General features: G+C 38.1%; 23 protein-coding genes, 1 long non-coding RNA gene and 2 pseudogenes across 42 annotated transcripts in view; 12 read left to right on the top strand and 14 right to left on the bottom strand.

The window, feature by feature from the left end:
- The window catches only part of LOC148295308 (uncharacterized), a 13,800-nt gene extending 12,070 nt beyond the window's left edge, over positions 1-1,730 (bottom strand). The window contains exon 1 of the mRNA XM_088252460.1: positions 1,612-1,730. Within this exon, the coding sequence (XP_088108586.1) occupies positions 1,612-1,730 (119 nt within the window). The remainder of the gene's footprint in view (positions 1-1,611) is intronic.
- Positions 1,731-2,735: 1,005 nt separating this feature from the next.
- LOC110766726 (uncharacterized) lies at positions 2,736-5,406 on the top strand. The gene is made up of 3 exons (XM_021970092.2): positions 2,736-2,999; positions 3,108-3,265; positions 4,879-5,406. Exons 1-3 carry the CDS (start codon positions 2,919-2,921, stop codon positions 4,997-4,999), a joined length of 360 nt encoding a protein of 119 aa, XP_021825784.1. The 5' UTR covers positions 2,736-2,918; the 3' UTR covers positions 5,000-5,406.
- Positions 5,407-6,284: 878 nt separating this feature from the next.
- On the top strand, positions 6,285-13,287 carry LOC110766794 (transcriptional corepressor LEUNIG_HOMOLOG-like). 2 transcript variants are annotated; one of them, XM_021970174.2, is made up of 18 exons: positions 6,285-6,474; positions 6,660-6,743; positions 6,874-6,971; positions 7,419-7,531; positions 7,622-7,818; positions 8,232-8,271; positions 8,359-8,467; positions 8,831-8,877; positions 9,044-9,130; positions 9,511-9,585; positions 9,725-9,778; positions 9,975-10,122; positions 10,698-10,807; positions 10,908-11,057; positions 11,692-11,847; positions 12,023-12,139; positions 12,250-12,456; positions 12,799-13,287. In XM_021970174.2, the coding sequence occupies exons 2-18, from the start codon at positions 6,709-6,711 to the stop codon at positions 12,943-12,945; spliced, it is 1,890 nt and encodes a 629-aa protein (XP_021825866.2). In that variant the 5' UTR covers positions 6,285-6,474; positions 6,660-6,708; the 3' UTR covers positions 12,946-13,287. The 2 variants fall into 2 exon arrangements, with proteins under 2 accessions (XP_021825866.2, XP_088107672.1); XM_088251546.1 differs by having other exon boundaries at positions 6,285-6,552.
- A 267-nt stretch (positions 13,288-13,554) lies between these two features.
- Positions 13,555-15,919, bottom strand: EMB3113 (Ribosomal protein S5 family protein). The gene is made up of 2 exons (XM_021970178.2): positions 15,126-15,919; positions 13,555-14,018 (listed from the first exon to the last, which is right to left on the bottom strand). The coding sequence occupies exons 1-2, from the start codon at positions 15,812-15,814 to the stop codon at positions 13,769-13,771; spliced, it is 939 nt and encodes a 312-aa protein (XP_021825870.1). The 5' UTR covers positions 15,815-15,919; the 3' UTR covers positions 13,555-13,768.
- Positions 15,920-16,361: 442 nt separating this feature from the next.
- On the bottom strand, positions 16,362-24,375 carry LEC2 (AP2/B3-like transcriptional factor family protein). 4 transcript variants are annotated; one of them, XM_088251896.1, is made up of 8 exons: positions 24,241-24,375; positions 20,998-24,133; positions 18,678-20,391; positions 18,518-18,592; positions 18,155-18,255; positions 17,992-18,038; positions 17,800-17,873; positions 16,362-17,198 (listed from the first exon to the last, which is right to left on the bottom strand). In XM_088251896.1, exons 3-8 carry the CDS (start codon positions 19,236-19,238, stop codon positions 16,551-16,553), a joined length of 1,506 nt encoding a protein of 501 aa, XP_088108022.1. In that variant the 5' UTR covers positions 19,239-20,391; positions 20,998-24,133; positions 24,241-24,375; the 3' UTR covers positions 16,362-16,550. The 4 variants fall into 4 exon arrangements, with proteins under 4 accessions (XP_088108022.1, XP_021825826.2, XP_021825827.2 ...); XM_021970134.2 differs by having other exon boundaries at positions 24,225-24,373; XM_021970135.2 differs by lacking the exon at positions 24,241-24,375 and having other exon boundaries at positions 20,998-21,099; positions 24,004-24,212.
- Positions 24,376-24,738: 363 nt separating this feature from the next.
- Positions 24,739-25,730, top strand: LOC110766730 (uncharacterized). Its single transcript, XM_021970094.2, has 2 exons — positions 24,739-24,926; positions 25,010-25,730. Exons 1-2 carry the CDS (start codon positions 24,798-24,800, stop codon positions 25,589-25,591), a joined length of 711 nt encoding a protein of 236 aa, XP_021825786.1. The 5' UTR covers positions 24,739-24,797; the 3' UTR covers positions 25,592-25,730.
- Positions 25,731-28,305: 2,575 nt separating this feature from the next.
- LOC110766750 (uncharacterized) lies at positions 28,306-29,452 on the top strand. Its single transcript, XM_088252017.1, has 2 exons — positions 28,306-28,493; positions 28,589-29,452. The coding sequence occupies exons 1-2, from the start codon at positions 28,353-28,355 to the stop codon at positions 29,357-29,359; spliced, it is 912 nt and encodes a 303-aa protein (XP_088108143.1). The 5' UTR covers positions 28,306-28,352; the 3' UTR covers positions 29,360-29,452.
- Positions 29,453-29,971: 519 nt separating this feature from the next.
- Positions 29,972-31,847, top strand: LOC110766751 (uncharacterized). The gene is made up of 2 exons (XM_021970116.2): positions 29,972-30,666; positions 30,876-31,847. Exons 1-2 carry the CDS (start codon positions 30,098-30,100, stop codon positions 31,675-31,677), a joined length of 1,371 nt encoding a protein of 456 aa, XP_021825808.2. The 5' UTR covers positions 29,972-30,097; the 3' UTR covers positions 31,678-31,847.
- Positions 31,848-31,944: 97 nt separating this feature from the next.
- Positions 31,945-35,035, bottom strand: LOC110766815 (uncharacterized). Its single transcript, XR_002528211.2, has 3 exons — positions 34,662-35,035; positions 34,277-34,364; positions 31,945-33,495 (listed from the first exon to the last, which is right to left on the bottom strand). It is a non-coding gene; the product is annotated as an uncharacterized LOC110766815 (long non-coding RNA).
- Positions 35,036-37,765: 2,730 nt separating this feature from the next.
- Positions 37,766-39,469, bottom strand: LOC110766725 (autophagy-related protein 8C-like). Its single transcript, XM_021970091.2, has 7 exons — positions 39,314-39,469; positions 39,047-39,075; positions 38,907-38,965; positions 38,662-38,818; positions 38,519-38,571; positions 38,175-38,284; positions 37,766-38,078 (listed from the first exon to the last, which is right to left on the bottom strand). Exons 1-7 carry the CDS (start codon positions 39,351-39,353, stop codon positions 37,960-37,962), a joined length of 567 nt encoding a protein of 188 aa, XP_021825783.1. The 5' UTR covers positions 39,354-39,469; the 3' UTR covers positions 37,766-37,959.
- Positions 39,470-40,622: 1,153 nt separating this feature from the next.
- On the top strand, positions 40,623-42,005 carry LOC110766752 (uncharacterized; annotated as a pseudogene). The gene is made up of 2 exons (XR_015835216.1): positions 40,623-41,045; positions 41,147-42,005. The product of XR_015835216.1 is annotated as an uncharacterized LOC110766752 (transcript).
- Positions 42,006-43,790: 1,785 nt separating this feature from the next.
- Positions 43,791-46,204, top strand: LOC110766724 (dof zinc finger protein DOF3.6-like). Its single transcript, XM_021970090.2, has one exon. The coding sequence runs from the start codon at positions 44,954-44,956 to the stop codon at positions 45,830-45,832; it is 879 nt and encodes a 292-aa protein (XP_021825782.1). The 5' UTR covers positions 43,791-44,953; the 3' UTR covers positions 45,833-46,204.
- Positions 46,205-53,758: 7,554 nt separating this feature from the next.
- Positions 53,759-55,709, bottom strand: LOC110766722 (dof zinc finger protein DOF1.4-like). The gene is made up of 2 exons (XM_021970088.2): positions 55,553-55,709; positions 53,759-55,381 (listed from the first exon to the last, which is right to left on the bottom strand). Exons 1-2 carry the CDS (start codon positions 55,616-55,618, stop codon positions 54,314-54,316), a joined length of 1,134 nt encoding a protein of 377 aa, XP_021825780.1. The 5' UTR covers positions 55,619-55,709; the 3' UTR covers positions 53,759-54,313.
- A 7,725-nt stretch (positions 55,710-63,434) lies between these two features.
- SPL3 (squamosa promoter binding protein-like 3) lies at positions 63,435-65,141 on the top strand. 2 transcript variants are annotated; one of them, XM_088251471.1, is made up of 2 exons: positions 63,435-63,916; positions 64,614-64,776. In XM_088251471.1, exons 1-2 carry the CDS (start codon positions 63,537-63,539, stop codon positions 64,729-64,731), a joined length of 498 nt encoding a protein of 165 aa, XP_088107597.1. In that variant the 5' UTR covers positions 63,435-63,536; the 3' UTR covers positions 64,732-64,776. The 2 variants fall into 2 exon arrangements, with proteins under 2 accessions (XP_088107597.1, XP_021825845.1); XM_021970153.2 differs by lacking the exon at positions 64,614-64,776 and adding an exon at positions 64,783-65,141 and having other exon boundaries at positions 63,451-63,916.
- A 622-nt stretch (positions 65,142-65,763) lies between these two features.
- Positions 65,764-68,324, bottom strand: MBAC1 (Mitochondrial substrate carrier family protein). Its single transcript, XM_021970151.2, has 8 exons — positions 67,999-68,324; positions 67,432-67,521; positions 67,186-67,287; positions 66,928-67,032; positions 66,755-66,853; positions 66,458-66,646; positions 66,254-66,352; positions 65,764-66,135 (listed from the first exon to the last, which is right to left on the bottom strand). The coding sequence occupies exons 1-8, from the start codon at positions 68,089-68,091 to the stop codon at positions 66,001-66,003; spliced, it is 912 nt and encodes a 303-aa protein (XP_021825843.1). The 5' UTR covers positions 68,092-68,324; the 3' UTR covers positions 65,764-66,000.
- Positions 68,325-68,511: 187 nt separating this feature from the next.
- DEG15 (protease-like protein) lies at positions 68,512-74,169 on the bottom strand. 5 transcript variants are annotated; one of them, XM_021970140.2, is made up of 14 exons: positions 74,013-74,169; positions 73,882-73,928; positions 73,588-73,765; positions 73,428-73,475; positions 73,201-73,281; positions 72,551-72,673; positions 72,177-72,269; positions 71,959-72,062; positions 71,720-71,805; positions 71,543-71,637; positions 70,720-71,458; positions 69,751-69,949; positions 69,255-69,346; positions 68,512-69,131 (listed from the first exon to the last, which is right to left on the bottom strand). In XM_021970140.2, exons 1-14 carry the CDS (start codon positions 74,076-74,078, stop codon positions 68,869-68,871), a joined length of 2,214 nt encoding a protein of 737 aa, XP_021825832.1. In that variant the 5' UTR covers positions 74,079-74,169; the 3' UTR covers positions 68,512-68,868. The 5 variants fall into 5 exon arrangements, with proteins under 5 accessions (XP_021825832.1, XP_021825833.1, XP_088107596.1 ...); XM_021970141.2 differs by lacking the exons at positions 73,882-73,928; positions 74,013-74,169 and having other exon boundaries at positions 73,428-73,470; positions 73,588-73,683; XM_088251470.1 differs by lacking the exons at positions 73,882-73,928; positions 74,013-74,169 and having other exon boundaries at positions 72,551-72,636; positions 73,588-73,633.
- A 3,680-nt stretch (positions 74,170-77,849) lies between these two features.
- On the top strand, positions 77,850-83,686 carry LOC110766796 (putative E3 ubiquitin-protein ligase RING1a). The gene is made up of 10 exons (XM_021970176.2): positions 77,850-78,153; positions 78,331-78,373; positions 79,748-79,806; positions 81,076-81,157; positions 81,358-81,478; positions 81,573-81,614; positions 82,032-82,550; positions 82,822-82,929; positions 83,028-83,237; positions 83,382-83,686. Exons 1-10 carry the CDS (start codon positions 78,060-78,062, stop codon positions 83,415-83,417), a joined length of 1,314 nt encoding a protein of 437 aa, XP_021825868.1. The 5' UTR covers positions 77,850-78,059; the 3' UTR covers positions 83,418-83,686.
- Positions 83,687-84,625: 939 nt separating this feature from the next.
- On the bottom strand, positions 84,626-85,723 carry LOC148295307 (auxin-repressed 12.5 kDa protein-like). 2 transcript variants are annotated; one of them, XM_088252182.1, is made up of 3 exons: positions 85,477-85,723; positions 85,164-85,374; positions 84,626-85,033 (listed from the first exon to the last, which is right to left on the bottom strand). In XM_088252182.1, exons 1-3 carry the CDS (start codon positions 85,580-85,582, stop codon positions 84,997-84,999), a joined length of 354 nt encoding a protein of 117 aa, XP_088108308.1. In that variant the 5' UTR covers positions 85,583-85,723; the 3' UTR covers positions 84,626-84,996. The 2 variants fall into 2 exon arrangements, with proteins under 2 accessions (XP_088108308.1, XP_088108307.1); XM_088252181.1 differs by having other exon boundaries at positions 85,164-85,380; positions 85,477-85,642.
- A 1,808-nt stretch (positions 85,724-87,531) lies between these two features.
- On the bottom strand, positions 87,532-93,875 carry FES1 (Zinc finger C-x8-C-x5-C-x3-H type family protein). 6 transcript variants are annotated; one of them, XR_015835282.1, is made up of 6 exons: positions 93,371-93,871; positions 92,305-92,569; positions 91,899-92,119; positions 90,256-91,817; positions 87,749-90,149; positions 87,532-87,676 (listed from the first exon to the last, which is right to left on the bottom strand). XR_015835282.1 is itself a non-coding variant. In XM_088252178.1 (6 exons), the coding sequence occupies exons 1-6, from the start codon at positions 93,705-93,707 to the stop codon at positions 90,120-90,122; spliced, it is 2,283 nt and encodes a 760-aa protein (XP_088108304.1). In that variant the 5' UTR covers positions 93,708-93,871; the 3' UTR covers positions 87,532-90,119. The 6 variants fall into 6 exon arrangements, 4 of the variants coding, with proteins under 4 accessions (XP_088108304.1, XP_088108305.1, XP_021825905.1 ...); XR_015835283.1 differs by having other exon boundaries at positions 87,787-90,149; XM_088252178.1 differs by having other exon boundaries at positions 87,532-90,149; positions 90,256-90,503; positions 90,636-91,817.
- Positions 93,876-96,089: 2,214 nt separating this feature from the next.
- Positions 96,090-101,435, top strand: RLP4 (receptor like protein 4). Its single transcript, XM_021970199.2, has 9 exons — positions 96,090-96,192; positions 97,151-98,206; positions 98,570-98,717; positions 99,831-99,902; positions 100,044-100,115; positions 100,318-100,389; positions 100,476-100,553; positions 100,664-100,845; positions 100,974-101,435. The coding sequence occupies exons 1-9, from the start codon at positions 96,105-96,107 to the stop codon at positions 101,096-101,098; spliced, it is 1,893 nt and encodes a 630-aa protein (XP_021825891.2). The 5' UTR covers positions 96,090-96,104; the 3' UTR covers positions 101,099-101,435.
- A 1,124-nt stretch (positions 101,436-102,559) lies between these two features.
- On the top strand, positions 102,560-103,502 carry ERF12 (ERF domain protein 12). Its single transcript, XM_021970089.2, has one exon. The coding sequence runs from the start codon at positions 102,710-102,712 to the stop codon at positions 103,226-103,228; it is 519 nt and encodes a 172-aa protein (XP_021825781.1). The 5' UTR covers positions 102,560-102,709; the 3' UTR covers positions 103,229-103,502.
- A 3,734-nt stretch (positions 103,503-107,236) lies between these two features.
- LOC110766721 (protein yippee-like At5g53940) lies at positions 107,237-110,076 on the bottom strand. The gene is made up of 5 exons (XM_021970087.2): positions 109,820-110,076; positions 108,836-108,879; positions 108,220-108,328; positions 107,596-107,651; positions 107,237-107,517 (listed from the first exon to the last, which is right to left on the bottom strand). The coding sequence occupies exons 1-5, from the start codon at positions 109,913-109,915 to the stop codon at positions 107,439-107,441; spliced, it is 384 nt and encodes a 127-aa protein (XP_021825779.1). The 5' UTR covers positions 109,916-110,076; the 3' UTR covers positions 107,237-107,438.
- A 3,072-nt stretch (positions 110,077-113,148) lies between these two features.
- Positions 113,149-114,459, bottom strand: LOC110766795 (ethylene-responsive transcription factor 11). Its single transcript, XM_021970175.2, has one exon. It carries the CDS (start codon positions 114,266-114,268, stop codon positions 113,474-113,476), a length of 795 nt encoding a protein of 264 aa, XP_021825867.1. The 5' UTR covers positions 114,269-114,459; the 3' UTR covers positions 113,149-113,473.
- A 4,198-nt stretch (positions 114,460-118,657) lies between these two features.
- On the top strand, positions 118,658-122,678 carry NSL1 (MAC/Perforin domain-containing protein). The gene is made up of 7 exons (XM_088252592.1): positions 118,658-119,115; positions 119,675-119,913; positions 120,352-120,547; positions 120,892-120,972; positions 121,053-121,236; positions 121,327-121,493; positions 121,820-122,678. Exons 1-7 carry the CDS (start codon positions 118,861-118,863, stop codon positions 122,510-122,512), a joined length of 1,815 nt encoding a protein of 604 aa, XP_088108718.1. The 5' UTR covers positions 118,658-118,860; the 3' UTR covers positions 122,513-122,678.
- A 1,776-nt stretch (positions 122,679-124,454) lies between these two features.
- On the bottom strand, positions 124,455-127,586 carry LOC110748708 (pentatricopeptide repeat-containing protein At5g04780, mitochondrial pseudogene; annotated as a pseudogene).
- Positions 127,587-129,796: 2,210 nt separating this feature from the next.
- On the bottom strand, positions 129,797-133,013 carry LOC110770385 (protein DEHYDRATION-INDUCED 19). Of its 3 annotated transcripts, XM_021974515.2 has the most exons (6): positions 132,507-133,013; positions 132,246-132,385; positions 131,172-131,249; positions 130,787-131,070; positions 130,469-130,560; positions 129,797-130,182 (listed from the first exon to the last, which is right to left on the bottom strand). In XM_021974515.2, the coding sequence occupies exons 1-6, from the start codon at positions 132,589-132,591 to the stop codon at positions 130,166-130,168; spliced, it is 696 nt and encodes a 231-aa protein (XP_021830207.2). In that variant the 5' UTR covers positions 132,592-133,013; the 3' UTR covers positions 129,797-130,165. The 3 variants fall into 3 exon arrangements, with proteins under 3 accessions (XP_021830207.2, XP_021830206.2, XP_088108172.1); XM_021974514.2 differs by lacking the exon at positions 130,469-130,560 and having other exon boundaries at positions 132,507-133,003; XM_088252046.1 differs by lacking the exons at positions 130,469-130,560; positions 131,172-131,249 and having other exon boundaries at positions 130,787-131,064; positions 132,507-133,007.
- Positions 133,014-135,815: the final 2,802 nt, after the last annotated feature.

The following is a 135,815-nucleotide window of genomic DNA, read 5'->3' as shown; positions in this document are numbered from 1 at the left end:
ATCCATGGGAATACGAAAACACGGCAACATACCTTGTTTGCACGGTGGCTCAAGTTCGTCGGAAATCGCCTCCGCCTTGTTCAAACTTGCCGGAAATCGCCTGCTCAGCCTCAGCACGGTTGCCGGAAATCGCCTCTCACAAGCTCTCTTTGCTCTCAAAATTTCCAAGTATTTGTACTCTCGTCTTCTCCTCACATTTATAAGGCCGATTTAGCATCGGGAAGCGAAGCGACGCATCGGGATACGAAACGACGCGGCTCTTCACAGCCATGCCGACACGTGTCACGCATGCATGGGAGAGACCAAACGTCAGTTGCAACGCTTCCAATCCTCGGAGACGCTTCAACTTCCCGAACGTGGCAGATCTAGCCACCTTCGAGCACAACTCCACTAACTAACGGCAGGCGCACATTGATGAGTTCTCACTCACCTCTCGTGCCGAACGGCAGGCGCACATTGATGAGTTCTCACTCACCTCTCGTGCCGAACGGCAGGCGCACATTGATGAGTTCTCACTCACCTCTCGTGCCGAACGGCAGGCGCACATTGATGAGTTCTCACTCACCTCTCGTGCCGAACGGCAGGCGCACATTGATGAGTTCTCACTCACCTCTCGTGCCGAACGGCAGACGCACATTGATGAGTTCTCACTCACCTCTCGTGCCGAACGGCAGCCGCATATTCATGAGTTTTCACTCGCCCCTTTGCAACAACCGGCACATCATGCCGTCTCCTATCCAAGCTCACTCCATTGGGCACTTGGGGGACTACATACCACCATCGGCAATTATGGGACCATTGTGTCCGGGTCAGAATGCCGAATACACATTCAAGTCCCCAACCGAGAAGCTTCTCAATCGGCAACTTGGGGGACTACTGTTTGTACCATATCTGACCCTCCACTCGTACAACGACACGTGGATCTCATAAACTCGCCCAAGCACCCAAGGCCTCGGACAATCGGCATAGGCTACTGATGATATTGTCTCAAAGCAGCAAAAGATCATTACAGGGCCCAACACAGCCTACAATCGGTATCCCCTACCGATTCTGCAGAATCAACCTCGAAGCACCCGCCTGAAATATCTAAGGACTCGTGTCAACCTCATAGGGCCCTCCCACGAGTCCCACATCGAAAATGAGCGCTAAGAGCATACTAAATGCCCTCTATAAGTATGCCCCTCCCACTACAATACAGGGGTAAGACTTTTCAGCTTGACTTTTATACTTCTATATGGTCAACAGCAAGAGCTCTTAAAAACAATCTTACTTGAGCATCGGAGGGTCTTAGGCTGGTTCCACACCGGTTCCATAGACCTCACGAGCTTCGCTTATCTTCTATTCAGGATCAGCATCCAAGGACAGGAAGAATCGGCATCCAACACCCAATCGATCTCTTGATCGTCCATCCCACTTGTAAGTTGCACTCATCTCTATCTATTCAAGATTTAGCGCCAACAACTTCATTGTCTATAAGAACATCAAAATTTCCAAATTCAACCTCCTCTTCCTTCAAAATGTTAACAGCCATTCTGCTAAATTTACATTTGGGCTCCTCAGGGGTTCCTTTCATGAAAAGCATGCTTATTGAAAACCAGTCAGCATCAAAACCCAGTTATAGATGAAAAGTGGCCAAAGACCTTGTCAATGTGCTTCGAGGCCTTACACCTCGAGGGCTGGACCACGCTATCAAGCTCTTTGAATTGTATATCCTTCACTGATTCACCCATCGTTGACGGAGTCTTCCAAATTTGAAACCCTAAACGCACAAAAACAAGGAGAAAAATGAAGACAAAGAATAAAAAGACATACTATTATATATATAATTAAAGACAAAGGCATAATTTAGGGAAACTTTTTTTTTTCCCCAAAGAATTTAGGGTAATTTTCAAAATACTAAGAAATATCCTTTATTAATTAGACATCTAAAAAAAGATAACTTGATTAATATAGATAAAATAATAAAAGTAAAATTTTACTATAAAAAACTTAGAGAAATGCTAGCAACCTTCTCTCTAACCTCCTTTGGACCTTCTCCCTTTTTTGCTTGACATTTGTCATTCTCCTTACACTTAAAACAATGTCATTAATATATTATACAAGCTAACTTTTGCTTTACAAGTTTACCCTTATTAAATGTATTCAATTTATCTACAAAAATTTCACAACTTTCTTACCATCCTATTAATTTTTTTTTTTATGTCAATTATTTTTTTATAAAGAAAATGTCTGTTTTTAAAAAAAAAGAGCAAATGTCCATTTTTTTAATGTCAAGTTTAGACCTTTTTTTTCTATCTAAACCCTTTGTGTTTACAAAAAAAAAAAGGGGGACATTTCCTCTTTTTAAGAAAAGCAGACATTTATAATAAAAAAAATTGATGTTAAAAAAAATTAATGAGATGGTAAGAAAGTTGTGAAATTTTTTTGGATAAATTGAATAGATTTAATAAGGGTAAACTTGGAAAGCAAAAGTTAGCATGTATAATATATTAATGACATTGTTTTAAATGTAAGGAGAATGACACATGTCAAGCAAAAAAAAGAGAATGTCAAAAAGAGAAGGTTAGAGAGAAGGTTGATAGCATTCCCCAAAAAGTTAACATAACATTTTATATAATTTTTTAATTTTTTATATTTGTATTAATAATACGGTGAAAAAAGTTCTGAAATTGTATATCTCTTAAAAATTTAGGAGAAATAAATATTTAAAATTAAAAAATACGTCTCTTAAAAATTTTCAGGGAAATAAACCGTTCCATTCCATCCAAGCAGACAAAATCCGGACCAAGAGAAAACCTTTCCTTCTTTTCCCGCCGGATTGGAATTGACTTCCAACTTTTCCAACTTCTCACACAACTCCCCTGGACTCAGATCCTCTTAGGCTTCGCTCGCTAGTTTCAGATCCAAAGCGAGATACGATGGCAAAAAAACAATCGGAAGGAGAGCAAATATCATCGGCAAATGCAGTCTTTCTCGGAGCTTTAGCTCCCGGTGTTAACGTACGCCTAATTTCCGATTCTTTATGTATGTTTCTGTATTTATATGATTCTGAGCAAAATCTTATGAAAAAGGGTAAATTTTGCTTTTGCTGATTGAATTTGGTTCAGGCTCCCACATGGACAACGCTAAGATTTGCGTTTGTGATGTTGGGTCTGTGCCTTGCTGTGATGCTGGGCTTGGCATTCTCTTCCAGTGACTCTTGGTTGGTACTTCATGTTGCGTTCCTAGTTCTTATCACTATGACCCTCTTCTTGCTTCTTAGCTGGTACGCTTATTCTTCTCTCTGATACCCACAATTCCTTTTCCTTTTAAGGTTTTCAGTTTGGTCAATCTGGATATGGGTTATTGTGGTTGCTCTGAAAATTGAAACTTCTTTTCTTTTCTGGATCAAAGTCTCTTTTTTAGTGTTAATTTCTTCCCTCTGCTGTTATTGGGTGTGTAATGGCATGAGTATGTGTTGATAATTTTTTGTAAAGAAGAAAGCTACGTATGCAAATGGCTCATTTTGCAACTTAATCTTTGTGTTTAATGACTTGTGCTGCTATGCTCATGTTTGAAAAAATCAAGTTACTTAGTGAGTACTCCAAAAAATGAATGTGCATTTTTAATTCTTCAGCCGTGAATAATAGTGGTACCTTGTTGTGTTATTACTAGATTGCCTTCCTTGGTCTGATGCATAAGTTAGTATTGCCTTTGAGTTATTTGGTTATAAATTCTAGTACACTAAAGGGGATAACTTGTTTGATACATGTAGACACTCTCTCATCTCTGTAGGCATTACACATGTAACATCAGTTAACTAAATCTCACCTCTATTTTATAGGGCTGAATACCCCTACGTATTGTCTGTCCATGATTATGTGTTTTGTAAAATATAATGAAGACAGATATGTTGTATCGTTGTTGTTAGATCAGCAAGACTTTGCATTGTGTAAAACTGTGGATGAAATATTGTCTATGGAGTAGGTTTTATCTTGTCCAACCATTTGTATACTTGAGCCAGGCCCTTAATTTCCAATGATTCTAATAGAATTGACTGTAAGATTGTCATGAGGGTGGTTTGGGATGACTAGATTAAATTTTAGGAGCATGTGCTGATGTGGATGTGAACTATGGATGGTTGTTACGCATGTATCCAAATGGAGTCAGGGGAAAAGGTAAGGGTATTAGAACATTGTTATTTGTTGTTACAATAATGGAACCCCATTCAAGCCAGCACACTGATATATCTTGCAGACATTATTCTATTTTTTGGTTTGACTATAGTTTGAAAGATGGAGATATATTGAGCTTTGAAAGTTTACCATCTTATGTTGGCCATTGTTCACATAAGGGATGAGGAGCATGCACTGTATGTGTTGAAATCTTTAAACTCTTTGCAGAAAAAGACCTTTTTAAGTGCTAGAGGTTCATATGGCAATATTGGGTGGTCCACTCTATTTATGAGTCAACCTAAATCATTTAAGCAATTTAGATGATGATGGCAAGCTCTAATTACGCAATTTTAGACAGCTGATGAGTCTTGAGTTTTATCAAGTTGTGTTTCTGAGGTGCTAATATATGGTAGACACTGGCATGCCTTCTTTCATCTTGACTAGTTTGAGCTAAGTTGTTCGAGGGATGCTTGATTTTTTTTCATTTTATTTGAAAAATCATGAGTATGGAAGATAAAACTTTCACGACTATCTGGAATTCGTTATTTCTCATTTGTGGGTTTTGAAGAAGAAAGAGATGGAAAATAAACCCAAGTAGTTCAAGCTAAGTTGTTTGAGGCATGTTTGATTTTGTCATTTTATTTCAAATTCATTTCATCGTGACTATATGGAATTGATTATTTCAAGGCTCATTGATGACTTATGGATTGATTTTACGCTGCAGGTTTCTTGCACAGACTGGTTTGGTTTCTGTTGAACATCAAATTCGGGAGATGGGCTTAGCGCCAGATGGTCAAGAGGTGAGTAAAGAAGGCGTGAAGAAAACTGAGGAGAAATCCCTTTAAAAGGGCAACTTATAGTTCATGTAAAGACAATTACATTTGTGATACAATCCTTCCAAGAGGAATGAGAAGACAAAGGTTGTCAAAACGGCAAGCAGATTGCAGTAGTTCTGCGCTGTTTGATGAGAATATTGCCCAGAGGAATTCCATCTTTCAGTTACTCTTGACCTCTTTCTGCTTGTGTTTGTTCTTTTTGGGCTTGATGAAGCAGAAGCACGAGCAACACGGGAACTGAAGCAAGAACTTCATCTCTTTGATTTGATGTTGTGGGAATCATATTGTTTGGAGATCTTTATATACATGGAGCCTTTGCTTTTTCCTTTGTTCCTCTCTTAGGATGCTTCTCCTTTTCCTTATTGTTTTTTTTTTCTTCCCTTTTTTAAAGATAAAAAGATGCCTAGCGTAGCTTCTCCATTTGTGTCATCATTGCCATTGGGTGTATTATGCTCCTTGCAATTTCTTCCTTCTGTAAGATGAAAACGTGACTACATTTGTATTCCTTTCATGGAGGGAAGGAAAAGACTTCGCGTAATCGGACCTTGCCTTCTTTCCTCTTCGGTGTACACCAACTTCGGAGTTGCTTGAGAGTGCAGAGTAGAATTAGAGGGTTTATTCTCGATTTAAAAATAAAAGACACCATATGCAGTGCTCTCGATTGAACGTGAGTGTGCGATAGATACCAAAAATGACCTTAAAACATTTTCCATGTTAATATAAAAAGAGGGAGACCTAACCTAACTACCATCGAATTAACTACTGGTAGGCAAACATGAACTGCCATTAATGTCTGATAGAGGCAAAGTTAAATGTTGGACTTTCATCTATTTCTCGCCCCTGTCGGCAATTAATTATGGTAACCATGTTTAATTATGATTCATTTAGGTTGGTCAAATTTGATCCTGAATGGGATCCAACTTACAATTCAACTGTCATCTGTGGCCTACAATTCAATTTTCAAATTAGGCAAAACGTTGCATATACCACTAAAGGACATACATACCTCAAACGACTATGGAGCTTTTTAAAAATATTTATTTATTTAATAATTATCGTTCTCGAGATTCGAACTTAAAATTTCTAAAATGCAACACTTGATCATCATGAACATGTCATCAACAAGTTTCGTCATTGCATCACTACGGAGAGAAATTTTAAGATGTGACCGTCACACCGTGGTATCGAGTAGAAATTATAACTTGTTTCAACGGTGTAGATTTGGTGGCAAAATTAGTGAGTTGGGGAGAAGCGCGGTGGGTTGAGACTATTGGGGGCAGGGCAGGACAGGTGACAACTCAGAGTGTAAAACGGGAGCGAAGGTCCATTGCATTGTGTACATAAAACCTCGCGAGTCAGAGAGTCACCAAAAGCTCTCGTTTTTTCTCTCTCTCTCTCTAGAAAAAACCAAATTTGTTGTTTGTCCCTTTTCTTTGGGTACCCTTTTTGCATGGCGCTGTTACACCTTTCTTAGCTCACTCAAGGTGCTCTCTTTCTCTCTCTATCTGTCCGTTTCCTCTTCTTCTTCTTCCTCCTTTAAACCCAACTGGCTTTATTTTACTGTAATTGCTCATACTCATTGATTTCCACCTTGGAATTCCTCTTTGATTGTTTTCTATCTCTGTGTTATGTGTTTTGCGGTAACTTAAAGTTTTTCGTGTTTGTGCAGTTCCTTTTTGGAGGGTGGTAAGAAGTGAAGGTCGTTTTGGGAGGTGATCATGGGTTCAGGTCAGCACTGGGATGCTGAAAAGATGTGAGTATATTTTCTCTCAGTGCTTACTTGTCTTCACTTTGAAATAATATTATATATATGGGTTTCGTTTCGTTTCCTTTCTTTTGGTTTTTAATTCGTAATCTGTGTGTATTTGATTTGAGGGTTATAGGCTTGATCTATATTTGCATGATTATATGGTGAAAAAGAATATGCACAAGACTGCTGCAGCTTTCAGGAAGGAGGCTAATGTCTGCGGCACCCCTGTTGGTAGTACTTTCGCTGATCAAATGCCTCTGCTTTACGCTTATTAGTTTCCATTGAATGAATGTACTGTTGGAATTGAAAATGAAATCTTGATGTGTGTAGCTAGAGAGTTGCTATCTCAATTTGGTTGGTTATATTGGTGAGCCTACATTCTTTTAAGAAAGAGAAAATCGAGGAAAATTGTTGCATATATCTAGTCTCACAATTGTTTGGTTTTTGCATAGAATGAAACCTCAGAATTTTGTTATTAAATTATGCTCTTCCACTATGTTGAATGGTCTTGACTTCTAAACTTTATGATACTTATTGATCTTTTGGATTATGGGTAGATGTTTATAGTTCTGGGAGGCTCCATTATGGTCTTGACTTCTTTTATGTTTATAGATGTTTATTGTTTGGTTTATGATTACTGTTAAAAATTATAACTGGGAGGCTCCTTTATGTTTTCAGTCATTAATACTCCCGACGGATTCTTACATGAATGGTGGTCTTTATTTCACGATGTATATGCCGCCGGGGAATTGAAGCATCAAGAGGCGAAGGCAGAAGCATCTCTAGTTAAGGTGGTTATTTGCTGAACTGCTTTGCCAGGTTTTTGTTTTTCAGATGGTGCGTCCTTTTATTTATAGACCTATTTTTAATTTTATTTTCAGGCTATGCAAACGAGAGAGAATGAAGGACAAAATAAACGTCCAAGAGTGACACACATAGCAACAAACAAACAGAGGCCTCCACAATTTGATAAGGGTACTAGTTCAAGAAGGCAGTCTACTGGAGATTTTTACCCCAGTTTACATCCAGTTGATGTCAATAAATTGAATGTCTCAAAGCCAGTTACAATCAATTCAAGGTATTCATTAATATGTTTTCAACTCTGCATTACTTTATAACAGAGGCATATCTGATTTTGAACTCATTTGTACAGTTCATTTGAACATTTGGGTCCTCCTCCATACCAATGTCCTGTTTGACAACGTTTCGATTTCTAATTTTCTGTCTTTTAAGTCAAGAGATAAAAGGGAAACAGATAAAAGAAAAGAGAGAAATGAAAGAAGAGAAGAAAAATGAGAGAGCTAAGGAAGAGAGCAGAAAGTATAGATAAATTAAAATGATAAACTTTTCTTTAGTTTTTTATTTTTAAATTAAGAAGTGTGGGAAGAGGAAGGAAAAGATTGAGGACATGGATGATTACTGTTGATTGGCTTTGTCTAAATCCAGAGCTTTTTTTTCTTCTTTTACTGACATTCTCCATTCCTGTGTCAGTCATGTGCTGCAACAATTTCCCAATCACCCTCAACAGCAGGTACTGAGAATTTTGTCTACTCTACCAATCCACTCTAATAAGAACCCCAAATTGATTGAGTTTGCATTGAAATTTTTAAATACTCAGGCGGAGGACAACAGAAATGTCATTAGCTTGGGCAGGACCATCAGCATGGACCGTACGCTTTATGGATTGAGTAGTGCCACACTCCCAGTAACTGGAACTCAGGATGCAGGTTTGTTAATGTTATTGGGGTTCAGCACTGTGAAATAGATATCAATCCACTCTATCGTATATGCTGTTATTACACTGACAAGAAGATAAACACTTTTAGGATTTCATTGTTCTCTTGATCACCATGATTCCCTTCTACATGTATCTACTACCTCCTGCTATGATTTGATCTGCCACCAATGATACTCTTTTTTTCTTTTTTTTTAAATTTTTTTAAAAGTCATCAAATCTGGCACTTTTGCTCTGTTTAACTGGGCATGAAGATTGAAAACGTTTTAAAGTGGAAACGTAATCATAGAAAAATAAATTCGTTATTTGATTTATATCATGTAGGTGCCTGATTTCATTCTGTTTACGTTTTCAGGCATGGTTGTAGTCAATCCTGGAACAAGGCATGTAAGGCCCTTAACAGTAAGTGGTCTATAAGTTCTTGTCCATTGGAACTATTTTAGCTTCATTTTTAGGTTATATGCCATTGCAGTTTTTAATTTCTGTCTTCCCTAATTCAATCTTTTGATTCAATATTCTTAATACTTCATCTGAAGCTGATCATATCTCCCCTGGTCTGTTTCACCAGGTATTAAACTCAGCTTTGCAGGCCCCAAACCATCAGCAGCAGATTCAGACATTGACAGCAGAACATCAGCATCCGGTTTTGGGTCAGGTATGATGTCACATGGAAAACTGACGTTTGATCCTGGAAGTTATGCCAAAAGAGCATTAATGGGGAAGGATGGAAAGGTTACTGGAAACAGTGGCTAATAAATTCCAGTTTGAATGGCAATGTGAAACTGTATGGAATAATTATGTTGTACCATCACATGCAAAAAAATCCTTCAAATACAATAAGTATATGCTTTTGGCATGTTGTCTTTGTACTTCTCAACCTATCTGATGCTATTAACTAAAAGCTATGAAAAGGAACATTTTGTTAACTAATGTGCAAGCTAATTTTCAAATATACAGTTAGTAGTTTTCAGTAGATGTTTTACTTGAAATGTTTACAATCCTTTTCCTGTTGAAAACGGATTGTTGATGACTCAGATGATTGGCCAATGGAGACCAACTGCTGCGTACCAACACCAACATGATTGGCCTCAGCAGCAGCAGTTACTAGAGGTTGGGCAGTAACGCTGATTGTGTCCCTTGCTTTGTAGGAAAATTCTTTGTTAGTACTTTTTCTTGACTTGGTTGAAGGTGTTCACATGCATTTTTTACTCTGAATTATCTCTCTCTATTGTTATCGTTTCAAAATCAGAATGACAGAAAGAGGAAGACGGCACCATTTTTGAGAGCTGGAGGCATCCCTTTGGTAGGTCACACGCCTTACAATACATGAATATGTTCCCTTTATCACACGACATCAATATTTGTGAAAATTTAATGAATACTTTGATTTTGGGGACTCTTCATCACTTTTTATGGATGCTTCTTTGAAACGTAATATTTCTTTGGGCTTTTGTTAGCCAGCATTTTCCTTAATATCTTAATGGAATCCTAAACCACAGGGTGATATGAGTGCTAAAGAAGAAATACCTGTGGAAGCAAATGCTGAATCTTTCTTGTCCTATGGTGATGACAACGCTGATGGTACAAACACTACTTTCAGATTTATAAAACGTAGAGCTACAGCTTGCAACAAAAATGAACAAAAAGGTACTTCATTTGGATTAGAAAAATAAAAACACTTTGTACTTAGTATTATCCAATGCTATTCATGTTATGAAAATATTTTTGAGGTGAGATTTACAACATCTATATTTGTTATACCAAGTCTCAAACCAAAAATTCGTTTTTCTTTTATTGTTGCATAATACCATAGGGTTTGAATTAGAAATCCTCAGCTGCCAGTTCCAGTCCATGTATCTGCTCCCTCAATTTTCTTTTAGCTTCACACACTATTGCATTTTCATGAGGTTTTAGTACTCTTGTTCACACTTCATTAGATTACTGAATTGGCACTCTATTTAGTTGTCATCTGTTTATATGACTGTTTGCTTCTGCTTCTATTAATATTAATAAGATCGTCTTTACTTAGAATAAAATAGTTAGGCGAATTTAAAGAAAAGGAGACACAAACATTGATTATGACCTTTATATATGTAAAACAATTAGTAAATATACAACTTAGTGGAAGGTGATACCAAAAAGCACAAATAGTTCTGCCTGTTAACTGACAAGAAATAGGTTGAGAATTTTTCATGAACATTACTTTTGTTACCAACTGCTAGGCTTCACATTTGAAGAAGTTGGTTCTCTCCACTCAAGCAAATCCAAGGTTCTATGCTGCCATTTTTCATCGGAAGGCAACTTGTTAGCTAGTGCTGGGCATGAAAAAAAGGTCACTTGATAAATCTATAATGTTCAGTTGATCATCTTCTTAGTGAGTATTTTAGTAGTCTTTTTATGAGTTTGTTGCTGATTTCATCATCTGCTGGCAGGTTCTGATTTGGAACATGGAAACCTTTGATTTTGATAAAACTTCAGAAGGGCATTCTCTTCTCATTACAGATATACGGTTTCAACCAAATTCAACAATTTTTGCAACATCTTCATTTGATAAAACTGTGAAGATATGGGATGCAGCAAGAGTAAGTTTTTCATTATCATTATTATCTGAATCTTCTTTTACCACTAATTTCTGTCTTATAGTGCAAAATTTCTTTGGCGGTTTTACCAAATTTTTTGTTTCATTCCCTTTTAGTTCTCCTCTTTTCTCATATATTTTTCCTGTACAAGGAAACAGTCAAGACCCTACCTGAATATGGGTATTTGTGTAGTTATTCTACATTATCATCTTGCAACTGGATGAAAATTCTATATGAAACACCTACAGACTGTTTCTAGCTGGTCATATTCTCATGTTTAGTATGTGTCTTATAGTATTTGAGATATTTGCCCTTCATATTGTAATTCATTGTTGCAGATTACATGCTTGATTTCATATGCATGATTGCTACTTGGTTTAAAAAGATATTTCGTTATGGCAACACTCTGACTGTACAGCTCAACTTGTCTCGGTTTGATTGGGGATCCTTGCCTAGCTTATGAGTTGAACATATGAGTGCCCCAAGCCTGTTAGGCCTGGCTAGTCTTTGTTCTCTCCCTACCTATGTCTTCTAGACTCACATGTCTTCATAATCCACCTTTCTTTTGAAGTAATGATTAACAAAATATCATTTGACATAGATCAATGATATTTGGTACATCATTGTGTTATTGTAGTCGAGCAAATCGTTATCCAAGCTTTTAGGGCACACTGGACAAGTAATGTCATTGGATTTCCACCCACGGAAGGTCAATCTCCTTTGTTCATGTGATAATAATGATGAAGTCCGACTGTGGGATATCAACCAATGTACTTGCACAAGCATCTTTAAGGTAATAATATCTTGATCATTGCATTTGTTATAGTATAATTGTTGCATCTGAGTCATTTCCATGTTATGATCCACTATATTCTAATTCTTAATTTGAAGATGATGGGGTAGACAAGTTTCTCTTGGACTTTCATCCATCAAGGCCTTACCTGAATCTCCTCGTGGACTAACTGCAGGGAGCAACTAAACAAGTCAGATTCCAGCCTCAATTTGGAAAAAATTTGGCCACTTCGTCAGGAAATGGTATCAATGTATTTGATGTTGAGACTGGGAGTCTCAAGTTTTCCTCGAAGGTAAGCCTTAAGATCATTCATGCGTTTTAAATGCTCCTATAGCTATTGTCAATGCATCTAGATGCCAAGTTCTTGCACAGTTTACTTGATAGAAAGAAAACTTATTTCAGGGATCCGGACATGTCAAAGATGTTGTTTCACTTTGCTGGGATACCAGTGGGAAGTATCTTGCCTCTGTTAGTGAAGACAGTGCAAGAGTTTGGTCTACTGCGTCAAACGGAAAATGGATACATGAACTGAAATCAAATGGCAATAAATTCCAATCATGTACATTTCATCCTGGATATCCACTACTCTTGATCATTGGTGGTTACCAGGTAACTATTAATACTTGATTTAAATTGCTGCTGGGGATTTGGTGAGGCTGTTTGTGCCTTGTGTCTGTACATGAAAACGGGGTTCTGCACTTTCATCGTTTAGTGGGTTCCTTTACAGTAGATGCAAGCTTTTCATATTAGCATTGGATACGTTCAAGGAAAGTGAAAACAAGGTTTTTATTTTGCTAGAATATGAAAGTATTAGGATGAAAATGTTTTTAAGAACATAACAGGTAGTGTTTATTAAGCTGCATTATGACAAGTATTTGAGCCTTCGGTTTTTATAAGGATGTTAGGATAATGAAGTTTGGAAATGTTAAATTATCGGTTTGTTCTTGGCAGTCCCTGGAGTTGTGGAATCCAAGTGAGAGCAGCAAAACATTGACAGTTCCAGCGCACAAGGGGCTAGTTGTTGCACTGGCAGAATCCCCAAAGACTGAAATGGTTGCCTCAGTGAGCCATGATCAGTGTGTCAAGCTATGGAAATGAGAGACCTACCTGTCAACGCCACAGCGCCTGCATGAGGAAAATATGGAGAATATGTAAATTGGGAATGGAAAACAAGCGAAAGATACAACTTTTGTTAATGACCTGCCTTATTATAGGAGAGAACAGGTCAAGTCAATTATACCTTAATCTTTGATATAGGCACAGTTGCATTCTTGAATTTACAGAATTCAAACATGGCCAGCATTAAAAAAAGAAACGCATGCCGCCATGGTTGTTTTCTGAAACCCAAAAATATATATATATATATATATATATATATATTATGTAGTTGAAGTTAAACAAGTATATTTCCAAGAGTACTTTGATGTCCTTTTTTCTTCTATTTTTTGAGAGTTTGTTGTCAATTTTTTGGAAGCTTAATGGATATTTTCTAACAAAGGATCACTGTAATTTCTGATCAACCATATAATCAACTTAAAAGGTTCATTTCGTGAAAACAGTTTGCTAAGCTTCAGAGTAACATTTTCTTTATCCTCCTCACCCACAGTTAATTTCTCATCTCTTGGTGAGATTAGGATTTTACCATGAAGCAGTAGAGTATTTTGTGCACGCATTTTCAGGGCATGTTTCCACAAAAGACATCAAGCATTAGAAATTATGCCTCGGAATTCATATCAAGCTGAATGGGATTTTGTTAATCAAACCCAGGAAACATGTTACGGCTATGCCTGGTTTTAGATAAATCAAAAGCTTGTGATGGAAAACAAATCGAAAAAGAGAAGCCTGCACTACAAAAATTTTGATGTATTAAATCAATCTACAATGCAGAACTGCTTTTGCTAGTTCTATTCTATCATTTGATTCACTTCCATAGCTCTTCCATGGGGATACCACGTTCCCGAGCCACATCACTAAACTGCCGCATTTTCTGGATACCAACTACAGTCGCTCTGGCATTGTTCAGAGCATTCTTGCTTCCCAGTTGCTTTCCTAGAGCATTTTCTACCCCTGCCATTTCGAGCACGATTCTGACAGAACCTCCAGCAATAACTCCAGTACCGGGAGACGCAGGTCTAAGCATTACCTTGGCTGCTCCGTAATCTCCCTCAGATCTGCGATTCATCAGGTCAACAAAATAGTGAATGCAAAAATTGACATGAGATGATGAGATGCTGCATTAAAAGGTATTTGGCATTATAAATTACAAGTGCTATGATGCCTATATAATAGATTTAATAGCTCAAGTTTAAGACCATCTCATGCCATGGCTCTATTTCAAAAAGAAATTGGGAGCACAGGAGAGCACTCCCATTGACAATTATTACCTGTCAACTTTTAGGAGCAGAATATAATAAAAACAGTTCCTCCCAAAGAGGAGAATGAAGATAGCTTTCTCTACATAATGTTTTTCCATCTATGATCACATAAGGTATTGGCATTGTAAATACAAGTGCTATGACTGTTGCAGGCAGCACAGCGCCCACACACAGCACGCCAGCATTTCATCAAACACTGGAGGGCAATTCCCAGAGAGCATCCACACCTTCAAGGAGTCACTGCAGTTGATTCAATGATAAATTTTCGACCTTCAGGGTCAACTGACCCCCTTTGCCCCTTAACGCATCCACCAGTGCCTAAATCCTTTGAAATCTTGTACTTAAGTGATTCACCAAAATATCAACCATAAGACTACTCCAGAGAATACATACTACTTCAAGTATAGTTAGCATGCAATGTGAGCAAACTACAAATACCAACCAAATTCAGCTCTTCATATTGTCTCAGAACTCAGACACCAAAATTTAACCAATTCTCATCCTGTCTAACATATTTCAAATTCTGATAGGCAGTCTCATACTAACAAGCAGGGCTCACCCACAAAAAATGCAATTACATTCAATTCCAAGTTCTACAAAATCCAAATGCAGAAGCGTCCAAACCACCAAATGACCAAGAGGATCAGTTTCACACAGTTCAAACACAAGGTCGTCAAAATAAATCCAACTCAGATGTAGTAATGACCATAAGTAGGCTGAAAGCCAAGTATTCGGTCATTGACACAGTGAATACTAGCAAGTTAGGCATTCATCAATAATGAAATAACATTCAATTCCACACTCTTACAAACCCTGAAGTGCAGTATTTTCAACACCACCAAAGATCAAACACACAATTCAAACAAAATGTCAACCAAAACCCAGAAGTAGAAATGGCAATACCTATGAGGAAAAGTGAGGTACTTGGTCATGGGCACACTGATAATGTTCCTTCTAGCATTCACAGCAGACTTTTGAACCGCACCAATAACCTCCTTGGCTTTGCCAACACCAACACCCACTTGGCCCTGCTTGTCACCGACCACCACAATAGCTCTGAAATGCAACTGCTTGCCTCCTTTAACCACCTTGGTGACCCTCCTCACTTGAACCACCCTCTCCTCAAACCCATCTCTGATCTTCTCCTTCTTCAATTTCCCAAAAGCGCCCGTCTTTTTTACGTTAGAGTCCATTACGTAGATGTCATTGCCCAGAACGCTCACGCCACTGTAGGCTGGACCGTACAGCTCCTCGTAAGCTGCGGCGATCTCGTCCTCGGTCTCAGACGACTCGTCATCGAAGGAAGGTGGGGGGACGAAGCCTTCTGGGACCTCAGGGGGCTCGAAGACTCCGTCGAATTCGGGGTCTTCGTTGTCGAAGAAGGAGGTCTCGACGTCAGCTGCTGCGGCATTGAAGATAACAGTGGTGGGTCGTGACGAGGAGGTGGACGAGAGGAAAAGAGAAATGGGTCTTTTGGGTTTGGTTATGGAGGTGGTGGTAGCTGTGAAAGGGGAGAGAGAGAGGCGTGGAGAGGTGTGGAGAGAGAGAGAGGAGAGAGAAGAGAGAGATGAAGAGCTGGTGGACATTGCCATGGTGGAACTGTGAGAGTATGATTGGGTTTCAGAGAAGGCTTATCTCTAAAGGCCACAGCTTGGAGATGCAGGATGAGTCATCACCTCATCGCCAAGACGACGGTGAGATGTACATGATGTTGCAAATTGTCAGTGGCACGTTATACGGCTAGTCGTTTTTCCTCCATACGACTTGTCTTTTCACAGCGAAAACTGTGATTGCAATTTTTCTTGTTATTATTTCTTTTCTGCAAGTGAGATGGAGTACTTTCATAGTGGGCTGGATAGACAATATGCCAGCGCAATCTCAGCTCAGCCCAACTCTACAGCCTAACTCTCCAGATCAGCCCATTTCACAATCCTAAGCTTATATAAAAACAATTTCTTATGTGAAGTGAGAGTGGGTGTAGAACATGTCTTATTTTTAGTTTTCTTTTTCTTTTTTAAAGTCAATTTTTGAATTTTGAAACTTGGGTGTTTCACATGATTGTTGATTATTATACATATGCAATTACCTTGAACTTGTGGAATTTAGCCCAAAAAAATATTAATACGTAAAATAGACTAATTTAAGAAAAAATTTAATTTTATTCCACTGAGGATATAATTGACATCACATAAATAATTTGATTTTCCTGTATCTTCTCCAACACATGAATCACTTGGTAAAATCATGTGCCAGTGAAAGGAAAGTCAAAAAGTAACAAATTACTCAACCATGCAATGTAATGCAATCAAATGTTGTTCAGCTCCTCCACTACGACTTGTCGTCGTCAGTCGTTATGCTGCTGTTATAATCAAAAAGACAAAAGTCATCACAATACTTGTAGTGATCAACTTCCGGGAGTGTCCCAAGGCCTTTGTAGCAGTCATCGATCTCAAACTGATCATCGTTTGCCATCCTCGTCATTGCTCTACTCTGTGACGGTGATGGTGATGGGGCAGGCTCGACCCCCGCCAATGTAGATGGTTGCGTAGAGGTTTCGATATGTCCAGTGGAGTCGTTAGCTTCCTCACATTGTATGTGTGGCGAAGAAGCACCCGTCATGGACAATGCAATTATGGTGTTAGCTTCTTTCTCTTTCTGAAGTTGGTGTACAAGTAGTGCTAGAGATGATGATGATGCATCTTCTTCATCCCTAGCTACATAGATATACGCCGAAGGTGCAGGTATGTCAGCGGTAGTGTTGTGGTTGTTGCTATAGCTTTTGGCATTGGTGTTGGTGTTGGCGTCGGCGTAGTTCGGGTTGGAGACCGGAGTGTTGCCTTCGGCGGTGGTGTTGCGGTTTGAGTTGTTGGCTTTATGGTTGGTTGTGTTGCTGTTGTTGTTGTTGTTGTTGTTGATGTTGATGTGTGCGGGGGGCTTGGCATGTATTGATCCTGCTCTCGTTTCTGTGGAGATGTACTGTTTCCTCAGCATGGAAGTAAAAGAAGCTTAGTTAAGACAACATTAATTGAGATAAGCAACATGAATGATATCTATATGCAACATGCAGAATTAAAAATACAGCAAACATTGACAGTTCAGATCTGTGTAAGATATGACCAGTTCATATTAATGGTCTTGCCATAAACTCTAGAGATTTTCTCCTTTTGGGAATATCATTATTATTATTCTTTTTTGTAAAAGGTTACATGAAGACGAGCCAAAACGCCAGTTTTAGTCTTCTATTCTGTGGTATTAAAGATGCTCTTAGGCTGTCTTTTGTATAAGGCAGGTCCTGCCAACTAATTGGAAGCGTTTCTAAACTCTCAGGCCAGTCAGGTGCAAAATACTCGTGTTATTGCCAACACATCTCCATCAATAGCCTTCCTATTTTTTTTTCATACATGAACCTTTCCATTTGGTCTTATAACATGTACCTTCACAAACTATCCTCCTCAAGATATAGTCTTCGTAATGGAAAAAGATAAGCTCAAACAAGCTCTTCAAATTGTATTCAATTTTCAAAATCCCATTTTAAAATGCAACAGGTTTTGTTTTAAGGAAGAAAAGAAGAACTCACAAGGTTCTTGTCTTCATCCTCCAAAAGACAAATGCAATCTCCCACCTCCAACTTGTTTTGCTTAACAAAGTCGCCTGTTGCATTAAAAAAATGGAAACTCTGGTTAGTAAAGTTAACATATTTGCATGATTGTCAAAGAGAGTGACCCAAAAGCAATGAAATTTATTAGCAAGTGTGTCAGTTTTTTTTTACCTGTGTTCTCTAAGAGGTACATTCGACTTTTGTTATTTGACCAATACCTGTGTGTGTTCAACAGACAGAAAAAATGGCTTCAATTAAGTGGCAAAAAACTCTTGCTATAGATGGGCTTGCTTACCATTAAAATATTAACTTATAGTATTGTCCATACACTTACTTATACTTCAAGCCCCACTCCTGGTCAGAATATACATCTCTGATCATCAGCTGGATGCCTTCTTTGTCAGAGAGCATTGGAAGGTTTTCCTCTGCTTCTTTCTGTGAATGAGATGGTAGAACACGGTATTAGGTCAGCTTGGACGATATCAGAGAGTTTCATTTCTTTTAATATAATGTTCATAAAAAGATGAGGAGAATCATTTTGCAGTAGTCAATAAGAGTAAATCAAATCAGAGTAAAGAAGTTGGTTGGTTGGCCCTTTTACTTCTTTCTCTTTCCCTTAGAAAAACAAAAAACAAAAAAAAGAGTAAAAGGAGTTAAAGCCAAACAAGTGGAGATTTTACAGGCAAACAAACATCACCTTTGGAAGGACAATCCTGCCCAAAGATCCAACATCACTGTTCTTCAACTCCTTCTTAAACATCACTCTCAGTTTCTGTAAAAGAAAAAACAAAAGACACAGAATTAATAATGTAAAGAAACACATGCAAAATTCAGATTTGAGATCACAAAATCTACACCTTGTTATCCGGCGTGCAGAACGTGTAGAGGTGTTTGTTGATGTTCTGCATATCAGTACCAGCACCAGACGATGACGTGGACATACTTCCTCGATCATCATCCTCATTCCACAGAAATGGAGCATGCCTCCTTGAAGATGGAGAAGAAGACTCAGAAGAAGCAGCAGCATTGGCATTGTTTCTGCTCAAACTGAGACTCCTCTGTCTGGCCATCCTTCTCTCCTTTCTCGCCGCCTTGGAGACTAATGCATCCAGAGTCCATCCTGATCTGGCCAGGCTGTCCTGCTCTGTGGACACTACCACATTTGGCTGGCCACTGACCAGGAACGGATACATGGGCTGACCGGCCTGCTGATAAGGATATGAGTATTGGAATTGCAGGCCCGGATTTGGTGCTAGATACTGTGCCGGATAACAATAGTACTGAGTGGTTGAAGGACTACAAGTTGTTGAAGGGGAACAGCTCATTGGTTCGCAAATGGACAACTGTGAATGATGCTCTTGGGGAGCGGAGGTTATGGTTGATGTGGAGGGGATGGAAGGTGGGTGGAAGTTGTCCATTTCCAGATTTGTGAACACAAAGAGTGTTTGTTGACAGTGAGGGTTGGTCTTTGGGTTGGTGTTGGTGATCAGAGAAGGTGGTGGTGGTATCCTGGTTTTATGTTAGTGTGTTAGTGTGTGTGTGTGTGTGTGTGTGTATAAGCTGCAGGCTATGGGGAAGCTGGGAAGCTTGGGATGCTTGGGATGCTGCCAATGGAGAGAAGCCAGGTGTGGCAAGAGAGAGAGAAACACATAAGGGGGTGCGGGGGAGTGGACAAGGAAAGAGAGAGATAAGAAAAAATAAAGATAAACATAAAGAAAAGGCCGAGGAGGAAGGCCAGCGAGTGAGAAAATTGGGGTGAAAGAAAGAGAGAGTATGGGATGGAAGAGTAGGAGCTGTCAGATGGGGTGGAGTGAGTGACAAGTGGCCGGAGGCTGGTGGTTTTGGAAAACCCATCTGACCAGTCTGTGAAAAGAGAACAGAATCAGAGAAATGGTAGACAGCAGAGAGGAGAGGCTTCAAACTTGGCGCCTCTTATGGTTCAAATTTGGCAGACTTTCCTTCTGTCATACCACATTTCTTCCTTCCTCTGCTTCTCTGCCTCTCTGAAGACTCACTCTCACTCACACTCACACTCTTTCTCTCTCTAAAGCCAGCATCCCAGGCGCCTACCAGCCTTAACCTGCAACAAATAATAAGATGGAAAAGTTATTGGAGTGCTATTTTCAGGGATGATTTCCTCTCTTTGCAACCAGGCTTCACGGTGTCTCATATGACAAGTGCCATAAATGTCACATAAGACAAAATGAAGCCCAACATTGCAAATTAAGACCTTCCCCAGAAATACCACACCAAGAACTCAACCTCTTAGGTTGTTATATTTTATTTTTATTTTTTATATAATAAGATTTTTTTGTTAGAGGGTTAGGTGTCGTTTTAATTTATTATATATGTTTTTATTTTATGTAATGTTAGGAATGTGAGTAAAAGATTGTTATAATGTTGGGAATGTGAGTAAAAAGGAGCAGCACAACCTGGTGAACTCGAGGGATTTTGAGTTTTCATTTTCATCTTAACTTGAACCACTTCAAGTTCATGATCTGATACCATGTCTTGCTCGCTTGTCATTATATCACCCACAATGTGAGAAATGAAACCGCCTACGAGTCCATCCTGCATAAAAAACATTTCTTCTTTACAATCTTATGGTCACAGAAGCATGATTCGTTCTATGCAGAAAATGCATACATATAGTGCCTTCCGCTATTCTCTTAAACTGAAAATGGTGTCAAGCATTTATAAAATGTAATGAATTGTAACTGATAATAATAATAATAATAATGGAAGTTCATATTTATCCCCACAAGTTTGTCATATCTGTATACGCTAAAGAGGAAACCATATATCCCTTTGGTTAAAAATGGAAGCAAATTAAACTTAAAATTTTGCTACTTCATGATCTTTCTTTCTTGGGTATGATTTTGATATCTTACCAACTCCAATCCATAAGGTGATGTGAGGTAATAGAAAAACAATTTGAAACAAGACCACAGGCAGAACCTATAGATAATAATCTAAGCATAGAAGGTAATCCAAACAACACATAAACAAACTGGGGATCCTAATAGAGGCCTCATAACTGTCATACAAAATTCACACACAGGTACCTGCTGAAGAAAAAAAATTCATTTATAAAATCATAGCAGCAATGCTGAAAGAAAATTAACAACCATGCCAGAAAAAAAGCCATATGATGCAGTATTGCTGCCTAGTACTTACAGGGTTAGCCACAGAATCACTGTGGTATTCACTTTGACTAGGAAGCTCCATGACAATGAATTGCTCCTATACTCGTCACCAGAGTGAAAATTTCAACTGCTTCTGTTATAAATGAAGACAAGGTTTGATAGCAATAACAGCGAAGAAAAACTTGAATACTGAATTGTGAAGAGACCCTAGGACAACTAGGATTTATATAGAGGTGATAAAGAGATTCGACAAAGCTTCATGCAAACCAAACATGCCTAGGTGATTACATCTGCCCCAGACGGTTATATAGATGTCGATCATGGAGAAAAATCGTCAACCTGCAGAACGTGGAATCATATGGAGGTGACAGAGGTTCGACAATACGCATGCAAACCAACACCTGCCCCAGACGGTTATATAGATGGCAATCATGCATAAAAGCAAAACGCTCAACCTTTGAACATGGATTCATATAGAAGTGATAAAGAGATTCGACAAAGCTACATGCAAATCAAAATGCCTAGGTGATTACACCTGCCCCAGGCGGTTATATAGATGTCGGTCATGGAGAAAACGCTCAACCTGTTCAACGTGGAAAGAACTTATGGTCGAAAAAGACAAATTGGGTAAGTAGATCAATTTATCATTTATGTTCCGTCCTCTTTTAATTTTTTTCATAATAAAATTACGAAAGCATCGCATAAGAAAATGTACATGTACAAAGCTTACATTAAAAGCAAGCAACTGAATGTAGTTTGGCCACCCAATTGGCCTTCATTGGCTTAAAATACATAAACTTATCTGAAGTCTTAACCTGATATAACAATAGAGAATGAATACCAATATGGTTTAAGCGCATTAGTCAACAAAAGTTTCCAAAACTTAAGAGAAGGTAGGCTAAATATGCCATGGACAATTTAAAGCATGATTGGAGACATGTACAATCAATAATGGTGCTATATGGATTAGCATCTCATCAATCTCCTGAAAATCAGAGTTCAGACATGGAAAACATCCAAAAGCTACAAGAAGCCTAATATCACAACACTACATAATGGTTTGAGAAAGTTATCAAATTAAATGAGGGTTGCTATCCAAACAAAAGAATAAGATTTCTAACTTGGTTCAACTCTAATATTTGAACTTCTAGTTATTCTTCATTTCTTTGAGAAAATGAATTTGAGTTTAATTTCTTTCATAGTGGAAAAGATCTGAATATAATGTTACTTATGCTAGATACTCAACAGAGCTAACAATATGAGTAAGACATTTATGATAAATGGCAGCACAGAAATTAGCATTTCGTGATCTCCTGTAAATCAGATATTCATGACAGACAGAAGTGCAATATGAAGTGAGGCTTAATTCCTTTCAGAGGACAATGAAGAAGGAAAATGCAACATCATCCTTTATGTTATAAGGATATCTCCAAATGGTTTTTACTCAAAAGTGCTATTGTTAAGACTTCTTTTATTTCATAAGGATATCTTTATTTCAATATTTTTTTTAATCATGCTGTAAGTTTCAGGCAAAATGCTAATCTTGGCAAGTGATGCTGATTGGTGCAATGCACATTTTGTTGGCTCTAGATTTTGAATTTCAAGTGCTACTCATTGTTCAACAATAACTACATCAAATCTTCAAAAGACAGAGATCTAGACCAACACGGCTACTTATTCAAATCTGCAGGGACAACAGAATCTGAAATCCCATAAAGGAAAAGGTGAGGATATTTTGATATTATTAAAGTTCATTGCAAACTACCTACAAATCATCCTCCTGCAGTTAGATACTATACAGTTCTACCACATTCAGTGAACAAATAATGATAACACAACCAGGACAAGGCATTAACTATCATGAATGGTAAAATGCTATAAATTTTAATCACTCAACTATATGGAAACCTACATATATCGTTAGAAGTCAATCCAGTTCAAATTAAGCAACTGATAACTGAAAACAGAAACAACATTGGTCAGAGTCTTGTTGGCACTTCCAATATAAAAACACAAAGGGCAAGGGATGCTTCACAGATGTGTAAGTTTCCTTTACTGAACTAAGGTAGTCATGCCTCATACTGATACATGTAAATATGATACTTGCAGGAGATGACATGAATGCTATGCAAAACTAATGTGGAACTAATGAATACATAAATGAGTCAGGGAGGGGTAAGCAACAACTTTATCGTGAACAAACAATATGAACAATTTGAATGGCTGAAGATGGCTTCTCCTCTCTTAGATGCATTGCTTGTATCTGCAGCACATGCATGAATTCCAGCCACAAGCACTATTGTTTTTACAGATTTTCAAATTTTCTTTCAAAGACAGTACAATTGGAAATAAGCACTATAGCTCATCAAATGTCTTAACAAAGACTAGATTTGTCATTGCTGACATGAGCAGCCTGTGTTCATACACTTATTTCAGTAATGCAACATTAACAAAGATGAGGTAAACTTAGAAAGCCAATGCTCTAGTTAACTGAATGTCACTATAGTTTTCCAAGCAGTGAAATTTTTTGGCATGCAGGCAGGATCAATAGAGGGTTATAGTCAAAGATTTGTCTAGAAAACTAATACAGATGATGGAATCTATAAGAATAAGCCTGCAATTACTATGTTCATGCCAAGGTGCAATATTTGCTTTCAGATTCTTCCAATCCAGGTAAACAATACAAGTTCAGAATTCCATTAAGCTTCACACAGAGGCTAGTAGGTTAGCACATAAAAGGCTAAACACGTCTCATAAATCAAGCTAACAAATCAATTTGAGCATGAGGCATAGGATGTAGAGAAGTGAGAGTGTTAGCCCAAAGGGGTGATACTAATGAGTTAGGATGTACAGAGTTCGATTCCTGCCAATGTGAAAAACTAAATAAAATAAATAAGAGAAACAACAATTTATATGATAGAGGAGTCTCTTTTTCCCAATTCAACCATCTAGGGATTAGAATATGATGAAATCGTAAATTGACATATTTGCACATATGTGATATTTGAGTAAAAGCAAGAGATAATTTTGTCAGCACCTGAAGATTGCAATTCCCAAATTAACCTCGGTGGTGGCAGTCGTAACGGAAAGCGGGAAGAACATGCCCCTATCCCGATTGGCATTTTGCCTGACTGACTGACTGAAACCGTCGTCCCCAGTAAATACAACTGCGCAACAACCACAACACACACACCCTCTTCAAAACGTGACATCATTTTGACCCTTCACTGAATTAATCGGTTCTAATTAATTTCCAACCTGTTCTCTTCTGTACCTTCCAAAGCAATCTCAATTGGCTCCATGTCACTTTTGTCCCCTAATATTGAATCGGATTGGATGACTCAACCCAATCTGATCATAGTGCCTTCATTTGCTGACTAAAGGTGCCAGGTTCGAACCCCCCGTAATATCTGTGTATGAAAAACCTCCAACCCTCTAATGACTAGTTATTGTACTCCAAAAAAAAAGGCCTAAAAGAATTTTCCAAAGCAAATCTTTTATTTTTGATAGCTTTCTACATGGATTGGATTGAAATGAATGCCCAAAAAGTTTGAAGAAACAAATAAATGGGCTTCAAAACTATAGCCCAAGCACAAACGGGGCCTGGAAGCACCACTGGCATCAGCAGCCACAGAAATTATGTCGACAGGGAGGCTGAAGAAGATGTAACTATCTCAGCTCCCCACCAACTGACTACTACACGTGTCGAACAACACGGCTGCCACCTTACCCTGCCCAAACTCGTTATAACATGCAACCCCAGAAAGCGGTGAGACATTATCATAAACCAACGTTGACACAGAGGAAAAAGAGAAAACAGAGCAACCAAACATGGCAGTGATTTCCCTAGCCAATAATGTCTCAAGGCCTTTTCCTCAAGCCTCTTCCACAATATCTCACGGATATTCCTCTCGCAAAGTCGCCCGGGTCTGCTTCACCTCTGCCTTCAAATTCTCCGGGGTAATTAATTTACACTAACATTCTGTTTCTTCATCTCATGTAGGCATGTTTAATTTCAATGGAACTTATATTTTGAATTTCAGGGTCAAAGTGCGTCGGAAGAGAACAGGGGATATTATTCAAGGGTTGACAGCAGGGGATATGCCGACAAGAACTGGAGGAAAAAGGAACGAGACGTGAGTAGGAAGGCAAAAGAAACCGTGGAAGATGCCCTGGACAAAAGCAAGCAACAAGCAGAGGAAATCACAGACACAACCAAGGAGTATGCACAGGGCGTAGCGGAGACGGTGGCAGAGAATACAAAACAGGGAACAAACACAGCAGCCGAGACAGCAGAGAGCGCAAAGGAGAAAGCCAAAGAGTACGCGAACGAGACAAACCAGAAGACCAAAGATGTGGCGGGGACTGTAGGGGATAGGGTCAAAGAGGGGACTAACAAGGCCGCAGAGGCGACGGAGAGTGCGAAGAAGAATGTGAAAGAGGGCGCGTTGGGGGTGAAGGAGAGAACAGAGGATGCGGGGCAAACGGTGGTGGACAAGGTGAAGGAGGGGACTAGCAAGGCGGCGGAGACGGTGGAAACGGTGGTGGAGAATGTGAAGGAGGGGACAAGCAAGGCGGCGGAGGCGGTGAATGATACGATCAATCCTGATGGGAAGAAATATTGACGTTCTGCTCTGTGAATCGGGTTATTGATGGATTTATTATATAAAAACTGCAAATTGGGTCTTTTCCTTCAACCTCTGTAATGGCATACACTTATTTCAGTAATGCAACATTAACAAAGATCTCTTACTTATTTGTCAACTTAGATGGCCAACAATGCTCTAGTTAACTGAATATCACCATAGTTTTCCAAGAAGTGAAAGTTAATGGCATGCAGGACCAGTGAGGATTATTGTCAAAGATTTGTGTAGAAAACTAATACAGATGATGGAGTCGATAAGATTAAGCCTGCAATTTCTCTGTTCATGACAAGGTGCAATATTTGCATTCAGATTCTTCCAATCCGAGTAAACAATACAAGTTCAGAATTCCATTAAGCTTCACAGGCTTGTTGGTTTGCACATATAAGGCTAAACAGGTCTCCTAAATCAAACTGACAGATCAATTAGAGCATGAGGTATAGGATGTAAAGAAGTGAGAGTGTTAGCCCAAACGAGTGATAGAGGCCGGGTAATGAGTTAGATTACGATAGGATAACGATGGGATAGGGGGGTAATGAATTAGGATTACGATAATGTTTTAGATTACAATAAGAGATTACGATAGGCTGGATAATGAGTTAGGATTATGATTACAATAAGAGATTACGATAGGCTGGATAATGAGTTAGGATTACGATAGGTTGGATAATTAGTTAGGATTACGATAGGTACATTGTTATGGTTTCAATTCCTACCTATGCAAGAAACTAAATAAAATCAAGGGCTTGTCCAATATAGATCTCTACAATTTCTATTTCCTAGACATATACCCATCATTCTATAAATCCATGTGTAAAACCTAATTTCAAACTTAAATGACTAGTAGGATATAAGAGGTCATAATATTCCTATGTTTTTATATTGTTGCCATCAGACTTCATATTTTATTTATAATTTATTCCAAATGTTTCATTCACTGCCATAATTGTAATTAAAACTCCCTATTAATAGCATATCAATCACCCCATTTCTTTTGGTTGTCATTCCCTCTAACATATCGCCTCCTAAAATTGCAAACCAAAAAAAATGTAAATTATATATCCAATAATGTACATATGAAAAATATAAATATAAATATGTACGTATAAAAATATAGGTATATTATTTACCAACATTTTAAAAAAAAACTAGGTCAATTACTTTGTAATTGAAATTCCGTACATTTTTCATAAATTAAAAATAGGTACACAATAATTTATAATAAAAAATAGGTACATTGTATAATTGAAATTTATGCACATTTTTTCAATTGAAAACAGGTTCATTATACTAGGTAAATTATAGAAAATAGGTACATTGTATAATTGAAAATAGGTTCATTATACTAGGTAAATTGTTTTACTAGGTACATTATTAGAGAGAAAAAAAAAAGGTACATTATTTGGAGAGAAAAAATAGGTTCATTTTAAAAAAATTGTTTTCATAAAACAAACAATAAAAATATGATCAAATTATTTTTCATAAAACAAGTAATAGGTGCTTTATTTAGAGAAAAAAATAGGTTCATTTTATTAAAAAAAATGTTTTTCAAAAAACAAACAAAAAATAGATTATCAAATTCTTTTTCAACATAATTAGAATGTACACTATTATTCATAAAACTATAATAAAAAGATTACTAGTCGTATAATTCATAAAAGAAAAACAACATAATTTTTTTATTCAATAAACCGAAACGTTAATCACCTATAGATTACTAATACATTAATGTTGAATTTAATAAATAAGTTTTTGAATTAATTCCTACATCCATTACAACCGTTTGGAGATCTTTCCAAATTCAACGTGTGTCATTAGTTACAACCTCCCCCCCTCCCCCCTTATAACACATTAACTTATAAATAGGGGTAGTTTTGGAATCCAAAAAATACAATAAATCAGATTTTAAGTTATATCAGGTAACTTGCTTAGTTGGATCCTAGTCATTAGGTATTATTTGAAAAAATTAGATATTTTAAATAGAAAAATAAAGGGAAGGGTTGTAGGTGATTTAAAATGAATTTTATGGGTCTAAGCTAAGTTTACTATAAAATGAAATTAGAGAAATAACCATTTATAAAGAATGATTTATCTTATATAAAAACCCCATGAAGAGTAAAGTGGAAAACACAAATCTTTAGTAGGGGTCTATTTTTCCCAATTCAATCATCTAGGGATTAGAATATGATGAAATTGTAAATTGACATATATTTGACGCAACCCAATATAATCATATCGTTAATCTACGAAGTTATCCAATTTAATCCAACACTAGATACTAAAAATGACCTAAAAGAATTTTTCAAAGCATATCTTTTATTTTTGATGGCTTTTTACATACTGTTCTCAATTTTTCATTGTTAGTCTGTCTTTATTTCATCAGTGGTGGTGTTGTCTATTAATTTTTTTTGAAGAAACAAATAAATGGGCTTCAAAAATAACTTGAGCTAGCGTTACAAATATAGCCCATAACACAAATGACCTTACCATTTCGGGCTGTCCAAGATTTGATGTGGCCCATATTAAGATTCTATCATCGGACTATTTAAGAAAGAGGATGTTACATGTGTAACTACCTCAGCTCCCCACTAATTGACTATCACACGTGTCGAACAGCACAGCTGCCACCTTTGTCTGGCCAAACTCGTTATAACATGCAACTCCGGAGAGCGGTGAGATATGATTAGCAACCAACGTTGACACAGAAGAAGAGAAAAGAGAAAGTAAAACAGAGCAACCAAACATGGCAGTGATTTCCCTAGCAAGAAATGTCGTCTTCAACCTCTCGAGGTCTTTTCCTCAAGCCTCTTCCTCAATCTCTCTCAGATATTCCTCTCGGAAAGTCTCCCGGGTCTGCTTCACCTCTGCCTCCAAATTCTCCGAGGTTATTAATTAATTAATTAACGCTAACACTCTGTTCCTTCATCTCATGTGTATAGGCATGTTTAATTTCAATGGAACTTATATTTTGAATTTCAGTGTCGAAATGCGGCGGAAGAGAACAGGGGAGATTCAAGGGTTGACAGCAGCGGCTTTGCCGACAAGAACTGGAAGAACAAGGAACGAGAGTACGGGTCTGTTGACGTGAGTAGGAAGGCAAAAGAACCCATGGAAGAAGGTCTGGAAAAAAGCAAACAAAAAGCAGAGGAAGTGAAAGACACAACCAAGGAGTATGCACAGGAAGCGAAAGAGAAGACAAAGGGCGCAGCGGAGATGGTGGCAGAGAAGGCAAAACAGGGAACAAACAGAGCAGCCGAGACAGCAGAGAGCGCCAAGGAGAAAGCCAAAGACTACTCGTACGAGACAAAAAAGAAGACCAAAGATATGGCGGAGACTGTAGCGGATAAGGCAAAAGAGGGGACTTACAAGGCCGCAGAGACGGCGGAGACGGCAAAGAAGAAGGCGAAAGAGGGCGCATGGGGGGTGAAGGAGAAAACAGAGGATGTAGCCGAAACGGGGGCGGAGAAGGTGAAGGAGGGGACGAGCAAGGCGGCAGAGACGGCGAAGGATACAGTGAAGGGGGCGTGGGGTGCGGTGAGGGAGACAGGGCAGAAGATTAAGGAGACGGTGGTTGGGGAGCCTGATGAGGAGGTGGGGGTTGGGGTTTTGGATGAGGACACTAGAGACAGTGAAGATGAAATTCATGTTGATGTTGATGGTGATGGTGTGGCGGAAGGGAAGGTGGTGGGTGCGGATGTTGTGGAACGCAGGCGGCGTGCTGCCAATCCTGATGGGAAGAAGAAATATTGATGTTCTGATCTGTGAATCTGGTTATTAATGGTGGATTTAGGTTCTCTGCTTTTGCAGAATGTGCATTCTAATAAATCTAAACCGTTCAAATAATCCAGTTTTGACTTCTCCATATCATCAGCATAGTTCATCTTTTTGTAAAATCAGCAAGAACTGATAATAACCCATTGAATCAGTTTCTTGTTCACAGTGAGATGTGTTAGCCTTTACATTTACCATCATCCTAAATAGAAAGACTTATCTGTTGAATTGAAAGCAAACTCATCATAAACTCATTTGCTTAGTGTCCACTAAACATAATTAGTCACTAGAATATTTTAATTAGTCTCTAATCAGCTAGTTAGGTGAATTAAATGACTTCCAGCAGCAACGAACCATAATAAGCCCATGTGCCATTATAAAAACCTGTCGTTTTGTTCTGTACATTAATCCAGACGACATGTTAAAATGGGCCAAATAGTGTCGCTGGATTTCTGTAACTAAGTGATGTGTTTTAATCTTCACCGTTGGTTGGAACTTGAAACCAACGGTCAAGATGCGCAACAGAACCCCACCTGTTTATAAACCCCCTCTGGCTCTGACTTCAGGCGCCAAACCAGAACCATTTAACGAACTAAACAGTCGATTTTTCCCATTACACCGTAGAGTTGTAAGTTCTTTCTCCACCGCCTTCAGAGAATCCAAAATCAAGTATCGATTTCTTTTCGAGGGTTGATAGTTTTCTTGGTAAGAATTATCATGGAAAACGACAACAATTCTGATATGACAGAAGGAAGTGGAGTCACGAATCAAGATTCTCTCAGTCTTTCGCTTGAAGCTCTTCAAGCGACATCAGACTTGAACAAATCAACCATGGAAGATGAGGGAAGCACATCGGTTTTGAGTGTTCTGAAATTGGTAAATTCAATGTCCTTCAATCCTCATCTTGATTCTGATATTTCTGATTATGAAGGAGTTAAAAAAGATTTGGATTTTGAGTTTATAATCAGAAAAGATGAAAAGCAGATGGTGGGTTTGGATCATCATAATGTGAAATCAGTGTTATTTAATGACAAAATGGTGGGTTCGGATGAGATTTTGGGTTCATTGTCAGTGTGTGGAAAAGAAAAGAACCTCAAGAATCTTGTTCTTGAATTTGCTGAGAAAGAAAACAATGGTTTTGGTTCAGGGTCGAGATCATGTTGTAGTAAAGGGGTTGAAGCTTTTGAGTTTATAATCAAAAGAAAAGATGTCATGAGAGCACATCATCTTGAACTGGAGGCTATTGGCCTGAAGAAAGAGGTTGCAACCCGTGGCATTCCATTCTGGTATGTTATACTTAAAGAGCATTTGTAAATTGTAACATATGTAGCTTGCTAATGGCTCTTTTACAGTCATTATACGTACATTGTAATGATGGATGAGTTAATTTGTTTGCAGTCATTATTATTTTCCATTGGTTTCGTGGATAACCTGCTACTTATAGTTAATTATTAATTTAATTTTTGGTAATAGTTATTAATTTAATTTAATGTAGGCATGTGAATCATTTAATTAAGAGGAGTTGGAGCATGAAGATATGGAGGGCATCATTGAATGGCATGATTGAAGAAGATGAAGATATGGATGTAGACCCTGAGGCTACTGCCAGTGAGAGTGACGATGACATGGATTTTACTGACAGTGGAAATGAAGGAGAAGGTGATCCTGGGGATGAAGGAGGAGTTGACGGTCAGAGCAAAAAGGTAGCAGTTATTAGGCTATATCAGGAAGAAGAATACATCTGTGGGGAACTAAAGATCAATGACTACCATAACGCACATCAGTTGGAAGAGTCAGTTTACAATCTTGTTCTGGAAACAAGGGCAATATTTCGCGAGCGATACCACACGCCATTGACCACTGAGTATATCCTGAGGTATCGAAGAGAGAATAGTCCACAAAATTGGACAGACCTTGCTATATTCGAAATGGATTGGGAGGAAGTTGCTGCGTGCCTATTTGTTGTTAATGCCATAGATAACACTGAAGATCATTTAGACCATTACTATGTACCAGTGTTTAGGAGGTCAGTTGACGGAGCATCCCAAAAAATTGGGCATTTGTACCCTTGCGACTATAGGGATGCAGAGGAGTTGGAGCGTGCCAGTAAACATGTCCTCATCAAACATGGTGTTTTAGACATAATGGAGTACAGTTTCCAGTATTATGGAGAAGGGAATGAAGAACTCCACATGTTTGAATTGGATTGGCAGCAGGTTCTTGAACTTGACCTCCTATTACGTGTGTACGCCATACATAACGTTCCAAAGGAAGGAGATGGAGATGATGGTGTGTAGTGCTTATGGTAAGCTAGTGCCATCTCTAATCATCCTGTGGTGTGAAGGACTTTTGTTTCATTGAAATGCCTCATGTGGAGGAATTAAAATACATGTAAAGTGATGTACTGGTGCTTAATGTGCTCACTATTGGTGCAAAGATGATGTGTTTTTCCAATATGCAGTTCATTCCACATTATCTCTAAACGAGTCAAACTTACTTAACGAGCTTCTTGTTAGTGTTTAATCTTTGAACATCATACTTTACTATAATTTCATAATCTTCCATTACAAGCATCGACATCGGGATGCACACAATGTGTAATTAACAAGTAATCCCAAAGTTCATTTTAGACACATTTTCTTTATATATATAGATAATAATGAAAGCCTTTTGTACAATTTCCATACACGTTTTGCAAAGAAAATAATGTGATCTCCATTTAACCATGGGGCAGAACGGGTACATAATCTGATTTCGTGTTTGGGTCAGGGTCAGTGTAATATTCAACCCTCAATTCAAGGAGAGATCATTCAAAGTTGCCATTCTATTAGAGAATGAGTCGTTGTCCTTCATGGCTTATTTGCAACATAAGCAAAAGCTTTGTGGTTCATTATATGATATAACCCCTGCTTTCTGCTTTGAGGCTTTGAGGCTTTGAGGCTTTGAGGCTTTGAGCTGACGCATTCACATGCACATTGCAATGCAAGTGTGGTCTGCAACACCAACAACAGGGTAAGCAATTTACAGCTTAAATTTGCATGTCAATTCATACTTGCTTACCAAAAAAATAATAAACCAGGACTTATTATATCTACTATTATGTAACTAGAAGTAACTTGGAGGGAGCACAATTTATCTGAGTCCAATCGAAAGATTTCTGTTGCTTCACTTAGCTTTTGGTAATGCTACATATATTGCTTGTAAGTTTAGGAAAATTCCCCTGCAAAGGCCAGCCAGTTTGTTAATGAATTGGGATAAGATATCAGGAACCAAAAAACATGTATATTATAGACGAAAAAGGGGAGTAAGCTTATAGCTTGTACCATCCAAAAGCAACCAAGCTGTGGAAGACGACACAGAGATGGAGTGGCACATACTAGTGATTTATCCAACCCAGAACAGGCCAGAACATCATTTTCATTCATCAAGGTTTAAAATGTGTTATGTTTCCTGATAATGTGATAATGTCTTAGTACAAAAAAATCACAACGGAGACAGAATTATACCGTCCACGATGTGTATTTCACTGACGGGTAGTCCTTAATTTTATTCTTCACATGCAACCAGGGTCTTCCTGCGTTTCACACAATAAGCAGCAAAGTCCACATGCTAACATGCCTCTTTCAGGCTGACTTTGAAACTTTCAGAGTTGTTTGACTAATAATATTATAATCTGATATACAAATCATGCAACGCTTAGATCTTAATCAAATTTAAGGGCTGATAGGAACTGCTGTATTTCTCGCATGCCAACATGTCAAACATAAACAATTGATGATCACAAGTTTTGACATATTATATACTTACCTTCCACAACCAAGACATAGTAATTTGATTAGGAATTTTAGAACGACCAATGAATTCTTCTTTATGAGCACAACCTTTTTGGTTTAAGAAGAGGAAGAGATCAGAAGTTATGGCACTTAAATAACGATGGCTATAATTAATATGAAGTGTATAGGATGGATTTCTCAACAAAAACCAGAGCGTGAAGGCAAGTAGAGTAGCCTTACCTTCCTGGCTACTGTTTTTGAATCCTTCTTCCCTTTGAAAATCTTATCAAGTAGTAAATGCAGGAAATGCCCAAATGGTCCAAGATAAACAGCTCCAAAAAGCTGCACGCAGAAATGCAAGGTTATAATGGAAAACACATGTAATATTACTTATACACATCAAAATTGACATATTAGCAATAGACAATTGTGTTTATAGCAAAAATTATAAAGTCTTCTTTCTTTCAGCACATTAATACTTTTAGGGCCAAGCTAATAGAGTCCTGAAGATCCACCCAAACTTCTTACAGAATCTTCTCACAAAAACAAAACCGTACAAATCACCCAATAATGATTGTAATTATGATGCATAATGAGTTTTAGTCATCATCCCTGACAACAATGCTGTTTATTTTGCATTTTATCATGTTACTGGAATATTTTATGTTTGCTACACTAGTTTGTAAAAGGGGTTCGTGATATTATCTTCTTTAAGTGCATGCCTTAATACAAAAACCTAGGTCAGGGGTGTGATATGCAGGGTGAGGTTATAGGCATCCACCTAATTGAAATGCACTGCAGTGTAATCATGTGCATATGTGTTATGTTGGTCTTTCAGACCAAATCTAGCTGATAACGTATTCTAATTAAGGTCGAACAATGGTTATGAGTTTAGGCAAATGAAATGTGTGAGTGTGTGACAAGATCTAACAGAAAGAGCATCAGTAAGCTACAGTTGGGAATTGGGATTTTTCCATTCATTTAGCTTAACTGCTTAGTACCCAATTATACAGAATAGAAGAAAGGAAAACACAGTTGCGAGCGCACACATACACAAATCAAATATACAAAATCTTCTGTGTAATTGGAAAACCAAGAAACCAAAATAAAATGGGGACCTTACCACTTTGAGAAGCAGACGTCTTAACTGACGTTTCTGAATCCCGGTGAGCTTCCGAGACACTATGTCACTGATCGCTGACAAAACCCCACTGTAATTGCCAGTTGGAAAAAGAAAAGAAGGTATCACCAAAAATTCCCAATTAACAACATTTGATGGCTAGGACCTCAGAGTAACTAAATTATCACAAGCACATGTCATAATTGAGTTTAAAAGATAATATCTTTGAAAACCCAGATGAGAAACAACCTAAACTTTCAGAAATTCTATTCTTTTTTAGCTTCCTCTTTCTGGAACTAAGCAGGGGTTTAAACGGAAAACAGAGAAAATCAAGGTAAACCCTTTACAAAACAACCCAAGTGAGATTAACAGAGACATGGGATTTGACCTTAGTTCTGAGACGATGATGCTGATGCTGAAGCAAGTACTGCTGCAACCCCCTCTTTGCAATCGAACCCATGCTTTCCTTGTTACAACAAAGTCTTCCAATGGCAATTCTTGAGAGGAACTTAACTGTTTGCGCTTTTCAGTTTATAGTTTGGAGTGAAATATCTGAGGCATTTAACTGTTAAACTTAAGACTGCGAGTCAGAGACGTTTGTATTGTAATTTCTAATTTGAATGGTCTTGCATTGAAACCTTCCCCAAGCTTAATGTGGACTGATGTTTTATTTTGAATTTCATATGCAAAGTAGAGAGACTGGTCGTGTCATGTGAGTATCATATGGTATATGGTTTAGGGTTTACATGTCAAGAATGCTCAAATTACCTCATTGAAGTGGGATTTTCTGAGTCAAAGGGAGCCTTGGAATGTATTTAAAAACAAAACCACATCATGGCAAGAAGACAAGGAGGAGACAAATGCTAAAGGCTTTCGCAAAAGGTGGAGTTTAACATTGAAGTGTGAGTTGGAAAGGAGGAGAGAAGGATGGGCAAAAGGAAATGAATGTGCATCAGACATTCACTGAAGATTAGATTCTTTTAGGCATTCACTGAAGATTAGATTCTTTTTACAGAGAATAGAGCAAAGAATTGGAGATTGGAGCTAGAGAGGGAAGACAATGTGCAGCCAACCAAGAAGTGGAAGAAGATTTCCACCATTGAAGACCTTGAGCTTCCATCACTTTCACAAAATATGTAAACTCTTTCTAGTTATATTTTGAATTTGTGTTTGAAATAAGTATGATGAACTAATCTTCATAGCTAGGGCTTAGGTTGAAGCCCTAAACATGAAGACTCTATTGTTTTGATGCTTGAGTGTATGAAGTTCTAGATATTGTTGATGAATTCCCATTCATTAAAATAATCTATCCTTGATGTATGTTTTCTCTTTGATTGATCACCTTCGAAAGCATGCTTCTTGAGGTTGTTGGGATTATATGTACCCTCAGGTCTTCCTAAGTAACAAATTGATGAAGTAAGGATCATCCATATGAATTGGTTTCTTGAATGCCTAATGTAAACATCATACTATTAGGGTTCTTGTGATGTTCATATTCTCTTTGAACTTAATGGGTTTTTCTTGTAATTAAATCAAAGTACTAAGCACACCTAGATTGATTATAGGGAAGGCACGAGTATTGTAGCACTAGCCCCGCACTCTACTTATATTAGAAAGAATCAATGCGACTTGAGCCACTAGACCCGGTCTTGATTGCGAACATCTTCATCAACACATTTAGAGTTCATTACTTGAGTGTCCATGAACATGGGTAAGATTGTTTAGGGTGGATTCTAAAAATTAATTTGGATTCTGAAAACCCTAGTGTTTGTTACATATTAATTTCACACTTTGATTTTCATCCCTGTCAATCTTGTTAAAATGAGAGTTCAATTACATTCAAGCATTAGAATTAGGTCACGCAAACAACCCCCCCAACTCGTGTGTGTGTGTGTGTGTTTGAAACATTGTGTGTTTTCTTCATTGAATTATGTTCACTTTCGTATTTGTTTTTGACATTTGATCCGAGTTCTTCATTTTTCTGTGCTGAATTCAACCATATAAAAAACGTGAAATTTGGACAAACGATTGGAAAGTTATAGGTAAACCTGGCAATATTGTACACAACCTGTTAATACAACACGAATTCGCACGAAAAATTCAGTATTCGGGTCTGAGTTATCGTGTCATGTTGATATCGTGTTGACCCGTTAGCCACCCATAAAGCTATTGTGTCGTGTCGTGTCAATTCGCGAATACCCGTTAACCCGTTAAGCTCAGGGACATTTTTGTAAATTTATCTCTTTCTTTTTTTTTCTTCTTCTCTTTTGTCTCTTCCTCCCCTATTTCCCCGATTCTCTCAGTACTCCATCTCTCTCTCTCTCTCTCTCTCTCTCTCTCTCTCCAAAACGCAGCAACCTTTGAGCTTTCTTCTTCTCTCAACTTGAGAGTCTTAGCAGCCACTACACCACCCAACCACCATGAGCCATCCCAGCCACCTCCCCCTTGTCTCCCTCCCTCACCGATCAATCCCACCTATTCCCTCACTTTCTCCGATGACTCTTCATCCTCCACTCCCACCATCTTCGTTGCCCAAACCTTTGAGGGCCACTCACAGGGCATCTCCAATCTCACATTCGAGCTCGTCTATGGACTGTGTTGATTTTTATTTTTTGTGCACTAGTTGATTTTTTAATTATTTAAAATTTCTGTTTTTGTTATTATTATTATTATTATTATTATTATTTTAATTGTTAACGGATTATCGTGTCGTGTGATTCGCGAATTGTAACGGGTCGTGTTCGTGTTCAACCCGTTTTCTAATCGTGTCATGTCGTGTCAACCCGTTAATAAAAGCGGGTTGACACGAAAACAACACGAATGCCAGGTTTAGTTATAGGTCAAAACTAGACAGAGGTCAAAGCTGAAAAAACAGAGAAACCGACTCTGCCCAAAAGCGACTGGTCGCCTCTGTTCATGCAACCGGTCGCTTTTCATTTTTAGTTCAAATTACAATCTGTCCAAAGACGACCGGTCGCGCACTGTACACGGTATTGTTCACACGTGATAAACAGGTGATATAGTGGTGATAAAAGGGCGATAGAACATGCTGTTTGTGTTTATCTTTGGTTTCTTGTTTTGTTTCATTTCATTTACCTTTCTTTACTCATTTTTAGCTTCCAATTTGTATCTTGCATTTGTGTTGTGTTAAATAAGTGTTCTTTACGTACTCAAATTAGAACTTTTAATAAGCCGACAGTTCCTCGTGGGATCAACCACGTACTTGCAAATCTATACCCCAATAGATTCGTGCACTTGCGAGTATTTTTAATTGGATGATTAGCACATTAATTTGTGTCAATTATTAATACAACAGGAACCTGATAGATGAACAAATGAGAAAAGAGGGGGGAGAGGAGGTCAAGGGAAAGGAAGGGGGGAATAGAGGAGAAGACTCATCCTCTTAGATGGCCAGCAGTGCTGATAACCCTAGAGAGAAAAGAGAGAGGCGCATGGAGAGAAAAGGGTATCGTACGCGTGAGTCGTGACCATGTAAAACTCAATATTCAATTATCATATACCATCCTTAAGGACGGTATGTAGGAAGCAAACATACCCTCATTTACTAATTAGTGTCCATTAAACATAAAAGATAACTAGAAAGTCACTAAAATATTTCAACTCCATGCATTTCTTTCAATAGTCCCATGATCCATCCAGCAGATTACCATGCATTATGAGGTCACCTATGAAGATAACTTGAGCTCTCCAAACAATCTACTCAAATGATCATTCCCACTGTAGATCACGTGAAGATATCCATCGTTATCCTTATTTTCCTCATCGATTGCAGACATCAAGACACCTGTAAGTGAACATTGGAAGAATTATGGGAGTACACACGCACATGTATATATGTATGTATACTATGCGGAAACAAAAAAATTGATTTGCAGCTCACCAGTGGGAGGTTGAGTAGTGTTCTTGAAAAAGACAAACATAGGCTTTTTGATATTACCCCGTAAAAACTGAACAAATTTTCTAAGAGGCATATCAGAAGGGACAAGGCATCTGCATCCAGAAAAAAAGGGCAATCACTATAGTAGTTTTTGGTACAACTGCTAACTCCAAATGAACAATACATATGACACTTAAAAATACAAAACTTAAATAATAAAAACATCATAACTATTTGGATTTTCCCTGACAGATTTTGAACATATATATCGAAAAGCATAAAAGAAAAGGGAACAATCACAGCAATACAAATAAAGATAATAAAAAACGAGGGAGTCGGCAACTGACTTCTTCATGTTAATGTCCGGAATGTCACTCCCTGCATCCTTCTCTACACTCACCTGCATTGCATGCATGGAGGCTCAAATTAGAATTTAGAACAAAGCATATGAACGCAAAGGAGGAAGTAAACATATTGGTGAAATTCGTACAGGTATACAAAGTGGATACTTCTCCCTCAAATCGGCACCTTCTAAACTTCTTTTTTCTCTCCTCCTCCAGCTTCTCTTATTCCCATTGTCTAAGTAAGCAATGGGCCATTTGCATTCATACTTTCGTTTTCTGCTTTTTTTTGCTAACGGAATATTTCTGAACATATATCAAACGCATAAATTAAAATGAACAATTAATTGTACAAAGCAAGATAATCAAAGCACAAAGGGAACTAGCAACAAACTTCTTCTCGTCACTGACAGTGCCATCAAACTCACTCCCTGCAGCATTCTCCACTTTGACCTGCTTAAAGCTCCACTGATCAATGCCTGCCTAGGAAGGAAGTAATAAACATATATATATATGATTCAGAGAAATTCTTACCGGCTTCTTCTCTTCAGCTTGCCTACTTTCTAAAGTATTATAGTCCATAACCATCAGTCACAAGAAAGAAAACATAAAAGTTAGACAAAAACTAATCATCCATTTAAAAGATAAACCGTATTCAGTATCAACCCTGCATCCATGATTCCATGAAAATTTTAAATTACCCTAAACTACAGAGACCATCTTATCACAAAGAAGAAGAAAAACTACACACACTGTAAAATAAAAATAAATAAATAAATATATAAAAAAAGAGAAACAAACCCTGAGAACAATCATTCCTGGAAGAGCATTCTTCTGCCATGGCGAAATTACAACTGACTGTTCTCTGTGATAGGATAGGACCCAGCTCTATCTCAACCTTAACTCTATCCTTGAACAGAAAACCAATCTTGATATTATTCTAACAAATCCAAAATACAAGCCGTCTTGCTTTGCACAACTAATTAATCAGTATTTATACTGACTTGCAAATTAGACTTAGTTAAGGACTTTAAACCAACTCACCTAATAATTCTCCACTAATATCTGCCAACGGAGCCCATTGAAAAGGGCCTTGAAAAAAACCAATACGTCTGGCGCAATGAAAACACAACATCTAATAGTACTAAAGGGACTCTATCACTCTGGAAGTTGTGATATTTTTTTTAATTGGGCTAATAATGTTGAAAAATTACAAAAAGGAAAGAGAATTGGAAATAGGCCCAAACCAGCCAAATCAAATCGTCTTAAATTGATTTTATTTGGTTCGATTTCTTCAGTGATTTTTGTCAAAACCAAACCTATCCAAACTGTTATAAAGCAATGCACCATCAACTCACTCTATAACTATAGCATGCATGCCTGCCTGTAAGCAGCAAGCAATTTACCTCTTACTTCAGTCTCACTCTCTCTGACCTCGATCGTACGAGAAAGAATGAAGATTCAATCTTGACCATTACATTACATTACATGGTCATCTTCAAAATCTTCTTTCGTAGTTTATCTAAACCGTTCAAATAATCCAGTTTTGACTTCTCCATATCATCAGCATAGTTTATCTTTTTGTAAATCATAAAGAACTGATAATACGCCATTGAATCAGTTTCTTGTTCACAGTGACATGTGTTAGCCTTTATATGCATTTACAATATAAAAACAGCAAATTGGGTCTTTTCCTTCAACCTCTGCTACCACCTTTGAAGCACTCAAGAGATATTCTTAGACCAGCTGGCTGGTAAAGAGACATTGTAATTGATTAAAGATGGGATTTGAAGTGCCAATGGTGTTTCTCCATAGACATGGAATTTGTTTGTGTTTCTTTTAAATTTAAAGGTTGCAACTCTGGTGAATATAATTGAGGTTAGAAGGATTCCTTGTCCCATAAGTGGGTGCTTGCTTTTTAAGCCTTGTCCAATCAGGTATCGTTGAGTTTTGGATATATCCCATGCACGTTCACCACTGGCTTCAAGAAAAATTACTGGGTTTTAGAAGTGCAGAGTATTTCTTCAACTGTAGAGTATATGTATGTATGTACTTCTGAATTCTGATGTTATAAAAGAAAAGAAGAAGAAAAAAATGGATGAGTGTGAGAGGGTCGATGGATCTGTTGAGAAATAAATATTGAAAGAAAAGGGCTTTATCAATGGGATGAAAAATAATCTGCAGACTTGAGAAAAAATTTCCAGCTTCGTCCGGGAGGGCAACTAAGAAAGAACACGTGTAACTATGGAAACACCCACCAATTGACTAGTACGCGTGTCGAGCAACAAGGCTGCCACCTTGCTCTCCCCACCTACAACAGACAACCCAAGAAAGCGGTGATATGATCAGAAACCAAAGTAGCAGAGCAAACAGAGCAATCAACAACAACATGGCAGTCGACTTCATGGCTAAGAATCTCATCTTCAACCTTTCAAAATCTTTTCCACAAAGCCCTTCAGCACTGTCTCTCAGATATTCCTCTCGCAAAGTCTCAAGGGTCTGCTTCAATACCTCTGCCTCCAAATACTCCGAGGTAATAAATAAACTACGCCATTAACACTAGGTTTCTTCTTGCATAATTTGATCCCTTCAGGGTTTAGTGGGCTTTGTGTTGACTACGTTGTTGAATTTCAGGGTCGAAATGCGCCGGAAGATCATAGGGATTCAAGGGCAGACTGGGCCTACGATGACAAGAAGTGGAGAAACGAGGTGTCCGTCGACGCAAATAACAGAGGAAAAGATCCAGCAGAGGAAATGATAGACAGGGCCAAGGACTATACCCATGAAACGAAGGAGAAGACAAAGAGCGCAGCGGAGAAGGCGTAAGAGGGAGCAAACAGAGCAGCCGAGACAGCAGAGAGCGCCAAGGAGAAAGCAAAACAGTACACCTACGAGACAAAGGAGAAGACGAAAGATGTGGCGGGGTCTGTAGCTGAGAAGGCCAAAGAGGGGGCGTATAAGGTGGCGGAAACGGTGGCGAGCGCAAAGGAGAAGGCAAAAGAGAAGGCGAAGGGGATGAAGGAGAAAACAGAGGATGTGGCCGAAACGGTGGCGGATAAGGTGAAGGAGGGGACAAGCAAGGTGGTGGAGACGGCGAAGGACACGGTGAAGGGGGCGTGGGGAGCGGCGAAGGAGACGGGGAAGAAGATTAAGGAGACTGCGGTGGGGACTTCATCTGATTCTGATGATGAGGTGGAGGTGGTGCATGAGAAGGTTGTGGATGATGATGTGGAGGTTGTGGAAGTTTTGGATGAGAAGAGGAATGTTGTGGATGTTAGGAGGCGGATTCACAAGCCTGAAGATGATGATGTGAAATATTGATGTGTGTTGTGAGTCTGCTCAAACATGATAGAAGAAGTTCATGTGTTTGATAGGTTCATTTTGATGTGGTAATGGGGATGTTTAGGCAGCTTGCTGCTTTCTGTTTGTAGTCTTTATTGGGGTCTCCCCGCCATATCAATGAAGGCAACCTTTTGATCCAAAAAAAAAAGTGGGGATGTTTTCTTTTTTGGAATGTTGCAACTCTCCTTGAGTTGATATAATCATTTTTTCCATTATAGTCATGTAGTATAACTTGTAATACGCATATGAATAATATGGATATTGTCATGATTGTAATACGCATATGAATAATATGGATATTGTCATGATTGTAACATGAATGTTTATAATAAACGATATGAATATAATTATAATATGAATGATTGTAATATGAATATAGTTATAATATGAATGATTGTAATATGGTTATAATATGAATGAACGATATAGATGGCGTCTGATTTTTAAGGTACAATATCGAAGACAAGGATCTTATCACAGGTTAAGAATTCGATTTGGATTATGTTGTAGGATTGCCGAATAAACGACATGATAGAGATATTCGATTTGAACTAGGACTGCCGAATAAACGACATGGTTGATATCTCGGAGTTTGAAAGGAAATGAGACTAGGATCCTACTACATAGTTAAAAATGGATCCGAACCTTGCCCTACCCAAGAACTGACCCGAACCATGGTGTAGGATCGCTCACCGAAATGCTATAGTTATGAGGGATTGTGAGACAGAGGGTTTCAATCTCACTATTCAACAAGAGAGAGAATATTGAACTTCAACTTTAATGATGGAAACTCAAATCAATGAACTTGGGCCAAATTGATTCAATATCAATATTGTTGTGCATAATTGAGGGCCAAGGAGGGACCTGGTAGAATTTAGATTTAGCCAGGCAGGCCCAAAAGAAGATTATATATTTATATATATATATATAAAACCCCCAAACCTTAAAAGAGTGGGCCCACTTTGACACCCATAAAGTGGAAGTGCAAGTGCAAGTGCAAGTGCAGGGAGCAGTTGTAACCCCCAACGGACGCCACGCCAGCATCATCACCATCTGCAACTGGTCCATCTCTGTTTCTGCTAACTCCGCTACTTCGGTTAAGTTGGTTTGGGGCACGTGCCACTCGTCTCCTTCACTCACTCTCATCCTAATCCAATTTACACTCTCACACTTCAATCTTTAATCTCAGCAAATGGGAATCTCAGCAGTCAGCATCCACTTTCATATATAGCTTCATTTGAATTGCCGGAATTGCCCCTCCTTAAACACGAACAAATACTCCAATTGATAGATAATCTCTCACACATTAATAGGTAATTCATTTCCAAATAATATACCTATTTTACAACTCAACTCATGTCTCATTACTAAACTTTAACACGCACATTGCTTATACACGCATTCTTTAGTCAATGGCAAAACACATTATTTGATTACCAACAAAAATGCTTATTGATAAAAGAGAAATTTAAATATCACTGAGCATTTTTTTAGCAACGACAAAAGAGAAATTCAAATGTTAACGAGCACACATTATTTGATAAACGACAAAAAAAGAGATTTAAATGTTAATGTATAAAGGGATATTCGAATTTCAAATTCTCAAATATAAATTATCAAACAAGTTATAATTAGACATATTATGATTGCCTGTGGTTTTTTCTTTAGTTGTTACTTGTACATGGGTTATTTTACTGTCATCGTAGTCACCTTCTTCAAATATTGTATGGGGAGTCCTTTTATAATTTATTCCCCGGATCGAATGTCAACATAAGTTTGACACTCGCTGGACAAAATTGGTTTGCCGAAGAATGATAAGGAACTTTGACTAATCCAATCCAACATGTGAGTAAGTAGACAGAAAACACGAGTTATAGATAAGTCGCATGGAAATGCTTGGAAGAACGGGGACACAATTGTCTTTCTGAGTAAATGATGTCACAGAGAAGAGAACGAAACCCACCAAACAGAAAATCAAAAAAGGAAAAAAAAAAATTGTGAATAGAAGACTCAAGAGCGAGTTATGAGTATGATTGTAGTAGGCAGACAGAGATGAAAGTGGAATGAAAGAGAGAAAAAAATAAAGAGTAGTTGCTGCTGCCGAGGCCTGACAGGCACACACACAGCCAAAAAAAAAACACAGGGACGACCGCCAAGCCACCCTCCTGAGCCTGCTCTGACCCGCCGCCTCTGCTCTCTCTTATTCACCTGTCCAGTTTTGAGTGTGGTCCATCCCCTACCCTCCCCTCCCAATATATCTAAATTCAATAGCTAAAGGTCTCATCTTTCTTCAGTTCTCAGAGGCTCTTCTCTATTTAATTTTGCTGGGTTTAGTTTTGCTTCTTGGGGGGCTCTGAATTGCAGCATATCTGAATGAAAAGGTAAAGGTTGAAGCTTGGTGTTCTGGGTTGTTGATATTATGATCAACCAAAAGCAATGGATTGGGAGGTTTTTTATATGTAGGTTTTTTGAGCTGGGTTTTTGAGTTAATGAATTAACACCAAGTCTGGTGGTATCTCTCTAGCTCCCACAGATTATTAAGACCTCTCCTATCTGGGTTTTGTGCTCATCCGACACCCCGTTTTCGGTCCTTTGTTCAAATTACAGTAAAACAAAGAACAAACAAGAAAGCAGGTCAACAATCTAATCTCTTCACACCTTCTGACACCTTGTGTATAGAAGGAGCAAAAAAATCTTGTCGACTATCGTTCAATTCTGGGAGATATTGGGCCATCGGATTTTCATAATTTCTTTCCCATTTGGTTTCATGCTTATTACATTCATTGTGATTGATGAAATGAGTGAATGGCCTCTGGTTTTTTGTGGTGGGTAGGTAGGTTAGTGGGAACGAGAAAGAGGCATGCCTATGCACAAGGATAACGATCGCCCTTTGTTTTGCAGTGAGAGTCTTTAGATTCTCAAGGCTCAGCGAGACACGTTGAGCCTCTTATCTCACAACAACGCTCTAATTTAGCCTTCCCCTTATAACCTGCGTGTTCCATAAAGCCACACATCTCATCAAGCAAGAGCACAGCAGCAAAAGAAAGAAAAGTTTATAGGGAGATCATCATCAAACACCAGCTGGGGCTTGTTCAGAAGATGGATCAGCAAAATCCAGATCAGAGATTGAAGCCAGCTTTACAGACTGAGAACCAGCAGCAGCAGCAGCAAAACCAGCAGCCTCAGAAGTGTCCTCGCTGTGAATCTCTGAACACCAAGTTTTGCTATTACAACAATTACAGCCTCTCTCAGCCGCGCTACTTCTGCAAGACTTGTAGAAGGTATTGGACCCAAGGCGGGACCCTCAGGAACGTGCCTGTCGGCGGAGGCTGCCGGAAGGGGAAGCGTCCCAAGACTAATTCATCATCATCATCATCTCCCTCTCTGCAGCCACAAGCGCAGGCACAGGCACCACAACAAGACCAGCAAACAGTGAAAAACTTGTCCACGACAAGCCCAAGTTCTAATCTTGGGGCTATAGAGAGCACTGGTAATTTGGCTTCTCACCATCAGTACTATCCTGGTGGTACTGGTTATTTGTCATCTTATGCAGCAATTCAATCTCTGAATCAGTCACAGCCCTTCAACGTTGGGGGCCATGATCAACTGGGAGGAGGTGCATCCTCAAATATGAGCCTGCTGCAGGGGTTCAATGTTTCAGCTCCTTTTGGCCAATTTTATCAAGCTGGCAACACTAAGAGCATCATGGTGGATCAAACGGCTCTGTATCCATCTAATCAAGAGGGCCTATTGATTCAACCAACCAGGCCTTCTGCTGCTAGTGACCATGACTGGCCCCATCAGAGCTTCAACATCAACAGATCATCTGCTAATGCTTCTTCTGCAGCTTCTGAAAGCGCTTTGTGGGCCACCACCACCTCTGGTAACATGAACACCACCACCACCACCAGCGCTGGGCCTTCTCTGAACCCAAACCAGTGGCCTGATCTACCTGGATCATATGGCCCTCCTAATTGAGACTTTTCAAGCATGCATTTCTTGCAGCAGCTCCCTCAACCTCCAGAGACCGTACAGCATGGCAATTAATTATCTATCTGCATATGGATGGATCTCATCTCAGCCCATGTTCAGTTCTCATTTCCTATACTGGGCTAAATTGTTTCATTTACTCGGTGGTTTAAGTAGGTTATGTATAATCTTTGTTTTTCATGGAGCATAGATATATATATATATATTATTTAGAGAGAATTTGGTGATGTGAGTTTTCATTGTAAATGAAAGGAGGAGCGTATAGCGGTCGTAATCATATATAGCCTTTTGTTTCCATGGGTTGGGTTGATCTATGATTAGGTTGTTTGTTTTGAACTTAAAATTTCATCAAAAGTTAATGAGTTAAATATGCTTTAATTGTAACTTTAATTGTTTGCTTATTCATCTATACTATTTAGATATTTCAAAGTGATGGCTTTCTGAGCAATCTCAAAGTATGATGCAAGGATAAGGGAAGCTTAGTTGAAATGTGTAGAAAAGTTGATGAACCAAGATATATGGTTAGGTTTGTTGCATGTGGTGGGTGACTGCACTGACTGTGCTACAAATGCTTTTAAATGAATCACTACTTGAGACTCGGAGTTCCAAATTGCTTTATGATTTATTGTCATCAGGGCGCTTTTGTTGGCGAGTTCTTGCTTAATTAAGATTTTAATTTCATATTTAGTTAGAATTTGGGCTTTTGTTTGACAGCTTTGGCAGGCTTTAGCCTGCCTGCCTACCACAGGCTCTTTTTCTTGCTAGTGTGGAATGGAGATAGCAAAAGAGGATTATTTCTGGCCTGCCAATCACTGTACGTAAAGTGAAAAAGTTTCACACAGTGTTTCTTTATATAATATTTAATCATTCTTATCAATAAATATATAATCCAAAAAAGTGTTGGCTGCGAATGCAGGCATAGCTTGTTGTAGATGTACAACAATTTCGAATGGATGGTGGAAATAGAAGAGGAAAATAAAAAGCCTGCATGGCTGATCCCATTTGAAACAACACTTACACGTTCTATAGGCAGAGTCCAGCACTGGCTCTGGGTGGCACAGTTAATTAGCACTACGTTTAATTATTTAAAGATTAATTAATGAATAGATTGCAATGGGATTCTTCTACAATACATACAGAGAATGGTGGGAGGGCGTGAAGGTAGGTATATTGTGGTTTCCCAGTAAAGCAAATCTTTGGTCTGCCATAGAGAGATCTCTGTCGCACTACAAAAAGCAGTGTGAGACCTCTTGGGATGCAATACAAGCCGTACATATTTTTACATTTGGATTTTCAGTTTTCACATGGTTAGCAGGCGATGATTTTCAATTTCTTGCTTTAATGTTGATGCATCTTATATGAAAACTAATATCTGCAATGATTATTTTAGTTAATTGAAGAATTAATTGGTCTTAATTAACCGATAGAACCATCCATAGGTGCATATATGCATGCATTATTAAGCTCGTAATTGCTACCTTTTTATATAGTGTTAGAGTGGTACCAGCAGCTAATCATGAATAATGGTGTAGTACCACTTAGTAACGAATGAATTATGTCAAAACAAAGCAGCACCTACAAATAAAATAAGTGGATGTAATAATATGCTCTTGAAATTGATCAATGGAATATAAATAAAAAGATAAACAAATTGGATAAATGTTCCATTGAAATCTATCAATATCATCCTACTAAAACTTGTTTCTAACGAGAATAACACTGTTTTGCTATCATCGGCCAATAACATAATAACACGTGAAAAAGTTATCCAACGTGTCATTGCATTCTTAATTAAGAATAACAAAAAGTGTTATCCCATTTGCATGATAGTTTCTCTCCAGCTGCACATATCGGGGAAGGAAACAAAGTTGGAGAATCCAATCCCCATCTTTGGTTGCTTGTTCCCCAAGAGAGGTCTATAAATAATGGGAAATATTGGAGTGAAATTTCAACTCAAAATGTTTCACTTCAAACTTGAAAGGGGGTTGTTGGAGGTAAATACTGGAGCTTTGAGGACAAAAGTATAATGAGTCTCTACATTAGTGGGGAACCTTCCCCATCTCTTTACATGCCTTTCTCTTGTTGAAGTCCTTTCAAAGCTTGAAAGCTCCCTTGGTTGGTGGTGACAAATGCATGGAGGAACAATCCAGTGTCTGGCTTTAGCACCACGTCTACATTTTCATGATTTTGATGTGTGGGGGGCTTTCTCGTATTTCTTATATCTCTATAATATTGAAGCAAAATGCAGAAGTGGTGGGCCCACTTGGCCGAAGAGACAAAGACTCCTATATGGAAGAAGTGGACTTTCCATCAAATTCACATCCCATCGATGTGGGACTCAAGCCTTCTCAATGCACCATCATTTGGTCAGCTTGCAGGTCTTTCGGTTCCTTGGACAGTTTTGTGGACTTGGCCACTTGACCATATGATGTGTTTGAGACATTAAAGTGTGTGAATATACCCCAAATAGTATGTGAAACTAAATCATAAAAAGTTCATTTGTAATTAGATTCTCAATCAAAACGGTTAGAGCAGTGATTTTGTAGCTTAAGTAATTAAAAATGGTTAAGCATTTAAGATTATGCGCTCAAATCAATGTCGTATCCTTATTTTAAAAGATAAGAGGAATAATAATTCTGGTTATTTATTTTTTGTCTTAGAGCGTTTTCACCCGTCGACTGTAGCCTGGGCAGGACAGGGCCCAAACCCAGGGAAGCGCTTCCAGGGGGCCACGCTTGCCAAGGCAAGCTATGGGACCCACGAAATCGGGCCAGCCCGCATGCCAAACCAGCTTGACCTCTAGCCTGGGTTTGCTCACGTAAGCGATGATGTCAGCAACAACAAAAAAATTATAAAAAATCTAAAAAAATATTTGAAATTTCAGAATTTTTTTATATAATAAATACTTAGTCATATTCTTTACTTACCACACCAAAACTCTATACAAATTCATCTCTTCATATCTCATGTGAATAGTGGTTGCCATGACAATGGGTGGAAACACGACAATCTTTTGCAATAGCTGCCACTATTCACATGAATAGTAACAGCCCTTGTCTTGCCCTTGCCCTTTGCCCTTTGCCATGCTAAATGGGTGAAAGTGCTCTTAGTGGGAGTGAAAGATCAAAAGAGATCCAGGATCATGTATAAGATGGGGTTGACTAGCAAGAAAGGAAGTCGCAAAATTCTTTTGTCTTGGCAACAATGGCACTAAAGGGGTTGCTTTTGAGCAAAGGCTTGACCACACCACACATGCTTCTTTTCTTGTTGTTTTGGATTGAAGATAGCGTGGAGAAGGGGTACTTGAATCACTACTCTACTGTGCTATATATATATTCTCTATATTTGGACGTTATTATTGAGCGAACGTCATGTATTTTGTACTACATCTCTTTTCACAGGATAATAACGTATGAATATCCGAATAAGAGAATATATAGGTTGTGCTTGCGAAGGAATTTGCCAAAATCAGCCATCACCAATCTAATTATTAATCTCTCCACATGCAACTGCTCATGTCTGCACCTATGTTTCCTCGCATTGGTCGACTTGTCGTCTTCTTGTTGGCTCTTTCAGTTGGCTGTCGTAAGAGGCTTGTGACAGAATGTTTAAAGAAAACATAATGTATTTGGTAGGGGAATTAGGAATGTAGTTAAATTAGATTTATAAGATTACTTCAACTTTGTGTGTGTGTGACTCTCTCTCTATATATATGTGTGTGTGATAATATTATTTAAAAACAAATGTCTATATGATCTCCTACTCGATCATTAACAAATGCTGGCCTTGTTAATGTTAATAAAGTGGGAAGAGTACTTGTTTCAATCTTGTATGATTATGATGTTTGAAAAACAATGATGTTGAAGCTGAACTATTCAAAGGTCAACACACACAGAGACACGAGATATATATATATATATATATATATATATATATATATATATATATATATAAATGAAAACAATTAAGCCAGAATGAGGCAGCAGCGGGAGACGGCACCTGCATTCCAAAACAATGGATTTGTTAGGCATAGGCACCACCACTGGACATCTGGACATGAACACTCACCCACTGGGCTAGTTGGTCATTGGGGGCCCTTACCTAAGTGAACACAAGAAAACACAAGATATACATACAAGTCTGTCTGGCACTGTATCACTAATATCCGAATATATTTCTGTTTGGACCAGAAATGAAAATAGGCCCATTAAGGACTGTTGAAGTCTTTAATAAAGCGTTGGGTCAAATGCGATTTCAGCTTTGGAAACCTACTGAACTAAGTTATCGGAAAAGGACCATGCTGAAACATATTCTCAATGTCAGCGCAAGGATTAAAGCACTCAAGTTTACCAGGTCACCCACAAAAGAAACAACAGACTCATCTTCATCAAGCGAGTTGGAAAAACACATGACACAACTTTTCTTTCAGAAAAAGGCTTCAAACTCGACCAACAATTGATCTCATTGAACTCAAATGCATTTCTCTTGTATAAAGATTCCAGTTGACAATTCCTGAGATATCTTTTATGGTGTGTTTACTAATCAGGAATTGAATTCTACATATGGAGGATTCCTACATTTACTTCACATCACAGAATTAAAAAGTAAGTGGGGCCCACATAATTTCTTATTTTGGAGGAATTCATTTCTTGAGTGGGATGTGGTATTCTAATTCCTAGAGAACTAACCCATTAGGAATTCATCTTTTTTACTCATTATATCCTCACACAATTTTTAAAATTCCAAATTGTCATCTACTTTAACCTAACAACGAGGATATTTTAGTAATTAGTACCACTCCTACCCCAATTCCTTATGATTTAGTAAACAACTTCAATAGGAATCCGGAATTTAACTCCCCTCAATCCATATGGTTAAGTAAACAACTTCAATAGGAATCCGGAATCTAATTCTCCTCAATCGAACTCCTCCTCAATTCAATTCCTCCTAATCTAATTATGGATTAGTAAACATGCCATTAATTTATTTGCTCTGCCAACGCTTGGTTAAGTATCTTTAAGTTCATTAGTTTATATTTAAATCTTTATGTACTGGGCTAAATAGAGAAATCTTTAGTTCCAAAATTGCATTTTCACTTATTTTAAGTTTATAAATCATTTGTTTATCATCACATATTTTACAAAACCCAAAACGGGCAGAATAACAGTATTTTTCTTATTAGAAAAGCTTGCTTGATTTGGGGTAAGCTTGCTCGATTTGGGATTTATTGCCTGATTTACACCTTATTGTAATCAATCTTTCTATATCAGCGCACAAAATAGAATATTGAAATCCTTAAGTATACAAGGCATTAAAAAGAACCAATTTGAGCCAACTTGGAGCACAATGTGGCTTTGATTAGCAGTTAAAAGATTGAGCTTGAATCCTAAGCATTTCAAACTGCAAAACAGTAAAACATCTTTCTATTGGGCTTAACTGAGCTACAATAGTGGCACGCCTATTCATCAAGTTACTAAAAGATCACTCTAAGATCCTTTGCCTGGGCCTAAGAGCAGTTCCACCGCGGCCCCCCAATCTGGACAAAGGGGGGCCTAGGCCCAAGAAACAGTTTCCAATAGTACGGAACAACCCAGCCAAGGCATGGGCTCCACAAGCCTTGGCATGCCTGAAGGCAAGAACAACCTGAGCTGTTGCCTTAGGGCTGTTGATGACATCAACAACGAAAAAATTTATTTAAAAAAATCAAATTTTTTTTTGAAAATATACCAAAAATTTCAAAAAAAATTTATATATAAATAGCTTGCCATATTATTCACTTCCCACACCAAAACTCTAACAAATTCCTCTCCTCATATCTCATGTGAATAGTAGTTGGCAATGGATGGAAAACCAACAAAAAAATTGCTAGGTCAAGCACTATTCATCTAAATAGTACCAACCCTTGTCTTCTCTTGCCTTTTGCCATGGTAAATGGGTGAAAATGTTCTAAGTAAGTTCTTACTTCAGCTTGATCCAACACACAAGGGCTACACTGCAAAGATACAATGCACCTGCCCATTCTAGGGTCCACAATTTCAATCAAAACTATTGATGGGATGAAGTCATATATATCTGAATATGTATGGCTTTTGTGTGGACACACACATATATGATTTGATTAGCAATATATAATATGGTCGTCTTTGATTTTGATTCTTGATATATTGGTTACATCATCAATATCAATGCATGCCCTCATCACGGAATTTCAATCCAGAAAACATATCGCCACGCTATGTTGCCATCAGTTGGCTGCTTTTTTCAAATACATGGAGGCTTCTTCATAATACCATTCTTGGAGCCAAGCCTTGATCGGGACCAGTAAAGTACTTACTTGCCTCAGCCAATATTGGGACCAGGACCAGAAGCACTTCCCACCACAGAAACCCATACTTTTTACCTCTTCCATACAATCCTATCTTATACAAGTTCAAAATCACAACTACATCATGCCTCATTTTAACTACTTCTATCAACTTGCCTAGACTAAACCCACGTACAAAGCTTGCAATAAGGACCCAAAAACACGCGTATAATTCAGGCAGAAATTTCATCCTAATTATAAGCACATTATTTATCTATCTACTCAACTGTCTAATATATATTTCTTTAGGGTTTTTGTGTAACGAGAAAGAACAATTGACAACATAAAGTTCAGAGTTCTTTGCCTACAGAAAATCTAATTAATAAGGCCCTCCTCCCTCTTTTTCCATGATTTTGGTCTCATAAGACATTTGAAGTTTAAAGGACCAAAAAAACTTACATGAAACGGGTATGGCACTGTTTTGCCATTTCTAGTCCATTACGCTATACTAAGTAGAAAAGTTATAACTTGTGCTGATTGACCAATACTATCCCCAAAAAGGGGGAAAGAGAGCAATTAATGCCGAGAGAGGAGATCATGAATTGGCAGCTTTTTGAAGGAGTGCACTACCAGTTGTCTACCACTCACGAAGGGTGCGTAATATATCATATCATAGTGAATAACCATAATACCGTGATAGACATAAAACTGCACCTAATTATTAGCTTATCAAAATTTTCAACCTAAGTTTTTTCGTACCAATATTCAACCTCAGCCAATCCTTTTAAATCGGCATACACGAATTCAAGAACTCTCTCTCTCTCTCTCTCTCTCTCTCTTTCTCTCTCATAAAAAGATGAGTACACTGTCATGTCTTAACCGACTGCTCTAACCCATATAAGATAATCTCATAGACATACTAGTTAGCTAAATATAGAATGAGGCAGCAGCATATATATATATACCCCTGTGTCGAATTCGATATACATTTATTCAGCTTATCTTAGTTATTGCCATGTGAAATGTTCATCATGAACGTGCATAAAGAATCTCCACCACTCCATGATCCATATGTGTCTACTAGCTATAGTACTATATATACGGGGAGAATAAATAGTTCCACTACAGCCAGCATACTATAGTCCAAGGAACGTACCTTCAAAATCCATATATATATATATATATATATATATATTTGTCTCCATAGAATAATTCCGATAAATGAAATCCAATATACTTTTCTTGAGGTTCACATGAATCTCATGCTAATCTATAAACTGTCAGCTACAATTTATATATATCATGCAATAGTAGAGTAGTACTATTGACAGATCTATTATTGTTTTGGTTTGAAAATATCAGCATTTATTCTTTCTCATAATCCAAAATTCAAAACCAGTAACATCAACTACAATGAAAATGGCAGAAACTAATCAAGTCGAAGAAAAGACATATATTTTAAACAAAACCAACATATATATATAAATTAATTACGTACCCACATTGCAATAACAATTGTCTCCCATCTCTTCTCTTGTATACCATTATACCCAATTAACCCCATTTCCCCCCTCCCTCTAAACACACCCATCCCATCCCCAAGAACGAAGTAAGAAATTAAAAATAAATTATTAGTTCATTCCTCTCCTTCCTGATAACACAAGTAAAACCACCACCCCCAACCTAGCTAATAACAAATACATACGAGAATTAGGAAACAGTGTCATGCATATTATATATACATATACAAAACAAACACACCAACTTACTGCACTAGAAGAAGCTCTCTAGTCATGATCTTGATGATATATAGTTGATATTCGAGGCAGTGAGACGAAGAAGATCCGAGGTTCCTCTCAGCGCAATTTTGGTGGGGGGCTCTCAACCTTGATTAATAAAACTGATCAAGAGGCTGATTAATTCTCTAATTGCTGCTGACATGAACACTCCGATCCCAGCTCCTGCCGTCCTCGCTTCAATAATATTATGAAACTATACCCTAGACTTCTTCTTTTTTTCTTTTTCTTCAACTTTTTTGAAACCCACACCCAGTAATAAAAACCAATTACCAACCAACTAAGAAAACCTAAAGCTAAGAAAGAACCAAAATCACTTGAGATAATGATGAAATTGAAAAATGATGATGTTGATGAATTTGGCTTTTGCTAGATCAGAGAAGAGACTGAGGACCCAAGATTTGAGGGATCATGCCAATTAGCACCAAGAGTCGTTGAGCTCCAGTAGAGACTGGGATCCGAGAGCCCCATTTGCTCTGTCATCTGATTCTGGCAATTCATATTAGCATTCACATTATTGTTGTTGCTATTATTATTCCACTCCAACCTGTTCTGGCCAGCCTGATCTTCAACTTTCACATCTTTCGCGGCACCACCAGCCTCACCGGTATTGCCGGCTGCTATATGAAGGTCTTCAAAGGGTAGCAAGGACTGGAAATACTGGTGATGATTAGGCCCTCTAGCTTGAATATCTTTAAAACTACCCCCATTGAGGAACTTAGAAGCAAGCACAGAAGCCATAGTTGGAGTGGTGGTGGTAGTAGATGCAGAAGTACTAAAAATGGAGCTATAATTGGAAGAAGGAAGTGATGAATTCGATGTGGGATTAAACCTGTTTCGATAATTATCACCAGACATGAAAGTACCTGCTGATGAAAACCCTAATCCCAGCTGAGCATGATGATGATTCAACTGATGAAGATCAAACCCAGAAGCGGAACTTGGACTGTCCATAAAAGGGTTACTAGGCAACCCATAAAACAGTGGGTTTATCTGATCTATCTGGGATGGTTGTGAAGGAGGGTTTGAATTACTATTATTATTGTTAGCAGTGTTGCTAGGAACTGAAGAAGAAGAAGAAGAAGCTCCATCCATGGTTGATGACGATGATGAGCCAGGCCTCTTCACACGCTTGTTCTTTCTACACCCACCGCCGACCGGAACGTTCCTGAGAGTCCCCCCTCTGGTCCAGTAGCGCTTGCAGGCCTTGCAGAAGTGCCTTGGCTGAGACAAGCTGTAGTTGTTATAGTAGCAAAACTTGGTGTTTGATGAATCGCAGCGTGGACACTTGAGGGCTTGTTGCTGTAGTTGGAGCTGCTCTTGGCCTGGTTTCTCCATTATCCGAGTAGCTGGTGATGATGTTGATGAGGGCATGTTATTGTTCAAGCCCTTTTGATGGTGATCATCGATTTGAATATTATCTTGCTGCTGCTGCATCTACAGAATTTTTTTGTGAAAGGAAAAAGGAAAGAAAGAGGGTTTAGGCAGTGGTGTTAGGGTAAAAAGAACAACACAGGATAAATATTCTCTTCCAAGAGCTAAGCAACAAAAGTTGTCATGTTTTGTCTAATAATTGAAATTGAGAGAGAGAGAGAGAGAGAGGTGAACCTGTGGCCATTCGTTAGTAGTTGAAGAGATGAGTACCATCTTCTCATGATCACAGTTGCTCAACATGTTTCTGTTTGAGAAGGAATCGTTGAAACAAAGAGTAAGCAGACAAAGAGCAGGTGGCGACGTGAGTCTTTCTTGATGGGGTTGAAATATTATGACTATGAGAGAGAGAGAGAGAGAGAGAGAGAGAGAGAGAGAGAGAGAGAGAATGACCAAGTCGTGTGATTACATGAGAGAAGAAATTAATTAACTAGTTGTAATTAGTTAATTAAGGGTTAATTACTTTGAATCTAATTTTCACGTGATGGGGTTGTAGAGGTCTAAAATCGATTTTGAGAAGGCCGATTATTTTAATGGGGAAGAATATTGAGGGCATTCGAAATCCGAGAAGCGGACAGGGAGATAATGTAGCATTAGAAATGAATCTTTGGGAGGTTCAAGAAAGAGAGAGAGAGAGAGAGAGAGAATTAATAACATGAGTGAGAGACTAGCTACGACTACACATTCCTATATGATTAACAACATAACATACATTCCTTAATTTTGCATAGAGATAGTAGCAGCAAGTAAATTAGATAAGTATAGAGGGAATCCCTAGAGCCCAATATTCGATGCAGTCTTCACAGCAAATCCCACTTCCTCTTTTTTGTTTTCTTTTACTTTACTTATTTAATTATGGGGTCACCACCACGTTGATTGTTGTGTGGCTGTGGCACCTAATTAATAAATTATTATATATTATATATACACTATATATATATATATAGTACATATGGCTGGCCCTCAGCTCCCATGTATCAACATGTTACATATCCCCATTTCCACAACAATATCTAATCATCCAAATTGAATCATGTAATTATTAATTTGACGGGACACCATATTGTGGAAAATGATTTCTCAACAACATGAAAACGAGCTTGTAAATATGTTATTGATTTTGTAATAGAAAAGTACTCGTAGACGCATGTTTTTGCAATTAGGTATTTGCATGTATAATCAATGTTAACATCTTTCTCCACATTAGGCTTAAGCATGACTTTGCTAATAGTACAGAAGTAATAAAATAACAACGGATTTTAAATTAATCTAATTTATAAGAAGAGAAATTCGCATTTGAGTGCAAGAAGCGGATTCACTGCTCGGACCAACCTAACCGACCAACATGTAAACAAAGAAGAAGGGTGTATATAATAAGTACAAGATATATGTATGCATGAAGGAGGGAAATATTCATTTGAAATAGGGAAGGGTGAAAATTCCAAAGAGAAAGAGACAAGAGAGGGCACCATGTGGCTGTCTACATCCCAGACTACTCAAAGCACACAACAAAGAAAGACCACCACGCTTTATTCTCGAGGGCTCTTGCTGTACCTTGCACTTCTTGTTCCTCTCTCTACCACCCCCCCTCCCAGTTTGGCAATATATTACAGAGACCAAAAAAAAGGAAAAAAAAAACCGTTAATGGTGTCACAAAGAGAGAGAGAGAGAGAGAGAGAGAGGGTGGAAAACCAAAGCATAGTGCAGGCGGAAGCAGAAGCAGAAGCATGTGGTGGGCAGCTCATGAGCTGGTAAAGAGAAAAAGAGAGAAATGGAAAATAAAAAAAGTAACACACAAAAGCATAGACGTTTGGGGAACAAACGGATTTTGTAGTGTCCCAAGGGATCTTCTCCTCCTTCCCTACAACCCATCATTATTCTTCCCTCTCTCTCTCTCTCTCTCTCTCTCTCTCTCTCTCTGCCCGTTACACTGTTACTTAAACCTTTAATTTGGTCATTAAAAAAATATTACTATCTATCATGCATGTTGGTCTTTACTAGATTGAGATCAGATATTATTAATTCTATCAGCAGCAGGTGTAAGACTATTGACTACTGAGCAGCAGAATTAAAGTAATCTGGGAAACCAATATATATATATAGGTATAGCATGTTCGGGTGATTTAGATAGATCCTACAACTTGAGTTTAATTTATTTATTAACACCCTATATTATGTAGGTTTTCTAAAGGGAATGTGCAACTTAAACTAATTAGCCAAATTTGAACCCACCCAGCCCACCCAATGGTTATCCAAAACTGAACATTATCTTAATTAATTTGGTAGTGTTTGTGAATAGTTTGAATTATGATGATGATGATGGTGGTGGTAGCTGGACCTCATGGACAATTAGAGGGCCACTCATATAGGTCAATTGTATAGATATATAAATATATATATATATATATATATATATATATATATATGTATATATAGGACTGGAAGGAAAGAGGAGAGTGGGTTTGATTTGAGTAGTCAAAGTAGGGGGAGAGACGTGGAGGGTGAGGGTGGGGCCTACGCAGGCATTGTCACTGAGCAGTGATGAGGCAGTGACCACCACCACCACCACCATCGGACAACACAAGAGATTCCAATTTGGAAAAACATGAAAGAAACCCAACGCGCACGTTAAAAAGTCAAGAAAAGGAAAGCCTCCCTCCCTCCCTCCCTCCTCTAATTTCAATTTTCATGAATTTCTAATAATGTGGGGAGGAGAGAAAGCAATAGAAGAGAAAGAGATTGGGGATTACGGGGACCATCTCTGATCCAAGCCAACCCAACTGTACCCATCACCATTGCCAATTTGCCATGCACCATGACCATGTCCAGACAAACATCTCACTCCCCATCCATTTTCTTTTCTTTCTGGTCAAGCCATTTATATACATATGAGCACTTAGTGTATCCAGAACATATAACAAAATTTCCCTATTTGAACTTCAATTTTGTGGAATTTAACTGTTCATCTAGAGATATACCATACATGGAATCTTATGATGTGTGGCACAGTGGCACAGTGGCACTGGCAGGAGGAAGAATGCGAATGGTAGCTTTCTAGAACGACGTATTCCATTTGGTGACTTATCCATCATGCATGCATGTACCTGCTGTGTGCTAATTTACCATAATTGATGTGTCATGCATGTAATGAAAATGTGAGGAAATGAGGAGGCAGGCAAAGTTATAATAAAGTCGGCATACTCTTTGGCTCACCCAATCACAATCGCAATTCCATTAGTGATAATAAAAGGATATATAGGTGTGTCTCGTGATATTTACCCCCAAAAAAAAAAAAAAATCTGTGCAGAAATTAAATAAATAATGCTCATGCAACAGCATGTGGTTCTATATTTATACTCATAAAGTTGGTGATTATGGGATATAATTATTCCCATTAAGACGTTAAGCATCTCACTCATTCATTCATTCAGCTTGATTTTACCCATCCTGTTGATTTGGAATTTTGGTATGTCAATAATGTTCTGCGGTTCTAAATGGGCCATAACCCCACCAGCATGCGGCTGCCGTAGCATAAATTTCTGGTTAATTGAACCATATCATTAGAGAATCTAATACCAAGCTTATGTTATAATTTAATTCAGCTGAGGAAGGACTTAATTGAGTATGGAAGTTTCATGCCGCCCGTCCCGTGGGGCCTTGAGAATGTTGGGGATTAATAAGGACAATTGTCTAATTGGGTGTGCCCTTAAAACATTTTTTTTAATTTTTTTATTTTTTAGTACAAGCGATAGTCTAAATTAAAGGAGAGAGAGAATTTCACACAAATACACACAACTATGATACCGTCGAGATTCAAACATGAAATCTCTAGTCTGCAAATCAAATCCTTTTTTCACTAGGCTAAATCCCGTTGACACTGATTTATTTTATAAAGAGAGATACTAAAATTCCACATGTTGCACGTTGGTAGCCTCAAATCCATGTAAATGGACATGGGATTAGGGGGAGAGAGCGATGTTGATGGAGGTTGCTTCCACTTTCTGAAAATATAAATTAGTTGTGATGATGATAATTTATAGTATAATTGTCGGAATGAAAAAAATACTAATTAAGAGCTAGCATATATAATGGTAGTGAGAAGGGTGAATCACTCATTGTATAACAAGCTGTCAACAGGTCATGTTTCTCATCCTATATATTTTTATTCGAGCATGCACATAAATTATCATTCCTTCATAATTAATTATAATGTGGTTTGGTAATCTTACACTGATTTGATTACGTTGTTGCTTAAACTCTTATGTCCATTATCAATAGTGCTTGTTAAGGAACTTGAACGACAAAACATTTATTTTTAGCGCCTATGAATTTTTTATTTTATTTTAATACAAGCGATTAGGAGAGGGGATTTACATAAATATATATATATATTTTTTATAAAAGTAGAGCGATAGTATTTTATTAATAAGATAAACAAAAACAAGTACAGAGCAACTAAGGTGCTGAATATGATACAACTTCTCTAGTGATCAAATGCAACAACGAGTTGAATTGATCTGAATTCATTGGGTGCTTGGGGTTTCAAACCTTTGACTAAATGAGTGGAGGTGGAATATCTCAATCAACTAAACTATACCCCACTGATTTTTAGTGACTACAATTCAACCTACTTTTAGTGCTGGTTTTGGAAATTAATAAACCCATATTGGGTTTGGCCCAATATATGATTACGCATGTGTTTGTTCGGCTATTTAGCCTATACTTCAATTTCATTATTATTGTGGCTTGACTTTGTTCTAAAATGGGGAAATAATTAGTGACATATGATTTTGATAAGTACTTCAAAGGTGTTTCACCCCACCCATCCCTCAAATTTTTTTCCTCAATTCATGGGCATTGGTGATATTTAATTAATATGTGGTGAAATGTAATTAGTGGATATGTGCTGTGCTGCATGGCTTTGAAAGTAATTATGATTAGAGAGAGGTGCCAAACCTAGACCTAGGTTTAGTCGATCTACTGATTAACCCTCTCTTCAATCTTCAATCTTCATGATATGCAAAGTTGTGGACCTTAATTTAGTCGTATATGGTGAGGTGTCAAATAATATTTTGTTTGCTTAAAACTCCAATCACTCTAAGAAAAGCCAAAAATCAAGCCAATTACTCTACCATTGTAGTCCATATTGGTGGTCCCCTCCACCCCAATCCCTAAGTAGAAGCAATCAATTCGTGTGTCTTTACAAGCAGAAAAACTTCTTTATAAGGGAATAACATTGTTTTGCTATTTTCGGTCAATAATGTAATAATACATAAAAAAGTTATCTCGTGTTTTATTATGCTATTGGCTGAGGATACCAAAAAGTGTTATCCTCGTTACATGAAAGTCTCTCTCACTTATAAGACCCTTAGGCTCCGTTTGATTCATGGGAAAAGAGACTTGGGAATGGGAAGTCAATTACTTTCCCATCTTTGGTAAGTCCAGTCTTGGGAAATCGTTGCCTGGCCCATGGGAAAGTAGGGGGGAAAATGAAGTCATTCTCCCAACTTGGGTTTTGTTTCCCTTATCATTAGAAAGTTTGAGAAAATGAGCCAATATTAAATAAACATTTTTCATGACCACCTTGTCCCCATTAACAATTTAGAATTACAATATATCATTAAATGCATTCTTTTTTTTTATTTGATTTAATGTGGGTATAATTGAAAATTTATACAAACTTTGTTTTCCATTCATACTCAAAACAAACATGGGAAAGGAAATAAAGTGATATTTCCTGATTATTTTCCCAGCATTACCAAACATGGGAAATGAAACTTCCATTTCCTATCCTTTAGGAAATGACATGAGAAATGATTTCTCCTCAAATTCGTTCTATAAACCAAACGAGGCCCTAATGATAAGGGTCCAGTTCTCGTTTATTGCTTCATTTTTTTTCCTTAAATAACGACCAAAAAACTTATTTTTGGTAGGAAGAGTGAGGCCCAATGCATAAAACAAAACAATTAGCCCATCGGGCCATTAAAAATTACGATGGGCCTGAAAAAAGTGAAGGCAGAGGGTCTCCAAAGAACGCGGCAGCCACGGTCCAACTTATATAAAACCCAGCCTAGCTAAAAGCTAGATGCACAGACCCAAAACTTGGTTCAATGCTTAAAAACCTCTCGCATGTTATTTGGATTGAGGGAAGTCGTGAATCGGTAGAGTGAGAGGGAATGAATGGATATTGAAATCAACTGGTGATGATGATCAATCTCTTATATTCTTTTGTTCCGTTTATGTTAGGAAAGGCATAAGTAGTCCGGAATTGGAAAAATTCAAGACATATAAATGATCATGGAGATTTCATTTCATAGCCGCGCACACAAATACATGCAAACTAATATATACGTGAAAATGATTTTCGCTAGTACTGTTGCAAGGCTTTGGTCATGTATCTAGTGGATTAGCTGGCCAATATTAGGGCTTCAAGTTTCTTCTAGTGCATGAGTGCTAATATATACATGAATGAGACCAAAACCAAAATCAAATTCTGGGATGAGCCGAGCCAGATCGAATGCCAAAGTTCTTAAGTTTGGCTCAAATGATTTTTTCAAGCTCGAACTCAGCTCGGCTTATTTGTAGACAAAACGAGCCAAATGCGAGTCGAACTCGAACTCCAACTATTGTTTAGAACTAATTTACCGTCTTAAATACGAGTAATTTTTGTATAGAATATTTCCACATGTCCCATCTTGGAACATATAAATTTTTTTCCCTAGATAGAAAGTTGTGGCCTCCTGATAAGATGCGTGAAACCATGATGCATGCTGTCCTTTCTTCAAAAGGCTCCTCCACTAGATTCTACTCAATTATTTACGTCTACCTTATGGCAACAACTTTTTCCCAACTCGATAACTTCACTGACTTTTATTTCACATCCCACTTTCAGAGTTTTCAAATTCCAAACTCTGTTTATATATACATTGAACTTTCATACTAATTAGTAATTAAAACTTGGGATAATAGTTCATTAATTGGTAATTTAAACCATGCATGCTTTCTATGTTGCAGAAAAAAACATGCTAGAGGTAGCTCTTGTATTGGGTCGTACAAATGGGGACCAATATTTATAAATGGCAACGTGTGGTCCAAGCTGCTTGCTAGCAACAATTGACATAAATTGGTAACAGAAATTGGCCACTTTGTTTGCTACAAACCAGTTGGCTAACACCATAATGTTAGTGTAAAAACAAAGGAAAGGAAAGAAGGGCCAACAAATATGAGATTCAAGGACATGAAATAATAGATAATAGTACCATATGTGTCGTAGCATGATAGGGCTCTCTCGTTCCATCATTGGACCATATAGGTAGGGTTTTCTTTTCACCTTTCACTTTCCAATAATACATTGTGGATGAAGGAATAGTCGCGCTCTCAAGAAAAGGACTGCAACTATTATAAGGACAAAGCCTCAACTGCATTTCTTTCTTGCCTTGGAAATATATATATATATACACACACCTAGACCTAACCCTATATATTTATATGCTTGACTAACTGACTGGCTTATCCGGTTTCAGGTTTCTAGTAAAATGACAGATATGTAAATCAAGCAAAATTCTCCAATAAGTATTTTAGATTAAGGATATTGATTATATATTTCTAATCTCGATTGTTGGATTGCATGTATGTATGTTGCATATTAAATCTATCAACACATCTAATGAATGTATTTCAACAATCGAGATTAGAAATATGTAAAAAATTATTAACTTAAATACTTGTTGGAGAATCTCCCTATAAATCAAATTAATTCCCTTTGCTCCATGATTGGATTAGACAGAAAACCTATCCTCAAAACGAATTAGATAGTGCAATAGCCACCATGTGAATATGTCTATGTGAATTAAAGTTATAGTAAAAGAGTTGGTGCCTGTTGTTGGGTTGTTGTAGCTGTACACATCATGTACACGATGATGTGGTTTTGTTGGAGGAAATGAGCTTAGCTTTGGCTTTTCTAGGCTTCTAGCTACCATTCACTGTTATCCTTGTGGTGACAAGAGAACATTTGGAACTTGTGGTCCTCACACATAAATCTCTTTCTTTTCCCAAACCCTTTCCTATATGAATGTTTTAGTCTTAGTCTTCTTCTTCTTTGACTCTTCCATCTCTTTTTCTCTCTCATTATTTCTTGCCTTCTCTCCTAATTTTCTCCAAAATGGAATCAAACAGAGCTCATGGGAAGAGGAGCTTGAACTACAAGATGGAGGAAGAGGAGGAGGAGGAGGAGGATGAAGAAGAAGAGCAGGAGGAGGAGGATGATGATGCAGATACTAACAAATCATCACTAGTGTACGGTGAGGATGAGAGGAGGAAAAGAGTGTTGATGGTGAACAGTGCAACTACTACTCCTAGCAAGAGAGGATCTGGTGCAGGAGGGTCTATGCCAAGGCCATCTTGTCAAGCAGATGATTGCAATGCTGACTTGAGTGATGCAAAGCAATACTATCGCCGCCATAAGGTCTGCGGTGTTCATGCCAAGGCTCCGGCAGTGCGTGTAGGTGGAGTTCAACAGCGCTTCTGCCAGCAATGTAGCAGGTTAGCCAATTAACAAACCCTAAACTTAACACTGCTCAATTTCTTACCACATGTCTTTTCTTGTGGAGCTAACTTCTTGCTTCATGCTCATAGAACAAAAGATATCTAGTGCTTAAGTGAAATTGCATTTTAATTGAACATTTAGAAAACCCATCAAACCATTTTCGCAAGTTTCATCTTATTTTTGTTATTGCATTAATTGGTGCATGACTCATCAAGCAAAATACATTAATCTCTTTTTTGATGGGTAAAATGTTTGGTAATTTTTTCCCTCATCTTGATAATTCATTTTTCGTACGTCCTTCTATATCTTACCCTAAAGTCTTTTCAAAACAAAGGGTGTGATATAGTTGGGTTTTTCCAAAAGGATATATAGTTGATGTGAGCTATAATAAATCACGCAATTAGTATGAAAACTTGTTGAATGGCGTTGAGAAGGGGGCACACCATGAACCCCATACTTACAATTTCATGTCATGTCTCACTAGCTCTAAGCCTTTTTCTTTTCTCTCTCCCTTTCTGCCTTACTTTCTTTTGTTTTTTCTGTTTTGATTTCTTGCCTTAGTTTCTATCAATGTAGCTCATCTTTTTTGTACCATTCTTATACTTCATCAGTATATAGATCATATCATATAAAGGGCCCATCTAACTGCATAATTACTTATATACAGAATCATGTAGTTAAGTATATATGCAGTGCAGAGAAAATAGCTAAAGAAAAAGAGAAAAACAAGATGAAGGAGAGAAAACCTTTTACCCCAAAAAAGAAAAAGAGAGAAGAAGAAGAAGAAGAAGAAGAAAAAGAAGTGGTTTAATTACCATATATTGTGACTCATAAATCCACTGAATTAATGGTGCGTTTACAGGTTCCATAGCCTATCAGAGTTTGATGATAATAAAAGGAGTTGTCGGAGGCGTTTAGCTGGACACAATGAGCGGCGTCGGAAAACCTCCTCTGATTATCATGGAGAATGAACAAAACCCCAGAGCAAATAAGATTATTAAACTGCAGGCAAGGTTATTATAAAGCGAGGATTGCTTTATATCTTTCTCATATAAAATGCCTCTTTTCTACCTCTAGCCTAGCATGCTCTCTCTCTTCTGTCAATCCTCAACCTTGATTATCCACCATTGAATTCTCTTTCTTAATTTTATGTACTTGAAAATTTGCATCTGAAATCCAACAATTATGCATATATAGCTAAGCTAGCTAGTACAATTTCCATCCTTGTGTGTTTCATATGTGTGGCTGTGATTGATCAGGACAGTTGCTGATCATTCTTGTTCTTGCATTAGTTTACTTTTCATGAAATGCTCTCTCTCTCTCTCTCTCTCCCTCACTACGTACTCTAATATGTTTATCATGAATCAATGCATCACTCCAACAACAACAAAAAGGTGTGGATTGCGCTGGGTTTGGATATAAGTTCGTAAAGTGAAATGACTTTAACTGATAAACCACCGCTCATGTTCATCCATCCATTTTATAACATGTGAATTTAGTAACACCACCTGTTTTCCTGAATGTTAAGAGTGAAATAGAATGTTCTTGTCATTTTAGTGGTTCCTTACCCTTAATACAATGTTTGGTCGGAGCCTAAGTAGATATGGACTTGGAACAAACATTTTACTTCACTGTATGGAGAAATTTTTTAAAGCTGATCAAATTTACCATATCGAGTGAGCCAAGTTCAGACCCTTGTCTTTCTTCTTTCATTTAAATGAAAAATTAATACAAAAAACAGAAAACAAAACAGAGAAGCATACCTAGCGAGCCAAGTTCAGACCCTCTTCTATTTCATTTATTGTTAGTTGAAAGAAATTACAAATAATTTGAAATCCGGCAGTAATTTTCCACCATCAGTAAAATTGGGCACTCTTCATATGGTGCTTATGTTATGACCAAGCGCAACTAAACTGAACATAAGAGCAATACAAAAAAAGGCTCTAACAAAACACTCTCCAATCTCTAATATTTTCTTGTGGAAAAATATAGTAACATCCCTAGAGTTCGTCCAAGTGAACAATTTTATTTGGCTGGATTTAAGAGGAGTTGACAAATAGGTTAGAAGCATTTGGTATCCTTAGTCACGTTTGATGCCTAATAGCTTTACAGCTACCTCCCAGGCGACGATTGCCGTTGCATTAGCAGGAAAAGCCCGAACGATAGTAGGACCCAAGCCAACATAGCATCCTTTCAATCCAGCCCTTCTGTAAATCTACAGAGAGAGAGAGAGAGAGAGAGAGAGAGAGAGATTGAATAAAAAGGGCCCATTCAGTCTCTTTTAAATGCTGCATTTGGGGAGGGCGGAAGACAGAGAGGAAAGGTGTTCTTACCGAGCTCAAGACTTGAAATGGGTTTCTTGAAGAACTATTATCTGGAGCAGTCTGAATTATGGTTTTTGCCACATCCAAGGGTAGAACAGCAGACCAAAACTGGAAGAACGTTATGAAGAAACTCACAATTTAGAAGTCTAGTGTCTAGTGTAATAGTAATGTGAACATGCATATTAGAGAAGGCCAAATAGTGGAGATGCATACCGCTATACCACCAAGGCCACCACTAGCAATCCCAACTCCCACGTCAATCAAGTTTCTGTGGTCAGGTGAAGCAGATTTCAGATGTAAATGCATGTGATAGCGGACATGCTCATAAATGCTAAAGAAGACTGCATTTCCAATAGATTCTCTTAACAATGTTGTAAAACCTCCTCGAAAAATTCCTCTAACCTGAAAATCTTTCCATCAGCTAAAAAGATCATCACAAAATTATATGTTTGCCAGAAGGCACGGTATTTTCTTCCTTTTTTCAGTCATGAAAAAACAGTATTTTCTCACCCCATCATGTTTTACAGTTTTAAGGGCACAATCAAGAGAACTGTCATATCTTCTGGACATTGGGACCAAAGAGTCTGTGCCTTGAACTTGCATCCTACACTGGAAAAGCTCAGTGTAATAAGCATACCATGAGAGAAAACTGCACAATCTAAAACCCATTGAGCTCCTCTTACCTTCACCAGCTCCGACGGGCATAATATAAAACTGATGATTGCTCCACTATAAGCTGCAGATGGAATTATGACTTGGAGCTGTGGCCCTGCACCTTGTGCGCTTCCCTAGAAGTGTCATTATGGTTAAGAAGAATGTTACATTACAACCATATAACAGATACACAATTTCTCTACAGAAATCATGCATCTACCAGAAGCGATTATATAGATTATTGCCAAATAAAAGCAGCAAAGTTTACATTTCATTTTCATTCAAACCTGCAGTGACTGTTTCATTTGCGAATACATGCCAAAAAGAAGTGAACTCTCGAAAGCCATCCCCACAAAAGATGATGTTGCACCTCTGTAAAGTCCTTTAATCTGTCAAGGACCCAATATCAGTCAGCTTTCCTGGAAAAGATGATGAGAAAATTCAATTTCTATAACATCGTTCCTTTTTCAAAAGAAAAAGGTGCTAGATTGTAATGCAAGAGATATCTAGAAAGAGAAAGTGCAGGATCATACCCCTTCAGTCTTTAGTATCCTCGCAGTACAATGAAAACTATTCCTGTACGTAATCCCATGTGCTACAGTGTTGTGTTTTTGCATCTTCACCTAATTAAACAAGTATTACATACATAAGAAATTCACATTTGGAGAAAAGCAAAATTTTCCACACAAGAAAAATGGTCCACCCATTCTCAGTTCATAGAAATATCTCAAAGGCAAACAGCATCCTGAAATCATCAACTATAATGTGACAACGACACAGAAGTGATTGAAAGATTACAGCCTGGTAGTGGGACAAGTTACAAAACGTTAAGCTAATGCATATCTAACTAAGGAAAATTAAGCTTGCTTTCTGTCACATATTACGAACTTTGTAAAATCAAACTGATCCAATGTTGTTCAGCCAAAATTTAAACCACCCAGATGCCAAAAACCAAACTTTGGCGTGAGTTCATACATTCTACTTCCAAGTCCTATCAATTACACTTAAAAAAAGAGGTTTTTAAAACATACCCATGAAAATACACTTCACAATCTTTAAACCATTGAAAGTTCAACAAATTGAAATTAATATGAATTTACCTTGACGGTGTCAAAGGGATGGCCAATGGCAACAGTGGCAACGCCGGCGAGCAAGCCTGCCACGTAATCCTTGTAACCGGAACTCTCCGCCATCTGCCTCTCCCTCTCTCTCTTTTCCCTCTCTCGTTTTGTTATTTCTGGGCTTTTATCATGGTGTCCTTATACGTACTTCGTCTCCCTCACTCTCTCTGAGATTTTAGTGAAACAGCTAAGACTGTTCCAGAGCAGAGAGGAGGCGAAAAGTGAGTCTTCAGGTCAGGACCGCCCCATACAAATTCTTATTGGGTTCTTGCGGCCTGCATTTGTATTTAGGAAGGGTCTCAAATCTTATTTACCATCCTCCTTATGTCTTTTAGCTTGGTAAGTGCGATGTGAGTCACTGAGGCCCACTCTCTAAATATTGCCTTGTACAGTCCAGGAATTGCTCTGGGTTTTTAAAAAAAAATTATTTTTTATAACGAACAAAATAAGAAAACTTTAAGCTGCACTCCCGCACATGCGGATAGACTAGTATATATCAATGTTATATTCAGATTGTATGAGTAACTGGCAAAAAGTAAAAACAATCAGGTCTTTTTCGTTTTTTGTTCTAAAAATCGAAAGGTTTTCATTTCTTTGGAAACCTGCAACAAATTAATGTCACATATGCAATATACAACAGTAGAAGACAATGTTGTCCGGAACGAAGGAACATTATTGGGCATTGCACACGGCTTTCCTATGAAGTTGCAAACGTCTTATGCCCATGGAATTTTGGCCCAGTCTGTGAAGTCAGTGAAGCAGCAGAGTAACACTATGAAACCCGATCCCGGTTTTTCTTTAGCTGATGCCTTTCAGTTTGGTACAAGTAAATTGCTGGATGCTCATAAGTCACAACTTGCTAGGAACAGCATCGTTAGAAAGTCTTCCTGCCTTGCCAAGTTGAGTTGGCTTTGTAAACGCATCTTGTCTTTCAGCTATAAATTTTGCAAAACGGGAACCTTTCCCTTCTTTGTTGTTCTCTTGTCGTAGTGGCTGTGGCATATGAGGCAAAGGAGGGGGCTTGGGAGACAGAGGTGGCATCAATGCCCATACGGAAGAAATATATTTGTTTGGTTGGTCAAGAACTTGGAGAAGTGAAATATCCTGCATGTCTGTCGGAAGAAAAACCAGTCAGATCTCACCACCAAAAACAAAAAAAGTTCAAGCACCTACAATGACGTTGACCCATCAAAACATGTGAAATAAAAAGTTAACAGAATGTATGAATAAATAACCTTTTGCGAACTTGAAGATGGGGAGGAGGGCCGCACATGGAATGCTGAAGTTCAGATGTGGTATAACGGTTCCTCCACCATGCCTTGCATTGCTGTTTCAAAAATATATCTCATTAAACATGGAAGTTCTATCAGCAAAGAGTGAGGGACATATAAATAAAATGAACACATCTAAGATTTGAAGTGATGATGCTGATGACACAGAAAGCAGCCTTAACAACAATGTAACAGAGAATGACATGATTTCCACCAAATTATCCTTATTTTAGTGCTTTATTTGATTTCAATAGAACCACAGCCAACATCATGGTAGAAATCACAAAATTTAGATTCTTCATATCAAGGCAACATGAGATTTTATACCAGTGCTAGTGCAAAATCTGTAATGTCGATTTAGTTTGCCAATTTGGCAGCTTCTTGGATATGATTCTTATAGAACATGGCCATATGTAATGCAAGAATACAATCAACCCACAACAATTTAGTTTCTTCATACCTTGTAACAAGTCCAATCATATGACCATCTGAATTAATGACAGCGCCACCACTACCACCAGGATGGACAGCAGCTGTTGTTTCAAGCATCACAGGAAAATGTCCTTGAGTATTTCCTGGTTGGTTGGGTTGATATGAGAGTGGAAACTTTGCTTTCACAACTTTTGCGACCACACCAGAACAAATTGATGGGGAGAAGCCTAATGGAATTAATCTCAATCAGGGCATGAAACATAAGTGGACTTTCTAATCAAGCAAACAAACAAGAAGCCAATTATTGGAAACGCATTCCATAACAAAGATAAGCGCATGTGTACAATTAGTCCTTCTTAGTCATGTCGTGGCACTAAGATTCAACATCCATTCTTTAGAACTATTGCATCAGTACTAGTGCCAAGTAATGCAGCACAGGCGAAGAAGAAAAGTTCAAGGATCTGCATAACTGGGCAGATATCTAATCAAATTGCAATGCACATAGATGCTAAGAATAGTAAAGTGTAAAAAAAAAAAATTACATCCAATAAATCGGACCACGTATCTGTCACTTACTTCTGTACAGTACATCTTTATTAAGATTGTACAAAATCCAAGGAAAGATTTCTAACAGTACCATATTAGAACTCTTTAACACTTGATAATGGCAAAATTCAAGTCTGAAACAGAAACTTGCACTGGGCAGAAACTCCTAATAATTGTCCGCCAAAAGAGTTTAAAACTATAGTAAGAGACAAGTACTAATCAATCCATCCCTTATGGATATGTTAAATGACTTGGTAAATTATTTGATTAAATAACTACACCAACTGGACTAACAATGACAAGCACCATCAACAAGAAATATAGGTGTGACTTGTGAGATCTTCTATCAAGGTGGCAAGTAGACAAAAGCAAATGATACATTTCCAGGGGGAATCCAAATTCAAACAATCAAAAACAAGAGGATGAAAAGAAGCTATAAGCAAGGCTATACCGCATCTTGGTCCAAATAGTCCATGTCCAACAACATATGCCTTTGATCCTACAGATGGCGATGAAAAATCCTTGGCAATGGGGGAAAGATGATCTGCAAAGTGCTTGAGCTGCAACAGGGAAACATCCAAAGGTCCTTTACAAATATACACTACTTTAGCATCACACCAAGTCCAAGGGTCTGTATGATCCAGGCGGACACGTATGTTTCTATGACCTCGGTAAGATGAACTCAATTTATGTCCTCCATATTCATCACCCACAAAGAGATCTGCATTATTGCGAATCCTTGGCAGAAAACCTTCACTCTTTTGTTTGCCATATAGTTCACTATGCCCTGGAGATACAGGTCCATCAGACAGTGCCTCAGAATTGGATCCATGCTTTCCATCACTTGCAGTTCTTTTACCAAATCTCCATGGTTCCAACAAGTGAGCATTTGTGAGTATGAGACCTTGCTTGTTAAGAAAGACACCAGATGCCCATACTCCATCATCCATGGTTATAAGACAAACAGAACCAATTGCCTTCTCAATGTGTGATGGGGATGAGCGATTAGAATAAAGATGCTCCTGAATATGCGTTATGGGTCCATTTGAGTTGTGGTTGTCGGCTAAAAATGTCTTCCCTACAGCATTTAAGTTTCTCTTGTCATAATAAATCCCTTTTTCTGCATAACGGGGCTCCTTCTGCAGCAAGTCACTGCAAGCAGTTGCAATGGCTTCCCATGAAATCACCAGCTGTTACCCAAGACTAGAATTTTGGATGACATGTTAACAAAAAGAAATTTCAGACTGTCACACAAGCAAATGCTCTCAAGTTACCTGAATCTCAGCCCCACTAGTCTTCTGCCTCAATGGTCTAATCAAAATACCAATAAGTTGTGCATGCTCATTCAAAACCGGACCACCTTCCCCTCCTGGTAGATTTAGAATTAATACGGACTCAGAGACCAATGGCATGAAAAGAACAATAGATGCTATTGCAGGTTATGCTCGTACCGGGAAGACACCGTATGTCTGCCATCAGCAATGAACTATAAGATGAATTAGGAGGATAGCAGTTGGCAATGGATCCCAATGATATACTGAGGTAGGAAGCCAAAGAATTAAATCAGGCATCAATAGGATGAAACAATTAGACTTTAGATAAAACCAGAGCGAGAGTGAGAGATAGAGCATAGATAATATCAAACAGGACCAGAGACATAACATATTTTTATACAGAGAAGATAAACTACCTGTTAAAGAAGTGCACAGGTGAGAGGACACCAAAAGGAGAACCCACAGCCACAAGAAAGTCCCCCTTTTTAGTGGAGGATGATATGGTTATGTTTGGCACGTCCTGAACAGAAACAATTAATTATCACTCTCACAAATGGGCTCATATTCAGTATCTTTGAGTTATGAATCTTAGCCAAAACTGTATGCTAAACTGAATTTAAGAGCATAAATTCACCTTGGAAATTAAGGATACTCCAAGAATGGCAATTCTTGTAGTTGACTTGCCTGTAAGACTTGAATTCCCCAATTGTCCGACTGCCGAGTCCACCTGGTTATCCATGACAGACATTGTACTGTCACAGTCCAGATTAACAAAAAATCTCTTTCACATTACATGAAAAACATTAAAACGGATCTCTTTATCATGTTAGCTTCTGCAGCATTCTCCCAACCAACCAGATAAGGAAGAACTGCTCAATTCATCAGTGAGGGTTGTTATGGATTTCTCAATTAGTTGCTTTCCACGTCACATGACACAATTATCTCTACAAGAGATCTGCACAGGATGATAACTTTTGCATTAATTCCCAAAACAGAAACACCTCATACCTGGGTCTGAGGAGCATTACCATGTGAGGCTAAAGACCAACCGACCTCCCATCCGTGATCTGGGGAGCTTAAAGAAGCTTCAATAACTGATTGGAGAGCAACAGCAGAAGCAGGAACGTCAATCTAAAAGGTACATTAGTTTGATCAATATCAGAAGCCATGTATGGTTTAGAATGTGTATCAAGCATACAGTAAATGCAAACAAATATGAGAAATGAAAGATATATCATTCACTTTATTTATTAAATCAGTGACCAGCCATTAAAATTGACTTTGAGATTGCAGTCTCGTCTTATTTCATATAATAAACAAGCTATTGACACATTTTAAAGAACATAATTCAGGTCAATTTTATTTTTCCACTGCCAGTTAATACTTCATTTCCCTTTGATAGGTGACTGCATGACGGTCATGAATATGCTTACAAAATTAGATAAAATAAAATACTTTCATTTTTTTTCACACAAATCAACCAAAAGTGTTAATGATCACATGAACGGTTGTCAACTAGGCGCAAAGGAAATAAATGGTTGAAATCCTCCGACAGAGAGCTGCTCTTGTTGCAAGCTCCTTCTACATCAATTCTACACTCAAATGGTTTATAATGTATAGTGTTAGTCAATTAAACAACTGGATACGCAAAATCCTACTAGCGTTAAAAGCTGTGCTGCAAACCAGCATGGAGGCCCTTTATCCAAATCTTCAGAATCTTTGTGGAACCTCATTTCATCCTGTCAAAGAAAACACCTCAAATAGTCAGAAGCTTATATCTAACCCAATAAACTAACCTATACAAAAATCTTCAGTTAAAATTTGTCAACATGTATGAAATAATTAAAAAACATAAAAAATTTGGGTTTGTGCTATATTGCTATACCTCTACCATTATATCGATCTGAACCCCAGGAATCAACTGAGGCCTGCCCTGCAAGGTACCAAAATAATAAATAAATAAAAAAAGCAAATCAAATGCATTACATATCAACCCCAGTACAAAATTTAGCAAAAAAGGTAAATCATCGCATACTAATTTCAACCTGGATAAGGCCCTCTCTGTGTTGCAAAGAGAGAAAAGGCTCAACAATGGAAGCAACAGTCACAACCAGAGCAGGAGACCGTTCACTGTCGCCGCCAAAGAGTTGCTGAGCAACATCAGAGTCGTAAAGGGTGTTCGGCAATAGCATTCCAGACGCTGATATAGTCGTCGTCCCAGAGCTACACATACCCAAATAAATACAAATCAATACAAACAATTCAGAAAAGAAAACAAAATGAAATTGGGAAATTATATAAATATATATAGGTTAATTATGAATAGAAACTTGGCTTACTGGTAGTGATGGAAAGCGTGGTTTCGCATTTTGAGGCCCTTTGGGTCCTATGTGGAGAAGGTTTGCATAATCAGATAGCAGAAGCTAAGAGAAAAATTAGAAGAGGGATAAAGACTAAAAGAGAAACTTACAGGGCCTTTGACTCGGACCATGACGGCTAAATTACGAGCGAAATCGACGATTTCTGGTAAACCCATAATAAGGAAGAGAAGATGGTGTTCTTGTTCCGAGTGCCCGATTCTGATTACAGAGTGGGGTTCATATACATATATATACACCTTTTATGAAAACCAACAACAACAAAATAGAGAAAAACGAAAACGAAAAAGTGACTCTCCCCTATTTCACCGCTCGAATAATTTTTTACCCGCCCTATCAATAATATTATATTTCAGTTTCGTAACTTATTAAGTGCCCGTTTGGTATTGCTTATTTGGGGTGATAAGTAATTTTTTTAAAAATTTGGAAAGCCCAACCCGTTTGGTAAACTATGAGAAAATCACTTATTGTTAAAAATTGCTATGAGAGAAAGCTATTTGGGAAAGCAGCTAATAATGTGCTTTCATTTTCTGATTATACAGGAATCAGTTTCAAAGAGGCGCTGGGTTTAATGATTATGCAGCAATCATTTTTTGATTATACGGGAATCCGTACCAACAACACTTTTAACAAAAAATTTACCAAACGCCAAACTGCGTTCTCTCACAGAAAATGTAACAGTGATTATTTTCACAACACAGCAATGCCAAACTGGCCCTAAGTTATTTAGTTTGTGGAGACTCTATTTTATTTTTTATTTTTTGGGGGTTATTTTGCTTTACACGAAAAAGGTCCTTATTATTAGTTATAAGAAAGCCTAGTGTGGCTAATGAATTGTATTATTGATGACCTTATTATAACCAATGCTTCCGATTAATGAAATTTACTTCTTTTCGATAGGGTTATGTCGTGCACTCATGTTATTATTATTTTAATTTGGCTTTTTAGTTGCTATAGTCCCTAAAATTAGACCCGATTTACATTTTGTTCCTCGAATTCGCAAAATGGTTGTTTTAATCCCTCAACTCCACTTTCGTTAGCAGTGTTTGTCCTTTTGTCATATTTGTTAAATTTTCTCTTAAAATTAAGGGATTTTTAGCCATTTTACCCCCTGAACTATGACCATTGTAAAATTTAACCCCATGAACTAAAAAATTAGTCAATTTACCCCCTCAAATAATTTTTATCGCCAATTTCACACATGCCATTAGATGTTATGGGATTTCATCCAATATTCCGTCAAACCCAACCACATGAGACGCATGTGTGGCCTATTTGGAGGGTATTTTTGTCCTAATATTCATCATTCCTCCTTCCTCTTCCTCATCTCCACCTCAACATAATTCTCTTGCTCTTCTCCTCAATTTCCTTCACTTCCAAAACCCCAATCTTCCTCTCCAATTCCCTAACCCACTTCTCACTCTCATCTTTGGCCTTCTTCAAGCTCTTAAGGTCTTTCTCCAACTATCAATTTTCGCTCATTTCCCAAAACACACTTCAGCTTTGCAACATCATTATTCACCTCCTCCCTTTCGACCATCCGCGAAATCAAGTCTTGTTGGAGCCTCATTCTGTTCGATCTCCAACTCCATCTCCCGAAGCTTTTTCTTCATCTCCTTATTGCCACTCTTCAACTAAGGAGATGACCTTCTTCTTCTTCTTGGGTTCTCTGAAAGTGTGAAATAGGGTGGATGAGTTTTGGGAGGGAAATGGCTTAAAAGGATTAAATAACCCTCAAAATATCTCACACGTGGTCGGGTTTAACAAGAGATTGGATGAAATCTCACAAAATCTAACACCATGTGCTAAATTGGCAATATAAATTTATCGAAGGGTAAATTGGCAGATTTTTTAGTTTAGAGGGTTAAGTTCGATTGGGGTGCAAGTTCAAGGGGTATTTCAAAGATTTTCTTTAAATTTAAGGATACCATTGTCACTGCAAATCCAACCCCCATCACCCACACCCGCCACCACTCCCACCAACATTTTGTACTCAAATTCACAATTTCCACCACCACATGAATAAAGAACAAAAAAACAAAACTCGGTCACCTTCTTTGAATATTTTTTATTTACACTCATCAAACATCCAAGTTCACGCCACTAATTTTTTTTTTCTTCAAAACCTTAAAATCCAACTATACTCTTTTCATAAAAAATTTAAAAATTTATTTCAATACAACCTACTCTCATATTCCACGAGCCACCTCTCATGGCTTCTCTCTCCCTCCTTGCTCCTTCCCACCCACCCATCTAATCTCCTCAATCTTAATTATATCAAATGGAAAAGAAACTAAAAGCAAGAGGATAAGAGTAAAATTATGATTTTTCCCATTAAAAAGAACATCAAAAAATTGTTTTACCCTTAAATTTAACATAAAAAGTAACGCATGACCAACATTCCAGGGACTACAACAATCATATTTTGCAAATTCGAGGACCAAAATGCAAATCGAGTATAAGATCATGGATTATATGGCAATTAAAAAACCCTTTTGTTTTTACAAATATATTTATTATGTTTTCTAATGGAGTTAATACGGTTTAGGTTATGTTATAAGTGAGAGAACATATGTCACAAATATTAGATAAGGGCATGAGGGGAGACACAAATTGGAGACAACAAATCTCAATCTATCTTACATTAGCATTTCTTGTAAAAACTACTTAGCACTCCAAAATACTTTCTGTTAATATATAAATCTTCATGCATAATATTTAGGTTTACATTAGCATTATCAATTATGTGTCGATAACACATCGATTCCATATTGACAACACATGTTTTAGTAAGACAACGTCGTATATATGTATATATATGTAATATAAAACCTACGAAACAAAAACAAAAGACTAGAATGAAATCGAGAGTAGCATTATTCATTTCTTAAGAATTTGTAAAGCTTGTTGCTTAAAAGGGCATGCAATACTTACTATATTTGATTCTTTGACTGTTTGACAAGTCAAGGAAAACACCCCAAGATGGATACATAGAAAACACACTGCCTGCCTGCCTGCCTGCCTCACACAAAAATGATCAAAAGGTAGTAAAGGCAAATACTCACCCTTTATCCTTTTAAAATACCTTGATGATCAACTTTACCTTTTATTTTGAAATATGGAACCCTAAACCCGATTATTTATAATCATTATAATCAATACACAAGATACTCTCTATGTGTATCTTTTGATGATTGTTTAAGAGACTATTAATTGTGGCTAAGCCAATCATTTACATGTGCGAATATAATTCGAAATTTACTTATTTAGATATTTTGACAGTTCATTTTGTAGATAAAAAGAACAACTTTTTACAAACAATGCTTACACTAGGTGGACAAATTTTAATATATTTACGGCGCATTGCGTTAAGTTAGTAAATTACAAATGGACAAGTCTCTCTCTCGTCATATTTTCATTGCGTCCATCCGGCACAATAGGCAAAGCTTAAGTAATAATTTTCTATCCAAGGTTGAAACTTGGATAGTGAAAACTAAAAAGTAAAATGTTTTAGCAAGTATTTCAAACCAAATTTAATACAATTGATGGTAGACTTATTATTCGTTAGGGATAGTTTGGTAATAACGAATTAAACAAAAACATCTATATAAAGGTAAAAAGGAAAAAGAAAAATACAAGGCCGTCCCAATTAATCTATATGCTTTTTTTTACAGTGTGTTTTTATCTTTATTATCATGTTTTTAATTTTATTTTTTGTCAAGAAATCCAGGCATTGCCTGCCAGCAACCCAACGTAAAACCCAGAAAGAGGAAAAAGCAAACCAAAAAGGCAAAGCAAAATAGGACAGTATATTTACCATAACACCCCTGCATCTTACACGTGTTGACCAAAAGCCCAGCTTGAATTGTCTCCTGCACGCAGCAGCTGGGCATATTTTATTTATTGGCAATTTTATTGCTTTATTTATTTATATAAATTGAAGAAATTTTGGTAAGACCACGAGCCTCTCAGAGCCTCTACCCCTCCGCCTCTCTCTCTCTGGTCAGCCACACTCCACCACCACCTTCATCGTTTTCTCTCTCTCTGTTCCTCAGAGAGCACCGCAATCAAGTAACAATTGCATACTCTTACATACAAGCCTTCCGTTCCTCGCTAAATTTTCGCTAGAAACCAGAGCAATGCCGGCACAGAAGCGCACCCCAGAGCCCATGGAAGATGATCCTCTGCAGAACCACCATGAAAACAGCCACGACCATCCACAAGACGAAGAGGGTACGTCTTATTTTGCCCAATACCCAAACTCAACTCCAAATTTTTCAACCCACCGCAAACAAAACCATACACGCATGTTCGTTCCTGCACATGGTTTTGGATTTTTTTTTTTCTTTTCCCTTCTCTGATTCTGTTTTGTTTCTTCATGTGTTCCTTCTTGGTCCTTTTGCCCCTCAGAGTCCGATCGAAGCCTTTCCCCGAGTAACGAAGAGAAAGACGAGTGAGCTTTTCTGGTTCTTCATAGCTTTCTCATTCTTCTATTTTTCTTTTTGTTTATTGGTATTGGTTCTGTTGATTGTGCAAGTGTTTGATTTTGAATGCTGGACTTGATTTGGGATCTGCATGGTTTGCTTCGTGCTACTCTTTGTTTGTGTTTTGTTAATCGAGCGGCTACTGGGATGAGCTATGTTGATTAACGTCTATGCGACTGTGAAAGCAATGACTTCTGGTTGATGGGGGTTTTCTCTTTTATTTTCCTGGTTTTGGTTGCTCTGCTAGTGCGGGGAAGAAGGTTGGTGAAGTTGGGTTTTGGATCTTCTGAGCTGTGGCTTTTGCTCTGCTGATTTCGGGCTTCAATTTCTATGCGTGCATGGGTGGTTCAAGCATGTTGCCCAATCTGGTGGATGGTCATTAGCTACAGCAACTTCTGCCCATGTGCTAAGCTGAATAAAACTTGCATAGAGATGCTGAGCCAAATTTTCATATGGCTTGCGTCGCTTGTTTTTGTGATTGTTGGGTCATTTTGACCGAAAATTCTCACTCAAGTCTTGCTCGATAGTTTATTAGATTGAGGGATCATGGTGCTTCGTTGAAAGGGATAAATTTGGAATTTTCTGACCAATCTGCTTCACACAAACTCCTACGCAGCTTCTGAACTCTATAACTCTACTGGGCTCTCATTATTCTGCTAAACGCTTTCCACAAAGAAGTGTTTTGCAAACAGGATATCTCTGGGATTGAACCAGTCTCGGTTATGGCAGTGACATTCTTGTTGCACCATCTGCTATATTTTCAACGCCAAGCTTTGTTAGTTTACTGCCATATTTATAGAAGAAAGCGACTAACGTTTTTATTTTCATTTTTGGATATTTTAAATAGTGACAATAACGTCAATATGCATGATGAATTGGGCATTTGTATGATTGCAAAATGCAAACCCACAACATGCAGCAGCTTATGTTTTCAGTTACAATATGGATGCCCAGGATGGGACACTGATATGGAAAGTTCCATGTAATGAGAAGTTTAGGCTTAAGGGTGAAATCAGTATTTTGAAGACGTTTATAATTAGTTTTATGATATATGATCTTGGTTGGAGGTGAGGTAGGCTCTACTTAAGAAATTCTTACAGATACTCTTTCTGCATAGAATTATACTTTATAGTTTTCTCTTCTTTTGTGCTGGGTTCTGTATTTCCCATCCAAAAAATGATAAGAATTTGTATTTTTTTTTTCATTCTTTATATATCAGTGTGTGCAAAAAAAAAAAAAAAAGAAAAAAAAAAAAAGAAGTTGCACATAGAGCAACCTACATATCAAATATTACATCTGCTATATGCTAATTCTTTATTTTTTTTGGTTGGTATTATGCACAGATATATCATAGTGAAATTGGCAGAAATTCGGAAAGAGGTCCAATGCCCTATCTGTTTAGGTATGTTTTGGGATGCTAAATTATGGATAATAACTGAATATAGATTGGAAGGAAGCATTTTTATGTATTCTAGTTTTATTTGTTTGAAGAGATAGTATTGTCGGGTACCAGCAAAAAGTAAATCTCATTATCTATTATCAAGGAAGATTGATAGTTTAATTCTAGAACATCATAGTCACTTGCATGCTAATGTTTTGTTGTATTGCAGCGTTGAGCTTAGTATATCTTGAAATGCCACTGTTTTAAGCGTTTTGTTGCATACAAGTCAGAAATAATGTGTTCTATCTGTCAAACACCACTTTTAGTTTTAGCTTCGAGGCCAATATATTGGTTCGCAAAATTATGTGGTAACCACGAATTAGTAATTATATATTTTCCCCCAAAATTGCAGTTGTTAGTTCTGCTCGCAATTGGTATGATTAAGTTATGGATTGCATTCTTCAACTGAATTACTCTGTTTACATGCAGAGTCAACTTTTCATGATAAGAGCTCATAACCTGTTATTTACTAAATGAAAATACAGTCATCTCAGCTCAAGAAAGCATCAAAATCATCAAACTTCGAATTGATTTATCTCTTTTACAGGGCCATTCCTCCATTAACGCAATTACATAAGTTTCTACATTAGGGTAAATTCATTGGAAGAAACAGAATTATATTAACAGGTCTTGTATATAAAGCCTTAAGAAATTTTATGTCCTTTTTTTTTCAGATACCTGCAATGATCATGAACTGCCTTATTGATGGGCCAATTCGCTTATTTTTTCCCTTGTTTATGTTACTGTTGTGTGCTTGCACAGGTGCCTGCAGTTGCTTGTTCTGTGTATTTTTGTTACAAAAAATTGCTTACCTTAAAACCATTGACAGCTTCATGTAGACACCATGTTCAGACGGTGTTTATTATGCATGCCTAAATTAAAGTTCAAAGGTTGAGAGTTTTCACATCCAAGAGTCCTTCATATTAGAATTTACCATAATATTTTGCTAAATATTGAGATAGTGAATCATACTATATAGATCCAAGTACTCATTGGTCCCTTTTACACTCATACAGTTTATGGGGACCTCACCCTCTGATAGTATACTTGTAGTGAATTGTGGATGCAGGCTAGTCCTTTTAGGCGTCTTAACTCATTTCTGGAATCCATGCCCACATATTTTCCTTTCCATTTTCATGCAATAAGTATAAACTCTTGTAACACACCTCTCCTCTCTCCCTAAAAAAGAAAAAGAAAAAAATAAATTCATTTACTCCCTTGTATCTATAGGGATCATTCGGAAAACAAGAACAGTGATGGAATGCCTGCATCGCTTCTGCAGGGAATGCATCGACAAGTCCATGCGCCTGGGGTATGTCTTCAAACGATTACCTTCTCCTCTTTTTTATTCAAATGGAACATTCAAGTTAAATTTGCTTATATAGATTTTGTTCAGAGATGTCTCAAAATATTAGAAAGCTTGAACTTGTGACCTGATATGTCTATTTCATATTTAGACACGCAATCGGCCCAGTTGGAGTTCTGACTACTAGTAACTGGCTCTCACTGCAGGAACAATGAATGCCCTGCATGCCGCACCCATTGTGCTAGTCGTCGCTCTTTGAGAGATGACCCAAACTACGATGCCTTAATTGCAGCCATCTATCCAGATATTGACAAGTATGAGGAAGAGGTATGATGCTGATTTACAACAATCGTAGACTGTAAATTTTATTTTCTCACTTACATTTTAAATGATTGCGCTGATTGTTGATTATCTCCTTTAGGAACTGGCTTTTCATGAAGAGGAGAAGGCTCGCAATAAGCAGGTGACATATTTCAATCTTCAAGTTTGTGTTAGGCATGCAAGTATTTTAGGGTTAATATCTTTAAATTTTATTTGGAGCTCAACCCCAAATAAAACAAATGCAAATTGTTCAACTTTTTCTTGTGAAACTGACGGGTCCTCTGATTTGTAAAATTCAGGAACAGTAATTCTTTAAAAATTTAGTTAAGACTTGATTATATTTTTGTATGTGGATCTCATCTGTGTGCTATTACTGAAAGAATGCAACTTCCACATAACTTGTGATATGGCTTTTAATAAGCACTTACGCTAGAATCTTTGCCCTTTCATCATTCAGGTGTTACACGTCACTATGAATTTAGTGGCAAAACTGTACAGATATTTCTTTTTGTTCCCAATTGTTGCTCCAGGGCCTTGATCTTTAAACTTATTTTCACAGATCCAAGCTTCCATTGCCCAGACATTTCGACGTCAATCTGAGGCACTAGGAAGGAAACGAACAACAGCTAAAGCAACTGCAGCTGCATTTATGAGGAGATCACAGGGTAGCTATCGAAATGCTCATTTGAGGGGGAGAAGAAACTATAGAAATGTTGCTGAACATCAAGGTTCCGATGATAACGAGGATGCAAATGGTAATGATGGAGGTAAAGACTCAACTTCTGGTGACGAGCGCACAGAACCAAGACCAAAGAGATGCAAAAGATGGGGAGGAGGTCGATCAGGATCTGCTAATGCAGATGGTGGTGATGAAAATGATTATGAATTGAACAGAGAAATTATGGGTGCATCTGCGGGGCTTGTTGGCAGCTCAGAAAGGCTTGCCTGGGGTAAAGGTGGCATGCGGAGCCATACACGGTATGGCAGTACAAGTGGTGGCAATGGCAAAAATGCCAGGAACATCCGCCTCTCTAAGTTGGTGGAGTATCTTCGGAACTCAGAAAACCACGATGATGAGGTAAGTTAGAGTTTAGACTGACGATCTTCTCATGACTTCTCTGTGATAGGGACTAAGTACCCTTTTGAGATTTCAAATTGGCAGAGATATTTGACTGTCTGAAATCCCATTATCCCATACTAATATTTCAACACACACTGCGGTCCTGGTTTCACATGAGGTTTATGAGATCATTTCATACACACACTATGTAATATGTGCAATTGGAATTTTATCTGGAACTCTGCTTCTGTACTGAGATGGTTGAATCAACGATTTCTCATATTTTCAGTTGGACATCCACCTCCTCCTCGTTTCTTTTGATGAGCAAAGAATACCCAGTTTGCAGCGGCCATATCTTTGCTGCAGGCCTACCCTGTCAGTTGGACAACTATGTCACGTAATTCTTCCACTCACTGCATTTTTCTTTTGATAGAACTTCATTATATTTCAAAGCTTCTGTCACCATATACTGAAATTGGTTTTATTTGTGTACAGTATGTAGCTCTCCGAACTGCACTGCAAGCTGATGAAGTTGAATTGTACTTGGTGAAAGAGCTGCACGCCAAATTCAGTCATTCAACTGCCACAAATGTCCTAATTTCCAAGTCTGTTGTTTTAGACTCAACCAAAGATAACCTGCAACTATTAAGAGAACAAGAAACGTTGGCAGACCTTAGAACACACAATCTCATTCCTGGTCATCTGGTGAGCACCTTTTCTAGAGTTTAAACTAGTGAAAAGAGCTAGGGGGAACTTGCGAGGGTCCCTGCGTTAAAAAAACATTTAAGTTTTGATACTTAGATATATACACATTCCCAGATTGATCTCGTTGCATGTGTTGTTCTGCAGCTTTTGGCATATCAGAAGAAATGGAACTCAAGCTGATGATGATGACAAATTGGAACAAGTGGTTCAATTCAACTTCTTTCGTTCTTTTGTTCTTTTCACTAGAATATATAGTGACCACTCTTAATAAAGAGTGTCAGGTAGGTTTCATATTTAGAGCTGCGTTCTCTGGCATATGCTGCATACAGCGAGCAATTTAGAAGCAGATGAAAAATATCATGTCATGTGTACGAGCTGGTTACAACTGTTACATGTATTTATAGAATATGAATTTGCCTTTCTGTCTGGAAAATAATCTCTTTAATCTTGTGGCCGTCGTGTTTGATTGGTTTTGAATTTCCTGATCACCTCCTTCCTCTCTTCTCCCCACCCCTCCTTCCTACTTGAAGACATGCATCCGTGTGCGGCCGGCTCCGGTTCGGGGACCTACTTTACTTGGTGCATATATTTATGTCGCAGGCCACTCATCTCTTCTCTCACCCCTCCTTCCTCCAAAATATTTAACAGCACAGCACAGCACCCATATTCAGCTCATCTCATTGACCTAACTGTACAGTAATTAAACAAGCACACATGAAAACTCTCATTTCAAACCTGGCTTGTAGGGATCATTCTACACGTGGCAGTCACGTTACATTCACAGAATGGAATTATGGATATTTTGAGAGATAAAAGACTCTTGGGCAGACGTTTTACAGTGAGTTTAAGCCGCCTTAGCTGGCCGGCTTGAATTGAATATTAGACAGACAGACTCCACCTAATTTTGTTTTTATTTATTATTATAGCTAATTGGTCCTTGGTTCTCCTTGGCTTGCACACAAAAATCAAGATCAAATGGGTGAATCTCCATTCCAATTGATTCCACTTGATTTTTATTTATTTAGCTAATAACTATGGTGAACAGTTTCAGTGAGTGAGATGGCCAATACATAAGGAAGAGGAGTAGGACCCACTCAACACATCACCATTATTGATTATGTCATTGTTTATGATGAAGAAGATAATGTTTTGTATCTTTCCAAGTGTGACCCCACTCACCAACTGCCACGCAGCCTCTCCCTTTCATACTTTTCTTCTTTCTTATCCATTCACATGTAGGTCCTACCATACCATGGGACATGGTCATGGACCCCTCTTCCCAAATTCCAATTGGATTTTGATCTCGTCGTTTATGAAAGTGCTAGTGTAAATAAACAAAGGGTATAATCACAAGATAAACCCACAAACTTAAATGGATCATTAGTAAATTAACAGAAGGATATTTTTATTTATTTGATGATAAAATTGGAAAGCAGCTCACGGTTAGATCTTTACTAAACAAGGAGTCATCCACCGTGCCTGACTTAAACAACACTACACACACATTATACATGCATAATTAATAATGCTTAAAGACAGTGAGCTCTTTCTCTCTCTCTCTCTCACAGAAAGCCAAACAAGGCCTTACATTACTTACAAAAATTAAAACGACACAACCTAATCACAAAACAATCCAGTCCAGTCCGAACCACCACCAAGGCACGTGACAAACGCAGAAATGAAAAAACGACACTATTTACATGCGACCCCCGGTAGCCACTAGCTGGTGTCTGCTCTCATCGGTTGCTTGCTTGTCACCTTAGCGATGCTTGCTCCTGGTCTCCCCACTGTAAAGCCTGTGATATGATCACGTATATCAGACAATATATAAGATCTAATTAAGTATATAGATCTACGATCAACAGATAGATCTATGATGAACGTACGGCTTGGATTGATTTGTGTGGAGGTTAAGAAGTTACGTACCAATCATAGACAGTGGGAGAGTTGGGCTGTGGCTTGTCAAAGACCTGGTTGCCCATGGTTCTGGTGGCAAGGTTGCTGCCTGGGTGGAAAACACTCCTCCAAACGTTGTCCTTAGCACGAGCTGAAGCTGGCGTTACTGGTGTTCCTGGGGTTACTGGTGTTCCTGGGCTCATAGGCATCGCCAACTTGCTGCTGCTGCTTGTCTCTCCCTCTACATCTACACAAAATTTAATCAAAACCCAAAAAACCATATGATATATGGAAACTAAAATTAAAAAAGAGACAAACTTTATGTCACATATATATGTAGCACCTTTGATGTTCAAGGGTTTTGGGGTGACCTTCCTAAGCTTGCCAAGCCCACGTTCAGGCTGAGGTCCAGCAACAATGTCATCCCAAAGCTTTTCAAGCAGAACCATTTTTTGCTCACTCTTTCTCTCTCTCTAATTGCTCATGGTCTAGAGGCTTCTATTCTATATATAATGCGACTAGAAACCTAAAATATCTCATCTCTCATTAAAAATTTGCTAATTGGGGCCTTCTCTCATTTTTCCACCACCAAGTGGCATTGATTTTTAATCAGGGATTGCAGTGGGCAGTGCAAACGATGGGTACTAACGACAATTGTGGGTGAAATTGGCTATAGGAAACCCGAGAGTGGAAAAAGGAAGGATGAGAGACGGATAAGAATGAAAGACTTGGTAAAACTGGGCCCCGCTAAATAATATTATCCATCCATCAAACACACCTAATATCTATAGAGTTGAGAGTTGGTGTACTCGTCTTACTATACGAATACTTGTGCTATTTATCAGAACGATGTGGGGTCCACAGTGATCAATGATCATGGGTGGGAGACAAAGAATTTTGAGATGACACGTGGATCCTGTAATTTGGTCTCACTTTCCGGGTTAAATGTTCATGCACTAGTTTTCAACGTGGTGTTATTTATTTACTCATAAATATTACAAATGATATTTTTTATCTATTGATACTGTACCATGATTCATGAAATATCAACTCTCGAATCAGACAACATTTAACCTAACACCACGACGTGACGGCGTGAACATCTCAAGGGGACTAGAATGAGGGATCATAGTGAAGGGTCCTTAATAACTATCTAATTTTAGTGCATAGTTATTATTGGACTGTAGCTTTCCCCAATTCTTCTCCTTTTATTTTTATGTGATGGCAATCTGTTTTTTTTATAAATAAATAAATATATATATATAATCTGAACATATGATCTCCAACAGAGCCCACATATCATGTTGGGCTACTTCAATAAACTGTGCCGAAAAAGTAAAAAGAATTCGGTCCACCAATTCACTAATAGAGAGACACATTTTTTAGCAGTGCATGCTGATCCAGCTGGTCCAGCCCAAGTTTTCTGTACAGATTGCCCTGCTCATTTAAGACCTGCTTAATGGGCCGACACCTGGGCTAATAATAATAAGCTGGTGAACCAATATAAGCCTACATATTTCTTCAAATAACCCCCCCCAAAAAAAAAGTGAAAGAAAAAAATAGAAGCAATCATTTTGTTTTGTTTTTCCTTAGAAGAGGAACTCAAGAAATTAAAATGAATAAATAAATAAACATAACACTAATTAGCTGATTTAAATAACATGCCAATGCCCAATGCCCAATGCCATCCTCGATAACATCAGCAGCTACCACCTAAAGCCAAGTTTTGTAAGTATGCATTAAAAAGATCAAAAGCATCAGAGACAAAAGTTCCATGGAATCTGGAGATCCATTTTTAAGGCTTTTTGGTGAACAAACAAACAGCAGATTCAATGGTCGGCATTCGGCTGACACAACCATATGAGAATGAGATGATATGCCATTCACCCAGGCCAAGCCAACCTTATTATTTTACCTTTTTAACAGCAGGCAATTCCTTGGTATTATCCACGCCCCTACAAAAGATCACCTGCAAGCCTACAAGCTGCCTGCCTGCATATCTTCAAGCATTTTAAAATTTGCCGCAAAAAGTATCTCACACTTCCGCATTTTACACATTTTTAATGAATCGCAAATACATGTAATGAATATTCTGCATTGCTTCTTCATCATCCCGTTATTTCCAAGCTGCCTATATACCATCCAAAACAATAGAAAATGAGAACAATAAATCATAGCTACTAACATGGCAAAGGAAGCAGAGATGAAAAACAAACAAACAAGACAGAACAAATAGTTAAATTCACACTCAGCCCCCTTATCCAGAACTGTATATATATCACTCTGGAAGCTTGGACCCAGAATGCATCCTAGAAACAATGGCAGCCCGCCTGCAAAACAAGATTTCAATGGATGCTGCAGCTGATAGCTGTTCACTTGACTCTTTTTCGTTTGCTGGCCTCCTGTGTGTTCAGGATCAGCAATCCAAGTCCCTCCCTACTAACAGAGCCAATCAAATTCACAAACAAGGCACAGAGTTTGAGTTTGGTCACACTACACCACAGTCCATTGTGACCGATCCCATCAAGCATTACCCAGCAGACCTGTTAATCTCAAATGGTCAGATCGTACCAAAAGCAATTGTACTTCAATCAACACAGCATGTTCCGACTAACCAGCCCTGCATCAAAGATTCAGTACGAGCAGCCCGTACCAGTAGCAAGAGATCAACTGACAACATCGGTGGCACAGAAACTGCTAAACCAAATCCCGAATTTGGAAACCAAGAGAAAAAAGAAAACCCTGCGCCAAGATCATGGTTTGGCCAGAAAATATTCAAGTCATTTCTCTTCCCTTGCAACGAATGCCGAGTTTCTAAACCAACACAGAGAAGACACAGAATCCCTGAAGAAAATGGGAAGTTACATTGACATGAGGCTCCTTTTTCTTTTCAATTCTTTCTATTTCAGCTAAATCAAAAGTCCATTTCAATTAGTTGCGATGAACAATTTAGATTTGGAAGTGAGGCTTCAATATAACCTGTTGTTTCAGTTGGCAACATTTAATAAAATCTAAGACATGAATCTTTACTCAAGTATGATCACTGACCCACTAGATGATTGATCACACAGTTGTTACACAACTGCATCTAGAGTCTCAACACTCTGAGGTCACTTAAAAGTCACTAATATAAATCTGCATACAGCAGTCAATGCCATATACTGAGAAACCAGCCCCAACTTCTTTACAATCTCATAAACGCTTCCTCATATGACCCAACTCATTTTATAGAGAGTATAATTACACCCTACCAGAACCACCTGAAATTAATAGAAAATGTTCTAAATTATCTGATATCTTACATGAACTGTGGGATTTGTATATCGATTTCTAATGTCCTACAGTCATTCATCACACAGAGCTGCCTTTCAAGCCTCTATTTCCCCCCTCCCTCTTTCACTCAATTCTGAATCTTGACCATATCAGGGCTATTTGTTGAAACTTATTAGGCCTTTGATGCCATAAAAAATACTTTGATTTGGGTTGAGAAACCATACATCAAGTCAAATCTAACTTGTTCTGGAGATGGGAAAATGGAAAAGAATTACAACATGATTGATTTACAGTTTTCGCAAATTGCCCTGATTTAATAGCAACTATTGTACCTCAACAGCAATCCCATGCGTAAGTAGATTTCAGGGTTGAGGACTTTGAGGGGTTTTCAGGTGCAAAGTGTGGACATTCACACTTGAAAGTTTACCAGTTAAATTTTACTAGCGAGCTATCCTCATAGCCTCATAGGCACTTTAGTTACAGAAATTCTAACTTGTTTAATTCATCCGTTTCTATCATTTCCACATTGATAAACTAGTTTCATGTACATAATATGTGCAGGAGCCTCAATTTCTTACGGAGGTTCTATATTTTTAGATATGGAAAATGAAAGGAGGAAAGTGAATAACTCAGTGCCCAAGAATAAGTACTAGAATTTCCATAGTTTTAACATAGAAATCCTTATGTACTAAATCATAGCTACTTCAGTTTTGACTTGAATTACTGAAATGCCATCAGCTTATAAGCTAGACACCTGTAAAACCTATAATATTGCAATCAAAATCCAATCCTCTGTTGTCAAACAATTAATGAAACTTCTGAACATTTTAGATGAAACACCAAAATAAAATTCACAGCACAAGAATTAACGACATGTCATAGAAAAATTAGGATGTACCTCAACAATGAAACATATTATCCATAGAAGAATCTGAAAGCTACAATTACAGATCATGATGACCAGAAAAGAGGATGAACAGTACAACTTCAAATTCCAATGCTAGCAATATTAAAAGTCAACTTCAACTTCAGAAATTCAAAATAAACATCTTTTGATATCTACACTATGCTTATTTTTATTTTTCATTATCTTAATGAAAATCTGCCGCACTATGCCAAATTCTTTGTAGCCAGTAAAATAAGGTATATGCAAATTATACCCAAGATACTGCAGAAGTGATCAATTACATATCATATCCATCCTAACTCGGGGAAGACTGATATGGAAACTGTAATTTCAACTTCATGGGTCCCATATGGGTATCCTTAGTTCCCAAACCAAAAGGATTCATTTTACCCTGTCACTCCACAGCACCTAAGAATTCAAGCAGTGAAAGAATTAAAGACTGACCGTAGATAGACTAAAACCCAGCATTTGGGAACTTGCTAAAATTTGGAAAGACCCTCAATCTGGGTTAATTCAAGCCTTAATGCAATCTTCCTTGCATAAAAATGAAACGAATTATGACCTTTTTTTTTCCTATATACAGACTAAGACAAATTCTAGTCATGACACCTATTATCTCCAAATAGATGAACTGAGAGTAACAGATAATTTTTGAAGCAATACATCTTATAAGAAAATTAACAACTCTACAAAAACTCTGTTCTAATTATGTAAAAGAAAAGGGTTATCGAACAAACTGTCCATGACCTCCAATTAGTAAACTGTGTAGGAAATTCTGCAAAAGAACAATCACTTGGCCTAACATCTCAAGATTTGCCATATTTCTCAACATATCCCTGCAAGTGAAAGAAGTAGCAGTCAGATTCCAGGAACAATTTCACATTCAAAACCCAATATCTGCGTCCTCACATTATCACTAAAATGACAAAATAAAAAGCTAACCTCAACAAGCTTTGAGATTTTTGGACGGCATGAAGACAGGTATTGCACAACTGTTTCTACGGTAGGTGGGATTTGATGGGGCTGAAAAGCACTGAGAACCTTCTCTACTGCTTTCTTAACTATCTTGTTATGTGCATCTTTGCTGAGACAACCTTCACGCCATTTTGGTTTTAACAATTCTTTTACTAACTCTACAAGAGCCGCACGGAAATGCCTCAGAGCTTTTGATTCTTGCTGTACATCCCCATCTGTCACATGTTCACCATCCACTTCATTGTTTTCTCTAAATCTATCTACTGTTATGTCTTTTTTGTGTCTAGAACTGTCACTCTGAGGTCTAGAATCACCATATGAACTGGTTTTATGTGGTTTTGTATTACCTTTGAGATGAGAGGGCCCCAAGAGATTTTCTTCTATAGTCATGGTTCCATTTTGGCAGACAACAGAAGCCCCCACTGTCTCTGCTTCAGTTACAGGCGAATTATGTTCACGTGTATAGCAGCTATTATCTAATACCTTTTCATGACATGTATTATGTGAAGACATAGAGTTTGTATCACCATCACAAGCTGGACGCATAGTCCCACTAACAGATTCACCACGTATTTGATGATGCAACTTGTTCCCAATGACAGCCTCTTCAGAATAGAAAGAAGCCTCAAAAGAGATGTTTGCTAACTTGGGTAACTCAATGCTGTCATGAAGAGGGTCATACTGGCTCCCTGAAGATGATAGAAATGCAGGAGGAAGAATAAAAGATGGCCGGAAGGGTACAGATGGCTCCCAATCATTTGAAGAAATTTTTGTTTGAAGTTTATCAGAGCGCAATGACACACTGGTAGAAGGCAACTTCTTCAATTCAGAACTAGAGAAGGGAGAGGAGCTTTTCAGTAAGGGAGATGATCTAGTAGAATAACGGTAATCTCTATTTCGGTCTAAAAGCTTTTGAGTACCATAAGGACTTGCATCTAAACAGGAATAACTAGAAGGCAATGAAAATCCGGTCCAAGATGAAATACGGCTAGCTGGAAATGAGCCATTAGTTAAAAGATTACTTGAGTTTGAATTCAAGGAAAGGCTCGCAAGTGGGGAATTATGATCACTGTGCATACGCTGGCTCCAAATTCCAGCTGGTTCCTCCATACAGCTCGACTGAGAAGTGGGATTCCCTCTAGAGTACTTGCCTGATGACGCAGTAGATCCATTAGAAAAAAATCCAGGCTCAGGATGCAAACCACTCATGAATCTAGAATTATCTTTATGAATTGGTGAGTTGTTATAACCATCAACGGGCCAATTACGTGCATGACCATCCCTTCCTACATCCTTAAACGAGGAGAGAAAGACTTGATCATCTTTGGATGAATGCAATTTCTGTGCATACTCACCCATATTTGATTCCTCTCCTGGAACTGCTGGAAACTTATGGTTTTCAAGAGACTGGTGCCGTCTCTGAATTCCTGTGTGTTCCGAAAATTGGATCTTTTCAGAAGAGAGATGTGAAGAAGCCAGAGGGTCAGGAAAACCAGGTGACCTTGATCTCTCAGTTATGTCTCTTAGACCTGTCACAGTAGAAGGTTGTTAATAAGAACATCACAGGAGAGTACTTTCTTGACATTCAAACCCAAGAAGACACATTATACCTTCATCAGGCTGGATTTCTCTAGTACAATTTGCAGCAGCAACATCTCCTTGTGGATGAGTACTATTCAGATTGTCTTTTATATGGACAAACTTACATGAAGTACCTCTAATGCACCAACCTTTAGCAAAGAAGTCACAGATAATAGCTGGGCGTTTGTTTCGATCACTAGTCTCAGCAACAGGAGACATAATTCTGGTCACTTTCTCAGAAGCAGCTGATCTGAAAAACTTGACAGTTAGTGGGATTTGAACAAGTTTGGTTGGAAAAAGTTAATATTTAGCTACCAGAAAAACAGATAGTAGCCAACACTTTGGCTCTGTGACAAGTAAATTTCGAAAGTGCACTTGCTTTGGCTCTATAAAAATAAAATTTTAAAAGTATATAGGTCCGGCATATCACCTCACCTTGAATCCATTTGTTTTCTATCATTCCTCAGATGTATGTCCCCTTGTTTCATCTCATCCTCTGGATTCATAACACTCTTAACCTCCTTACCTAAGTGATCCCTCATCAGGATGGCATCAGCCATCTCTACCCCAGCGACACCAGATGAGTTGGCGGCTTTAGCATCCATAACCTCACTATGACGCAAATAAGCTTTTCCATCATCATGTGATTCATTTGAGTGTATACCATCAAGTCCCTCGGGCTTATAATCTCGTCTAACATCTACACAAAACAAAAATAAAATCAAGTATTGCCGCCAAAAAATCATATTCTATAGGAAAAGTTTGGTCAGAGAGAAAGAAGGCTGATAGATATTCATAACAATCAAGTAAATCAAGTCCGTCGGCTCTTAGCCTTTCTTTATAAAATAAGGCGGCATATCGCTACTTCTTCCTTTCTTATTGTCTTAAGCATTTGTCCGGAAGTTCCTGCCTTCCCCCTTAGAGGGTTGGCACAAAAGCAGCAGATATTGAAACTAATAGCAAAGAAGTCTAGGCTCCTCGAACCAGATTCTATTAGATCTTCCTATACCGTAATTCGCTAATCTCGATGAAAGAGCAGGTGAGCTAAATTTGGCCAATGGTTTCAATGAGATTGGACCATGCTCATCATTCTAGATTAGAGAGATAGGGTTTAACCAAATAACCGGTTGAAACTGAAAGGCTCAAAGTGAAATGCACAAGACGAAACCTTAAACAATTTTCACAAGTATTGGCGTCTCCTTCCAAACTCCTCAAAACAGTGGCCCGCATATCAGAGTTCCAAGTTTATAACAATTATTCATAATCAAATTACATTACTTTATCTCACCTAAAGAATTTCCAATTGCTCTGAAAGCACTACATTAGCACGAATTGCTCCAATCAAGCCACAATGAACAGTATGAATCTAAATGCAAACCTAAAATTGAAGTGGAAACAGAGCAAACGTATGCATATGAGCAACAGCATCGAAATCCCAACAATCAAAGATGAAACAAAAAGAGTTTGGAAAACAAGTAGGTTAATCACAGAGGTAAATAACCGTTATGATGATCACGAGCTTGAACCGGTGAATCAGAAATATCCATATCCACTTCAACCCTTTCTTCTTCCATTATCTCTTCCTGTTCTCCCTCCTCCACCTCTTCTTCTTCTTCTTCTTCCTCCTTCTCCTCCTCTTCTTCTTCAATATTCTCTTCCCCTTCTTCTTCTTCTTCTTCTTCTTCTACTATTTCAGGGTCTTCTTCGTCGTCGTCATCTTCTTCTTCTTCTATCTCTGGGTCCTCGTCTTCTTCTATTTCTGGGTCTTCTTCTTCTTCTTCAACATCGGCGGAGTCGGAGACTTCGCCTGGGGGCGGAGATTGGTCATCGTGAGGCATTCTGGGTGCGGCTTCTTAGGTTGGTACGGTACGCCTTCCTTGGGCTTTGTTGTGGGGACGCTGAGACTGAGCTTGCTTCACTGGATGTCCGTTTTCCAGGCAAAGAGGATACGTGTAGTGCTGTGATTAGTCCCGGGTACATACTGATCGCTGCAACGTGATACATATAATTCAATATATATATATATATATACATGTTAAATATAGTTTAAAACTTTATATTAAAAACAATCACACATATTGATCTCCGAGTCAAACATTAATCATTCGGACTTTGGCATGACTCCGAATGATTGTCGAGTCGGACCATGAAAATTAACCTTAACTTAAATTTGTGCTAATGAATCGCAAAAGTTCTCAAGTAATGGTGAGATGTCACCAATAACTTATTTTCCAAGATTACAATGTCATCACCTTTTATTTTTCCACTGTAAATAGACCGAAAATAAGGGTGGGCAAAAAACCATAAAATCAGATCATGACCCAAAAAAAAAAAAACAATGTTGACTAAAAAAAGGTCAACTCCAACGAAAACAACACAAGTTAACCCACAATGCGAAAAAAGGAAGGGAATATAAGATTTCTATACACATAATATATATACATTTTTAGAATATTAACGATTTTTACGAATTTGCAAATATGGATACTTAAATACTTAGCATATTAACAATTAGCTACCCATCTAACCAAAAGAGACATAATTGATTGGCACATACAATGTATTTTAGCAAAATGTTAAAAAAATATATATATATATATATATATATATTCCTGATTCTCTTGAGCTTAATTTGGTATTTCTTTTTATTTTATTTTTTGTCTTATAATTTGGTCTTTATTGTTCCTGAAAAAAAAAAAGTATTTATTGTGGACCAGGTCTTTCAACGTCGGACAATCTTAACTCCACTTGCCCGAAATGATATCCTAAACAAGACCCAATACTAATAGTAGGAGGAGGGGCTGGATAGTACTAAGACCCAATTCAGCCACTGTATTTCTTTTCCGATAAATGTGATTTATTTTGCAGTCCATAATATGTTCCGTATAATTAAGGACGGGGTTCGGATTTCAAAATAGATTGAGTTGGATATATACCTATGTTATGTGATCTATCCGTGCAGCACAATAACTTGCAAGTATAATGTGTTGCACGAACAACAGATATGTAAATATGGTATACAAAAGAAGAATTATCCCAATTGAAGAAATATGAATGCTCAAAGGTCCTACCTAACTACAAAATGATATCAAGACGTCCCCAGAAAATGAAATTTCATTCTGGCATGTTAATGAACTTCAAAATGTAATGAAGTGAGGGCAGCAACGAAATTTATGGGTTCCAAAAGGGGCATGTTAAACTGGTCCATGATCAATGGAGACACACAAGACGTCTCTATCTCATCAGTTTAAGGATGACCTACAAAGTGTCAATGCTTTAATGAAAATTTTATAATCTACCAGCACTAATAATGCCGCCATTCATATTTTATTTAGAGCATTATGTAATTTATATATATAAAGAAAAAGAAATAGAAAAAAGAAAATGGAGTGGCACTCGTCTAGTCCTCTTCACCTTTGTTTATTTAGAGAATTCTGGTGATCAGTTGGGCCACTGCCTTAATCACAGGAGCGTCTCCGAAGATTGAGCACCAAGTCATGCAAAGGAGTCAAAGTTCAGAACTCGGGGTCCTGATGGACCATACCTCAACCTCAACCTCAACCGTCCGATCCATTCCACCTTACACATCCAGAACCCAATCTTCTCTAAGTTGAAATTCGAATCAATTTGTTTACCAAAATATAAATCCCATCCATATAAGCAAAAGTCACCAAAATTGAATAAAACTTGCATATATCCTAATCTGGATTGTCAATTTGATAATTGCACTTTGGCAACAAAAAAAAAAAAATAAAAAAAAATCCACCCCGTGAACTCTCCTCACCCTTCGCCCACGTTAGCGTTGTCACGTGCTTTGTCGTCTACACGAGAGTGTGGCGTGCGGTGTGGGCTCCAACCCAACCATCGAACCGTTAAGAATCTGTGTGGACTAGACCTAACTATCCATCTGCACCGTCCATTAATGAAACCTTCATCAACGCAGAGGAGATCATTAAAATCTCGGCAGCACATTAATATCTCCTCTTTTCACGAGTCAACAAAATCAAGAAAAAAATGATATTAGATACCAACTCCAACTGTAATTCAGCACTAGTGTCTAGTTGCATACACGTCCAATCCAATTTTACTCTCTCTCTCTCTCTCTCTCTCTCTCTCTCTCCCCTGCTGTGTGAAAATTGGAAAGCAAATACAGAACATATGAGAGTGAGATTTTGTATAGTGGAGAAAGAAAAGGCGAACGGCACATGCGCGTAGCGTGTTTCACAGCTAAAACAATGCTTAGGTTTGTTCTTCGTCTTCTTCTTCTGCCATGGCTTCTTCTCCTGCTCAGCTCAGTCTTCTCTTTGGCTTCGGCTAAACCTGGTGAGTGCCCACTAGCATCTTTTACTTATTCGCTTCAGTTCGATTACATTGCCGTTTCTTGATTCTATGTATATCTTGATTCTTGAGTTCTTAACAATTCGGAGTCAAATTCAGTGGCATTGGAGTGAATTTAGCCACTGAATTTAGAGAGAGAACAGTGAGTTTAAAGCGTAGTGGTGCTAATTCATCGTTTTTGGTTTTTGGTTTTTGGTGTCAATTTTAGCGTTTGCTTTGGTGGAGATCTTGTTCTTATGCTCGATTCTGTTTGGCATTGATGATTCAAAGAATGGAAATGAATCAGAGAGTAAAAATGGAAATAAGTAGTACTTTTTTACTCTTTCTGGGAAAAAAAAAATTTGTTTATTTGATGTTGAAAGAACGTTAATGAGTTTGAATTCTTTTGGAAAAGGAAATGAATCTGCGTTTCAGTTGTGCCAATTGCAAACACAGAACGGCATAAAACAAGGTTTGAAGTAGGTTATGTTTCGTATGTATGATGATAACCAATTTTACCGAGTTATAGGGAAAGCAGGGGCATTGGCGTATTAATGGCGGATGGTGCATTATGCTCTGTGGCCTCTCAACATTTTAGATGAATTTTCTATTTTTGTCTAATTTTTTTTTTAAAAAAAGGTGGTGACAGTACAATTACAGAATCTAGAAAACTATACATAAAAAAGAAAAACACAATAGTAATAGGATTTTCATGGAAGTAGCATTTTTGTATAAGTTGCTGCTTTCACATCAGTGCTTATAAAATGAATACTCAAATTTAAGAGAAGATTAATTCTCTAGTAGTTGTTGTTTAGTGAAGTTGGTATTACTATTCACACACCATCATGCAGACAACACATGCTTATAAGATTAGAGAATATTACTCAGTTCTTTATTTTATCTTCCTGTGCTTATTCCGGTTAAAATTTTGGTTTTAACTTGTGTGTTATGCTTCTGAGAACAGCACCATTTGCTATGCGCGTAAGCTGTGGAGCTCGTCAGAATGTGCATACAAAGCCAACCAATACACTGTGGTTTAAGGATTTTGCATATACAGGAGGCATACCTTTTAATGCAACACGCCCAAGTTTTATCAGTCCTCCACTTCAGTCACTTCGGTATTTTCCCCTGTCTGAAGGCCCTGAAAATTGTTACATCATCAATAGAGTTCCCCAGGGACACTACTCAGTAAGGATCTTCTTTGGATTGCTTGCACAACAGAACTACGACAGCGAACCTTTATTTGATATTTCTGTTGAAGGCACTCAGGTTACTTCATTAAAATCTGGTTGGAGTAGCCACGATGATGAAACATTTGCTGAAGCACTAGTGTTTCTTAAAGATAGCTCTGTGTCTATCTGCTTCCATAGCACTGGTCATGGGGATCCAGCAATTCTTTCCCTTGAAATTCTCCAAGTTGATGATAAAGCGTACCAACTTAGCCAGCAATCGGGTCAAGGAATAATCCTTAGAACAGTAACAAGGTTGAGCTGTGGTACTGGGAAGCCAGAGTTTGACGTAGATTATCGCGGGGATCATTGGGGTGGGGACAGATTTTGGAATTACATAAAGACCTTTGGTCAGAGTACTGATACAGCCCGATCTACTGAAGCCAGCATTAAGCAGGCTTCAAATCCACCAAACTTTTATCCAGCAGCTCTTTATAAAAATGCAATTGTTGGTACTGCTAGTCAGCCCAAATTAGAATATACAATGGATGTGGATCCCAATAGAAACTACTCAATTTGGTTACACTTTGCTGAGATTGATTCTACAGTCACTGGTGTAGGGCAAAGGGTATTTGATATCCTGATAAATGGTGACACAGCATTTCCAGATGTGGATGTTATCAAAATGAGTGAGGACCGTTATGCTGCTCTTGTACTTAACACAACTGTTGCTGTAAGCGGGAGGACTTTAACAATAACCTTGGACCCTAAAGAAGGTGATCATGCCATAATCAATGCCATTGAGATCTTTGAGGTTATAATGGCCGAGTTGAAAACTGTACCAGAAGAAGGTACATATGCACCCCTCTTTGTTTGTTTTTATATATCCAAGTTTCTTGCAACCCTCACTAACACCTAGCAATATGTACGTAGTGTACACATACTCATTTCATTAAACAATAGTTAGACATGTAGAATTGCAGTCTTATGAATGTACTCTTTGATCTTGTCACATATCACTTAATATCTTCTTCACTTATACAAGTGCTTTGAAAACATTCTTAACTTGTGTTACCTATTGGAGATTGTTTTTATTGCGTCTTATTTTTCACTAAAAGCTATCGAATGTCTATAGTGCTAGTCAAACACTATGGAAACTGTCGTTACTAATTCATCACCCTTTTCTCTTTCCACCAAAAAATAAAATAAAACAGTTAAGGCGTTACAGACATTAAAGAAAACATTGGGGCTTCCTGTTCGGTTGGGTTGGAATGGTGATCCATGTGTTCCTCAACAACATCCGTGGAGTGGAGCAGACTGCCAATTTGATAGAACTAGCAGCAAATGGGTCATTGACGGACTGTAATTTCTTGAGCCTTCACCTCATTTTTTATTATTTCCTTTTCCTTTTCCTTTTCAATCTTATTTCTAATTTGTCTTTCCAATTTGTATGTTCTTTATACTGCTCATGTGCTTCAATTGCTACCCTCTTCATTTTCTCACTGCAAGAATTTCACTCTTGAATATGTAAAGAGCTTAGTTTTCTGTTTTTGTTCAGAAAACACTGTGATGAAGGTATTAAAATAATAATGTAAGTTTGAATAGTGTGCCTTGAGACAACTATAGGACATGGACAGCTGGTATACCAGTTGAGATATTTCGTTAATTTTTTGTGATTCATGTATAAGGAAGTTGTAATGTTTAAAGTTTTCTTTTGAATTGGAAGTACACAACAGAAGGTGTCAAAACAAGCGACTTAACCCACCAAGCATCAAATTTATCTTTCTTTCTTTGGTGTGAATGATCAGTTTTCTTTTGGAAGTGGACGAGAAAAAGTAGGAAAGCTTTAGTTGCAATATCAAATACTTATTTGCTTATTTGACAGGGAAAGTATTCGCCCAACTATGGCATCATGTCCACATTTTCCACCGTATACTGACATCATCTGGCTCCTTCATTATTTAGCCTTCATCTGTACCCCAAATTTGAGTCCTGAATTTCTGATGGCCTCTTGCCAGCTCAGTTACTCTTTGATTCTATAGAGATGAGCTATTGCTGTCGAGGAGTTCTTTTGAGGCTGTTGAATACAAATAGCAATTTTTTTAGAAGACCTTCTAGTCTTGGAAGTGAATATACCTGACCAAGGGTTAGTCTTCACAAAATGTAGTCCTAATATGCCTGAGCCACTTGAATTGCTTCAATTTGGCGCAATAGTTGGTCTTGTTTCTTTTTCCCCGAGTTTTATTCATTTCACTGAATCTGAATTCTAGCACCTTTTATGTTCCAGCTTTATTTCCTACTACATAAAGTCCAGTTGTTATTCTGTGCATGGTTGAGTGATTTGCATTTCAGATTACCTTCCAGCGTAGTCTTGAGAATTGCTCTTATGATGTCTGAAGAAGGCCCCTCAGCATTTGTGTGTTCCATTGTAATATGAACATTTTTGGCAATTAATGTTTACCTCTGCATGCACAGGGGTCTTGACAATCAAGGTCTGAAGGGATTTTTGCCAGATGGCATATCAAAATTACATCATCTTCAGAGCCTGTGAGTTTCTTTCTAAGATGTGGTAGCTTCTATTTGTCATGTTAACTTAATTCAATATATATATATATATATACCTGATGCCAGACTTCAAATGTTTTACAGCCGTTTCAACCCATGTTTGTTTACCTTGTGGATTTGCAGAAATTTGAGCGGAAATAACATTCATGGAACAATTCCATCCTCCCTTGGAACAATAACAAGCTTAGAAGTACTGTAAGTGCAGCTTATTTTCTCTTTTCATAAAGTGTTGATGATGTTTTATTATTTTGTTTTTTCTGGACAGCATATCCAATGAACTCGATTATTGTTGTGATTTGCATGTTCAATTCCATTTCGTGAAAGTTTCCTCGAGTTTTATTTTTTGTTTTTGAATCAATGTAATCATTGAAGAATACACATGCTCCTTCCTTGGCAGGGACCTCTCCTTAAATTCCTTCAATGGATCAATTCCTGAATCCCTCGGACAGTTGACATCATTACAAAGACTGTAAGATATATCGTCACGCATCTTATAAACCTATGGAATTCAAATGTAATAGAAAGAAGACTCTAACCTAAGTTGTCATTGGGCAGTAATCTGAATAGCAATTCTCTGTCCGGAAGGGTCCCAGCTGCTCTAGGAGGAAGGCTTTTACACAGAGCTAGCTTCAAGTACGATTTAGTCAGTAATAATCTGTACATATTGTTGGCTTTTATGCACGATAACATAAATAGAAATGTATCGATATGAATTCTGAACTCCATATCTTGCTTGCATGCAGCTTCACTGACAATCATGGTCTTTGTGGTATACCTGGACTGCCTACATGCGGGCCACACCTTACTGCTGCGGCAAAGATTGGAATTGCATTTGGTGCGTTGTTGTTGTTCCTACTTCTTGTGATCTGTTCAATATGCTGTTGGAAAAGGCGGCAGAATATTCTCCGAACGCAGCAACTTGCTGGTAAGGATTTATGAAATGGAATGCAACTGCATACAATGGTGCTGATAATAAAAAAGACTGAAAATCAGCCATATTAGCATAAGTTAGACATTATGAAAGCAAACTATGATCTACCTTTATTTGTGCAGCAAGAGAAGCTCCATATGCAAAGGCAAGGACCCATTTATCACAAAACATTCAGATGAGCCGGCAGCATAATCATCATGCCCAATCTCGAACGGCAGCTGAGACTGGGCCCATCTTGCTTTCATGATCAGACAACTGTCTGCCCAAAGCCCAATATAGTTGGAAGTTTGATCCAAAGCACTTGGTCTCTTGGCAATACTGCTTGCATTGGCCCCCTTACTTACACAAGATCACATCCCTCATTGTCATTGGGTGCGCGCCCGTATATGCTACAGAGAAAGAAAGAAAAAAGAAGAAAAAACTGTACATTGCTCCAATTCTTTCCTCTTCTTTTCAAATTTGGCAAAGTTTTGTAACACCTAAAGGAAGTGATACATGTAGAAATCAAAATGTTCCCATCCCATCCTTCCACAACTTTAAACATACTAATTAAAACTAGTGTGTATGAGAAGTATTTTAAGAAATTGTTTGAAATTTGATTCAGAAAACATAGAAGGGGGCATGATGAGTTGGAGGGAAAATTTCAGACATGCCCCATTCAGATTCTGACGATCGATGTGTACAAATCATAAAGACCCAAATTATGATTTTGTACTACATAGCGCTCCCATACTAAAGTGAAATAGAGCATTTAATATGAGAAAAAGTTACACAGAGTCCAAATCTAAAGGTAAAATGCCAAGGGAGTCTAAAAGTGGAAATTACATTAACAGCTTGTTACTGCTAATGGTAAGGTAAGATACTCCAGTAAAATTGCAATTGCAAAGCTGGAAAACTGAGAGCTTGGTCAAAAAGCACAATCCCCTAACACTATATACGTGTCACAAGGACAAAATTCAGTTTTGATAAAATTGAATAAAATAAGATAGTTGTCAGGCTCTCGTGAGTCTGCTTACGGCAGGATGAGGATCACCGTACGATTATTTCCATCATGGTGGTCAGTGGTCAGTGGTCAGTGGTCAGTGGTCACACCCACACCCAAACCCAAACCCCAGTCAAACACGGCATTGACGCTAAAGCCATTCAGACGCAGCAGCGGCAGCAGCCCATCTAACCCAAACCCGATCCAACCCAATTCAACTTAACTCGCCCCTTGTCTCCTGCAAATCGGACACCGCCTCTCTGTTCGCCACGTGGACTCCGTCCTCACTACCAAACAATCTCCTTTCAATCCAATTCACTACCCGATACGCCACCCCTGCCCCCACTTCCTTAATTTTATTTTCTTAAATTAAATTTTCAAAAATAGAAAAAATAAAATAAAAAACGAATTAAGTGGCAGGCGCCGCTGAGCCTGACCACAGCGCCGTACAAAATGGGTAGGGCTTACATCACCCTTTTGCGCAGAGACCACTCCACCCCACACACAAACCCACACGTCTACTCAGGCGGCGGCTCTTTTCTTTTTCCCCACTGGGCCCCACCACACCCTCCCCACGTGCACCTTCGTCCCTACGACCGTCCGATCACACCTGAGGCCAACTCTCTGATCCTCATCACAATCCAACGGCGCGAAATAATTTACACGTAAATAAAACCCATAATCAGATCAATATATAAGTAATTAGAGAGAGCCGTGCCGTCCAGCCGACGATTACGGGTGTCTGAGTGGGACCCTTTCACTTTCCACACCCAATACATCTCTCCATTTCTTCAGTCTCTCTCTCTCCCTTTCTCTTTCTCTCTTTCACTCACTCAAACCTTTTCTTTTGTTCTCTCTCTCTCTCTCTGTCTTTTCATGGCGACTGCTTCTTCATCTCGCGAAGGCCACTACAGAGGCGTGAGGAAGAGGCCGTGGGGCCGATACGCCGCCGAAATCCGAGACCCTTGGAAGAAGACCAGGGTTTGGTTGGGTACATTCGACACGCCCGAAGAAGCTGCTCTCGCCTACGACGGCGCAGCTAGATCACTCCGCGGCTCCAAGGCCAAGACCAACTTCCCGGCTCCGGTTCCCGGCGGTCTCTCTCTCGACCTCAACATACCCTCCGCCACCCACTGGGCCTCTCACTCCGGCCGCTTGGTCGAGTTCCTCCACACAGGCGTCTTGAACGACATGAGCTGCGGCGTTGCAACACCCGATACGACGTCGTTGGTGAGCAAGAAGGAACAACCTCAACCTCCTGTTGGTGTTGTGGGAAATGTTGGCGGCGTCGCTGGTGGTACGGTTGCAGAGGGTTCGAGTACGGCGTCGTATTTAGGGCTTGTACGACGTGGGCTGCCTATTGACCTCAATGAGCCACCACCCTTGTGGCTGTGAAAAAAACAAACTAGTACTCATCTGACGGCGTCGTTTTGGGTTTTCCTCTCATCTCATGTCATGATCACTCCATATTTTTCTTTTTGTTTTTAGTATTTCGCCATTATCTAAAGAAAAAATCTTGACTTCCGTTTTCGGACGTTTGAAGGTTTGAGAATTTGAGGGAGGGAAAAAGAAAACAATGTTATTATTGAAAGTAAAAATATTAGAGAGAGGCTTTTTGTATATAAATTTATGTGTTTTTTTTTAATGAGAATCTTTCCATTTCGATAAAGTTTGAAGCTTTTCATTCATTGCATAGTGGGGAAGGAAGCTCAAACTGTTTCAGCAAAGCAAGTGAGCGTGCGTGCGGATGCGCTGTGTGTTTTGATGATCATCTCTTTCCGAGATAATTTCAAGCATCCCATAAATTTTGAAGAAATTGACCCACTCTCAGTCCTTGGCGCGTGTCAATTCAGAGTGTCCATGTCTGCTCCGACATGGAGATATGCAGTGTCCTTAATCTTAATTAAACCAGTTTAATATTGTTTAATTATTCATCTGATTCTTACCTCGTGAATTAAACCCTTACCTCTGTTTCTTTATTTTTTTCTAACAATAACCAAGCGTATAATTAGCTGTTAATTTGATTTTAATAGAATTATTTTAGGTGGTAGGTCTATTTTACAAAATTTTGGATTTTCGGATAAGCAAAAAGTTGCTTTCTTGGTGGGGGACGTAGCTTTTCCTTTTTGTGGAGAAGCAAATTAGGAAGGAAAATAGATGGCCGCGTTGTTCATGTGTGTTGATGTTGTTGCTTGCTTGCTGCCGGCTTTGGGTCCCTTTTTTTTTTTTTTTTTTTTTTTCTTTTTCCATCCTGTGGGAATCTGCTGTCCATTTCTCCCCTTCCTCTCTCTTTCAAGCCAACCAATATTTGAAAACTACATGTTTGTTTATTTATATACAAAACATTGATTAGAATATTGATAATAAAAAATTACCATGCAATCAATTTCAAGCCTAGTGAGTGACAACCTTTGCTCGTTTGTTCTTTTCTTCAGATGATTCTTCACCAGCCGGGAAAGACACATTTATAACATGCCACCCCCACCACCTAGTGATTTTGATGGCGTTGATACAAGGATCGAAAAAAAAAGAAATTATATTGAATCTCTCCAATAAATTAGTAGTAATCCAAGTAATGGTTTGAGTATTTTGTGATGCATCTAAAACATGCATGTTATAAATGGGTAGCAGGCAGCGGCTGGCTTTCATTATAAAAGTAAACAAAAGATTGCAATCTAGTTAAAAGGCAACCCAATCCATTGTCTGTCTGCCTCTATTTTTAACCCATTGGTTTTCGTACGAATTCTATAATCGCATTCTTAATTTTAGAATTTTATAATGCAATAAATAATATGGGCACAAAGAAAATGAGAAGAGATAGGTTGGATTTGATTTGAGTGATGAAAGTAGATGAGAAAGATCTCTTGGTCAATATTTTACTTTGCTTCTTTTTTTTTTTTAACAAAGTCGCTTTTATAGGGTTTTAGGACGGCGGCTTTGGTCGCTAAATATATACATATATCATATCATGTAGGCTAGTAGGTACCAGCCCATAGTGTGTTGTGTTCCTCAGGTCGCATTCAAAATGTTATGTCATTTTCATGTGTAGCACAAGAAAACTCTTTTGCCTTTTATTTGGTATTTGCATTTAATTTGAATTTACCACTTCATTCCATACACTACTATTGTCCTAGACTAGTCCTACCCTACAGCATTAATGAGTGGATGTGGATATATATTCCTCATCCACAGTACAAGTTTGAATTTTAGATACGTGATGAGAACGTTATTATTATCTGATCACGCGTATAATGCAATCTAATCGTTGCTATTGAAATTTGAATCCATAACGCATTAAAAACCTAGCAATATTTCATGTACGCGTGATCAACTGACACAACTTGAGTTGATGTGAGAAATGTTACGAGAGAATATGAAATTTTATTCCATAAGAAATACATAGGTTATCAATATTATTAGTGGATAAAAGGTCTTCCATATGTGTATAAACGCAAAGAATAAGACAGCGAAAAAAATAAGGGAAAAAGAAGACAATGACACGCAAAGGCAGAGAGAGAGAGGTGCGTGCAGGTGGTGCAGTGCAGTAAGCAGCAGACGAGACGACCTCTTTAGTCTTTACTTTAGACTTTACATACTCAGAGATTCACCTAATTTCAACGTCACCACCATCAGCCTGCATCAGCGCTGCTGCTTCTGCTTTTGCTTGCTGCTTCTGCTCTGCTAACAAGCTGCAGACTTATTGTATGTAAACTTAACCTAACCCTCCGGCCGTCAATTCAAAGACTGATCGATTTGACCCTCCCACTGCCCTTCTTCTCCCTTTGGGTCCCCACCTCCTTTTCTGTGCCCCCTTCCCTTCCTCCACTCTGCTTTGTTTTTCTTGAATAAAAAGAAGAAAAAAAAAATCATAAATACTTTGAGATTTTTGTTTTGAAAAATCTTTCTTTTTTGTGGGACCCACTTAATTTACGTGTCACCCTCAAGCACGCTGGTGGGTCCCATGCCCAAGCGAATCTGTCGGCACCAGAGGCATCACGGCCGTCTCTCTCTCTCCCCAACGCTGCTGTTTTGGTTTACGTAGCGCACCCCACACCACACCCACAAACTGAAACAAAAGAATAAACGACAACAATTTTAAAATAAAACCCAACAGTAAATAAATAAATAAATAATGGAATTGTGTTTTGTCGTTGACGGCGCGGGTGCTCTGCTCCTTTCCTTGTTGCTTGACCAGACGAGCCAGGTCAAGATATGAGCCGGAGACTCGTCTTTTATATGCTAATAAGCCCTTTATATTAGTGTTTATATTTTAATGTTGGGTTGGCGAAAGTAGTATTTCATCTACTTTCCTTTGTAATGTATATATACAGAGGCATGGCCTATATATACTACGTTCTTGGGGAGTCATGTTTGCCATATGATAAATGGAGGACATGACATGAGCATGGATACAGATGGTCATCATACATACATGATGATAATGATGATGTTATCAAGGACGTGAAGAAGAAAAAAGAAAAAAGAAAAAAAGTAAATGAAATCCCATCATCATGGTCTTCATCACTGGTGGTGAGGTGTCCGTGTCGCCCAAGTAAAAAAAAAAAAGATGGTTGATTTGTCTTTGGCCTGTCGTTTTCTACTTTCCTCTTAACATTTGTTTGTGTGTATGTAAAAACAATAAATAGTGGATTGATGAGTGACAACTCAGGAGGAAAATAAAATTTAAAAATATAGAATAGAGAATTATGAAAATAGAAAAAAAGAAGAAGAAAGAAACGGAGGAGGAAGGCGGTTGGGTGGTGGCTGGGCTGGCTTTGACTCAATCTCTCTCGTGCATCACGTGGGGGTAGAGATTAGAGAAGAGACAAGAGAGAGAAGAGGCGCATGCATGGCCGTGCGGTTCCATCAATAACAACACAAGAGTTAAAAAGATGATCTCACATATCATATCATATATACACCACCCTCCTCCTCCTCCTCCTCCTCCTCCTTCCTCCTTCCTCCTTCTGACATATTTGTTTATTTCTTTCACCATTTGTTCTGTGGGCTCCATCTCTACTTTATCTCTATGTATGGTATGCCCCTTACTCAACTCAGTCAAACAACCACTCAACAAGGACCGAAACCAAATCAAATTCTTTCTGGCTCACAGTCTTTTTACATTAATCTAAACTAAATCATCCAAGAACTTCAAAATAATGAAAATAATAAATAGTTAATTTAATATGCCATGCACGCACTGCACCCCACTTAATATTTAACTTAGGGCAATTTATTTTTAATTATTTGGGACGGCAGAACACCTCCTATAACTAAACAGTCACTGAGATGGCTCCAAAGGAGAAACCAAAATGGGCCCCAGAAAAATGATACCCTTGACAAAGGCGCACAACTTCAAATGATGGCTAAAGCCCACCATCACCCTGCACAAACATTACTAGCTTTTCAGGTCTGCAATAATCACTCGACATATTTATCTGCTCACATCTGAATTCAAAGAAGAAGAAAAATAACAATTTGCTTACAGAAAAATGCATCTTCCTCATACTCATAATAGTTACAAATGGCTGTTCAAATTGTATATATGATAACATGTATAGTATAGCATCCAGATCTTATTAACTGTATGATTAGTGATAACTTGCTAAGGAATTTCTGCGTCACTTGAACCGGGATGAGCTTCTAAATTGAATTCCTCAGCAACATCCTCTTCTATCCTCCATCTGTTTACAGACACAGACGCGCTTTAGTTCAATCTGAAACAGTAAATACAAACAACAGTAAAGCTAGCGAGTGAGTACCTTTCGAGCACAAACTTTCCTTCCCTGTATATTTGGTTTTTGTCATGTGCAATTACCTAATAAGATACAACATCAGTATTTTGTGAATTGGCATCAAGGACTACACACATAAATATGCCTTCTCCACACAAAAGCTGCATGCCCATCTTTTACAAGAGGTAGGATACCCTCAAGAAAATTGAATATTTTTTAGGAGACACTTCATTCAATTAAGCTCTACCAGAAAGAAAAAAAACTGGCCGTGCAAAGTCCAATAGAACCGCATTTTATCATTGGCATATGCATTTTTTAGTGATGGTTACATCTCTCCTTGGTGCTGTTTGGTTTGATTAGAGATGACCAACTTTAAATCTTAAAAGAATAATAATTCAACAAGCCATTACACTCGACACAAGTTTAATAATGTATAATGAATTTGTTTAGCATATTAATTCATTAAAGATGACATTATCTCCTTGAGACCACAACATTTTTAGAACAAAAAACTTTCTTCTGTTGGTGAGAAAATGTGTTCATTTATGTTTGTGTGTCTGTGTTTTTCTCCTTTTGTTTACTAGTTACACTCTAGTCCTGCTCCTACCTACCCATCCCAACAACTAAACCAGAGAGATGTAGAAACCATACATATTTCCATCCAAGAATCTGTCCGCAGCAGCAGCAAAAAATATCTTCTACAGTATGCAAACCAGAATTCATTAGCCTCTCTTCCTCGGGACCAAGCGTTATGTTCACCCTGGATAAAATTTTCATAGGTCAGATCAGATGAGAAGAAAAAGGACAAAACAAAAACCAATTCACATTTTCTCATGGTCTGTCAAAGAAATATAGCATCCTTATTTCTTTGAACAAGAAAAAATGCTATTGCATCAAATTTCATATCATTGTGACCAGCATGTTGAAAATAGCTCGTTTGTGTTCAACAGTGGCATCCTTAAAGTGTACTGGCCACAAAGTTTAGGACATGGTGATTATCAATTAAAACACAGGTTTCATTGAAGAAAAACATCCATTTAGAAAGAGAGACAGGCAGCTGATGAATTTTAAGGATCAATAAATTTACAGTTTAGAGAAGGGACTGTTCCATTCATAAAACTGACCCAATATGGTTAATTCACTCTACGATCTTTGTTTATTGGCCCCCAAAAGAAACAATAATAATAAATAGTACCGACTACGGCATGTCAGCCAGAAAATGATATTAAAAAAGTCAACTAAAAGCAAAGGCAAAGGAAGAACTTACACAGTGCTGAACAGATATGCACTTCCTTGACGGCAGTTGAAAGACTAATCAAATTAAAACAAACTAGAGTCAAATTGTTGAGCACTAAAGCATATTAGATTAGCTCTCGGTGAGCATAAAATAAAATAGCAAGGATAAACAAAATTATATATATAAGAGTAGTGCATATAAAAATAACTTCTAAAAGATTGAGAATAAGCTACATGGCATAGAAATAAACTATAATAGTTTGGCTGCAGCGTCAGTAGCCAAAAGTTTATTTTTTTATCAACCACTTCAGCAGGGGTAACACTCCTCATAGATTTTTATCCAAACTAAGAATGAAACTTCCGGGCATTTGTGCAATTTATGTACGTATGTATATATATATATTTTCCAATCGTATTCAAAGCACTGAGTGATTATCTCCTCCCAATGGAACCATCCCATTGAACCTAGCTAGCGTTTTATAGCCCTTACAATCTTGTTGAATGCTGCCATGTATTTCAAACAAGAACCATTTAAAGTGCGCAAGCAAACCAGTCCTTGTACATCCGTCTATTTTCAGCTTCCTAAAGCTTCCTCACCAAGAAATACCCCTGTTCTATGAAATCCCAATTCCCAACTCAGAAAAACAATGCTACACAGAATCTAGTCCATACACGAACTGAAAAACCTTCCAGCACACCCCTAAACATAACAGCAAACAAAAGGGTAAAATGCTAAAATGCTTCACTCACGCTCATATCAACCTTTACCGACCACTATGCACTGAATAAAAAGTACCCAATTGCTAAAACCCTTCAGATCAATATAAACCCATCCCTAGTTTCAATTCTTAACCCATTTCAAAATCCCAGTAACAAAAGGGAACAAAGTTTCAATCTTTCCTTGATTCAATCACAAATTAAGCATATGCTGCTTGTAATTATGCTTATGGCATCGACGTAATCTTTATAAATGCAAAAAATAAAATAAAACTTGATTGAGTGAGAGAGACAGTACCCGAGAGATGATATCATCGGCAAGGGCAAGAGGGCTGTCACAGAATCTGCATCTATAAGCTCTGCCATCTAATTCAACGAGGAAAATTCTCCCCATTCGAGTTTTGATCTTAACCTAGAACTCTAACAGTGTCTCTCTGACACTCTGCTCTCTCACCGAAATTCATTTACCGATTTACCATTTCCAAATTTGAAGTCCTCTTTACTCAATAAATCCGAATACGGGAAAACAAGGTCTGTTGTTGGTCTCCCATCCCACCCAATCTCTGCTACCGGAACCGGCAAATCCCGGTGCATCATCCATTCCTCTTCCTGTTTCAAATTTCAAACACGTGGGTGTGTTCGTTAGTCGTTACACATGCAATAAGGCGACGTGTCGTTGTATTATGAATGACATGCCGTTCTTACCCGCACCGCACCACATTGAAATCACTGAACAAGACAGACGGCATGTTGGGTAGGTCCTATGGAAATTTACTGTATTTTATTGTCTTTGTTCACATCTAGTCCAAAAGGCAAAAGGTGATATAACTTTGAATTTTGATGACAAAACCACTCTTTTTTTTATTCAGTGGTTTCTAGACAAAGAAGCTACTCTCATTCTCATACAAAGTCATCTGATATTCTTCTTCGTAGAGTTGCCTCTCTATTCATGACAATAACATTACGTATGAACCAAGCTGCTGACACTCTCTTGCGATTAATGAATTTTGATACACATGTTAACTTAATAATCGACATTATTTGTAATCTTATCTACATCACAGTTCAAAAGAATCAATACAATTAAGATACTCACGATGAACTCATTTCATTTCATTAATACATATAGACGATTAAATGATTCCATTTCGAACGTAAATTTATCAATTCCAATTATGATTTATATGATGAACAGTGAGATAGATGAGATGATACCTAAAGCATTTGCCCTCGCCAAACAACAACAACAACAACAACATACTCCAAGCAAGCGCACAATACACGCAGACCTGCTGCTGAGTAACTTCATCACAAAGCTAAACATATACAGACTACAGTCGAGCCGACGATGCGCTCCTCTCACGCAACTTGCTACCAATCAACTTTTGCCTTAGCTACTATTCATTCATTAGTTGAGGTCAAATCATGTCTCCACTTCCAACGGATTTTATTCTTTTCTTCTTTTCTTCTTTTCTTCTTTTCTTCTTTTCTTCTTTTCTTCTTTTTAAAAATAATAAATATAAATAAAATGACAATAATTGGTCATATGGGATTTTAACAGCTAAGTGTCACGAGTCCATTCACTGACTGATTGTCTTAGAACCTCATCTTAGAATATATTTATAACCCCTACCTATCCCAAATCACCATCACAATTACTTTGATACTTCAAAGAATATTAATGTAGGGATTTCATTCCAATCTCACAACATTATCATACTTTTATTTTATTTTACTTTATCTTTAAACAAACACAATGGCGGAATCATGAGTTTCTAACGGGGATGGTATAGCTAGTTTCCATATTACGGTTGGTACCTACATATACGTGTGAACGATTGACCTTAACTTTTGATTTTTTAAAAATAAATAGACATCCGGCAAAGTGAAAAAGCAAAACTGGAATGACAATGACGTGGTGTGATAGTGCTTACAATAGAAGGCAAGCATTGTACAATAGAAGGTAAAAAATATACATGGACTGCACACATTTTTGTGGGAAATGGGGAAAGCCAACGCTTTCACACCTTGGTAAGCACGTACGTACGAGTGCTGGTTCCGAAGCGCACGTACCAAGACACCTCACACGTGCACGCTCCCCTTCTTCTCACTTACTGCTTATCCTTATCCTATAAATTCAATTTCATCCTTAGTGGAACGACGTCGCACTTTATTCAAATGATCTAGAAATCTCCGGCTGAAATGCGCTGCTAAAATACGCCACGTAGAGAGAAAGAGAGAGAGAGAGGTGAAGAAGGTGTCACCTCAGGAGGCAACAAAGTCCACTATACAGAAAAAGGCAACACCAGCCGCCCACACCACACCTATATACCACCTTTATTATATTCATTTCTTCAATGCCATGACGCTTTGCTTCTTCTTTTTTTGGCTCTCTCTTCTCCAGGACGCGATACGTGGCGCATCATGAGACGTCCCAGTCTCTCTCTCTCTTTCTGTTGGCGGGACAAAACCAGGTGGGTCCCGCGCAGAAACAGCTTTGAACAAAAACACGCCGACCCGCCGGCGTAAATGTCTGTCACTTCCCGACACGTCACCCTCCTTCTCTCACGGCTTCGTACTCTATCTTATGTTTTTATTTTATTTTTTTATTTATAATTATTGTCTCTCCTTCCATCCACGTTGCTACATAAATAATCGTAAATTTAAATTCACGAAAATTTGATGCCATGCCATGAAACTGTTAATTTATATTCACGCATGCTCCTCCAACTTTGAATCCTTGCGCATTCCACCTATACCCTATATAAAAAGCCAACCCGATATCCTAGCTTTGCCTTTTCTTTTAATTATATATAATTTTTTAATCAAGTAGCTAATTCGGTAATCTACAGAGACAATTAAATTAGATGAGGAGGGAGAGACGGGGCAATATTCTTGAGAAAAAGGACGGGTGGGCTCCACTAAAAGCGGCAGCCGCGCTTTCCCACTTTCACTCCCAGCGCCCGCCTCCACGCGGGCCCCCCCTCTGTCTGCTACTTTCCACATTTTTCGCATTGCTAAGCAACTCATCTCTTTAATTAAATAACTTTGTAAAAAAAATAAATTTAATAGGTACGCGAGATCGGACGGCCGTATATCACGTGCAATCTTAACTCGAATCTCGAGACCTACCCAGTCAACACAGAATTAACTTTCGGTCTCAAAACTACAACACCGCTCTCTTACCCGATACGCGCGCCGATTCTCATTGACCAATCATACGCGCCTAATAATTTCGTTTTTGTTTTTGTTTTTCCTTTTAAATTAATTCCCCAAATTCCGCCAGAAAGTAACAAAATATTTGTAATTATATGTAAAAACACTCGTTTTCCGAAATAATGAAGCAAAAGCAAACGAAGCAAAAGAAACTCGACTCGCCGTCCTACTCATCTCACTCGTCCCAGTCAATTCAAGGCCGCCGACGCGTGGGACAGGGACCCAGCCACGCGGCAGCTATAGCCAGCACTCCAGGAATGGGGGCAAGCTATCGTCAACCACACCAAAACCACAAAATTCGTGCACTCTTGTCCGTACTTTACATGGATCGCCCATTTTATCATAGTTAACTCATAGGCTTATAGCAAAAACAAATAAATAAATGAAATAAGCAAGAAATAATACCGGAGATTCGGAAAAAATTATCAGTATGGTTCCGTTGACGGAAAAATTATTGCTGAAATGAGAGATTACAACTGAAAATTGATAACAAGAAAGGTCTCTAAAATTTAGAACAACAGATTGAAACTTGCAATTTCGCTGCTGCAAAAAAGGATGATGACGACGATCAGCTACGTATTCACATGGAGCTTCTTACATTGGTTGCTCTCAACGTATTTTTTTAGTTTTCTATCTTAGAAAATTCGAAATTAAAAAAAAAAAATAGGAACTGAAATTAAAAGATCCCTAATAAGTATTAACTCAGGCCATCGCGCTTTTTTCTCTACAAACAAAATCAAGCGAGCTCCGGAGGTGGAGGGAGGTTGAGATCGAGCAATCCTACGCGAGGCGGATCGTGGTTGTTCAGATCGACGACCGAGGACGAGTCCGAGTCGCTCTGGGCCCCACATGCGAAAACCCTACTGCCGCCGTAGGTGTGGAAGTCATGCTGCTGGAGATTATGATGATCGAATCTCAGCCGTTGATGAAACTGATGACTCTTCACCATCCCGGCTCGGAACACCGAGTCGAAGTAGAGCACGTGATTGGCCGCCGCCGCAGCAGAAGCCGGAACTCCGATGACGGCTCCGACGCTCGGAACCTGCTGTTGCTGGAAGGGGAACCGCATAGGGCCGGAACCGAATCCACCGGAGCTAACACCGTGAGCGAGATTTAGATCCAACGGCGAGGAATCGACCATCAGAGCCGGCGGCTCACGGCTGGACGACTCCACGGTGCTGCTCTGGCTCGGGCTCTGGTTGTTGCTCCCGCTACCATTTTTATTTATATTATTATTTATATTTATGTTATTATTTTTGGTGATATTGAGGCTAATATTCTCAGAAGGGAGAGGGAAGTTGGTCTTGGCCTTGGCGCCGCGGAACTCTCTGGCAGCGGCGTCGTAGGCTCGAGCAGCTTCCTCAGCCGTGTCGAAGGTACCGAGCCAGACCCGGCTCTTCTTTCCGGGGTCTCTGATCTCGGCGGCGTACCGGCCCCATGGCCTCTTCCTCACTCCCCTAAAATGCACCTCCTTCACGTTTCCGTTGCCGTTAGCTCTAACGGCGGTGGCCGTCTTCTCTCTCGGCGCCATATTACAGTGAAAACTGAAGAAAGAAAAGATAAAAACGGCAGCGTTTTTGTTTTATGTGTTTCTGTGTTGGGGTGGGAAAGAGTGTTTGGTTGCAGTGAAAATATGTGAGAGAAAAGAGAAATGAGGAAGGAGGGTGTGATGAGATTGCAATGGAGGAGTTGGAGGGGGGGCTGTGGTTTTTTATATAGAGGGGAGAGCGTGTAATTAAATAGAGAGAAGAGAGAGAGGGGGGGCACACAGTCAACGAGGGATTTGACTGAGATGGGGTTGAGGTTAGGGGCGGCTCTGGGACACCAGAAGAAAGAGAGAGAGTAGTGCATGTATCATGTATGTGTGCGGTGTGGGTGGTATTTTAGTAATTTAGCACTGTTAGTTCCCGTATTACGTGGCATGTGGGTTGTCGAGGTCGAGAGAGCACACCCATCATTATTATCATTATCTAACGGCTGCAAACGCACTCTTGATTGCGTGCGGTGAAACCCCACGCTCCTTCCAGCGTGTTACCCACCCGCGCCATTTACTGTCTCGGGGATGGTAGTATAGAATTATAAATGAGGTGAGGAGCGTGGGAATATTTCAATATTAGCATTTGGCCGGTTGAACAAGTTGTCGACATAATCTGCTATCTCGCCGAGGGACTTGGATTATTTTTAGTTTTAATTTTTTACTTTAACTGCGATTTTTAATTAATTAACCGGAGCCTGCCCTTGGCTTTTATCCTCCCTTTGAAGCGCTCGCGCGCTTGGACCAACAGCTGCCCAATGGAACTCCAACAAGTGTCGGTTTCTTACGCGTGTTCAATGGAAGCGGAGGATTCTGAAGCCACCGGGCCCATCGATTCTGATGAACACATGGGTGTGGTTTCTGACAGCGGTATCGTTTTTATCCGACATCTACTCCTCCCCACGCTTCATATTAGAGTCGTGGGTTACACGCGCAACGAAATTTACTACTTGCTTGAGGACAAAGGGTTCCACTAATTTTACCTGTTTGTAGCCTCCGAGTTCGTCACCGAGCTGTCTGGTCAATGTAGACAGATTTAGGAAGCTCATAAATGGGGGGGAGGGGAGGAGGGCGTATTGACTGTGGAAACCGAGTAAAGTTATTTAAACCGATGCCTTCTTTAATGTGTTGTGTTGATAACGCATCAATGACTTTTAATAGAAAATTTATCGAGTCTTATTGTGGTTGCGCGTGCCACGTATAACATTTGAATGTATCCATCCAGAACATTACTCATTTGGGTCGTTGTCAGACATTAATTTTGAAAGAGCAATACTGTGGTTGGTTTTCCGTAGCTCTTTCAAAATTGTTCATGCATCATGATTCGTGCTAGATTCTGAATTTATTGTGAATTTGATTCATGCGTGGCGATAGTAGGACCGTGAGTGAGTGGCAATAGTTGTTTTTAGGGAGGGAGGGAGGGAGGGAGCGATGTGATGTCAAATAATCTACAGAATAAATACAAATCTTCTTCATTTATTTGGTAAATAACATTTATAAATTAAAACCTAACCTTTTTCCTTATTCCCTGTGTGCGGGGGCATATACGTCATTTTCAGGGGCAGTTACTTTGTCCTATTTCCATTGGACATTGGTATGGCTTCGATTCAAACATGATGGTGACGAAAAAGATGCCGGCTCTATGAGTTTGGCCAGAGCCACAAGAGATTTTTGTGGACCAGGAAAATACTTTTTTTTTAATTTAAAAAAAAATGCTTTTGTAAGATGCATTTAAAAATATTATTTGGGCAATTAAAAGAAAATGATCTTTTCTCATAACCCTTTATTTGAAAATAAATTATCATTAAAATGATAACGCACTGAGGATTTTTCTTTTTAATAATATGGATCCTCATTATGGGACGCACTGTCTAGTAGTTGTTCGCGAAACTTAAAAGCTCTATATTTATTCTTTTTTGAATCTGCAATTTTTAATCTGCAAATTAAGGTCGTTTTCAATTGGGTTAGATCTCGTTGGCTATTGAAGTTTAGTTAAAGTAATATAATAAGGGTGCAATATTTTCCTCTCTTATTGGGATTCTTTTAAGGATTTGTTTCTTATTTGATTTTGAAAAAATAAAAAAAAAAAAAAAGTTTTTTAATGGTTGGATTTGGGAAACAAGAAAGAAACAGCCACCTTATCCTCCACCGCCAACATAGACATCTAGAAAAAGACATAATCCGGAAAAAGGTCAATATAAAATTTAGTTTTTATGTTTCCTAGAACAACCACCAGATACACACAAGTTGTGTGCACAATGAATATGCACCACCTAATCCTGGCCGCCAATATTAAAAAAGAAAAAATAATAATTTGCTGGATGAGGACCCACCAAATATCAGCATCAGATTGATTGGATTTTATGCTGTAAGTTGTATGTGTCCATCTTCTCTTCTGCATTATTATTAAAAAGATAAAGCATATCTTAAAGCAGTCTATTTTAAGGCCTCATGTGGAAACATCATCCTTCGTGAAACACATTTTCAAATACGTGGCCTATTCTACTTGCTCACAAACCTGCACCTACTTTATTAATTGTGACCTATAATATATATATATATATATATATATATATAGGCATCATCAGCTGAATTAAGCACGTTAATTAATGTGACAGTAAATTATGGATATTTTTGTTTATGATATAATCGATATAGGTAGGAGGAGGGACACAACACTTATTCATATATCACGTGACAGTATTTCAGTACTATCCGGTAACAAATCGATAGGAAGTGATCAAAATGTTGAGTGCATGATGACATGTGGTGGTAGATAGGGTTTGGTTTTGCTTTAGAGAGCAATGAGGTGAATATGATACAAAAAAGCAGACAAATAATTTAATGGAGGGTGTAGAAAGTGTGAACTGCGAGTATGAAAGGGAGGGAGAGAATATGTGGTGATGGTGGTGTCAAGTCTTGCATTTTGCATGTTGGCAAATTAATGAAAGGGGACCAATGTTTTATGGCGTGTTGACTTAAAGTGTAATGAAATTGTCAATGTGTTAATCATGGTTTGGAGCCCTTGGACTTGTTCCCTAACTTCCCTTGGTTTTCCTTTTCCTTGTCAGTCAAAATTACAAGATGAGCTCGTCCACAGCATTATAAATTAACAAAGAAACTGTGTGATTAACGGACGGTGGTTTTAATTATTATAATCAGTGTGTCCTGTAACTTGTATTGACGACGAGGAGCCACAAAATAAGAAGCTAGTGGGTATTATTATTCCTTTAGAAGGAAAGTTGTCACCTATACAGGTGCTGCTGCTGCCAATTACTTACTATTAATACCCCAACCCTAGGATCATCATGCATTCATTCGTCAAGAAAATAAGGAAAAACATTATTGACTTCACCAATTATTACTTTATAGTGTAATTGTATCTGCCAACAACCAAACTACTAAAAATGTCACTCTATTTCTTATTGAATTATTTCCCTTTTTCTTTTTCTTACTCATGGAATTGAATTACTATTTTTATTGAATACTTTAAGGATATTAGGTATTATCTTAGAATTTCTGATGAGAGATTTTTTGTTCACACTCTGCCCCTTTGTGCTAAAGAAAACATGTGAATCAACTATACTGAGTGACACAGTGGATTATCTCTTCCCATGCCTTATTAAAATTAGTATCCAAATTAATCCAATTCATGATAGGTTAAAAGGGTTATGCTATAAAAGCTTACAATTTTCCATGTTGATATTCTCTACTTTCACCACTCACAAAACCCAAAACGGTTCGTTTACGTAAATGGCATGTATAAATTTATAATATTTTTTAACCAATGAGGGTTGGGGATGTAAATTTGGGATCGCTTTTAATATTGAGAAGAGAAATAACACAACATCAAAAGCTAGTTTATTTTATTTTGAGTAATATAACTCATATTACCTACCCATAAGCATCCACGAAACTCATAAGAACGAGTGGTTCGGCCCTTTGCCTACTTTCGCCTCCACACTCATATCAAGCGTTCAAGTCCAGCCCCATATGAAAAATAATAAATAAATAACTTAATACGCATAGGAAGCACCGAAGAAATAAAAGGGTCAAGCCGAATCCTGAGCGGGGATTAATTCCACCATTCATGTGTGGGGACACCTCGTGGTATTTACCAAAAAAAGAAATTAAAGGGTCAAAAAGAAATGTACGAAAAGAAACAAAAATAATAATGCGCTGACACGTGGCGGGAAAAGAAGGGAGGCCGCCAGCCGCCTCCTATTCGCTTTGGAAGTCTACGTTCCCACTTAGGCTTTAGACTTCCGGTGAAGTCGCTCCGCAGGAGGCTTTAAACAAACAAAACAAAACCCATTGTAGCAGGAAGTCGCTTTCAGCAATGCATTAAAACCAAAACAATATTCAAACTGTTTTTTAAAATTAATTTCTTTTAAATTCTTTTAATTAAAAAAGAAAATCAAAGAAAACAACTTTGTCCCAGTCTCAACGCATCGTTGAAAGCTCAAAACCAGAGACCCAAGACCCACTTCAATGGGTCTTCGCCTAAATCAACCAAACCCCATAAGTACTCACAAGCCTCGCGAGCTCTCTTTTGTAAGTTATTCGCGGTCCGATTGGTTTCCAACTCAATGGCTCTCAATGCGTATCGCTCCGACCCCCAGTATGCAGCCCAGAAGGCCGTCTCCGTAATCGGGTCCGGGTACGATCTCTGCAACGATATCCGGTTGACCGCATGCAAGTCCATGCTCATCGAGCTCGACCCGACCCGGACCCGGGACCTGGTGGTGCCGGGCGGGGCTGTCGTGCCCGACGTGTCCACCTCCATCAAGTGCGATAAAGGCGAGCGCACCAGGTTTAGCTCCGACGTCGTCTCATTTAATCAGGTTTTTTCTCTTTCTTAAGTAGGAAAGTTCGTTAATTTTTGCTTTTGGCGCGAAGTGGTTTCTGGGTTTTGATTGTGGTTGGTTTTGTGACTGGTTGGTGGGGAATGAATTTGGGGAATATTTTGGTCACATTTGGTGAAGTGGGTTTTGGTTACGGTTACTATTTATGGCTGTTTTGATTACGATGCTGGGAAATTCTGGATGAAATGTGCTGAATTTGTGACATTCTATTAATAGCGGCAGAAATTGAGGTCTTTTCTTGATTGAGTGATGGTGAATGGCCCACGCCTAAATAATTTCATTTGGCACTAACACAGAACACAAATTTGAAACTTCAGTTCATTCCCGTGGTGACATTTTTCTTTTTAATTGTAAAAAAATATGACTCTGCTATTACTAAGCTCGAGCTTTGGGCACAAGTATTTCTCCATTGCTCTGTTTTGATCCATCTGAGAATTCTAGTTCTGCTTACTCATTACTAAAGTGGAACAGTTGGCCTATATTGGTTATAAAGAGGCTCTCTTTTCTTCTTACTTTGTCTACATTGGTTGTATTCCAGATGTCAGAGCAATACAATAAGGAGCTGTCTTTATCAGGCAAAATTCCGTCCGGCTTGTTTAATACTATGTTTAACTTCAGCGGCTGCTGGCAGAAGGATGCAGCTCCCACAAAAACTCTTGCTTTTGATGGTTGGTTAATAACGTTGTATAACATTGAGTTAGCAAGATCCAATATAACACTATCCCAGAATGTGAGACGAGAAGTGCCTTCTACATGGGAACCTGCTGCCCTTGCTGAGTAAGATTTCTTTAATCGAAAAACTTTTTTATGCCGTTAATTGTGGTTTCAGCTGAGCTTATTAATGTAAAGTCCCTCAATCTCTATATAGTCTGAAAGGAAAAAAAAAGAGAGGTAAAAGAAGAGTGTTTTTTAAGTTTGGAAGACAACTGAATGTTCTTCATTGTTTCCTTTCCATTGTTAAATGCACACAAAGGTTCTGCAGAGTAGACACTTGAAACTGGATACGCTTTCTGCAAACAAGCACAGATAAACCTAATATAAATTACAAAGAAGCTTATGTAATGCAATTCAAGTTTTTTGAAATAAGCCAAGTGTAGATATAGGTACTTACCATATTATGAAGAAGTAAAATCAGAATGTATATCGTTTGCACTGAGGTATATACCACAGTCTTGTGCCAATTTGCACTGATGTTTTAAGTAATTTGATTTTCAGGTTCATTGAAAAATATGGTACTCATATTGTTGTTGGGGTGAGGATGGGTGGAAAGGATATAGTTCACATAAAGCAGTCGCAAAATTCAACTCTTCAACCCACTGAAGTGCAGAATTTGTTAAAGCAATTAGCTGATGAGAGATTTTATGAAGATGTAACTGGATCGAACTCTGATGATTTATCAGGAAAAATGAAGGTAAGCAGAATTTTATGATTGCATCGTGATTATCTACTGCTCACATTGGTCTTATCATTGAATATGTGAACTGTAAAAGTACATTACTGTGGTGTTATGACTTGTGAGAATGAAGGAGAGAACTCAACAAAATGACTGGAAACGGGAAGTTTTCTGATTAAGAAAAGTCCATAAAATAAGAGAAGGTCCTTAATTACAGCCATTTGCAGAACTGCCGATATCGACAATTGACATTTCCTCTTTATGGGCTCTGTTTTATCTTGATACACGTAGTATGTAATGGAAGTTGTGGAAGTTGACGATTTAACTTATTCTTACTATAATGTCTATGCCCATTGTTTCAGGATGACCATTCTATGTCCCGGAGTGTTCAGAGAACAATTACGGCCTCAATAAGGCCACCTATCATCACTCAAAGGAATGATGTAAGCCTTTTTCTGTCCGTGTGAAACAGTCAACCTACATTGAATGGATTGAGATATCTATATTTTCTCATCTAATGCAGGGTACAGTGACCATTTGTGTTCGAAGGGGAGGTTTTGATGTAGGTCAAAGTCATAACAAGTGGCTTTCAACTGTAACACAGTCTCCTAATGTCATATCGATGTCCTTTGTCCCTATAACTTCACTTTTGGGTGGCGTCCAAGGAAATGGATTTCTAACCCATGCAGTGAACCTCTACCTTAGATGTCAGTATGCAACTTTTTGTCCAAGTTAGCTACATTACTTTTCCATAAAAAAGTTTGAATAATCTCATATTTCTGTGATAAATATTGCAGACAAACCGCCAATAGAGGAACTCCATCAATTTTTAGAATTTCAATTACCACGTCAATGGGCTCCAGTGTATGGTGATCTGCCTCTTGGTCTCAGGCGCAGAAAACATGTGTCCCCATCACTCCAGTTCACTTTTATGGGCCCCAAGCTATATGTTAACACTATCAAGGTAATATCTTGTGATGTAAAATATTGACACAGTAATTGCTTATAGAATGCTGGAGATCCTTTTTTCTTAGAGGACTTCCATTATATATATATATATATATATATATATATATATATATATTATTATTATTATGCAATGAAGTTCTTGAGAAAAAATTTATAACTGGAGAAAGTTGTGTCAACGAGTATTGTGCACCTATTTATTTGCCTTTATAAAATTTATATGTCCTCTTAAAACACTAAATGTCTTTGATCACAGTACTCGAGCATATCATTACATACATTAGTTTCTCTTTACTTTGTGGTTCCTAATTTTACAATTTTCAGGTTGATACTGGAAATCGACCGGTGACAGGAATGCGTTTGTATCTTGAAGGTAAGAAAAGTGACCATCTGGCAATGCATCTCCAGCATCTTTCAACGGTTCCGGATACCCTCCAACTCTCAGATGATCACAGTTATGAGCCCATTGACGAGCCAGAGGAACGAGGCTACTTTGAACCTGTCAAGTGGAGCATATTTTCACATGTATGCACGGCCCCAGTACAGTACAATGGTGCCTGCATTTATGACTCTGCTTCAATTGTGACGAAGGCCTGGTTTGAAGCCAAGTCTATCGGAATGAGGAAAGTTTTGTTCCTAAGGCTTGGATTTTCAACGGTGGCATCAGCAAGAATCCGTAGATCAGAGTGGGAAGGACCCTCAAGCTCTTCTCGAAAATCAGGATTCATCTCAACCTTGATCAGCACAAGGTTTAGTACTGCATTGAATCCACCTGTGACGCCAAAAAAAGTGGATTTGAATTCAGCAATTTACCCTGGTGGACCACCTTTACCGACGAAGGCACCAAAAATGGCGACGTTTGTAGATACCAAGGAAATGTTGAGAGGTCCTGAGGACTCGCCAGGATATTGGGTGGTAACTGGAGCCAAGCTTTGTGTAGAGGGTGGCCGAATCTCAGTCAAAGTTAAGTATTCATTGTTGACAATAATGTCAGAGGATTCTATGATGTTGATGTAAGAAATCAAATAGGAAAGAAACACAACGTTATTTTGTTGTAAATGTTACCATACCATGTACATTATCCATTCTTAAAATCGGTTTAAACTGATTGTATGTGGCCCAAAGCCATCCTGATTTGGATATGTTGATTCTTTTCGAGGAATAAAACACCTATTTTTCTCTACAGCGAGTTTTTGGGTGGCAGAGCCTCTTCTTGATGAGCCTTTTGGGTAGGGCTGTCAATGGGTCGTGTCGTGTCGGGTTCGTGTCGTGTCAAACTTTTAAACGTGTCAAGAAACCCCAACCCAAACACGACCCATTTATTAATCGTGTCAGGAAATGCAAACCCAAACCCAACCTGTTTATAAACAGGTTGACACGACACGACCCATTTGTAACCCGTTTATTAAACAGGTCGTGTCATGGGTCGTGTCAACCCGTTTACTACCTGCCAACCCGCGAAAAAAATTAAAGAAATTGAACCTTCAGCACACCCAATGTGTTTTGAACCCCAACCAATTTCACCCCTCTCCTTGCTCCTTATCCATCTTGGTGTTGATAACTTTGTGATTATATGTTACAACATTTGATATTTATAATGTCTTTACAAACTGATGAGCACTTAATTATTACATTTTTATCCATAAATTATATTTGTTAATTATTACATCTTTAGAAAAAAATAAGCACATTTCCCAGATTCTGAGCCACCTAAACGTAAAAATGCATACATAAATTTAAAAATCACATGTTTCTTTCCAGATTCTGAGTCACCTGAGGCATCATGCTAATTGCCTCTATTTTCTCTTATTTGTAGAATCTGCAATAGCTCTGCATGATCATTGTTTCTCTTCCACAGTGCTTCTACATGCTGGTTGGCACAGTAGAGCCGCCTTTGCAAATCCGCCACCTGAGCCTTCAAGGAGGCTACTTCCTCGGTCAGAGCTCCACACTCTCGCGTCCTTGCCAGTAATCTTATGCCCAAATTTGTAGCGGAGACTGCTTGGAGAACAGTTAAATCATGAGACTCCTCCACCGCGGCCTTGTCTGACCTCTGTGCCACGTGCAGATGATCTGCCGGTGTGAGTCTACTAACAGTTATGCCTCCTGGCAGCACTACTCTTTTTGGCATTGCCTCAGCAAAATTTGAGGCTGAGCCATGATGAAAGGAGGAGTTTGGGAAGATAGGGTTTGGAGGAGCGCCTACCAGATTGCTATCCAACCGTTTGCCCTCTTTTTTTCCTCGGATCCCTTCCCTTTCTACTTTCACCTTACTTTTCTTGATTTACCTCCGCATTTTCTGGTGTTTTATGTTTTTACCCGTTACTTTCATTTTCTGGTGCTTTGTGTTTTACGTATCCTTTCCAGTTTTTGTTTTTTTAATTATTTTATTTTAAGTTTGGGAAATGTGCTTATTTTTTCTAAAGATGTAATAATTAACAAATATAATTTATGGATAAAAATGTAATAATTAAGTGATTATCAGTTTGTAAAGACATTATAAATATCAAATGTTGTAACATATAATCACAAAGTTATCAACACCAAGATGGATAAGGAGCAAGGAGATGGGTGAAATTGGCTGGGGTTCGAAACCCATTGGGTGTGATGAAGGTTCATTTTCTCTAATTTTTTTCGCGGGTTGGCAGGTAGTAAACGGGTTGACACGACCCATGACACGACCCGTTTAATAAACGGGTTAAACAGGTATTTAAATGGGTTGACGGGTTGACCCGAAACCCACCCGTTTATAAATGGGTCAGTGGTGGGTTGACCCGAAAATTACCCATTTATTAATGGGTCGTGTTTGGGTCGTGTTTTTCCCGTGCGGGTTTCGAGTCGTGTAACGGGTCGAGTCGGAAATTGCCACCCCTACTTTTGGGTGTGTGAGAGAGACTTTGAATGTTTTTATATGATGGAAGCTTATTAGCTTTTAAGCTGTTAAGAACAAACAATCTCCTTATCTCAAAAGAAAAACAACTCTTCATTTATTAAAAATCACACTTTAGTACATAAAAATGGCACACAAAATTTTGGTTTGAGTTAGTAGGGCAGAAAGTATAGCTTCTTTTATAGGCGCGCCCCTACCAACTATAACACTTCGCCGGTAAAATCACCAGTAATCCCCACAAGAGCATGAACCATCTTTGAAATGATGGAATCTATTGATGTCCCTCACGATAATCTCCCTTGAGACGATTTTGCAGATGAACTTGAATGCTGTGTGACAGTCCACACATACTCGTAGATTCTTCTTCACCCTAATGGGTGCCCCTGGTGGAGTGGCAATTAACCCGAAAGCCACTGCAAGCTTCTCGCTGTGGTAACGTAGGAGCCGCTGCTTTTCACTGTGTTCCACATCATGGAGGTCAATCTCCACCATTGGAGCATAGCCAGCTTTATACATAAGGTCAAACAGCTCATCAAGTTTAGCATATATTTCCCTGCTTCTTGAATGACTTCTATCTCCTACTATAAAGGTATGTACCTGGTCTTTGACCTCAATCCAACTCATCCCCGGTTCCTTCTTTACCTGGCCATCTCTCATAAGTCTTCTCATTTTCGCCACATTATCCCACATGCCAGCTGATGCGTAAATGTTTGCAAGAAGTACATGGGTACCAGATTTTTCGGGCTCAAGAGCTAAGAGCATTTCAGCAGCATGCTGGCCAAGATCGACATTTTTATGGATTCTTGCAGCACCAAGAAGTGCCCCCCAAACAGAGGCGTTCGCCTGAAATGGCATCGTGTTGACAAGCTCCATTGCCTCATTTATCTTCCCTGCTCTGCCAAGGAGATCAATCATGCAAGCATAATGCTCTTGCCTTGGCACAACTCCAAACAATTCTTTCATGGATTCAAAGTACTTTCTGGCTTCAGTTACCAAACCTGCATGATTGCATGCACAGAGAACACTGACTAAAGTAATATGATTGGGGGAAACACCATCTTTGAGCATCTGATTGAATAAGTTGAGGGCCCGTTTTCCATGCCCGTGTTGAGCAAGTCCTCCAATCATTGCAGACCATGAAACTATTCCTCTCTGAGGTACCTCAGAGAAAGCACGATCCGCATCATCTATGCTTCCACATTTTGCATACATATTAACAAGAGAATTCCCGGCAAAAGTATCGGACATGAATCCAAACTTCAGAATGTGAACGTGGATCTGTTTCCCTTGCTCATATGCGGATAAATTTGCACAAGCATTCAAAAGAGAGCTGCATACAAATGAATCAGGTTTGTTCCCTCTCTGTTGCATTTGCAAATAGAGTTTTAGAGCTTCTTCGCCTTGTTCATCTTGAGAATAGGCTGTGATCATGGATGTGAAAGCCACCACATCCTCAGTTGGGCATCCTTCAAAAATTCTTGCCGCGTCTTCTACTTTGCCACATTTTCCATATGTATCAAGAAGGCTATTTATAACATACATGTCAGACTGAAAACCTGTTTTGACAGAAAGTGCATGAACTTGTTCACAAAACTTTACGGCCTGCACGCTTGCTGTGGATTTGAGAACTGTAGATAAGGTAGTCTGGTTGAATTCTATTCCCTCCTTGTACATTTCAGAAAATAGGGATACAGCTTCTATATCTTCCCCATTCTGCGAATGTCCAGAGATCACAGCATTCCATGCGATCATCTCCTTCTTTGGCATCATATTAAAAAGCACCCTTGCTTCATCTATCATCTCACACTTGCAATACATATCTATCAGTCCCACATTGACAAATGAATCTGATTCTGTATCCATCTTTATCAAGAAAGAGTGCAACTGTCTACCCAATTTCTCAAACCCCAATCCGGCACAAGCTTTAAGTGCACTTGATATTGTAAACATATTTGGACAGATTCCTGATCCGTTCATTTGTCCAAAAAATTGTAGAGCCCAATCATGGTACTCGTGAAGAACACACCCAGCAATAACAGCATTCCAGGAAACAATATCGGGTTGTGCAATTTTCTCAAAAACTGAAATCGCATCTTCAAGACCTTTGACTTTTGCATACATGTCAACAAGTGCATTTGCTGAGAACGAGTCGGACTCATATCCAAGCTTAACCATATATCCATGAATTTTCCTTCCTCGACTACCATCCCCCAACCCGGTGCAGGCATTTATTATACTAGACAAACTATACTCATTAGGTCTTACGCCACTCAGAATCATTTCCTGAAATAAATCCATTGCTTCTCCATAGGAATCACTCTGCACATAACAAGAAAACAATGCATTCCACGAAACAACATTCCGTTCCGGAATTGCATCAAACAGTCTCCTAGAATCCCCAAACTCCCCACACTTTGCATACATAACAACCAAAGTATTAGCAACAAACTCATCGGACTCAAAGCCCGTAAGCAGCGCAATTCTATGAACCTGCTTTCCCAGCACCAAATCTCTAGTAATAGAGCACGCCTTAAGAACACTGGGAAATGTAAACTCGTTACACTTAACCCCCAACGAGTGCATTTCATGAAACGCTGAAAGGGCTTCTTTACCAAGCCCATTTTGGGCATACCCTGATATCAAAGCAGACCAAGAAACCAAATCCGGTTCAGTACTTTCATCAACCAGTTTCCGGGCGTGCCTGAAAAACCGGCACTTGGAGTAAAAATTGATCAAATGGTTCCGAAGACTTTGGTCTCCGGAACATCCAAATCTAATTATGTGGGCATGGACTTCCATGCCCACACCAACAGACTTGGAAGCAGCGCATTGTGACAAAAGCTTAGAGTAGGATATGGAAGTGGGTGAGAAATTGCCCTTTTGGACTGAGCTTAGAACAGGGGTAGTTTGAGCGTCTGTCGTGACTTGAGCTGAGGTTTGGATGTGTTTGGCAGAATCTGGAAAATGGGCTGGGAGGGTTTTGGGTTTAAATGGCAGGTAAAGTCGTTGGGGAAGAGGGTTTTGGAGGGAATGGAAGAAGCAAAGCTTCATGGTCCATTTGATCATTGACTAACCGTTCAACGCCTGGTAACGTTAGGCAGTAAAACGTTTTATGGCGAAATCAATTATGTGCAAAAAAAAAAAAACATGTTTCTCGTTCAATGTCCTTTTGTTTTTTTGGGTATGATTTAGAAAGAAAGAGTACTATTTTATTCGTTTAATAAAAATTTTGATTACAAATTTGTTATCACGAAAAAAGAAAGCTTGCCTTTTTGGAATATAGGTTGGTGTTTGAGTAACATAGAAATTCTTGGAAGGTTCTACAAAAATCTTTTTTTTTTTTTGGTAATATTTTTCAATACTTTTCTCAACAAGCCCACATGTGATGGATCTTGCATGGTCTCACCTAATGTAAGGAGTTTGGCAAAAAAAGAGAGTAAGAATTATGTTACAACTTGAGCTAAAGCTCTGAAATTTACAACCATGGTATTGGATGTTAAAACTTGTAGTTGTAATTGGTAAGCAAAATTAATACAATGAAGGCCGCCATATTTCCCCAAAAAATACATTACTTGAATTGCATTAAATCTTATGGGGTTCGAATTTAACAACGTTGGCTCAAGTAACTCTTCTTTTTTAGTGGATTTCATGGAGAGGTTTCTTGAAGCCTGATATCTTGTTTAGCTGGCTAACAATTAGTCAATGCTTTTGGTCGTTGATGAAATTGCTTGCACAGTGTTTTTCAAACATGTAGGTTTGGATCAACTCACATAATTAATTTTATCCATGACGACGATATGATCTTGAAAGTCTACCAAATATTAACAAAGTTAATTTCTTGTGGGGTTGGGCGAAAAAGACCATTTATATATCCTCTTGACACTTGATTAAGGTGCAAATTACAAATTTGACAACACATGTTATATCAAAATTGGAAGCAACCTGTGTTAGTGTGTGTTGCAACTTGCATTAGCTTCGAAGGATATCAAAATTTACAAGATGGCTTAGCTCAAAAGCTAGCACTCAATGAAAAGGCTTTACCTTTCTTGAGCTTTATTATCATTTGGCATGAATTACAAGATGATCATATCATCATATGCTAATTAAACTAAACTAAAAGATAATTAACCACTGCTTGGAAATATTGGGGGTGTCCTCCAATACTTCATAAACAAAACAACCTGCGGGGCGGCGACCAATCTATCATCTCTGTAGCTCTTGTACTTTTGTTTGCTTATCTACCACCCAACAAATCCCAGAAAACTGATGAAACCAAACAAAACAATTCATACAGTTTTAAAGTTAGGAGATTAACAACAATATTCAAAGAGGCAGAGAGAGAGAGAGAGAGAGAGAGAGAGAGAGAGAGAGAGAGAGATGATTAGTTATTTGATTACCTGAGAGATCGAAGAGCAAGGTGATGGGTAAGGAGGTGGAAGAAGAAACTGGCGCCGTGAAGGAACACCACAACTCCCGTGCACGTGCACCCCAACACAAATAGCTCCACCATCATCTATATTCTATATATGGATCTTCTTCTTCTCTATCCTTTACCACTATTGTCTGTTCTCTATTGGACTTAATACACAGAGACAGTATATATATATATCAACGTCCCTTTTATTAGATGTAGCTGGATTTTTCCACACCAACAGAAGAGTCAGTTTCTTGATTTTTGTTTTTGTTTTTAATTTAAAAGAACCAACCAAACAGTCAACTGCGCAATAAGAACATAATGAGTGCCGACGTATGATATTGATATATCATTGATTGTTATTTTATTTATCTTATTAACAATATATTCCATCTGCATGAAATATGAACCATGTCATGTACTCATTTCATACTACTTAGATTAATAAAACCATATGACGGCACGGTAATTAATATGAACATTGTTTTCCTTCTTGAACAACGAGGTATAAGATCATCTTATGATCTAAACCGTTCAATTTTTACATCATACGATCATTGCAACAATGTTATTGCACTTGTGGAAAGGAATGTGAGAGAGTGCAAATGGAAGGCCGCCGGCCAGTAGCTCTCTCAAGAAATTTTCAGTCCAAAATAGAAAAAAGCATATCGTAATACCAAATTTCGAATGCTTCAATGCTCAACGATTGTAGTCTAAATCTTTCAATTTGGTCGTCTAGAGATACAAGCTAACTTCCATAGAAATAACAATGGTTCTTCAATATTAATATTTTTTTTTGGGAGTCCTTTTGAATTTCAATTTAAGTAAATAAATTCAACAACTTAGTCCATGCAGAAACAACATTTTGTTTTCAAATTAAAAAAGTTTCCTTTGATCATCAGAATTCAATTAATCTGCTTCAACTGGAACCAATTGAGACTTTTGCTATGCTGGAAACTTACACATTCACCCGTTTGTTTATCATGTACAAGCTAACTATCATAAAATTAAGGTTCTCCATAAACTAAAGAAATCAATGTTTCTTCAGACTGCATTACATTCTGAATCTGAAGGAAAGGTGCTTAATAAAAGACAGGTTATTTTAATCAAGCACTCATACTGCTGCTGCTGAAATACTCATATGAGGCAGGTATTGTGTATTGGGTTGTTTTTGAAGATCAAACCATTAGAAGAATCCCACCCAACAAGAACCCCCATCATAAGATTTTGAATAACTCATTTTTATTTTTCTAGAAACAAACTTACTGTCTCCATTAGTCACCTAACAGTGTCGAGAGGAACAGATCTTGCATAAAACCAGCTCTTCCAGTAGCTTGTCGAATCCTTTTCTCCCGCTCTTCATAACTCAATGAAGGATCAAAACTGCAAAAGAGAGATAGACGGAGAGAGACGGAGAAAGAGAGAGGCAGACAGAGAGCCATATTTCAGATTCAAAGAACAGCTTTACAGGCGCTTGGGCATGTATTAACCTTAAAGATGGGGCATCAGCTTCTTCAACATTAACGGTACTTTGTTTTCGGGTCAGATTATTACTTCTATGGTCTAGGAAATACTAGATGCTTAATAAAAACTAAGTATTGTCTAGGAAAATAAATTGACACCAATTCAAGCATTGACTTGGCACCACCTTGGCCACTAATACTTATACCTTGGAGAGGTCTGACCACACCGATCCAAACAAAAGTTTGCCAGTGTATACTCCATTCTGTATGACCAAGGTTGATGATTTTATGTACCATACTTTCGATGCACCAAGAACATGCACAACAAATTTTAAAAAGTAAAGAGAGATAAGTTGAAACAAGTACTTCCTCTATACACGGGAATGAGGTAACAAGATAATAACCACCATTCAAAATATTGTGTGATGGTGACAATTATGTGATGCATATAATTGAACAATTAATAGGCTATAGAAAGGGCTGAAAAAGTCAATGAAAGCACAGTTTCTAATATGAAACAGTACCTTGATTTCCAAATATGTGCTGGCGCCACATTCTTTGCAGAAATGTCCTCAGCAGTGGTTACCACAGATTTTGCAATTTCATCTGCTCCTGATGCAGGGAAATTCAAAATAAGCGATGACAGGAACGGATCGGTAGCGGCATTAGACACATTAGCATTGTCTGATCGATATCCACCACTCCCTAGAAGCACCTGAAGATGAGCCTCACGAAGATCCCGGCCAAGGAGGGACAGTGCCTGACTGTTAGGAATAGCAACTCTACGTAACCTGCGACGCCTCTGCAAGTGATATTCAGTTAAGGAAACTACAAAAGAGAACAATCAAACTTTGTTCACAGATACATTATCAGGAATCCAATTTGATAAAATTCCAATTTAAAGGATATCTTGAACAAATGTCCATGTTGCAGTGTGATATGACTTAACATGTCCTGTGCAACTTTAACAGAGCAAATGGGACAAACCTACAAAAGAGAGTAATTTTTTTGCATGAAATATCAATCAGAAATAAAGGGAAAAAGTAACTAGCACAAAATGAAGGAAAGTTGATTACTTTTGTTTAGTTACTACAAAGTTTTATCATTGCAAGGATAATGGTGGAAGTACAGAAGAAAAAAACCAAAAGAATAGAAGTAACAACCACACCATTTCATCGCTCAAATAAAAAAGAAGCTTAATGTGGCTTAGAGTTGAACAGAAGGGTGAGAACTGGAGGCGTTCTATATAAGCTGACATAACATGAACGACAAAGGGTGAGAATTGGAAGCGTTCTATATAAAGAACAGAAGATACCATGATGAAGAGTCATATTCCAAGTCATCATAGAAATAACTCGTTAAATGGGTCAAAGATCAATCATTCTAGAAAATGCCAAGAGACATTTCCCAGCTTGTGTTGAGGTTGTGTGTATAAAAATAATCAACTACTTAAGCCCTCTTATACGTTTTCTAACAAATAAATCATCATTATGTCACACATTAACCATCTAAATCTATCCTTAGCTTAAACATGCATCATATGGCCAATTCCTGGAAATTCCATTGTATTAATTCCTCCCTTCCTTACCCAAATAACCAAACGGAAAGAACAACAAAATTAAATCATTTCACTAACATATGAACCATTTCAAATATTTCAGGAAAAAAGAAAGATACTTGGGTGCATTCCTACCCGTCTCTTTCCTTTTTCTTTCTATAAGAGGAAAAATCTACGATTTTGTTTTTAAACCAATACAGGACTGCATGCTCAAAAGAAGAAAGCAATGACAAGATAGCAGTTATAGTTATACGCGTTTGATAAAATCAAAAAGTCAATCGCAGATTTCCAGATTAGGCAATAACATTTGACCAACACCAAAAACAAAGATCATAGCTTTTTCTTCTTCCAGGAACCAAATCAACAACTTTATTTAACAAATATTATGCATATAAAAAAAGAAAAAGAGATAAATAAGCACATACGGTGACTTTAGATTCGCAAGAGTGCTCGTCTTCGAGGTGCGAGCACAAGGACGCGATGTCGAAGTCCTCGTAACAATACGGGCACGGGAAGTCGGGTCGGACCTCGTCTTCAACCTCGAAATCATCGATGCTTAACCGATCTAATATATTTTTTTTTTACAGAATAAGAAAAAGGAGAAATGATATATCAGATTCAATAATTGATGAACAGAGATGAAATGAGAAATGAACAAAAAAAACAGAGCAAGAGGGCGTACGGACCAAAGTGGGAGCTCTGGTGATGGTGCTGCAACGTGTACTGGCGTTTGGCGGCGGCGAGTCGGGAGGTCCAGAACTCAGAGTCCATCGAAGAAGAAGAAGGATACGATTCGATCCGATTCGCTCAGGCGTCAAGCTCTCTCTCTCTGATTGATTGATTTCTCAAAAAATTAATTTTCAAAAAATAAAATTTATCCAAAAAATTAGAAAATCAATCTTTATCCTCCAAAGTCGGTGCTTATATTTGTGTGGCTTAATTTTCAGTTTCTGTTTTCTCTGAAATATTATGGAAGTTGATTCTTCAAAAACGAAAATAGAAATAGAGACAGAGAGATATTTGAGGAGGAAGCTGGATTATTTGGCATGTATAAATAGAAATAGAAATGTAAAATATAAAATATTCAGATTGTGGAATGAAGCATAAATAAATAAAATTTCGGAGAAATTTGACTTTTTCTTAAATATGAGTATGACTATGAGGACGTTGAGGAGGAAGCATCATAAATAACGATAAGGATAATTAAGGCGGTAAGAGAATAATAAAATGATTGACGACATATTATATAGGATAGGATTCATTTCATTAATTAATTTTTGGTTAAATTCTGTTTCTAAGGTTTAATTGTAGGATTTCAGACCCTAAAAAAGGTTTAATGCTAGGATTTGTGGTCAGCACCAAGTATCGGAGTCGACATAAAGCAAATGCGAAAAGATATGTCGGTTTTTTTGTCGTATTTTCTTGGTGGTCTAAATTTGTGTTCTGTCTTTGTTTTGTTTTAAAGTTTTTAATTTTGTGGACTTAGATCACTAACGAAATTTTGCCCACATTTGCCTCACCACATTGCCTCGTTTTGCTCTTAATATTAGTGCCTTCATCACTTGGTTTGAGGAATCTCCATATTTTATTTGAGGATTGTAACATGTAGTTTTTACAGGCATGTTCTGAGGGGGATCGAGGGACACTCTATTGGAAGTAGGGTTTCTTCTCCCACTTGTGGTTGAGCGGGTAAAGTTATCCAGTTAAACCGATGACCGAGCGCCTCGACATAAAAACACTCGCCTAATCTTGACAATATAGCCCAATTTTTATATTAGTTACCCATATTTTCCTCAATGAAAAGCTACCGCTTTTCTCTAAAAAACTATTATTATTTTTTTAATTTTCCATTTCGAGTTCGACCATATATTTGTAACTTCCATGTTTCTTTTCTTCCTTGGGTGGAACGTGAATGGAAGCTGACAATAATAATAAACCACCAATGAGACGACAAAAACGAATTATTCGACATCAAACCCTATACTATATATATAACTTTGCTTTTGTTTATTTTTCCTTTTCGAGTATCGAGTCTCAGCAATTTTTATATATTTTTGAAGTGTACGATGCCAATGATATAAACTGCTTAGGGATTTTTCTCTGTCTGAATACGGACCATTAGACTAAGGACTAATTGATTGACGAGAAGACAAATGAGATGTAGAATTATATCCTATAGGCTATAGCATTCATCTTGTTTGTTAGCTTTGTTAAAGCATTTATAATGAGATTCCTAAACCACTTCTTTAGATAAATTTTAAAAAGAAATTGGAAATATGCAACTCCAACCAGAGGCGGAGCTACATCTAGGCTTGCCATGGCCCTGGCCCCCCATTTAATTTTCAATCTCTTGTAATATATTATAAAATATATGATATAGCAATACAATTACTGCAATTAGATTAGTGGTGACCTTCTCAGTTGAACATGAAAAACTTATGTGGAAATGATTTTGAAATTTTGACCCTTCCATGTTAAGAATCTTAGCTCTGCCACTAACTCCAACCATGCTCCCTATCCACCTCCTAAAATATGAAGATCTATAGGAGCTCCTAAATATGAAGAGAGAGAAAGGACTTTTAGTAGCTCCCTATAATTTAATGATACTTTGTTCTATGCATAGTTTAAACTTTTAATTAATGCTAACTTTTTTTTATATTATTTTTCATAGAAATGGACCAATTATATTGAATTAAAAAATAACTAGGGAGTATGATTAGAGTTCAAATTTTATAGGCTTTTTATCACAAATGGTCCTTCACGTTTACGAAATTATCACGAATGGTCCTTGAGGTTTTTTTGTGACACTAATAGTCCTTAACGTTTGAGTTTTTTTTATCACAAATGGTCCCTACCGTTAAAAATGCTGTTAAGTGTGATATGGAAGATAAATGGAGCCCACATGTCCAATCACATTGTGACATGTGGACAAAAAATAATTAAATAATTTTTTTGAATGAAAATTCCTTTTTTTTTCCTGCAACTTTTCATCCTTACTCCGTCTCTCCCCCCCTCTGCCTTTGCTCTCCCCCCTTTGCTCTCCATCTCTTATCCCTCTGTTCTCATCTGAAAAATCCATCACATCATTAGTATCCTCCAAGGCACCTTGTTGGGCTGGTGCAAGATTAAGCCCCTGCAAGGTCTTGTAATTCTTCTCTAGCAAATTGATGACACTTTTCTGCCTAAAAATTGAGCCAAGCATTTTGTTCTTCCTATTGAAACAGACCCGCAAAAAGCCATCCCACTCCTTTTGGTTCACTTCAAAAGGTGGTTTCTTGGGTTCAATTCGAACGACAGAGGAATCTACCGTAGGCGGAGGGCGAAAGTTGTTACTTCCAACTTTGAGTAGGTGGGAGACCTAAGACAAGAGTTGCGTGTTGACGGCAAGATGAAAGTAGAGCTTGTCACTAGAAAAAAGGGGGATGAAAAGTTGCAGAAAAAAAATGGAATTTTCATTATAAAAAAAAAATTTATTTATTTTTAATCCACATATCACAATGTGATTGGACATGTGGGCTCTCTTATCTGACACGTCAAACTTAACAGAATTTTTAACGGTAGGGACTATTTGTGATAAAAAGCCCAAACGTTAAGGACTATTAGTGTCACAAAAAAACCTCAAGGACCATTCGTGATAATTTCATAAACATGAAGGACCATTTGTGATAAAAAGCCAATTTTATATAGAGCTCTTAAAATAACTTTTGTATGCTTTTAGCAAAATTTTAACTTAAAAAAAAATAGGGAGTATGATTGCGAATGATGATGCGTCTTTCCCTCTTTGGATTCAAGAATCAAACAAAGTGCTTCGATTTGTGAGAGTGTTCAAGTCTTAGCCTTGACTGCATTTAGTTCTAGTCAAACTTCTTTCAACCGGCTTTCAGGCCATCTTTAAAGCCTCATGGCTCATGGACGATGAGCAATTTGGCCTCTTCATAAAGTCAAATTTCTCATCCTATAAGAAGGTCTAAGCAGGTTGACTTGGTCAACTTACT

The sequence above is a fragment of the Prunus avium genome, chromosome 4 (genome assembly GCF_965620075.1).
Source record: "Prunus avium chromosome 4, drPruAviu1.hap1.1, whole genome shotgun sequence".
In the NCBI taxonomy this organism is placed as follows: Eukaryota; Viridiplantae; Streptophyta; class Magnoliopsida; order Rosales; family Rosaceae; genus Prunus; species Prunus avium.
Note: the sequence above shows the minus strand (reverse complement) of the source record. Positions and strands in the feature narration are given on the sequence as shown.

Excerpts from the sequence above, each read along its gene's own strand:
- ERF12 (XM_021970089.2), top strand. The coding sequence starts at position 102,710 with ATGGCGACTGCTTCTTCATCTCGCGAAGGCCACTACAGAGGCGTGAGG.
- LOC110766795 (XM_021970175.2), bottom strand. The coding sequence starts at position 114,268 with ATGGCGCCGAGAGAGAAGACGGCCACCGCCGTTAGAGCTAACGGCAAC.
- LOC110766721 (XM_021970087.2), bottom strand. The coding sequence starts at position 109,915 with ATGGGGAGAATTTTCCTCGTTGAATTAGATGGCAGAGCTTATAGATGC. Across the intron at positions 108,880-109,819 it reads CCGATGATATCATCTCTCGG|TCTTTCAACTGCCGTCAAGG; the intron begins GTACTGTCTCTC and ends TAATTTGATTAG. Across the intron at positions 108,329-108,835 it reads GCATATCTGTTCAGCACTGT|GGTGAACATAACGCTTGGTC; the intron begins GTAAGTTCTTCC and ends AATTTTATCCAG.
- EMB3113 (XM_021970178.2), bottom strand. The coding sequence starts at position 15,814 with ATGGCAATGTCCACCAGCTCTTCATCTCTCTCTTCTCTCTCCTCTCTC. Across the intron at positions 14,019-15,125 it reads TACCTCACTTTTCCTCATAG|ATCTGAGGGAGATTACGGAG; the intron begins GTATTGCCATTT and ends GATGAATCGCAG.
- FES1 (XM_021970213.2), bottom strand. The coding sequence starts at position 93,707 with ATGCCTCACGATGACCAATCTCCGCCCCCAGGCGAAGTCTCCGACTCC. Across the intron at positions 91,818-91,898 it reads AGAAATCCAGCCTGATGAAG|GTCTAAGAGACATAACTGAG; the intron begins GTATAATGTGTC and ends CTACTGTGACAG. Across the intron at positions 90,150-90,255 it reads AAATCTCAAAGCTTGTTGAG|GGATATGTTGAGAAATATGG; the intron begins GTTAGCTTTTTA and ends TTTCACTTGCAG.
- LOC110766750 (XM_088252017.1), top strand. The coding sequence starts at position 28,353 with ATGGCAGTGATTTCCCTAGCAAGAAATGTCGTCTTCAACCTCTCGAGG. Across the intron at positions 28,494-28,588 it reads CTGCCTCCAAATTCTCCGAG|TGTCGAAATGCGGCGGAAGA; the intron begins GTTATTAATTAA and ends TTTGAATTTCAG.
- LOC110766796 (XM_021970176.2), top strand. The coding sequence starts at position 78,060 with ATGCCGGCACAGAAGCGCACCCCAGAGCCCATGGAAGATGATCCTCTG. Across the intron at positions 79,807-81,075 it reads CCAATGCCCTATCTGTTTAG|GGATCATTCGGAAAACAAGA; the intron begins GTATGTTTTGGG and ends TTGTATCTATAG. Across the intron at positions 82,930-83,027 it reads CAGTTGGACAACTATGTCAC|TATGTAGCTCTCCGAACTGC; the intron begins GTAATTCTTCCA and ends ATTTGTGTACAG.
- LOC110770385 (XM_021974515.2), bottom strand. The coding sequence starts at position 132,591 with ATGGACTCTGAGTTCTGGACCTCCCGACTCGCCGCCGCCAAACGCCAG. Across the intron at positions 131,250-132,245 it reads CTTGCGAATCTAAAGTCACC|GTTTGTCCCATTTGCTCTGT; the intron begins GTATGTGCTTAT and ends TCTCTTTTGTAG. Across the intron at positions 131,071-131,171 it reads AACATGGACATTTGTTCAAG|TTGCAGAGGCGTCGCAGGTT; the intron begins ATATCCTTTAAA and ends ACTGAATATCAC.
- SPL3 (XM_088251471.1), top strand. The coding sequence starts at position 63,537 with ATGGAATCAAACAGAGCTCATGGGAAGAGGAGCTTGAACTACAAGATG. Across the intron at positions 63,917-64,613 it reads TTCTGCCAGCAATGTAGCAG|TGCAGAGAAAATAGCTAAAG; the intron begins GTTAGCCAATTA and ends GTATATATGCAG.
- MBAC1 (XM_021970151.2), bottom strand. The coding sequence starts at position 68,091 with ATGGCGGAGAGTTCCGGTTACAAGGATTACGTGGCAGGCTTGCTCGCC. Across the intron at positions 67,522-67,998 it reads ATCCCTTTGACACCGTCAAG|GTGAAGATGCAAAAACACAA; the intron begins GTAAATTCATAT and ends TTGTTTAATTAG. Across the intron at positions 66,353-66,457 it reads GTGGCCTTGGTGGTATAGCG|TTTTGGTCTGCTGTTCTACC; the intron begins GTATGCATCTCC and ends ACGTTCTTCCAG.
- LOC110766724 (XM_021970090.2), top strand. The coding sequence starts at position 44,954 with ATGGATCAGCAAAATCCAGATCAGAGATTGAAGCCAGCTTTACAGACT.
- LOC110766751 (XM_021970116.2), top strand. The coding sequence starts at position 30,098 with ATGGAAAACGACAACAATTCTGATATGACAGAAGGAAGTGGAGTCACG. Across the intron at positions 30,667-30,875 it reads ACCCGTGGCATTCCATTCTG|GCATGTGAATCATTTAATTA; the intron begins GTATGTTATACT and ends AATTTAATGTAG.
- NSL1 (XM_088252592.1), top strand. The coding sequence starts at position 118,861 with ATGGCTCTCAATGCGTATCGCTCCGACCCCCAGTATGCAGCCCAGAAG. Across the intron at positions 119,116-119,674 it reads ACGTCGTCTCATTTAATCAG|ATGTCAGAGCAATACAATAA; the intron begins GTTTTTTCTCTT and ends GTTGTATTCCAG. Across the intron at positions 121,237-121,326 it reads AGTGAACCTCTACCTTAGAT|ACAAACCGCCAATAGAGGAA; the intron begins GTCAGTATGCAA and ends TAAATATTGCAG.
- LOC110766730 (XM_021970094.2), top strand. The coding sequence starts at position 24,798 with ATGGCAGTGATTTCCCTAGCCAATAATGTCTCAAGGCCTTTTCCTCAA. Across the intron at positions 24,927-25,009 it reads CTGCCTTCAAATTCTCCGGG|GGTCAAAGTGCGTCGGAAGA; the intron begins GTAATTAATTTA and ends TTTGAATTTCAG.
- DEG15 (XM_021970140.2), bottom strand. The coding sequence starts at position 74,078 with ATGGGTTTACCAGAAATCGTCGATTTCGCTCGTAATTTAGCCGTCATG. Across the intron at positions 73,476-73,587 it reads ACAGAGAGGGCCTTATCCAG|GGCAGGCCTCAGTTGATTCC; the intron begins GTTGAAATTAGT and ends GGTACCTTGCAG. Across the intron at positions 71,459-71,542 it reads CTAGTGGGGCTGAGATTCAG|CTGGTGATTTCATGGGAAGC; the intron begins GTAACTTGAGAG and ends CTTGGGTAACAG.
- LOC110766725 (XM_021970091.2), bottom strand. The coding sequence starts at position 39,353 with ATGGCAGAAGAATGCTCTTCCAGGAATGATTGTTCTCAGG. Across the intron at positions 38,819-38,906 it reads ACTGTCAGTGACGAGAAGAA|AAATATTCCGTTAGCAAAAA; the intron begins GTTTGTTGCTAG and ends ATATATGTTCAG. Across the intron at positions 38,285-38,518 it reads CCGGACATTAACATGAAGAA|ATGCCTTGTCCCTTCTGATA; the intron begins GTCAGTTGCCGA and ends TTCTGGATGCAG.
- LOC148295307 (XM_088252181.1), bottom strand. The coding sequence starts at position 85,582 with ATGGTTCTGCTTGAAAAGCTTTGGGATGACATTGTTGCTGGACCTCAG. Across the intron at positions 85,381-85,476 it reads AAAACCCTTGAACATCAAAG|ATGTAGAGGGAGAGACAAGC; the intron begins GTGCTACATATA and ends AATTTTGTGTAG. Across the intron at positions 85,034-85,163 it reads TCTCCCACTGTCTATGATTG|GCTTTACAGTGGGGAGACCA; the intron begins GTACGTAACTTC and ends ATCATATCACAG.
- RLP4 (XM_021970199.2), top strand. The coding sequence starts at position 96,105 with ATGCTTAGGTTTGTTCTTCGTCTTCTTCTTCTGCCATGGCTTCTTCTC. Across the intron at positions 96,193-97,150 it reads TTTGGCTTCGGCTAAACCTG|CACCATTTGCTATGCGCGTA; the intron begins GTGAGTGCCCAC and ends TTCTGAGAACAG. Across the intron at positions 98,718-99,830 it reads AAATGGGTCATTGACGGACT|GGGTCTTGACAATCAAGGTC; the intron begins GTAATTTCTTGA and ends CTGCATGCACAG.
- LEC2 (XM_088251896.1), bottom strand. The coding sequence starts at position 19,238 with ATGGACAACTTCCACCCACCTTCCATCCCCTCCACATCAACCATAACC. Across the intron at positions 18,593-18,677 it reads TCTGCACGCCGGATAACAAG|AAACTGAGAGTGATGTTTAA; the intron begins GTGTAGATTTTG and ends TTTCTTTTACAG. Across the intron at positions 17,874-17,991 it reads GTACCTCTTAGAGAACACAG|GCGACTTTGTTAAGCAAAAC; the intron begins GTAAAAAAAAAC and ends TTAATGCAACAG.
- LOC110766726 (XM_021970092.2), top strand. The coding sequence starts at position 2,919 with ATGGCAAAAAAACAATCGGAAGGAGAGCAAATATCATCGGCAAATGCA. Across the intron at positions 3,000-3,107 it reads CTTTAGCTCCCGGTGTTAAC|GCTCCCACATGGACAACGCT; the intron begins GTACGCCTAATT and ends AATTTGGTTCAG. Across the intron at positions 3,266-4,878 it reads CTCTTCTTGCTTCTTAGCTG|GTTTCTTGCACAGACTGGTT; the intron begins GTACGCTTATTC and ends TTTACGCTGCAG.
- LOC110766722 (XM_021970088.2), bottom strand. The coding sequence starts at position 55,618 with ATGTTGAGCAACTGTGATCATGAGAAGATGGTACTCATCTCTTCAACT. Across the intron at positions 55,382-55,552 it reads CTACTAACGAATGGCCACAG|ATGCAGCAGCAGCAAGATAA; the intron begins GTTCACCTCTCT and ends AAAATTCTGTAG.
- LOC110766794 (XM_021970174.2), top strand. The coding sequence starts at position 6,709 with ATGGGTTCAGGTCAGCACTGGGATGCTGAAAAGAT. Across the intron at positions 6,744-6,873 it reads CACTGGGATGCTGAAAAGAT|GCTTGATCTATATTTGCATG; the intron begins GTGAGTATATTT and ends TGAGGGTTATAG. Across the intron at positions 11,848-12,022 it reads CTTGCACAAGCATCTTTAAG|GGAGCAACTAAACAAGTCAG; the intron begins GTAATAATATCT and ends GACTAACTGCAG.